Genomic DNA, 144,179 nt, shown 5'->3' on the forward strand with positions numbered 1-144,179 from the left:
GTACGGGGACAGGATAGGTCTTCCTCCCAACCCCCAGGACTGGGGGCCCTGGCCGTGTATTAGCTCTAGAGAACCCTCACTTTCCGGTTCCAAAGTATTGGAACTACCAACCAATCAGGATTTAGAAACACCGTCTGACAAGGGGACTGAATGGTTGGAACCCAAATGCCTATTTTTCAGAGCAGCCCATACCGATAACCATGTTGTTTGTTTTTTTTTTTTTTACACACACCGTTCCCCCCAAAGACAAGGATCCAGGTGGTACCTTCCACTGCCCACCACACAATGGCAGTTCACCAGCCCCTTACCTCACAATGCACTCTTTAGACCAAGGGACAGCCTGTCATAAACGTATCATTTTGCACAACCAGCGACAAGCCTGACAGTTGCCTTTTCTTCACCTCAGGGTTCTTATCGGTAGGCACTTCTCTAAGACACTGAACTAACTCAGAAGCTGCTTAGTGACAGTCGTGTTGGGCAGTGGTTATCAGCGGGTACAGTTTGTCTGACAGATGCCACCACAACACCCTGGAGATGGGCTAACAAACTACTACCCAGCCCACCACCTGTTCCCATACAGCTTATAAACTACAGATGGTTTTTAGACTTTAAATGATTAAAAAAAGAATTTTTTCTGTGATGCAAAATAACATGAAATTCATATTTCAGTGCCACTAATAAAGCCATGTTTATGCCTTACATACTAATTATGACTGCTTTCATGCTCCAAGGGCAAATTTTAGTGGTTGTGATAGAGACCATGTAGCCTGAAAAGACTACAATATTGACTGTCTAGCGTTTTACTCAGAGAAGGCAATGGCAACCCACTCCAGTACTCTTGCCTGGAAAATCCCATGGACTGAGGAGCCTGGTAAGCTGCAGTCCATGGGGTCACTAAGAGTTGGACAGGACTGAGTGACTTCACTTTCACTTTTCACTTTCATGCATTGGAGAAGGAAATGGCAAGCCACTCCAGTGTTCTTGCCTGGAGAATCCCAGGGACACAGGAGCCTGGTGGGCTGCCGTCTATAGGGTCGCACAGAGTCGGATACGACTGAAGCAACTTAGCAGCAGTAGCAGTAGCATTTTACTGAAAAAAATTTGGCAATCCCTTCTTTAGAAGAATAGGAGGGTGTCTGTAGACCAAACCATGCATTGAATATCCATTTCCTAGTCTCTTATGTGAAAAATGATACTTACAAATGCAGGAAAGGAATCAGAATGATAGAGATTCATTCTTAACTCTGTTGGGGTTTTTGTACAGTAAACTTGGAGATACCTGTCTTTTAACTTGGCAGGGTCACAAATGAGTCAAGGAAAAATCCTTTTCCAGTTTAATAAATTTATGTTATAGATAATTTTAACTATAGATAAAAAAACATCATAAAGAGAATAAAAGGGCAAGCTGGGAAAAGGTATTTCCCTCAAATAAAATCCAGATTGAATAGTACCCAGATCATATAAGGAATTTCCGGGTGGTCCAGTGGTTGGGACTCTGTGCCTTCAATGCAGGGGCTCAAGTTTGATCCCTGGTCATGGAACTAACAGCCCACATGCTGTGCAGTGCAGCCAAAAGCTATTTAAAAAAAAAACACATTTCCTATACCCCAAAGTTCTTTCTTTAAAAAAAATTATCTTACTAAATTTACTAAAATTAATGATGCATTCTCTTTCCAGGAAGACTTTGGTAAAGTCCAACCTCCATAGCTCAGCATTCGAAAGCCCAATCTTCCTTTCCCAGTCTTATTTCCCAAGTGTCTCTTCCCTCACTCCTCTCCCTAATCTGATGCTCCAGCTTCATGGATCCATTAGCTGTTCCCAAGTACACCCAGCACTTCCTCATGCCCCACTTTGCTTCCTGGGCTTGGAGAGTACCCTCCATCTCTCATCACCCCCACAACATTGCTCATCAGTGAAGGTTCAGCTTAAATTCTGCCTTCTCTGAAATGGCCTCTCAGATCCCTCCAGTTCGATCTCTCCTGCTTCGACACAGAGTCCTTTATACCTTGTAATCCAGTCTGCCTTGAGGCACTTGTTTATGTACTGATCTCCTTCTTGTCCAGCTCGGAGTACAAGGATTATATCCCTGCACTGAGTATGTTCCTCAGTCCTTGGTATCGAGTAGATATCCATACATTTAAAACCTTTTTGTTTTGAAATAATAGTCACAGAAAGTTGCAAAAATTGTACAGAGAGATTCCTTGTACTCTTCAGCCAGCCTTTCCCAATGGTAATGTCTTACATTATCCTCGGTACAAGAGACATCCATAAGTTTTTATTTGGTGGTTTATCTTGGTTTAACTACCAGTTCTTTTTGTGTAACTTGCAATCATATTTCAAATCTTCTTCCTCAGCATCTAGATCAACTTTCCACAAAATGTTCTGGTCTCATGTAGCCAGATTAAGTGTAAAATAACTGCTTCAAAAAGCCCCTAAATTTCATTGGTTTGGAAAGGCATGTGTTGCAATAAAAAAATCACCTGGCTAGATTTTCAGTGTAGCAGAATTTTATCTTTCAGGGAGTCAAGCTATGTGTGTAAGTGTTTAGAGCTTTGGACCCACAGGCTGGAGTATTTATGAAGATTAGTGTAGTTCTGTGGTGTAAATCCTTGCCTTTTCTCATTTACGTGCTCTGGTTTAATTTGTTTTTATAGTTCTGTACTTTGTGACTCTAAAGTCCAACTTTTATAGAACCATGGCACCTTTCAAAATACATGAGTGGACATAAAGTGTTCAATAATAGATTGACAAAAACGTTCGCTCTCTTCTCTAGAAATGCTTAATTTCTGGATCAAGATCAGAAAAGCAAATTTCACAATAGAATCCCTGAGATGTTGTAATTGTGTTTTTTATCTGATATTTCGAAAGCAATTTATGGTTGGAAACTGATTTTCCTCAGAGACACAGTTCTTAGTGGTCTGTCCTATTTATATCCTTTAACTGTTTTTTATTTATTATTGTTTTCTGAGTTCTCATCCCACTGCTTTAAAATGTTTTCCATGGTATGACTTGAGCGTTGGAGGGAATCTCCTTCCTCAAAAATTCCTTCTTCAGCAATTTGTGGTAAAGCGCCACAATGAGTTATTCCTATCTTTGGATTGGGGCTTTTAGGATAAGCAGGTAGGTCAGATTTCCATGTTAGGTTAGGTCGTTATCAGAAACACTTTAGGAGTGATGCTTTTATCAGAAAGTCTTTCCTCTGAGACAGCTGAGAGAGAATGACTCCAAACAAAGAGCCATGCAAGGAACTTGTGAGAGACAGCTGGAGCTGCCCACCCCCAACACGGATGAGCACAGGAATCACCTGGAGATCCTCTGATGAGGCAGGTTCTAAGTTAGCAAATCTGGAGAGCGAGTGCAGGGAGGGTTTTCAGTCCTAACGAGCTCCCAGGTAATGCTGATGCTGCCGGAAACCGGACCCCATGTTGAGTCATAAGGGACTGAAGGATATTCAGCCTTAGAAGGCTTGGGTGGAGGCATGGCAAGGAGGAGGCCCCAAAAGCAGAATGAGGAGAAACAGGGCTGTGGACAATTAAAGGATGAGAAAGACAAGGTTGGCTCACTTAATTTTGGTTAAACGGTGCTTTCCAGGACAAAGAAGCGATATACAGATAGATTAAATTTTTCTATTTTATATTATGTATGTGTATTAAGGGCTTCCCTCGTGGTCCGGATGGTAAAGAATCTGCCTGCAATGCCGGAGACCCAGGTTCAGTCCCTGGGTCAGGTAGATCCCCTGGAGAAGAAAATGGCAACCCACTCCAGTATTCTTGCCTGGAGAATTCCATGGACAGAGGAGTCCGGCTACAGTCCATGGGGTCGCTAAGAGATGGTTACAACTGAGCAACTAATACGCATGTGTATTAAACTGATTATATAATACCACCTATAGTGGAATTGAGATCTATTTTGTTGGTCATTGTTTCATTTGTTTTGTTTTTTGTGGTATGCAGGATCTTATTTGCCCTACCAGAGATCGAACCCATGCCCCCTGCAGTGGAAATGCAGAGTCCTAACCACTGGACCAACAGGAGAGTCCCAGTTGTTCATTGTTGATGAGGTTTTCGTTATACTGTGCTTTCCAGACTGGGATACATTTAGCTCCCTGGCATAATGACTGGAATGACATCCATTTGAAGATCTGGGAAGAAAAAATAGTTTTCTGTTTAATAAATGCATATATCATGGAGAAGAAGGTAACATGGATAAACTTTAACGAATAAGCAAGTGAGGCAGTGGCTTCAGGCTGGGCTCTCACATCCTGTCCACCATTTTCCTTTTTTCTGCCAAGAGGAGGGCTGTTGAGTCGGACAGGGTGAAGAGCCCGTGCCTGAGATAATCCCAGTGAAGCACAGAAACAGGTGCTCTTTTCTTTCTGTTGTTGATTTTCTCATTTCCGTTTCCTCTTTCCTTAGTCCTTGCCTGGTGTGGTTGTTTCTGGCTTCATTTCTGTCTCATTGCTCTTGACTGCCCTTCCCTCTGTATAGATATTAATGTGTTTGTCTGTGCTCCTTTCCTCCCTCCTCCTTGACAGTGATCCTGGGTCTTGGCCTTCGATGAACCCATCCTAGCCACACCCTCCTGGTCTGTCCATCACTGTTACTTAACTTCTTCAGGGAGTGGAGTTACTAAAGACTGTGGGTCAGAGTCCATGCTGGCCACTATGAAGACTTGACATTTATGGAAAGATTCATAGAACAACTTATCTCACTAATGAACTCTTGATTCTACTGCAAGACAATGTTCCTTGAACCCTAACTGTGAGCTATTATAGTTAGCTGTTTGCAACCTTATGGATTGTAGCCCATCAGGCTCCTCTGTCCGTGGGATTCTCTAGGCAAGAATACTGGAGTGGCTTGCCATGCCCTTCTCCAGGGGATCTTCCTAACCCAGGGATCAAACCCACGTCTCTTACATCTCTTACATCTCCTGCATTGGCAGGCAGGTTTTACCACTAGCACCACCTGGGAAGCCATGAGCTATTAAGAAGCCATAAGATATTAAGTACCTAAAAATAACCCCACATAGAGGCTCTGCCCCTTCTTGGCAACCTCCACCATTACCCCACCTGCCTCCAACGCAGCGGTACTGCCCCACACAGGAGTGAGAACTGAATTTTCAGTGACCCGCCAGTGGACATGCAGGAATGGGGCTGGGATGATCAGCCCAGGGGCACTTCATCCCATATCCTGCAGGGGATACATTATTTGGCTCTCTAGTCCACGGGGTCACTAAGAGTTGGACACGACTAAGCGACTTCACTTTCACTTTTCACTTTCAGGCATTGGAGAAGGAAATGGCAACCCACTCCACTATTCTTGCCTGGAGAATCCCAGGGATGGGGGGAGCCTGGTGGGCTGCCATCTATGGGGTCTCACAGAGTCTGACACAACTGAAGCAACTTCGCAGCAGCAGCAGTGCTTAAAATTTTCCAAATGACCACATGACTCCAAATCAGCTTTGGTTTATTTTGAAACATGGCTCCCTTCCAATCACTCCTCGTCCCAGTTGTCTAAAAGGGATGCCTTGCAGAGCTGGAAGAGTGGCTCCTTTCTTTGTCAAGCTGGTAACTCCTGTTTATTTTTCATTTCTTCTTTGTGTTTTTTCCCATTAACTTAAAAAATATTAAGCCAACATTTTTAAATTTGTGTGTAATGTCTTTAAGATATTTTCTTAGTCTCCAAGACAAGGATGAAGGTGAGAGGAGAACGCTGGAAGGAAAAAATCTCTTGCCTATGCAAGTGCTTACCTACAAAGAACAGAAAGATTTCTCTAAAGCTATTGCTTGAGAGAAAAAGAAGCTATGGTCACTCATGCACTTGAGGGCAAAGCTTTTGCCTTTAAAGACATGAGTCCACCAATGCCCCAAGCCACGTGCTCAGTGACCCCTTTGGGAGTGTTTACCTCCTGCCACCTGCCTGGTGTTTTGTCCCTAGCAATCAACTCCAGATAGAAGAAAAATCTTTATCTAGGCCAAAAGTTTCTCAAGTCAGGGCATTTAGGGACAGAGATCATCAGGTGAATTTAAGAGGGTGATGACTGCCCTTAGAATCAGGAGAATTGGTCATTCCATTAGTGGGTTTGTTTCTCTAATCCAGTGTAAGTTATCAAAATTCAATTATTGATACAAAAGTGAAAGTGAAATTCGCTCAGTTGTGTCCAACTCTTTGCGACCCCATGGAGTATACAGTCCATGGAATTCTCCAGGCCAGAATACTGGAGTGGGTAGCCTTTCCCTTCTCCAGGGTATCTTCTCAACCCAGGGATCGAACCCAGGTTTCCCACATTGCAGGTGGATTCTTTACCAGCTGAGCCACAAAGGAATTTTATAAATACCTACGCATAGCAATCAGCTGACTCTTTGGTACAAGGATGGTAATTAGTGCTCCAGATAAAACAGGGAAATAAAGGCAGAGCTCAGTTTAGGGTCAAGGAATGTTATAAAGGGGGGTTGGTGAGAAGACCGTCTGGTTTTCTTACTCCTTATTCTACTCCTGGGCTACCCTTGTAGCTCCATCAGTAAAAAATCTGCCTGCAATGCAGGAGACCCAGGTTCAGTTCCTGGGTCTGGAAGATCCCCAGGAGAAGGAAATGGCAACCCATTCTAGTATTCTTACCTGAAGAATCCCAAGGACAGAGAAGCTTGGCAGGCCACAGTCCATGGGGTCGCAAGAGTCAGACATGACTTAGCGACTAAACAACGAAACAATTCTACTCCTACTCCTACTCCGAGGAAAAGAAAGCCAAATTTGTGTTTCAAGGATTCTATTCAAAGGATCTGAAGTGAGGAAGGAGATGGGTGGTCAGGCCTGGAGTCAGGAGAGAACTGGTGATAGTGGAGAGGTAAGAGTGATGGTGGGTAGTAGAGGAGGGCGAAGAGGGGACACAGGAAAGGGAATGAAGGTGGCTGGGGGCTGGCTGACCCCTCGTTTTTATAGCTCGTATACACGAATATTTAGAAGTTATAAATCTAATGAATGGTTCATAAAATGGTTGTATCCTCCAGTTTTCTGAGGGGGATACCCTCATAATGACCTGGAAGTCTAGATTTTTTTTAAAAAATTAACCTTATTAAATTATGACAATTGAGTACACGTCCTTATTTGTATTTATTCATTTATTTATTTGGCTGGGCTGCACAGCATGCAGGATCTTAGTTCCCTGACCAGGGATCGAACCCGTTCACTCTGCAGTGGAAGCATGGAGTCACAACCACTGGATCACCAGGGAAGTGTCAGAAGGCTAGATTGCATGTTGGATTATCAGTCTTCAAAGATACTTGCCAGGATGTTGTGTGCTTTCCACCCTGCTGCCCCCTGCACCACGAGGGGTCTCAGGGACACACACGAAGATGCCCTGCCTCATGTGCAGCCTCAGTCACACCCTCCACATCCCGACTCCCTGAAAAATAAGCATCCCTAGGCTCAGACAGTAAAGAATTCGCCTGCAATGCAGGAGACCCGGGTTCGATCCCTGGGTCGGAAAGAACCCCTGGAGAAGGAAATGGCAACTCACTCCACTATTCTTGCCTGGAGAATTCCATGGAGCCCTGGTGGGCGCCAGTCCATGGGATCACAAAGAGACGGACACGACTGAGCGACTTCACTTCACTAGGCCACCCATTGGGCCTCAGGATATATATGCTGGCCACTTTGTTCTTCCTTGGGGGTAGAAAAGGAAAAGGCCCACAAAGTCCTTAAAACTGGACTGGGTGCAGGCTACAGGAAGGAAGGAAGGTTTGTAAGGCTTTAGGTATGCATGCCCCCTCGGGTCCATGGCCTCCCTGCTGTGTGGAGGGAGATATGGCTGGAGGAGGGTCAGAGGGAGAGGCTTGAGCATAGAGGGTCCTCTTGCCCAGGTCCAAGTCTAATACTAAGTGGTAGAACTGTCCAGTCTCCCCACAAAGAACATCTTTAAAAGTAGCAGGTAAAGGGAATTCTGTGGTGGTCCAGTGATGAGGACTCAGTACTTTCACTGCCAGGAGCCTGGGTTCTGTCCCTGGTCAAGAAACTAAGGTTCTAAAAAAAAAAAAAAAGAAAGAAACTAAGGTTCTGCAAGCAGATGGTGTGGCAAAAAAAAAAAAAGATAGCAGGTAAATAGCCAAGCTCTGGCCTTGGAAGTCAAAAGACCCAGGTCTACACTTGTCAGGAAGTTTCCGCATCACTTGTCCTTGTCTGGACTATACTGGGTTGGACCATAGGCATCTCTGCCATCACCAGTGTAACCTGAACACCAGAGGCTTTGCCTTCTCTCCATCTTCTAGGCACCGAGAAAGAGTCAGTTGACCCAGACCCAGAAGGAAGACAGAGAGATCCTCTCAATCTCTCTGGCTACTGGGGAGATTAGAGTCATATTTAATTTGATTTAGAAAAATAAAATCATGTGGCATGTCCTGCACGCCATCCTAATGCGATACATACATTGATAATAACAATTACCTAAATACAATTATTTGACTTCCGAATCCTTATAGTATTCTCTTACACCTACAGTCTGCCCTGTTTATGTGCTTCCCTTTGGTTACCAGTCTTGTACATTATAAATTTCCTGAGTGGCTTATTTCTCACTGAATTCCTAGCTGAGTCCAAAACAGCGCCATGCACACAGACATTCAAAAACTCATTCATTGAGCTAATGAGAATGTTTCAAGTATCAATTTAAAAGTGAGTGGTTAAGCAGTATGGTACTGACGCAAATACAGAAATATAGATCAGTGGAACAGAATTAGCCCAGAAATAAGCTCATGCACTTACAGTCAATTAATCTATGACAAAGGAGGCAAGACTATACAATGCAGAAAAGACAGTCTCTTCAGTGAGCAGTGCTGGGAAAACTGGCAAGCTATATGTACAAGAATGAAATTAGAACATTTTCTAACACCATACACAAAAATAAACTCAAAATGGATCAAAGACCTAAATATAAGACTGGGCACTATAGGCAGAACACATTTTTGACATAAATAGCAGCAATATCTTCTTTGATCCACCTCCTAGAGTAATGAATTTACATTAAAATTAAAATTTCATTTTAATGAAATTTAAAAACAAAAACAAACAAATGGGACCTAATTAAACTTAAAAGCTTCAGCATAGTAAAGGAAACCATAAACCAAATGAAAGTCAACCCACAGAATGGGAGAAAAAACTTGCAAATGAAGTGACCGACAAGGGATTCATCTCCAAAATATTCAAACAGCTCATGCATCTCAGTATCAACAAACAAATAATCCAATTAAAAAATGGGCAAAAGGTCTAAATAGACATTTCTCCAAAGAAGACATACAAATGGCCAACAGGCATGTAAAAGGATGCTCAACATCACTAATTATCAGAGAAATAAATGCAAATCAAAACTGTAAGAAAGTATCATCTTAAACCAGTCAGAATAACCATCATCAAAAAGTCCACAAACCATAAATGCTGGGGAGGGTGTGGAGAAAAAGGAACCCTCTTACACTGTTGGTAGGAATGTAAATTGGTCCAACACTATGGAGAACAGTAAGGAGGTTCCTTAAAAAACTGAAAATAGAACTATCACATGATCCAGCAATCCCACTCCCGGGTACATATCTGAGCATGGCCCCCAATGTTTATTGCAGCACTATTTGCAATAGCCAAGACGTGGAAGGAAACTAAATGTCCATCAACAGAGAAATGGATAAAGAAGTTGTGGTATATACATGCAATGGAATGTTACTCAGCCATAAAAAGGATAAAATAATGTTATTTTCAGCAACATGGATGGACCTAGCCATTATCATACCAAGTTAAGTAAATAAGACAAAGACAAATATGGTATGATATGACTTGCATGTGGAATCTAATTTTTAAAATGATGCAAATAAACTATTTACAAAGCAGATATAGACTTACAGATATCAAAACCAAACTTATGATGATCAAAAGGGAACTATCAGGAGGGTGTGGGGAGGGATCAACCAGGGGTTTGGGATTAACATACACACACTATATATGTAAGAAGGATAATCAGCAAGGACCTACTATAGAGCACAGGGAATTCTACTCTATATTCTGTGGTAATATATATGAGAAAAGAATCTGAAAAAGAATAAATATGTGTACATATATAACTGAATCACTTTGCTATACACCTGAAACTAATACAACATTGTAAATCACTGTACTCCAATGAAATTAAAACAAAAATAAAAGTGAGTGATTAAGGATGTATTGCCTTATTCCAATGTTTCTTGGAACTAGTAGGGCTTTTTCCTACTTCTGCATTAATCAAGATGTAAACATTCATCAAGCTTTCTTTTACAGTGAGTAAATAAATAAAAATAAAGTGAGTCAATAGTGTAATTCTTTAAAAAATTTTAATGAATGTTTCATTTCCCAAAAGAATTTTTCGTAAATTCCTGTGGTATATCATTTTTCTTTAATGGAAATTTAAACAAAGTTATTTAATGGAATTTAAACAAATTCAATGGAAATTTAAGCAAACTTACAGGAAAGTTAATAGCAATGACAGCTTCTGATACTCTGTTCTTTGCAATTTCAAAATGGACATTTTCTTCCTTATGGGAACTTTGCAATGTATAAGTATTCTTAACATGAGGATATACCATATGTAGAAAACAGTAACGGTGTGGTACCTTACCCACCCTCTACTCCACTCCCCGAAGTGAAACTTTCTCTGCAGTATCAGGAAAGTGAAGGACATTGTTTATAATACAAATGTTTATTGGCATCTAGATTTTGGAATAAGCTTTCATCAATTTGAATAGATGCCATCAGCAAACTCTAAATCTGTAACTGCTCTGTAGTCTACAACAGCTCTCCATCAGTGTGACGAGGTATTTAGCAGGAACTCTGGTGCATTTGGCCAGGATGCTGTGCCAGAGACATGACTTGGGTCAGGCCTGAGTTTGGTAGCATCCTGACTCTTAGCCTGTGTCCTTAGGTCTGTCTGATCATGCAACCCCAAACACATAAACAAATACTGTATCATTTCATCATAAATAGTTCAGATTTATTGTACCATTTATTGAATACATTTTCCCTTCTGTTGAGAAAACTTGTCTGAAAGACTTCAAGAATGTCTCATAGTAAATTTAAATGGGGAAAAGGGCACAGATCCACTGGAGTTAAGTAGGGTTGTGGGAAATAAACAACTCTTCTTTGCTTAGAAAAATTTCTTAGATCCAGAGAAAGATGGGTTTTAAGGTTACATTGCTGTTTATTGTGTGTGTGTGTGTGTGTGTATATATATATATATATTTACTCTAAGGGAAAAAAAGATTTCAGAGTCTATTATGTTAAGCTAAAATAACTGTTTCTGATTATTCTATAGCTTGCATTTTTTTGGAAAGTACAGTGACCAAGCAAAGACAACAATGACCAAAATGCTAACTTCAAATGAGATTTTGTTTGCAATTTTTAATTAAGCAATCCGTGCAAACATTTTTTTTTTTCTTCAGCATCAGGAGGAAAAAAAACGACCACACTTGGGAGCCTGGTGGAAAAACAAATGCTTTCTCATTGCAACCCGATTTCAAAGCAGTGGCGTGCAGAGAGGCAGTGCCCAGGCCCTTTATTCCTCAGGGTTGCTTGAGTGCAAGTCTCGCAAATATGAATCAATTATGTTAGGAGGCACACCTTGCAAGAGGAGCCTGCAGAAGGAAAGGCCACCTAGAAAGGATAAGAAGGAAAAAGCAAAGTCAAAACTGTCTACACGTGAAAAATCCCTGAAACAAGACCTCTTGACTAGCTGCTTGCAAATGTGACTAATTATGTTTCAGTTAGTTACAAAGATTCATTCAGTCCCTACTTGGAAATCTTCTCTTGGGTTTAGTACATTTAGAATCTAAAACACTCCGCATTGAGAAGGAAAAGCAAGTTCCCTGCAGACACATAGCAGTTTTTTTGTTCCCTACTATTATCTGTTCTTGGTTTAAATTCCCAACTAGTTGGAGAGTGTTTATTGCCCTTTGCAAGGTTTTTGAGATTGCTCTATAGAATGATTTCAGTATTCTGACTGAATGGCAGAATAAATGCAAATCGTGTTATGAGTCAGTAGGAAGAACCTTTTCCAGTTTGTTAATGTTCTTTTTAATTAAGCACAAAGAGTTCCCATTGAAGCACATGGGATAAGAAAAAAGGGACTACTCTTTTAACTTTGGCTATTCACACACTGTCAAAAGTGCAAAAATTGGAAATATAGTAAAATCTGTTCAAGAGTAAAATCTGTAAAATAATAAAATAAAAATTAATAGTAAAATCTGTCCAGTACATCTGAAGGTGAGAGAAACACCACTTAATATTTCATACTTACCCTCCATGGTTCTGAATTGCATTTTAAAACTAAAAGTACCTTTCACGAGAGACCCCATGAAACCATAAAAATTCATGGTCCTTTAGAAAAGTGTTTTACTACTTGCTAATAAATTCACGTCCAGACAAAAACAGCATGCCATTTGAACATTCTTAAAACTCCTTTAATGCAAATTTGGGAAAATCATTCTCCTTTTTAAAAAAAAAAATCAAGTCACATATTGGTAGAAATGATGCCACTTATGTACATGTCCATTCCTTGATGCAAAGCGTTCAGAATGCTTGGGTATCACTCATTTTCATCTACATTAAATGCTTTAATTCATGCTCTACTGCATTCAACAACTTGCTTCATGTCAACAGAAGATTGTTGTGATAAGTATTAGCCGTTAATGTCAAGATACTGAAATACACATTACAACTACAATGTTAGAGATTTTAAAGAGTCTATTTTCATTGGATTACATAATGAAAATCATGCCATACTCCACAAGCTTTGTATGGCTTATGACAGTCATAAGCTTCATATGCCAAAATCATATGAAAGCTTACCTTAGATGATAATATACATTCAAAAATCCTTACTGTGCTACAACTAAGGAAAAGAGAGAGAAAGAGAGAGAGACGTTGTAAGCATTAATAAAGTGCTAAAACCAAAGTTGAGTACTTGTTGGAGGAAATTATGGTCACGATTATGATGAGGTGATTTCATTAATCCTTAGTCAGGTGAAAAGTATAGGAAAATAGAAGCGCACGGAATGAAGGGCAGGGATCCAGTCACTTCAAAAGGATCATTAATAGGTAAAACATTTATTAATAGGCACAACCACTTTGCCTGAACAGGTGGCAAAGCCAGTTTGACTGTAATGTGAATAATTATAGGAACAGCTTCCAAACCATTAGCTAAAAAAAAAAAAAAAAAACCCTACAACATATATATATTGTGTTTTTCAACAAAAGAAAAACAGGGACAATAGACGAAGTATTAGTGTACATATATATATGTTGAAATTCTAAAAGGCAAAATTATCAAGTGGACTTGAAAATTATTCTATAACATTGTATTCTGAACTGACTATATATTGGTTTGGCCATAAAGTTCATTGGGTTTTTCCATAACAGCTTAGGGAAAAACCTGAACAAACTTGTTGCCCAACCCAATATGACCACTCTAAATAAACACAAGGCTTAAAAAAAAAAAAAAAAAAAAAACAGGCTAGAAAGTGACTATATGTGCAATCTACCAAACTTTAAAGAATCCTAATTCTTTGCTCTTTTGAAAGCTGACATTATCTCTAGGAATTCAGAAAGCTAACATTGTAAACCCAGGCATGGGTCTATGTCATTAGAGTTTACATCAGGTTGCTCATCTAGCCCTGAAGAACTCCTTAATTCACTCTTCCAAACGGGGCTCAATCTATATATATACTGCAGGACCCATTTACCACTTAATATATTAAGTAACAGGGTCTAGAATTTTCTTTCCTAAGTTCATGAATATATGAAATAATCTTGGTCCCATGAAAATATACAAAATGTTCAACAGATAGATGGATTACAGATACTCTACTAGTATCTAGAAGTTTTCATTGGACAATCTTAAATATGGAAGTTTCCAAATATTGGAGCCTAATATTCCAAACATTTTTTATTTGTGTCCTCTCCCCATCGCAAATACACAGAACACTTTTTCTACAGCCTAGCAACAGAAAAATGTTCAGTTTTCTGAACTTCAACATGAATCTAACAGACCTACACTGGATACTATCTTAAAGGAAGAACATATCTCTCTGCACTTGAAGACGAAAGTATTAAAGAAACGTCATTGATTCCTGAATTCTGGTACTCTTATATCTAAAATGAGGACATCACCTAATGTGGCTTTTTGGCTTTATTTATGGGAACCTGTGGTATGGTACTTGGTTTTCAGACAAAACATATTTCTACATTACCTAATATCCTTGAATAATTTGGCCTTCCTTGTTCATGGCATAACCACTGTATGCCATGAGCTGCTAAGAAATATAATTAAAAGCAAAAGAGAAAGACAAGCTTTACATGCAAAGTGCGATTTCATGTAAGAGGAATGGAACAGAAGGAAGAAATATCCAGTGGGATATGAACTTGTAAAACCTGTTGCTGCCCCTCCAGGAAGACTGGTTGTCCAGGGGAATTTACTCCTTGATATATCACTGCAGAATTAGAATATTTGCACCAGTATTTATTTATTCTCAGTTGACATTCTTACCTTTATTTTTGTTTTTTTCACAGCTTAATTTGATTCAACTCATGTATTATCAGATAACAATCTGATGACAAACAATCTTGGCTTTACTTTTAGGACCAAAAGCTTTTACCAATATATCACAGTTGATAGCTTATTATGAATTTATATACTAGAATACATTATTTGTGTTACAATTTATTATACAATTAGCATAAAATATAGCATTTATAGATGCATAAAATTATTCACTTATGGATGACCCCAAATGTTGAACCATTTATGAAACCATCATTTTATATCATTAGCAACATTCAGCTATTTTCAGAGCATGCAAATGTAGTCTTGGGTTTTTGATTTTTGAGTTCTTGTTTTTTGGGCGTTGGAATGTAAGTAGCAACAATACCTTGGAACTAATTAGGAGTTTAGAAATCAGATGTGTTTGCATTGTGACCTTCATTTGCATTTAAAGCTAATAAATAGCTAAAAGAACAACATTTAAATTTGTATCCACTATCTCAATAGAAAGGTTTAAAATTTTCTAAGAATATTATATGTTTTACATTTGAGAAGAAAAAAAGTTTTTCTTAATTTCTATCAATTGTGCATCTACTCTCCTGTACTATCTGAGGATGAACACATATCATAAGAGAAAGAACACTGATTTTTTTTTAAAGTTAGAGAAGGAAAAAAGTGTTTCAAGAAGTTTTTCCACTATATTTACACTAGATTAGGAATTAAAAAACTTTTGTTGTTGCTATTATTTACATAAATACCTTAAACATTTACTAACACTTTTTCTAAAACAGATATTTATAAAGTCATAGCTGACTTTTAGATTATAATTTCTCCATTATAGAGAGGTAGGAAAAGTAAAGACTTTGGTTGTTATAAAGCAGCAATATAGTACAAGAATGAAAGAAAAGACATTAGCATCATGTCACCCATTAACTCCTAACAGTGACTCTGACAGGTGTATGACTCTTCATGGTGTCCCAAAATAGGTACTGATTGTCAAGAAAAAAGTTTCAGCATAAAACTTATCTTCAATTAATATAAAAATTGATTAAGATGACAATTACACTGAGATTTTTCTGACATCAATTTTTATGTCTTTTCTTGGTTTACATTAGTTGAAACACTTCTGAAAACTAGTATAAATGAAATGTATACCTCCAAGTGGAAATTCTCTAGTGAGATTTTAAAAGAAGTGGGTTATGTGTATGCTGAATTCTACATTTGGAGAAGAAAATGGCAACCCACTCCAGTATTCTTGCCTAGAGAATCCCATGGACAGAGGAGCCTGGTGGGCTACAGTCCATGGGATCTTAAAGAGTTGGACACGACTGAAGCGACAGAGCATGCACATTTGTAATATTAAATACTAAATTAGCAAATTTACATATATAGTTTCACAAAGATAGTAAACTAGTTAAAAATAGTGGTTTTATCAGTGAATTTTTACATTTATCTAAGATGGACTACATCACAAAAGTAATACCGCTTGACTTGAGTCATTGTTACCATGCTGTGCACATAACAAGTTCACTGAAATTAATAGTCCTTTAGATAACAATAATTTCAAGAGATGAAAATAAGTCTACTTAAAAAATCAAGTAGCTGTCACAAATAAAGTGAATGCAGAATGAAAAATGTCCTCTCCTCGTATCTTATCCCCACCTTCCTAACCTATCCCCAAAATGCTAGCAAGCAATTTGGATTAGGTAGTAAGGATAGTAATTAAATGATTTTCTTTCATTTCGGTCTACACGAGATCTGGGATGTCCTACCTTTCACCTCCAGTTTGCATTCGATCTCCACTGTCCCGAGGTCATTGACTGCTTTGCAGCAGTAAGTGCCCCCGTCATAGGGGCTGGGCTTGCGAATCTCCAGAGTACAGACCCCTTGGTTGCTGAACATCCTGTATCTTGGATCATCCTTAATAACAACTTTGTTCTTCATCCAGGTAATTTTGGGCTGAAGATGGAAACAAACTAGGTCAAAACATATCTGTACTAGGCCTGGGGTATAGACCATCCAAGCCAGTGACAGAATGTTCAAATGTGGCTTAGAAAGAAAACACTACATCTAAGAAGAATCCACATCAACTTAGGCACTAATTCTCTTCAAATTAAATTCTACTTAATGCTTGGACAGGAAGCAAATGAGCAGTTTCCAAGAAACAGCCAGACTTCTTTAGAGGACAGCCCTGGGGTGATCTTCCCAAACAGATTCAATTACATTTAAATTCCATTTACATGTCTATGAGATTGACTCGTCCAGGAGCACGTATATCACTCAATGTTTTGCAAAGAATCCCTGTAAAGTGTCATCACCGGTCAATTTTCTTTATGTTTTCCCCAATATGCTTTTCTAACTTTTTATGAGCTGCTTAACCCTCCTCACTATTTAATCTCTCTTCTGACACCTGTTTTCATCATCTGGTGGCAATGGATGGTTCTGCTCCAATCAGATAATCCCAGATCAATAATGATCCAGTCACCCAGGAAGGCTACTCCATTCTGCTACACCAACACTAACTCTCCTTTCCATTCTCACACTGTCTTCTCTTCCTTTCTGTAAACACACACTCTTGCCTCTATCTCTTAAATGATTTTGCCTTGCTCAAACCCAAAAGATAGCACTTCTCAGTGTCCTCACTGTCCTCTTCCTCCTTTCACCTTTCAAACGGGCACATTTCCTGAGGCTCACATCTTGGTCCTTCACATTTCACTTCACTTCTCTCTTTCTTCTGATATTCCTTCCTAGAGTTTCAGCTCCAAAGGGTGGGATGCAGCAATTCCATGCTTGGCGCACCCAGACCAAGAGTCACAGCCCTCGCCTTTCTCCCAAGCTCCAGTGATGTTCTTCTCTCCTCCTGGTCATTCCCACTTGCACGTACCAACATCACCTCCAATTAAATATAGATTTAGCATCTTCTTTGCATCCTCAGCCTGGCTTATCCCTTTCACTTCTCTATTTCTGCTCTTGGTATATGCTGGAAAAATATCACCATTTGCAATTTTTCCAAATTCTAGGGCACTTTCTCTCAGCACCGCCCAGGGATAGATAGCTCTGTGGGCAACATTCATTAATATGTTGTTCTTTTCAAATGCCAACATGTAACCTGTTCAGTCAGATGCCGTCTCTCCTTCCTGGTGCTCTGTACCTTTATCACCGAACGTTTTGTATTCTGCCTTCCATTATAGTATCACCATTTGCTTTACACTATTACAAGAAACTTGATAAATCAGTATCACCACCTAATTTTTCAGATGACACAATATTACTTCCATCTCCTTACCTCTCAGTTCTTTTAAAAATAAGTGGTTTGTTTTTTCCTTAGAAAATATTCCTTAGTTAGTAAGGAAACATTTTTATACATTTAAATAGTGTCCTTTAGTACCCACCAACATCATCACCCTGCATGTCCCATCTCTCTATCCCAGAAAACACACACACACACACACATTGAGCAGTTGCAAAGTCAATTAATATTAGTACAGTTGGCCAAAATGTTCATTTGGATTTTGCCATAAGATGTCATGGAAAAACCTGAATAAACTTTTTGACCAACCCAATACTTACAGTTATAACATAGCAAATATAAAAGATGGAGTTTGGAGTTAATTCTTAAATTTAATTTAATGTGATTAAAGAAAAAAACTGGTACCTTAGGATTTCCTCTCACACTGCAGTTCAGCGTAGCATTGTAACCAGCTACAGCATAGGTGTTGACCAATGGCTGAGTAAACATAGGTGCCTCTGTGAAATCGAAGTCTTCATACACTGGATTTTTGTAGATTTTGCCTTAAAAACAAGCATTAAACATAAGCAAGTTAAAAATAAAAATATTATTCTTGGCAGAGTTGACTATGATAAAAACTTCCTTCAGTTTAGTGCATGCTCACGCTCTCAGTCGCTCAATTATGTCTGACTCTTTGCGATCCCAAGAACTGTAGCCCACCAGGCTCCTCTGTCCATGAAATTTTCCAGGCAAGAATGCTGGAGTGGGTTTTTCTTTGCTATTGTAATAGTTTTTGCTAATTAAATGTTTTAGTAAAAAAAAAAGAATACAGGTGTGGGTTGCCATTTTATTCTCCAGGGGATCTTCCCTACCAGGGATCGAACCCAAGTCTCCTGCATCTCGTGCATTGGCAACCGGATTCTTTTACCACTGTGCAACCTGGGAAGCCCCTCTGAGCTTAGAAAAACATGTAAAAACATGAACAAAGGCATTCATTTAGAAAGGTACCAATTAGAACCAATCTCACATGGGACAGAAAGCCAGAGAGCCATCTGGAACCAAAATAAATATTGGGAAGAATTCAGTGTCTGGGTGTCTTGCTCAGCAATGTGTTTTAACCTGAATGTAATGAGGAAGGGCTGGAAGGACATGATTTATGAGGAAACGAAATGACGAGGGTGGAATCCAACTTCTCCTTTCATACAAAATGGCTCTTATAAGCAGCATCCTCGAAGGTGTCCAGGAATAGAATAACCCAAGCTCTAGAAGTAAATGGTGACTTTTTCCTATCCCTGTGATGTTAGTCATTGAGAGACCCACTGTCCAGATGTTGGAATGAATGAAATTATGTATGTTAAAAAATATAATCATAGTACAGTTTTCCTTAAAATATTTTACATGTAAGATTATATTTTAGTTGGCCATTCTTACCACAGTTTTGAATGGGCGTTTATGATTTCTTATTCATTTTGCCACATCTCTTTTTCTTTCTCTGTCTCATCACTTAACACTAAGGTCCACTGATGTCCAGCCCACTCCCAACTCACCATCCTTGGCAATCACGGCACTCTCTTTTGTCATTGTTGCATCTTCACTGAGGCCACACATGTTTTCAGCAAAGACCCGGAAATAATACTCGTTTCCAATGACCAGTTCAGTAATGGTGGCACTGGTTCGGTGATAATGCTCAATAACGGTGAACCACTCCTAAAAAACAAACAAAGATAATTTAAGGAAAATCACTTCAAAATACACAGCTATTTCAATTGTTAATTAGAATAAATAACAGGGATGTTGCATTAACTAAAGAAAAAAAAAAGCACTATTTTTTATATTTAGGGTAACAGAAATGTATATTTAATTTAATACTTTATAATTGATTTATACCTGATTATGTAATTTAATGTTCATTTACACATTAGATTCATTTACCCTAGATGATGATGGAAGAAATTTTCGCATAATGAGCTGTGGGGATGTCATTCTGACTTATATGTGGTTTAACTTAAAATTTATACTAACTAGAACAGCCTGTTTTGTGGCCTATTAAACATATATTGTACATCTGCTTCAACCATTTAAAGAAAAGCATGTATTGCCTGGAAGTAACAAGTGTCTCTTTTGAAAATCCAGATAAATGCCTCTCTTTCTGGGACATTAATGCTGGTATACGTTCCATGATAAAGCTCCCTTCCCAAGCACCAGGGTCATACTGATGCTAAATCATGAGAGAAAAGTTAACATCACTCAATCAATTTGCCTAATATCATTATCATGCCACTGCTGCTGCTGCTGCTAAGTCGCTTCAGTCGTGTCCGACTCTGTGTGACCCCATAGATGGCAGCCCACCAGGCTCCCCTGCCTCTGGGATTCTCCAAGCATGAACACTGGAGTGGGTTGCCATTTCCTTCTCCAATGCATGAAAGTGAAAAGTGAAAGTGAAGTCACTCAGTCATGTCTGACTCTTAGCGACCCCATGGACTGCCAGGCTCCTCCATCCATAGGATTTCCCAGGCAAGAGTACTGGAGTGGGGTGCCATTATCATAGGTTCTTTCAATTCTTTGTTCAATTGTTAATTATCACCTCCTCCCTAACTGTTTACCCTCCCACCACTCCACTTTGGTCATAGTTTTTCACTTTGACCTGGCTTAGTTTTCTTCACAGCACTTGTTACCTTAAATATATCATGTACTTACTATTTTACTTGCTTTTTCACTACTTTCCCCATTGCAATGATGTACAGTGACGGTTAAAAATGTACTTTTCTTCTCACCCCTTGTATCTCCAGTGCCTTATCACAACACCTGGTATATAGTGGGTAGCATGCACAAAACTGAATACTTGAATGATTGAGTGAGTTAAAGTTATGTTATTCTTTCTTTTTTTTTTTTTTAATTTTTCCTTCACCATGTCAAGAAATAAAGTGGCTTCAAAGTTTATCTTGTCACTAGTAGAAAACCACATTGTACTACACATATTTAGTACCACTAACTGAGAAAATACATTTCCTAACCAAAAAACTCTTAAAGGAAAAGGATTTTTCTTGCAATGTTTAGGGCCTCTGACCTCTATTTTAAAGACACCCAGCAATTGTAGTTATGTCCTCCTTAATTTCCAAAGCACTTTATGCACACCTTTATTCCAACATTAATTATATTGTTTTTAACATTTGGTTTATGCCTTTCTTCTTGCTTATACTAAGAGTGCTCCAAGAGCATGAGTTGTCTGTTTGTTTTTGATCCAGCAGCTAGAACAGTGCTCAACAAATAGGAAATGAATGAACACATGAATGTGCTGGCGTACATCATGAAAACAATGTTTATGGAAGGTAGAAAGGACTATAGGAACTTAAGTGAAAAACAGCATCTGTAGGCACAGTAAGACAGTGGTGTGGTGAGCTCCTGGGAAGTGCACTGGGCATGGTGAGCATTTTCAGGTCTGTAGGTCTGCTGAAATGCACCAGAAACATAATGGTGTGGTGTTGGGGTTCCTCCCCTGTCAGCAGGCAGAGCTAAGACACGTGAAGCAGCAGCAAAATCCTGGCTCACCTGGACTTGACTAGATATCTAAGAAGACAAATGCTGGGCAGTGTGGTAGGGATGGGGCACCTGGAAGAAATGTGGTACCCCTGGATTCACTACCAGCATCCAGACAAAGGTCCAGGGAAGAGCCCTTTTTGCTAAGGAAATCCAAAATATTCAATACTTTCCTTGCAAAGTCACCCATTGATCTAGCTCTCAAGCTGTCTGGGTTTGGCTGAAAGACGTTTCTTTAAATGCCAAGTCTTATTTTGTCATGTAGCACCTATCCAGGACTGTGGTGAAAGACAGGCTAGAAATAGTTTACAAAAACGAAAGACTTGAAATCCATTCCTGTTACTTAGGTTGCTCTTTTCATCCCTTTCCCCTTCTATTAATCCAGTGTAACCTTATAACCTAAGTTCTTACTGAGATCTACTAGTATAAATGCCTAAAGACTTCCTGTCAATATCATTCAGTATGATGTTCTACTCTTCCTATGAGAATGGATAGTGGCTCCGTGACATTCTGTGTAAAACATTCATTTATTCATTCACCAACTTACAGGCAGGGGAATGGTGGGTGTAGTGGATTGATTCTGGTCAGAAAGACCTAGGTTTTAACATTTAAAATCTGGTGATTTCCAGCAATTCATTTAATCTTTTGAGCCTTAATATCCTCATTTATAAAGCATAGGTAATAATAATTCATATTTGTTGATTTGCTTCTTGATTACTCTAAGCTTGTTCCCTCCTCAGGACCTTTGCATATGCTGTTCTTTCTTTTCTAACTGCTATCTTTTTTTTTTTTTTTTTTGAGACATCAGTCTATGGTATCCAACAATTATTTTACAAAGAGAAAGAAGTTGCATGGATGCAAATTTGAGCCAGAATTCATAGTGAGTAAATATTTGCTGAATGAATAAATTTAGTGAATTCTATTGAGCATTCTATTGTCTTAGCCTCTTGATAAACAAGCAAGGTAAACTTCACTGTCCTTATTTTACATATGAGGGAAATGGAAATCAAAGAGGTCAAGTGACTGTCCACGTATATGTGGTCTTAGGTACAAATTCAAGTCCAACTCTCCATGGCTCCTAAGGCCTTACCCTTCCCACTGTGCCATGACACTTCTCCATGACCCTCATGAGTTCCTCACCAAAGAGGACTTCATGCCTCCCCCTTAACTTCTGATGAACTATGATTTTGCTGCTCTGTACCAGAGAAACCAGACCTTACCATGCTCTTCTTATCAGCCTTCTGGATCGTGTACCCTGTAATGGCAGTATTTCCATCATCCCTTGGTGGGGTCCATGATAGAGCAACATTCTCTCCCCAGACATCCTCGATCTTCACAAGTTGGGGTGGACCTGGACGGTCTGTAGGATAAATTCATGGTGTCACTGTGAGGTCACTTTCCCCCTAATCTAGACCTTGTTGTAGGAGGGTATTTAAAATGTCTTTTCCTTCCCATCCCAAAGAATAGCAAGGAGATATAAGAAAGCCTTCCTCAGGGATCAATGTAAAGAAATACAGGAAAACAATAGAATGGGGAAGATGAAAGATCTCTTTGAGAAAATTAGAGATACCAAGGGAGCATTTCACGCAAAGATGGGCTCAATAAAGGACAGAAATGGTATGGACCTAACAGAAGCAGAAGCTATTAAGAAGAGCTGGCAAGAATACACAGAAGAACTATACAAAAAAGATCTTGATGACCCAGATAACTATGATGGTGTGATCACTCACCTAGAGCCAGACATTCTGGAATGTGAAGTCAAGTGGGCCTTAGAAAGCACCACTACAAACAAAGCTAGTGGAGGTGATGGAATTCCAGTTGAGTTATTTCAAATCCTGAAAGATGATGCTGTGAAAGTGCTGCACTCAATATGCCAGCAAATTTGGAAACCTCAGCAGTGGCCACAGGACTGGAAAAGGTGTTTTCATTCCAATCCCAAAGAAAGGCAATGCCAAAGAATGCTCAAACTACCGCACAGTTGCACTTATCTCACACGCTAGTAAAGTAATGCTCAAAATTCTCCAAGCCAGTCTGCAGGGAGCGAGCTCTGCCTGTGGCAAAGGTCATGAGGAAGGAGGCTTGGCATACGCAAAGGCGGGATCAAGCATCAGGAGTCTCCCTGGAAATTATCGAGCATCTACCCCCAAAACCAGAATCTGCCTACTTTCTGCTTTGTGCTTTCACCTACACCTCTGACTTTACGGGGGGCTGTCCCCCACTACCTCTCTCTGAAAAAAGAGTTAGCTTACAGCTCCAGTTAATAATTCCTGGGTGTGACAGTGTTTCAACCTACAAACTCCTTTGGAAGTCCTCTAGTCTGCCTGAATAGGTTTTTCCAGCCACATGTGATTGCTCAGGGCCTCCCAACTGTGAGAGGCATGAGATGTTCTAAACTGTCTAAACACAGATTCCTTTGAGCAGTTAAAAGATTGATTAGAAATTGTATTGGTGAAGGGATTTTCACTTGTTGGGCCAATGTTTGCTGCTAAGTCTCCATATCCCTTACCTGCTGTGTCCCTGGCAGTATAGTGATTAATATAATTGGTGTAAATAGAGGCTTTAATGTTTGTAACCTGGGACCCTTGAGTTAATTCTTTTTCTTGTTATAGCCCACCACACCTTTGCTCTGTAGGAATGCAACTTTATCTAATGCTTTTGGAGGGTGGCTCCTGACCAATCACCTTTAGAGAAAAATAAGTTTTCTGAAGAAAGGGTCTTAAAATGTTAACAGGCCTCTGGGCCAGAAGATGATGAAAATCACCTAAGCTTTTGATATGATAAGTTTGCAGGAAGAAAGCCTGGCTTGCTGCATGACTCTACCCCTTCCCCCATTATACTCTATGCATAACTTAAGGTATAAAAACTACTTTGGAAAATAAAGTTCAGGCCTTGCTCACCGAAACATGATCTCCCCATGTCGTTCTTTCTCTTACCTTCTGGCTGAATTATTCAGCCTCTTTTCTTCACTGAATTTTCCTACTGAGCTATCCTTATTTCAGCCTCTTTTCTCCACTGAATTTCCTCACTGAGCTATCCTCATTCTATTACTCTTTATATCTTTGATAAATATTTAAATAAATAGGTCTCCTATGCCATCTCTCCTTCGAATACCCTGGATCAGCCAGGGCTGGACCCCAGCACCAGTCTTCAACAGTACGTGAACCATGAACTTCCAGATGTTCAAGCTGGTTTTAGAAAAAACAGAGGAACCAGAGATCAAATCACCAACATCTGTTGCATCGTCGAGAAAGTATGCCAGAAAAACATCTATTTCTGCTTTATTGACTACGCCAAAGCCTTTGACTGTGTGGATCACAACAAACCCCTGAAAATTCTTCAAGAGATGGGAATACCAGACCACTTGACCTGCCTCCTGAGAAATCTGTATGCAGGTCAAGAAGCAACAGTTAGAACTGGACATGGAACAACAGACTGGTTCCAAATTGGGAAAGGAGTACATCAAGGCTGTATATTGTCACCTGCTTATTTAACTTACATGCAGATTACATCATGCGAAATGTCGGGCTGGATGAAGCACAAGCAGGAATCAAGATTGTCGGGAGAAATGTCAATAACCTCAGATATTCAGATGACACCACTCTTACGGAAGAAAGTGAAGAAGAACTAAAAAGCCTCTTGATGAAAGTGAAACAGGAGAGTGAAAAATTTGGCTTAAAACTCAACATTCAGAAAACTGAGATCATGGCATCTGGTCCCATCATTTCATGGGAAATAGATGGGGAAACAATGGAAACAGTGACAGATTTTATTTGGGGGGGCTCCAAAATCACGGCAGATGGTGATTGCAGCCATGAAATTAAAAGAAACTTACTCCTTGGAAGAAAAGTTATGACCAACCTAGAGAGCATATTCAAAAGCAGAGACATTACTTTGCCAACAAAGGTCTGTCTAGTCAAAGCTATGTTTTTTCCAGTAGTCATGTATGGATGTGAGAGTTGGATTATAAAGAAAGCTGAGCACCGAAGAATGGATGCTTTTGAACTGTGGTGTTGGAAAAGACTCTTGAGAGTCCCTTGAACTGCAAGGAGATCAAACTAGTCAACCCGAAAGGAGATCAGTTCTGAATGTTCACTGAAAGGACTGATGCTGAAGTTGAAACTTCAATACTCTGGCCACCTGATGCAAAGAACTTACTCACTGGAAAATACTCTGATGCTGGGAAAGATGGAAGTCAGGAGGAGAAGGGGATGACAGAGGATGAGATGGCTGGATGGCATCACTGACTTGATGGACATGAGTTTGAGCAAGCTCCAGGAGCTGGTGATGGACAGGGAAGCCTGGTGTGCTGCAGTTCATGGGGTCACAGAGTAGGACACGACTGAGCGACTGAACTGAACTTCCTTCCCATATTTCTACCCACAATTCTTCTGCATTCTTCTTTTCCAGAGAAGTGCAATGCACTCCAGCTTAGCTTATCTGCAAATGCTTGACTTTCATCTTCATGGAAAGAAAAAGTTTTGTAAAGAAAACTTAAATGAAACCTCAAACCTCATTAGCCATCCTCCAGGGGCCGATGACTGGCGATGAATCACAGGCTACTCTGCCTAATGGAATGGTAAGCTGACACTGGATGTGAAATCTTAGAGTCTACCTGGGCTGTGGGACTCCAGCTTTTGATGAAAGGCCCAAAACCCACAGCCTGTGAGAGGGGTTTTCTGCTGTACTAAAAAGGCATCTTTAATGGGAGTGAGGAAAACATGCTTCCTCTGCCATCTCTCCCTTCAAGATTCATTGGTATTTATCAAGTGTTTCCATTTTATGGAAGTAAAATGCATTCATGAGGAAGTAAAGTCTTTCTTCACTTTATTTCTGCATCATGAATTTCTGTGACCTCTGACCTTTCAGTAAATGGCAGTAATGTTCAGAAAGGCCAAAAGTTAAGAAAACTAAAACTTTTTTTCTTTGAGCCCCCCTAAAATCACTACAGATGGTGACTGCAGACATGAAATTAAAAGACGCTTACTCCTTGGAAGGAAAGTTATGACCAACCTAGATAGCATATTCAAAAGCAGAGACATTACTTTGCCAACAAAGGTTCGTCTAGTCAAGGCTATGGTTTTTCCTGCGGTCATGTATGGATGTGAGAGTTGGACTGTGAAGAAGGCTGAGGGCCGGAGAATTGATGCTTTTGAACTGTGGTGTTGGAGAAGACTCTTGAAAGTCCCTTGGACTGCAAGGAGATCCAACCAGTCCATTCTGAAGGAGATCAGCCCTGGGATTTCTTTGGAAGGAATGATGCTAAAGCTGAAACTCCAGTACTTTGGCCATCTCATGTGAAGAGTTGACTCATTGGAAAAGACTCTGATGCTGGGAGGGATTGGGGGCAAGAGGAGAAGGGGACGACAGAGGATGAGATGGCTGGATGGCATCATCGACTCGATGGACGTGAGTCTGAGTGAACTCCGGGAGTTGGTGATGGACAGGGAGGCCTGGCGTGCTGTGATTCATGGGGTCGCAAAGAGTTGGACATGACTGAGCGACTGATCTGATCTGATCTGAAAAAAAAAAACAAAAAAAACAAACCTTGCACAGAAGTGCAAGGAAAGATAATAATATTATGTGTTTTTTTTTTAAGACATAATTTCTTAATTTTTTTCAGGGAAATTTCACATCTGTTATCCTCTGCAGTACAAGCATGATCCTTTCTGTCCTGAAATATTCTTCAGGTATTAAAATGCAATTATAGTTATTTCTGTTTGTTTACAGTTGCTAAGTCGTGTCCAGCTCTTTTGTAATTCAATGCACTGTAGCCTCTGCCCATGGAATATCTCAGGCAAGCATACTGGAGCAAGTATTTACCATTTCCTTCTCCAGAGGATCTTCCTAACCCAGGGATCAAACCTGTGTCTCCTGCATTGGAGGGGGATTCTTAACATTGAGCCACCAGTGAACTGAACTTCCTTCCCATATTCCCTGTAGTTATTTCTATATGAAATGTCAGGCTGAAAACAGTAAATATCAGAGTGTTTTCTAGTCATGTTTTTCTCTTTTAATCAACATTTAACAAGCAGTCTTCATGGGCTCCAGGAAGGAAACCACAGTGACAGTCCCTGCTTTCTTTCCACAATTACCAATGGCAAGCCTCTACAAGCACAATCTTTTGACTTCCTGTTTTCACCCACTTGTCCTACAGACAGCGGGCTTCTCTAAGTTCAACCTCCCACCTGCACTCATCTGCTTTATCTTCAGAACTGGCACTGACTTTTCAAACACTTGCTCCCCAAGAATAAATGGCATTGCTAGATTTTTACAGCTATGGCAGAAACATAAATTTGGGGCTAAAAAAAGTAAGTAGGATAATCTGTGAAAAGAAGAGAAGTGAAAAGCAAAGGAGAAAGGGAAAGATATAAGCATCTGAATGCAGAGTTCCAAAGAATAGCAAGGAGAGATAAGAAAGCCTTCCTCAGGGATCAATGCAAACAATAGAGGAAAACAAGAGAATGGGAAAGACTAGAGATCTCTTCAAGAAAATTAGAGATACCAAGGGAACATTTCATGCAAAGATGGGCTCGATAAAGGACAGAAATGGACCTAACAGAAGCAGAAGATATTAAGAAGAGGTGGCAAGAATACACAGAAGAACACAAAAAAGATCTTCACGACCCAGATAATCATGATGGTGTGATCACTCAGCTAGAGCCAGACATCCTGGAATGTGAAGTCAAGCGGGCCTTAGGAAGCATCACTACAAACAAAGCTAGAGGAGGTGATGGAATTCCAGTTGAGCTATTTCAAATCCTGAAAGATGATCCTGTGAAAGTGCTGCACTTAACATGCCAGCAAATTTGGAAACCTCAGTAGTGGCCACAGGACTGGAAAAGGTCAGTTTTCATTCCAATCCCAAAGAAAGGCAATGCCAAAGAATGCTCAAACTACCGCACAATTGCACTCATCTTACATGCTAGTAAAGTAATGCTCAAAATTCTCCAAGCCAGGCTTCAGCAATACATGAACCGTGAACTTCCAGATGTTCAAGTTGGTTTTAGAAAAGGCAGAGGAACCAGAGATCAAACTGCCAACATCCGCTGGATCATGGAGAAAGGAAGAGAGTTCCAGAAAAACATCTATTTCTGCTTTATTGACTATGCCAAAGCCTTTGACTGTGTGGATCACAATAAACTGTGGAAAATTCTGAAAGACATGGGAATACCAGACCACCTGACCTGCCTCTTGAGAAATCTGTATGCAGGTCAGGAAACAACAGTTAGAACTGGACATGGAACAATAGACTGGTTCCAAATAGGAAAAGGAGTATGTCAAGGCTGTATATCGTCACCCTGCTTATTTAACTTATATGCAGAGTACATCATGAGAAACGCTGGACTGGAAGAAGCACAAGCTGGAATCAAGATTGCCGGGAGAAATATCAATAACCTCGGATATGCAGATGACACCACCCTTATGGCAGAAAGTGAAGAGGAACTCAAAAGCCTCTTGATGAAAGTGAAAGAGGAGAGTGAAAAAGTTGGCTTAAAACTCAACATTCGGAAAACTAAGATCATGGCATCTGGTCCCATCACTTCATGGGAAATAGATGGGGAAACTGTGGAAACAGTGTCAGACTTTATTTTTCTGGGCTCCAAAATCACTGCAGATGGTGACTGCAGCCATGAAATTAAAAGATGCTTAGTCCTTGGAAGGAAAGTTATGACCAACCTAGATAGCATATTCAAAAGCAGAGACATTACTTTGCCAACAAAGGTCCATCTAGTCAAGGCTATGGTTTTTCCAGTGATCATGTATGCATGTGAGAGTTGGACTGTGAAGAAAGCTGAGTGCCGAAGGATTGATGCTTTTGAACTATGGTGTTGGAGAAGACTCTTGAGAGTCCCTTGGACTGCAAGGAGATCCAACCAGTCCATTCTGAAGGAGATCAGTCCTGGGTGTTCTTTGGAAGGACTGATGCTAAAGCTGAAACTCCAATCCTTTGGCCACCTCATGGGAAGAGTTGACTCATTGGAAAAGACTGTGATGCTGGGAGGGATTGAGGGCAGGAGGAGAAGGGGATGACAGAGGATGAGATGGCTGGATGGCATCATCGACTCGATGGATGTGAGTTTGAATGAACTCCGGGAGTTGGTGATGGACAGGGAGGCCTGGCGTGCTGCAATTCATGGGGTCGCAAAGTCGGATGCGACTGAGCAACTGAACTGACCTGAGGATAATCATTGTTATTATTTATTATACACTCTGAATGTGTGAGTGACGTGCCAGGCCCTTTTCACTACCTGGTAAAGTAACTACATGTCAAAGTAGGAAAAATGAAAAAGCCCTTCCCCATGTTTCAGAGGGTAAGCCTCTTCCAGATTCAACTACAAGAGCTTCCATTAAAATGGAGCCAGGCCAGACCCAAGGGCACACATTGCATCCTCCATACTCTCTTCTACGTAACAAAAATCAAGACATTTTAGTCAATGGGAAAAGAATGTTTAGTTTAAAGAACATGACCTTTCACCTAAGGAAAGGCTCGCCATAGGAAGTTGCTCCTTTGGTTAGAGAATCTGTTGTTCTAGCACATTTGCTAAACTGCACTAATGAAAACGACTGGAGACAAGGATTCTCCTAACTCTGCTCTTAAATTTATTTCTTGACACTGCAAAAATTATAGAACAGTTCAAGCAAGAAGAGTCTATTTATAAGAAATCCTTTCTCTATCACCCTGACTGTGGAAAGAAACAAGAACTAACCTTCTCTGGACAGGTAAATATCTAACTAGCTCTGCAGGACCAACCACAGTTCAGTCTTTAATTGTTTAACTCTGTTTAGGTACACCTTTCTTACATTTAATAAAAATCCTTCATTCTCCATTAACTTTGTGCTAAACCACTTCAGTCGTGGCTGGCTCCTTGTGACCCTATGGACTGTAGCCCATCACGCTCCTCTGTACATGAGATTCTCCAGTAAAGAATATTGGAATGGGTGGCCATGTCCTCCTCCAGGGGATCTTCACGAGCCAGGGATCCAACCTGCATTTGCATTAACTTTACTATTAGCCAATTTTAAATGAAGTAAGAAACATGTTATATCTACATGTTTTCTTGTAGAAAAAATCTAAAATCTACAATGTTTTCTTAATGCAAGAATTCAACACAAGAAATAGTTTCATCATCAAAGAGTTGAGAAACAGAGTAAGAGCGACCTAGATTGTAAAACAGTACAGAGGGTTTTCACTAGAAAGTACATACATTAATTTTATTTAATATATATGCCCTAAGTTTCTCATTAGTCCTTTTAATCAGTGAAAAGTTACTCTAACAAGCTAACCAATTTTACTAATTTATCTTTTTTCTTAATTCTAAAAAAAGGAATTTTTTGTAGAGCCAACCTAACAGAAATTCTGATTCTTTAAGGACAATTTGTCTCCATACTGCATAGAATATTCTAGTTTCTTCCTCCAAACCTACCAATAACCCGGATATCGATGGACGCAGTTTCCACAAATTTTTCCACTTTGACCTGCAGATCATATTTCCCAGAATGGCTCCTCTCTGCTTTTCTGATAAATACGATTGTATCAGTCTCAGAGTTGCGAATGTTGATCTGATTCTTATCGATAGGTGCACCATCCTTTGTCCAAATTAATTCTGGTCTTGGTTTTCCCTTAAAAAAGAAGACAAAAAGTAGAGGTGGAAGGGGATCAGATTGTCTCCAGATTTTTTCAGCATTAAAAACATGGTCAGTGGCTTACCCTATCCTTGGCAAGATTGGAAAACTGTCTGATGGTGGGCAGTTACAGCAGTAAAGTAATATTCACTATTGCCCATCAATTGCATTGGGTATGCAAGGCACTGGTAGGTACATGATATTTATAACTTCCTTTAATCTTCATTTCACAGTAAGTATCATTATCTTCATTTATTTATTTTTGGATAAAGGTATCAAATGACTTGCACAAGGCCTTGCAGCTAAGTGCTGGAACCTGGTCTTCTAGCCAGGTCTCTTCAGCTCCAAATCCTGTACATCCCAGCCTAACGGTTCAGAACATAGGCCCCGAGGCCCCAGAATCTGTATTTGGATCCTGACTCCACTGCTTGATAGCTGTGTGACTTTGGGCAAGTTACTTAAACTCTCTGCTTCAGTTTCCTAATCTGTAAAATGGAATGAGAGTAGTACCTGTCTCACACTGTGGTTACCAAGACTGAAGTTCTAAGCTTCCGCGCACTGCATAAGGGTTTCATTGATCATCTCCATGTTAATGATTATTATTCCACTGTACCATGTTGCTCATTTTAGATTTGTCTGTAATTCCCTCTCTGATAACAGCTGAAACTATTCTTTAAGAGCAGACTTTGAGTAATTATAATGTCAGTCGAGGATGTGAGTTTCAGTTTCCATTACAAAGGAACTCCGTAAGATTCCTGAGCCTCCAGGCTCAACCCACAGACAAGAACCAAGTGTCTGGTAAGGCACAACCTTCCCAAGGGATCCTAACGTGGCTTGTTGATAGGTTCTGTTAAGGAATGTGAGAGACACATATCAAACCCCTGCCCACAGGCCTTGAAAAAACGGACGGGGTGCTCAGATGCACTAGTAGGAAGTTTAACAATATTGTTAGAGATGGGAAAGTAGTTCCAGGTCTCATTTCCTTAAACTGCAATTTATTATTAACTACTAGGAGAAGAAATTGAGTTCTCTGATAAAACATGAAGTGAAAAAAGCACTGGATTTAGTGTATGGAGACATAGACACTATTCATGGCACTACTCTTTTCTTGCTGTGTGATTTTGGGCAAATCACTTAACTTCTCTGAATAATCAGTTCCTTCCTTTCTCAAGGTGGTAAGGAAATCTGCCATTCCTGCCTCTCACATGGGGCTCACATGAGGTCTCAGAACTCCAGAGGCTACATAAATATACAAACGTGACATACTATTCTCACCGTGGCTCTCCTGATAAATGACCAGCCCCTAGGGATGCCATACACACGAGGCCCCTGTTCTCATGCTCTTTCCTCCCCAAGACCCAGTCACAGAAGCTGAATCCACTGCCTCCCCCTACAAGATCCAGAACTGGGATTAGCCCCCGTTGTCAACATGGTGTGGAGACTAGAGGGTTAATTCAGCCCCAGTGCAGAGCAGGGTCCTGGGTGCCTGGCTTGTGCCAACTCCTAGTTTGATTTAAGGCTGTGGAAGGAGAGAAGTGGGAGGAATCTTGCCAAGCCATCTCCTTCCTCCTCTGCCACGTTTACACCCGCTTCCTCCTTGACTTCCCTTCTGACTTCACGTTCTGTCTATGTAGAGGATAACTTCTTCTAAGGCTGGGCCCCAAGCGCAGTGAGAATGGCCTGACCTGGCTGTCCCTTTAGGTTAATTTTCATGGGAGCCTGAGTTTGAAACAGCTGTGGGTGTATGTGTGTGTTCAAATGTGTGCACAGACCTAAATTTTAGTTCTAAGGGTGTCTGATATAACAGCCACAAGCTAAATGTGGCCATTTAAGCTAAAACTAAATAAAATTAAGGAAAATTAAAAATTCCCATCACCCTAGTTCCTAGCTGCTCTTTTTAAGTTAATAGCCTCATCTGGCTACTGGCTACCATATTGGACATTGCATTAACAGAATATGTCTATCATCACAGAAAGTTCTATTGAACAGCGTTGTCTAAGGCATAAAAGGAATCAAATGAGTAAGGAGGTAATGGTGCAGTGTGTGTGTGTGTGTGTGTGTGTGTGTGTGTGTGTGTCTGAGAGAGAGAGAGAGTGCAAAAGTGATTATTGTATGCAAAACCTGGTTAAACTTATAAACAACAGATTCTTCTTCAGGAGCAATGATTTAACAATATTAATATACTTCAGTGAGTGACTTCACAATTTCAAATTTCAGTTATCCCTCATTGGAACCTGGGTAATTTGAGTGTGGTTTGGGATAACTGTGGGAAGCAAGCACATGTTGTTTTTCTGCGTGTTACAGCAAGAACTTCACCTAAAAGGAAGATCGTTTTTACAGATGAATAGACCCAAAAAGATCTTTAAGATCTTAAACAAGCATTTCTTGTTTTGGTGTCTCCTTGGTATTTGCTCTCTGGCCCACTACAGTCATTGAGCTTCAGACAAGTTGAGGTCTCATTTGGAAAATCTATGACAGTTTTATAGATTTCAGTACTTCTAAAGCAGGAAATTGTTTAGTCATTCTCCAAATCTGGTCCATCATTTCCTACTTTTTCTCTGAGAAAATCTTGAATCATGAATAACGTAAATGCTGAAGTATCTCCTTTTACTCCTTAAACACCCCAGCATTGTAAAGAGAAAGTGAACAACCCTGAATTATTACCTGGAAAGGAATAACCAGATTGATGGCTTCTCCAACTCTGCGGATATAGGTTTGCTTCAGGTGCCTTGGGATGCGAATCTTTGGAGCCTCTGAGATAGAGTAGAAGAGCATAATTTTGTAGTTAGTACCATACACTGGAAGCACCCTTACATAAGCGTACCTGGCATATACTCATCAGGATTTCCCTGTGCTTATGTCTCTGCAGTAAAATCTTAGATGGGCCACTAATAGATTATATATGGTAACTTTGGTTCCAAATGTTACCTTCAAGCAGAGATGTTTTAACAGTTTGACTCAACAAAATTTACTCTTGACCTCTTTCATTTTCTGCAACTTCCTATTTTTATTATGTGAGAGTTGGACTATAAAGAAAGCTAAGTAACAAAGAACTGATGCTTTTGAACTGTGGTATTGGAGAAGACTCTTGAGAGTCCCTTGGACTGCAAGGAGATCCAACTAGTCCATCCTAAAGGAAATCAGTCCTGAGTGTTCATTGGAAGGACTGATGCTGAAGCTGAAACTCCAATACTTTGGCCACCTGATGTGAAGAACTGACTCATTTGAACAGACCCTGATGCTGGGAAAGATTGAAGGCAGGAGGAGAAGGGGATGACAGAGGATGAGATGGTTAGATGGCATCACCGACTCAATGGACATGAGTTTGAATAAACTCCGGGAGTTGGTGATGGACAGGGAGGCCTGGCGTGCTGCAGTCCATGGGGTCACAAAGAGTCGGACTCGACTGAGTGACTGAACCGAAATAACTGAAAGCAAACACTAAAGTTTCTCTTAGGGCCTTATATATATTTTTCGTAGTTTCTAACAGTGAGTATATTCTCCAACGAACATTCAATAAAAGATCTACAATCACCACATTAGCTGGTAGGACTGACCATTTTTTCTCACCAGAAAATAATAATAATAAAATAGCTTTGTCCAGCTGAAACTAACACAACATTGTAAAGCAATTATACTCCAATAAAAATTTTTTAATAATTTAAAAAAGCTTTAGTATGTAGCACTTGTTGCTTATGTAATTATGTTAGCACTTAATGGTAACTTTCTCCCTCTATGGCTATGGTGAAGTACGTAACATGCAGCACTAACCCACTGAATGTTGATATTCATTAAACACCACAAAGATATTAGGACATGTGGATATAAAGCCATCAAAGGCAGAAGAAAATCGAGGCTCATGGCTCACAGGGATGAAGTGGGCTCAGTATCATTTGAGGGCTCAGTATGGAATAGTAAATGCTTTTCATGAAGAGACCAACTTCACCCTCACAGCTACCTTTATGACAAAGGTATTCTTTTTACTTTATAATAAAGAAACTAAAGCCAACAGGGGTTTAAGTCACTTGCCCAAGGTGACACAGCCAGGATTAGAACCTGGAGTCAGCCTCAAGTACCTACGCTCTGCTTAGACACACAGACTGCAGTGTCAGAGAGATCTGGGTTTGAGTTCTAGATCAGACAGTAGATCTGGTCTCAGCCTCCTCCACAAGATCTAATTCACAGGATTGTTGTGAGGATTAAATAAGGTCATCTAGATAAAGCATTTAGCATACTGGCTGAGAATAATAAGTGCTCAATAAACTCAGGAGATGATGATGATGATGGTAGTAGTTGTGATTACTGAATGCTCCAGCTGGAAGAGAACTTGAGGGATCCTCTAACTCCCTAACTTCACAGAGTTAAGGAAAAAGAGACTCAGCGAGGTTCCATAGCACACTAAACCATCATCATAATAAAAGCTAGCTTATACCAAGAGCTTATTGTGTGGCAAGCATTTCATTACGCAAATAACAGGGATTAATTCATTCAGCTCTCACAAGTTCTTGAGGTGGTAAGTCCGATTATTGTCTCTGTTTTGCAGATGAAGAAATTAAGGCTCAGGAAAAGCAAGTCCCTTGCCTGAAACCACATAGTCAATAAATGAAAGAAACAGAACTTATGTTTCATAGTCTGTCTCCAGAATCAACTAAGAAAATTTGCATTCTTCACACTTTTTTCCATCCATCCATCCCCTAACCTCCCAAAAGGTTTCAGGCAGTCACACCATAAGTCTGTGGCCCAACATGATCCAGATCTAGATACTCAACCACTTTCCAATATTCTTTGCCCTAGAGCAGTGATGCTCAAACTTTTTGGTCTCTGTATCCCACTGCACTCTTAAAAACAATCAGAGGAAGGTCCCACAAAGCTTTTGTTTATATAGGCTGTATCTATCATACTAACCATATTAGAAATTAAAACCAATATATTTTGAAATATTTATATACTTACTTGAAAAATAACAACATAAATATCATTTTAATGAAAACAACCATATTTACATTAACAAAAACTTGTGATATGGCATTATTTTCTGTTTTGGCAAATATCTTTATTGTCTGACTTATAATCTATTGCAATATGTTGTTTTGCTTGAAGTGCTTGAAGAAAATTTGGCTTCACACAGAATATTTTAATAAATTTTTTCAGACAATTGTGGATATTCCGTTTTGATTCTACACTAAAACATGAATTGTAATTTCTTAAGGGTTAGCTACTTCCTGGTAGCTCAGATGGTAAAGCGTCAGCCTACAATGCGGAAGACCCGGGTTTGATCCCTGGGTTGGGAAGATACCCTGGAGAAGGAAATGGCAACCCACTCCAGTACACAGCATAAAATCTTGACATATACTTTGCATTTCACTGTCACACATATAGGGAAAAAGTGTACTCAAGAACCAAGGTTTAAAAATGATTAAATGATTAATTTTTTATTATAATCATATTAAATGATTATTAATGATTTTTATGCCTCATCAAGAACACTCTAAGGCCCATTTATTTTAATTGGGAGTGCATGGTGGTGAGGAAGAAAAGACTGACAAGACAATTCGGTGGCACGAATATGATCTGTGCTAAGGCACCAGCAGTTTTACATACCATTGCTTTTGGAAAAGGGAAAACAACATGTTCATATTACTATGAAAATGATTTTGACCTCACAGACTCATTGGAGCCATTGTTGCTGCTGTATGGATTGTTTGAACGGTTTCTTCCCCGCCTCTCTCTCTCCATTATAAAAAGGCAGCCCAAACAGATTTGGCTCCTGCAACCTGGTGTACCTATCTGGTCCTAGTTCTAGGTTAAAAACTGGGAGCTGACCTCCCACACTGCCTATAAAGGGCTATTTTGTTCATTTCTAACTCCCAGGAGATATTAATAAAATATCAAAGGAGTGACAGCAAAAGAGGAGGGTTTCAGAAAGAAAGCGGTTAAAAAAACATGGAGACAAAATTTTGAAAGCCTTGCCACCTACCTATGATTTCCTTCACAAGGATGGGCTGAGAATAGTACTTGGGCTCGCTGGCACCGGCGGCATTCACAGCCTTCACACGCACATAGATCCTTGAATCCGTTGGCAGACCTGTGATGGTGAACTTGGTCTTTTCGATCAGTTCTGTATTTGCAGGTATCCAGTCGTCAGCTAAAGTCCATTAAGGAAAAAAAGAAAAGAAAAATAATAGTTAGTGAAAGAAATCATCTTGTTAAACAATTTACTCTAAATTAGTATTTTACTCTAAATCATTTTGAGGGAATATGACTTTGCTCTGAACTCAGACTACATGGCTGGGCTTTTATCATATTTAAATGAATAATGGCCTAGAATGGCTAAGGTAAAAATCAGGAATGATAGTTAGATTCTGCTATTTCTAAAAAGTCTCTTATACATGATACTAGGGTATCCTGAATGATAGTGACTGTTCCAGGAATTTTGTAGTAACTTATTCCAATTTGGTTTTACAGTATACATTTTTTACAATTGATATAACCATGATATTTATCCATCAATATACATTAAAGGTCAGGAAAAAAGGAACACTATTCGTATGAATGAGAGACACTGATCTTTATACTCATATGATCTCTCCATTTTATCCTGGCAGGCTTATTACTATAAGACAATAATATGGCCATGGGAAGTCTGAAGTGAAGTGAAGTGAAGTGAAGTGAAAGTCGCTCAGTTGTGTCTGACTCTTTGCCACCCCATGGACCTGCCTGCCAGGCCCCTCTGTCCACAGAATTCTCCAGGCAAGAACACTGGAGTGGGTAGCCATTCTCTCCTCCAGGGGATCTTCCCAACCCAGAGACCGAAGCCAGGTGTCCTGCATTGCAGGTGGATTCTTTACCGTCTGTCACCAGGAAAGCCCATGGGAAGTTGGATTATGCCCCCAATTATGAAGAAAAGAAGCCTATATCCACAGTAAAGAGGAAACACAGCTCAGGAGCCAAGACCTCATAAAGAATTGGCATAATCTTTCACTTCAGTCAAAAGTTCTGATTTTTTAAAATGTTTTTGGTAGCTTTGTCTGTAACATCAAGAAAATTTAAACCCAGCATCCATGTTTTACAAACATTTCAAGTTCTAAAAGTTTATATGCATTATTATGCCCAAGGAGGAAAAACAAGAAAGAAGAAGGCTTGGTTCCCACCTTATTAACTCATGGCCCACCCTCCCCTTCCATCCCTAAGGGCTTTTTGTGTGTGGGTGTACTTCATGCTTGGTCTTGGAACATTCCCAGAAACTTTATCATACAGTAAGAAACTCTGAGAGCTTTCAGAGAATACTTTACCTGGTAGATCATATGCAGCCTCCCCATTTTCATCAGACTGTTTTGCTGATGTACCTTTGAGAATCCGTCATTAAAATTAATTAAAGACACCCACTTTCACACCAGAAGAATATCGTATCAGTAGTCAGCATTCTCTGTTAGTAAAGTGTGCAAAGTATGCAAAGATATTTGTCTTCAGAACAGTGACGGAAGAGACCAAACACGTTAGAGGAGAGGGGAATTCCTCAGGAGGGGCACAGCCTGCTCTGTCCAGACTGTGTTTTTTTTTTTTTTTTGTCCTGAGGCACCTGCCACAGAGAAGAGGAGGAGAAAGGAGGCTGGGACACCTCCAACTCCGGGAGCAAGAAGTAGAAAAGAACAAAGCAAGACCCGGAAGACAAAAGCGGAAGAGGTCCTGGACTCCACAGAGGAGCAGTCTGCAGTGGAACAGCCTCCCCTTGCTCTTGTCCCTGCCACCTCAGCTGGGGAGGGTCTGGTGGGTCCTCAGGGAACATAGTTCTCCCTATGTAGGGCTCACACATCAGAGTCTGGGAGTGAGGGCGCTTGAGATAAGGGCAGCCCTGTTTTATCAGGAATTGGAAGTGTTCTCCATGAAAATAAAAACTGCCCCCCCAGCCCAGGAGGCAGCCCCTGGTTGTCATGACAACAAGCTCTTGGTCTAGCAAACAAATTAAGCTATCCTGGGTTCTTGCATTCCACACAGGTGGAGGATGCTCCTGGCTCACAGAGGGGTTGTGGGTGTTCCCCTAATGGTTCGGAATGATGACCATCTAGGTTATCAGGAAGGGAGCAGGGGGCTAGGGATTCTTCTTTCTCTTATTTCAGCCCTTCTAGAGTATTAGGGAGAAGGAGCAGCAAGCCAGAATATCCTGGTGGCTAGGAGGGCATGTGAATGATACAAATTACTCAGGACTTTGAAAAAGAGAAACACCTTGAAGTCAATGGTCGGTCTGGGAGCTACCATGTTGATATTTCATAATGAAGAGACAATTGATGAGAACATGAAACAGGAGACTGAGAAAACATGCATGAACGAGTGAAGAAATAGGAAAGAAGAAAATTTCAAGAGGAAGTAGGACAAAGCAAGATCAGAGAGAAATAAAAACAGCTTTTCATGTTGGAACTACTTGAGGGAAACAGAGAAAGAAACTGGTGTCCAGGGGTTGGGAAAGGAATGTGAAAGTTATTTGATACATGAGGAAAAGTTTTCAGGAAGAAAAGGAAGAACCAGGGTGAAGGAAGAAAGTGAAGAGTAAAATGGTGCAGGCATTACAACGTAAAATAAAAACCAAGAGAAAGACAGAGTCCAAACCAACACACGATCTTATAAAAGAAAGAATTCTCTTACAGAATAAAACCTGACGTAGCTAAAGCATCAAACACTACAGAAATTAGTCTGGAGGACAACAGCCATTAAGAGAGAATGGAGAATAGGGCAGCCACAGAAAGGAAGAAAAGACTGCAAGAAGAAAGATATACACGTTATGAAAGAACTTCCATAGAAAGCTAATTCCAACACGTTATGTGGCAAAATAGATACATAATAATGACTGTGTACATATATATATGTATAGGGGGTATACATATATATCTACACAGACCACACACAAAATTATGTAAAATACACTTCGTTGTATTTTATCTAAGGTGGGTAACATCAAAATGACAGCCATCTATCATTTTGCTGTATCTTCTTACTTTTTAAACCTATCAGAAAGAAAAGAGTAAAGAATTTGCTCTGTTTCATACATACACCAAAGGTTCACATTCAGCAGCCCCATCACATAGAAGACTGGGGAAGTCTGCCAGCAGGGCAGTATAAATAGCAGAGAGGAGGGCTTGGGGGGTGTTCCAAACAGGTGGAGGGGAATGGAACGGGAATAAACCATAGTCTGAAGTGCTCAAGATTTTGTCTGTTGCCTGAGTGACAATGCCCCCTCCCACACTGGGATAACTCTGGGAACTGTTTTCTAATTCCCTCCATTGTTGTTTTGGTTAGTGGATATCTAAGCCCTGGAAAAATCAAGCACAGTGCTCTGTGAGTGAGTGCATGTGAATGGAATGGAGTGTTACCATGATTCTCTATTTCCCCTTTCTCTTCTACCCTCCCGACCAACTCAGGTTATTTCCGCAGGTGCTCCCATCCAGAGGCCTGGGGCTTCTTTTTCAGCAGTCTGCTCTTCAAAGAAGTTTCGTCTTCATAGGCGCTTTCCTTCTGTTCACACTCCTGTTTTCTCAAATGTGCTCTGGAGTCTCTCTTTCATTCATGTAAGAGTCATGTTAAAGTTGCGGGTCCAAAGAATTTTCTTAGAGGCTATCTTGGCCTCTCATTTGTCGAGATTTGAACAAACTTCCCTGGTGGACTGTTTACCTACCATCATCTAGAATGGAGCCTGAGTTTAGAGCTAGGGCAGTTTTATTCACCCATCTCCAAATCGTGACAAGTAGGAAATAAAAAAATACAAGAGGCTTTTAGTGAACTGTACCTTTTCTTTTGGTTTTAGATATACTCCGGCCCATATTTTCTTGAGTCATTTTTTATTTTTTATTATTGCTATCAGCAAGAGGTGTTTTTTTTTTTTTTTTTTTTTGCCAGTTTCTATTCACCTCCTAAATGTAAGCCATTAAACCATTAAAATTTTATACACTCATGTCCTGGAACATATTACTGCCATTTGTCAAATCTATTTCTTACACCCTCTGGTGTAAAATTCTTTACTGATTCTTTAAAACACTGAAAGTTGTTCTTGATTATTCTTTTTTTTTTTCCTTAAGAAGGCAGGAATTGATCACCAGATAGTCAAATATATAATCTCTCCTTACCTAGAAATAGGTAGCTCTGCTGATAACTGACCTCTGCTCAGTATAGAGTTTAGCATTTCCAATTTGCTTTATCCTAACTAGACTTTTATTTTGCTTTGGCACATTTTAATTCCACCAATTCAAGAAGAAGGGATCCCTGAAGTTTGGTTAGAATCCCTCCTCCTATGTCCTAGATCTATCGTGTGGTCAGATCTGGGAGCCCATTTGGATATTTTGGAGATCTCAGATGATTAATACCAATGAAGGGCTGAATTCTTATCTATCACAGAAGGATGACCTTTGGCTTGTCATTTTCAGTAGGCAGGAGAAGAATTCCCAAGACAGAAACAAAAGAAAGGGGGGCATATCTCACCTATTGATGACGGTATTCGTTTGAATTATGAGCTGTACTTACTTCCTTCAAAGCAATACTCTAGCACATAGCCGTCTAAACCTGCTGCGCCAATCTGGTCTGGGGGCCGCCACTTCATTGTGACTGTGGTGTCAGTTACAGAGTCAACGGTCAGAAGAGTAGGAGGGCTGGTTACAGCTTTAAAGATGAGAAAGACGGAAAAAGCAGAAACTATTAACTACGGAATTATGGCACAGGAACTGTGGTCAAATGAACTAGGACACAAATAAAAATGCACACAGAAGCCCCCACATCTTAATAAAATTCAGTGACGACTTCTTGAGTATACGCTGTATATATGGCAAAGATCTGCCAGGCATGAAAAATATTTTAGAAATGCTGCCACACTTGCCCTCCACTTGGGAGGCTGGTGTGGGATTCTGGGAGGCCCAAGGCATTTGAAAAAAGTCAAAGTTTGAGATCTAATGATCTAGTGTAAATTTCCTATAACTTCTTAATTTTCAAGTGCAAGCTCTTCTTTGAAAATTACACTTCTCTACCATAAAATGGCAGAGACATCTTAATCTCTTTCGTTGCCTTTACTGAATTGACTTTTTTGGTTCATAGATAACATTTAAAATGTTGTAAAGCAAAGAGACTAGCTTCCAAGTGTACTTGGTTGAATAGACCTCAATTTGTTTTAGTTATAGTGTCTATACTAAGGTGCTAGCTTATATTTTCAAAAGGTCAAAGGAGGGTAGTCATGTGTCAACAGGCTCAACTATGTTTCCAGTGAGGAGGGGCAACAGAGCCACCCACAGCTGTCTTTGGAATTCCAGTAATAAATTCCAGGGCCTACAATATGAAGGCATTCAACTCTATCACACTGTTTGTAATTTCTTAGACAATTGTCCCGAACAATTTCTAGTTTCTTGCTCTGGCGCCACTCCAAGAAGCTTCTAGGTCTGGCTCAGTTAGAAGTCAGAAGACAGCAGTCACAACCTGGGGCAATGATTTTCATGACAGAGACACACCTCTCTTGACTCACCCAATGGAACAAAAGGCTTGGAGGGCATACTGGGCTTAGAGATGCCAACAGCATTGACAGCAAAGATGCGGACCTCGTAGGCCACACCTTCAATCATCTTCTTGGGCTCAAAGATTGTTTCTTTGCAGAGATCGAAATTCAGCCTCATCCATCTGGAGCTTTGTTTCTTTTTCCTCTCAATGAAATACCCTGAAGGGGACACAAAATGGAAACAGGTTTTTTCCTTGGCCTCTAACAGTAAACTTTGTTAGATATTAGAATTCTCAAAAATTTCTTAAATTCTCAGTATTCTAAGTGAAAAAGTCATACATGTATTTTCAACTCATCTTATTCCATCAGTTGTTTGAGAGAGATTATAAGGAATATAAATATTAACATCATGGGATATAGACAAAAATAAAAACACTAAAAAGTTAAAGTGGTGCTAGGAAGAGAAGAGGAAAAAGTAGACCACAGATATGTAGGCCATAGAAATTAGTACAGTGACTATGAGTCCCAGCAATGCAAGTAAGAAGGGGGAATAACCAGTTTTGTAAGTTTCATTATTAGCAAGGAGAAAAATGTTCTTATTCCATGGAGGAAGTAAATTCTTCTAAGTATTTAACCCTAAATGAAACTGCTTCATAGACATAATTCTCTGGAGCTGGGCATTTACTGACCAGAACAAAGTTAGACTTATGGTTGTTTCAAAATTAGATACTGAATAGAAATGTCAAAAAAGAGGACAGGAAATCAGATGATATTCATAGGAGCTATTTAAATCTCAAGTACTTAAAGGACATCCCCCAATATATTTTAATTTGAATGGATATGTAAAGATTTTTCTAAATTCAGTATTTTAAAATGTGTTCTGTGCTAATGTGCGTAAAGAGCACATCAACTCTATGTGGCCATTCCACAGATGAACCAACATGCAGTTACCTAAGATTGGGGACCCTCCATCATAGAGAGGAGGGTCCCAGGTCATGATGCACCAATCGTCTCCTACATCTGTCACATTTGGTGCCACTGGAGGATCAGGGATATCTGTAACATACAAACAAATTGAATTAAATAAAATAAAATTGACCAAAAGCACAAAGAAAAATGTTCATTGGAAAATATGTTTTGGGGTAATAATCACAGAAGCAATGCTATTTCTGAGTATTTTTCCATGTTTACTGAAATGCACTGGCTAACTAGTTTAGGCATAAGGTCCTGTTCCCTATGGAATCAGGGAAGGTGAGCCCAATACAAATACAAATGATGTCTCTAAATCTTTTAAGCTAGTGTCACATTATAGGACCGCATGAAATTCAAGACTCTTGTTTGTCTTGAAAATGGTGACTAAGAAATTAAATTATTGCCTAAATATTGGATGGGATTTTGTTTCTTAACTACAAAGTGAATTTACAGCAGAACTAAATCAAAGACTAATCATTGTACATTTTACATTAGTTGGAAGATTCAAGATGTTGACTGGTAGAAATCCAAGTCAAAAATGGCAAGTTAGGGACTTCCCTGGTGGTCTAGTGCTTAAGAATCCACTTAGCAATGCAGGAGATACAGGTTGGATTCCTGGTCAGGGAACTAAGATCCCACAGTCCTAGGAGAAACTAAGCCTGTGTGCCGCAGCTACCGGGTCCACATGTCACAACTACAGAGTCCAACCAACCACAATGAAAGGTCTTGCAAGATGCAACGAAGATCTGGCATGCCACAACAAAGACCCGACACAGCCAAATAAATAATTTTTTTTAATGTCAAGTTACCATGTCTTCTATAGTTCAATATGTAATAAAGTGACCTTAGCTTTGGATCAATTTGAAATATGTTTCTTGAGGGAAAACTAAAATGGAATGAAGAAATCATGAGATCTTGGTCTATCAGTAATCTGCTAGACTCATTTCACTTGGTTTTGCGGTCTGGAAAAAAGTATTTAGAAAGTCATCTGAGAACCAAGGCAGGTCTTACTCCTCTGTGTGGAGTCCTGCCCCAAGGCCACAGGTGCTAGGCCTTGCACTAAGACCACAGAAGTGGAGCCCAGCACCAAGGTCACCTCTGGAACTGACGGAGCCCCTTTGTGAACATCGCCAAAAGCCACCCTGATCTTAAATTATCAGCAGACTTCCTAATCCCAAATGAAGCAAAAGTGCCCACCCTGGTAGTCACCCTATGGCGCCCTAACCAATCACCTAATGCCAACCGTCCAGCAGGAATGTGCTTTGTCTTGAGGCTATAAAAATTGGCTACTAACCCATAAAAAGCATTGACTCTCCCTGGACTGGCAGGAGGTTAGCCTGCTGCATTTGCAGTGCCCTCATAATCTCTGCTTTTTGTTCTTAATAAACTCACTCCCTTCTGAAAAGCTCTGTTTCTGAAAATTCTTTTCCACCCTGTGCTTGCACTGCCTCGGCACTCTACAATGAATGTGATGCCGGAAATTATTTAACAATTGTGTGTCAGTGACTGTGGAAGACACTGAAAGGGAGTATGACTGCAGAGAACTTGGTCAGCAACCCCAAAGTCTAACTTGAGCTATTCCTTCTTGCAACTAGTCCTCTAGGCAAGAAAAGAGATGAGAAGGGAAGGAAAAAAAGAAAAGAGGAGAAAGAAAAGAAAAAGAAAGACATAGAAAGAAGTGGCAAAGACAGAGAAAGAAAGGCAGTGGTTTATAAAGTACAGCTGTAGTGCGAGTTTTTTTGTCAGCTACCCAGAAAAGCTGAGACACCCAAGAGCTCGGAAAGTCTACCTAAGATCTAAGCACATCAGCTTGATCCTAGAAGTTTGTTGACTTGAAGACTTACCCACAACTTTAATCTTAATGCTTGCATGTGCTTCCCCGGCTTCATTTTTCAGATTTATGTGGTAAACACCAGAATCATCTTTTTCTGCTATGTCAATAACAAGAGTGGTGCTGTCAGGGTAATTTTCAGATCTTATCCGGCCGCTGCCCTCCATAATAGCCTACGGAGAAAGGAAACGCAATGTGATATGATCTGTGCAAACGATAAGGACACCTCCAGAGTGCCTGGGCACTTAAGCTGGAAATGGTGCTAATGCCTGAAAAGCATGTTCCTAGTTTTATCCTCGACCAGCTCTAAGGACAAACATACTGTCATCCCATTTTACACACCGGAAAATTATGGCCCAAAGCTGCATGGCTAAGAAGTGGTAGAACTGGGATTTGACTCCCAAGTTCACTATCAGTTAACTCCTTAAAAAGAGAAAGTTGGAGGACCAAAAATCTAAGCACAAAACTGTCATTCTAGGAGAAGAGTTTCTTTGTACATTAAACTAGAAATATTTCTAGTTTCTCATATCAGAAACTAAATAATGATTTGTTCATTTCTTAAAATGTTTTGAAAATTTTTAAATACTGAAGGGGTTGAAGAAGGACACAATGGCAATTTCCCAATTTGATTTTTCCCTTCCAGTGGGACATGAAAGAATGAACATCTAATTCCTAAAGTAAAGACAGAGGGAAGCTGAGACTTCTGTTATATTTTCTTTCTTTTCTCCTTCTTCCCTTTTCCCCCTTCTTACTTTCCTCCATTTCTCCCCTTCCTTCTTTCTCACGCCAGAAGTTTACATTACATTTTTCTGATTCCCAGGTCATATCTTCCATGCAACAATGGGCAGCCAGTACACAAAGAGGAAAAACAGAGAAGGTCCAGGCGGTTTAGAACCTGGGTAATTTGCCACTAACTACTGTCATTTCTACTCTTTAGGGTCTGGATTAGGACTTACAAATCTTCAATAACATAAGATTGTGACAACAGTAAGAATATTTGAAGTGGCTTTCATGATTCTTATTTTATGATAAAACAAAATAGCCTCATTTTAGCCAAATCCTTACCTTAAGATTGTAAAAGATGTTCTGCTCTTTTTTTTTTTAATGTGAAAAGAAAAATGATTTACTTAGGGCAGTGTTATACTATCCATTTCATATTTCCACATTTTATTTTGTTCATTGTGCTATAATTTACACAGAGTAAAATTCATAGCTTTTAGATATATAGTCCATGAATTGTGACAAATTTCTGTGATTCTGTAACCAGTACCGTAATCAAGACACAGACTATCTCCATCGCCTCCCATAGTGTCCCCACACTCCTTGGCGTTCAACCCACTAAACCCTGGTCTCTGGAAATCACTGGTCTGTTATTTGCCACTTTAGTTTCCTCTTTTCCAGAATGTCAAATAAATGGAGTCAAACATTTCAAGTGAAATTTTTTAGATTGATCCATTTTGCTGTATGTCTTATGAGCACATTCCTTTTCATTACTGTGCAGTTTTCCATTGCATATTCCATGTGCAGTTGGTTTATGTATGTACAACTATATCCTTATACAATTGAACTTTTGAGTCATTTCCAGGTTTTGACAATTATAAATACATCTATAAACATTCCTGAACAGGGTTTTATGTGGACATGTGTTTCATTTCTTTGGGGAAGATACTTAGGAATAGCTTTGTAGTTGTATGGAAGTATATGCTTAACTTTATATTAAAAAACTATCAAACGCTTTTCCAAACTGGATGTACCATTTTGCATTCCAACCAGCAATGAATGAGACTTTCATTGTTCCATATCCTTGCCATTATTTGGTATTGTCAGGTTTTTTTTAACGGCTTCTTAAAATGGTAGTTTCTTTCACTCAGCATAATTATTTTGAGACTCATCCAAGTTATTGCACTATATCACTAATCCATTTCTTTTTATTACTGAGTATTATTTCCTTGTATGAATTTTATTTATCCATTCACTCATTGATGGAATCTGCATTTTTCTCAGCTTTTGAATATTACAAATAAGGCTACCATGACTATTTGTACTAGCAGGCTTTTTTGTGTGTGTGTGGCTTATATTGGATTTTTATGGAAAATCCCGAATGAAATTTTTGGCCAAACCAATACATCAATGATTATGTCAACTGTATATAAAGACAGTTCTACTTGTTCCTTTCCAAAATTTATGTCTTTTACTTTTTTTTCTTGTTTGATTGCCCTGGCTATAACTTTCAGTGCAATGTTGAATAGAAGTGGTAAGAGGGAACATCTTTCTCTTCTTTCTGATCTTAGAGGAAAAGCATTCGGTCTTTTCACCATTATGTAGGATGACAGGATTGCTGTAGGATTTTCAAGGATGTCTTTCATCATGTTGAGGAAGTTCCTTTCATGTTCTTATTTGCTTTTTTACTAGAAATGAGTGTTTAATTTTGTCAAATGTTTTTCTGTGTCTATTGAGATGATCACATTCTTTCCCTGGTTTGTTAATATGGTGAATTATATTTATTTTTAAATGCTAAACCCACCTTTGCATTCCTGGGATAAGCCACCTGTGGATATAACATATTGTTCCTTTTATGTACTTTTGGATTTGATTTGCTAAATTCTGTTTAAAACTATTTTTGTCCTATGTTCAGGAGTGATACTGATTTGTAGTTTTCTCTTTCTGTAATGTGTTTTTCTGGTTTTGCTGTAAGGATAATACTAGCCTTCAAGAATGTGTTGGGAAATATTCCTATCTTCTTTTCTTCAATTTTTTTCTAGAAGTTTATATTAAATTTATATTATTTCTTTATTAAACATTTGGTGAAACTATCCAATAAAGCCATCTACATGTGAAATTTTCTTTGTGAAAGATCTTAAACTACAAATTCCATTTCTTTAATGGATGTGGAATTTTAATAGGAATGTTTCTTTAATAGGGATGTTCAGTACTGATTTAGTCATATTTCACAAATTCTGATATGTAGTGTGTTCATAAATATTTTCTGGAATAAGAAATGGCAACCTGCTCCAGTACTCTTGCCTGAAAAATTGCATGGACAGAGGAGCCTGGCAAACAGTTAGAAGCAACTCACCACATAAATAATTTCTGATTTTCCTTGTAATTTCTTCTTTGATCCATGAGTTACATTTTTTCTCTTTTTTTTTTAAAAGAAGCTACTTAGCTTCTAAATATTTAGAAATATTACAAATATTTCTGTTACTGTTTTCTAATTAATTCCATTGTGGTCAAAGAATATACCTTGCATGACCTGAGTCCTTTTACATTTATTGAGACTTATTTATGGTCTATTTTGGTAAATTTTCCTGTGTGTTTTAAAATAATGCCCATTCTGCTTTGTTTAATGGAGTGTTCTATAAATGTCAACTACATCAGGATGGTGGATAATATTTCTTAAACCTTGTGTATCTTCACTGATGGCCTGTCTTCTTGTTCTACCAACTATGGAGAGAAAAGTATTAAAACCTCCAACTTAACCATTTTCCTCTGTGATTCTATCATCTTGGTAGCTGTTTTTTTATTTGTCCCATTTGTTATTTCTGCCTCTTGTTTTTTTGCCTTCTTTCAGGTTCATTAAATATGGTTCCATGACTCCATTTTATGTTCTGTGTTGGCCTATTAGCTATAACTGTTTGTTTTATTATTTTAGTAGTTCCTTTAGGGTTTATAGTATAGTCTACTTTCATGTGGTATTATAATATTATATGTTTAGCAAAAGAAACTTAGAACAGCATACATCCATTTCACTCCCTCTCATCCTTACTTCTGTTTCTCCCTTCCTGGTCTTATGTTTTCATTGTAATAAACTTTACTTACACTAATGTTTAAAGCTCCACAGTGCATAATTATTATTTTTGTTTAAACAACCAATTATCTTTTAAGATTTAAATAGAAAAAATTCTTAAATGTTTATCCATGTAGGTACCATTTCTGGCACTCTTAGTTCCTTTGAGAATGCTTTCATCTTGGTATCACTTCCTTTTTTAGTATAATACTTATTTCTTTTGGCTCCGCTGAGTCTTCACTGCTGCTCGAGCTTTTTCTCTGTGGTGCTGGAGGCTACCCGTCAGCTGCAGTGTGTGGACTTCTCACTGCAGTGGCCTCTCTTGTTGTGGAACATGGGTTCTAGGGCGTGGGCCTCAGTAGCTGTGGCGGGTGGGCTTAGTAGCGCTGTGGCATGTGGGATCTTCCCAGATCAGGGATGGAACCCATGTCTTCTGCAATGGCAGGCAGACGCTTTACCACTGGGCCACCAGGAAAGCCCAGTCTCACTTCATTTTGACTTAAGGACTTCTTTAAGCATTCTTATACTGCAAGTCTGCTGGAGATGATTTCTTTCAGCTTTTGCACATCTGAAAATAACTTTATTTTGCCTTTGTTTCTGAAAATTATTTCTACTGAGTATAGAAATCTAGCTGACAGTTTTTTCCCCCTTTAAATGTTGATCCACTGTCTTCTCACTTGCTTGGCTTCCAGAGAGATTAGCTGTCATCCTAGTCTTTGTTCCTACAGATTAAATGTAACCTTTTTCTCTGTTTCCTTTTAAGATTGTTTTCTTAACCACAGGTTTTAAGCAATTTGATTATGACAGTGTAAATTTCTTAATGTTCCTTGTGCTTGGATTTTATTGAACTTCTTGGATCTGAGATTTTATAGTTTTTTTTATCAGTTTGAAAAATTTGGGGCCATTAATTCTTCATATATTTTTATGTCCTACTCTTTGGGGACTCCAATTACACATAGATTTGACTTCTTGAAGTTGTCCCATAGCTTAACAAAGCTCTCTTTTTTTTTTCTCTCCAGAAAATAGAAAAGGAGGAAACAGACTCCAACTTCCTTAAACAATGTTTTTGCAGAGCAGCTTTGAGTTCCCTGCAAAATTGAATGCAAATGTACAAAGAGTTCTCATATAATTCCTGTTTCCACACATATACAATCTTTCCCACCACTGACACCCCCACCAGAGTAGGTACATTTGTTACAATGAATGAACCTACACTGATAAAAGGTTATCATTGAAAATCTATTGTTTACATAAACTCTTGGTGTTGTACATTTTATGGGTTTTGAAAAACCTATAATGTCTTATGGGTTATGTGGGTCATAATGTCATGTGGGTCATAATGTCATAATTCAATGTTATAATGACAGGTATCCATAATTATAGTATTATGTAGAATGGTTTTACTACCCCTAAAACATTTAATATAGGAAGCCACAGAATGACACTTGAGCTGGCTCCACTTAACCACTCCAATCTTATTGATTATTCTTACTCACTCTGTCCTGGCCATACTGGCTTTCTTTTTATTCCTCCAGAAGGTCAAGCACATTTTCTATTGTTCTTTGCTCTTGCATTGACATCACCTGGAAATTTCTTTGCTCTTATATTCACATAATGGTTCCCTGTTGTCATTCATAGAGGCTGTAGATGCTCCATGCAGTCACTTACTAATCATATTACCTTGTTTTTTATTTTTAATCTTCATAACACTCATTACTATCCAGAGGGACTTTATTTAATAATTCATTATCTATATCTCTTCCACTCCATTCTCTGATACCCAATTGAAGGAAAGATAGAATCTCATTCATGGCACATAATAACATTCATTTGCATATGTTCACATAGTAGGTAGTCAGAAATATGAAAAGCAAGTGAACAGTTATTGTATTTGCCTAAAAATCAGTGATCTTTATTTGCTAAAGTAACTATATCTTTGCCATACATTTATCTGCTGCCTCCTTTCATCTGACTTACGGAAGGAAGGGAGTAGGGTAGGGGGGGTGTGTGTGTGTGTAGAACAAACCTTATCTGCTCGGCTCCAAAGGGCTTTAGGAGGTGGTTCCCCACTGATGGGAATCTCTAGACGAAGCTTGTTTCCTGCAATTACTGTCACTGTATTGTCAGCATCAAGACCATCCAGGTTGATCTTAGGTGGATCTAGAATATTAAACATGGCCTTTGTTATCAGACATTTATTTCCATGTGATTATAGGGGTTAGGTCTTGTCTAGTGTTAAACATTGGTAATAACCAATATTTTATTTGGTCAAAAAGAATATAAGAGGAATCAAAGCAGTCAGTGCTAGTACCTTGCAAAACTATTTCATTGTTAAGACCTCTTAAGAATCAACTATTAATATTATGCCTAGTGATTAATACCAATTCATGTCATTTTCTTTAAATGTCACATTTTGAATATAATTCCAAGGTAAGCAAAACCAGAAAAACAAGAATACAACTCTGAAATGATTTCTTTTATCTACTCACCAACAACATGAACTTTGGCAGGCAAAGTAACAGAATAGTCATCTGGTGTGAATACATAATCACCTTCGTCCTCAACGAGAGCATTGGCTATTACTAATTTGTGGATTCTAAGGAAATGAAAAAACATGTTTCTAAGACTGTGCAAAGATTTAGACTGTATAAGACTCAAACTGAGGAGACACATGATTTTATCTTAACTTGCTTAGTGCAGCCTGCAGAGAGAGTGAGAATAATGTGAATACTTAATTAGCCTATTTTTTGATCCACATTCAGTATTTATTTTGGGCTATATGGAACCATCTCTACAAATACAGCCTGTTTACTATGCAAGAATCTCTTCTGCCTTTTAAAAATCTCATAGCTTAAAAAAAGAATAGAAGATAACACCTCACTGATGCCACTCTTTAAGATTCAAGAAATTACCAAGAATAACCTTGACTTTGGTTTTTTATGCAAACCTAAGAGCAATAGTCCTTAAAAAAAAATTGAGGCATAGTTGATATACAGTATTCTATGTTTCAGATATAAAACTTAGTGATTCACAATTTTAAAGGTTTTACTCCATTGATGGTTATTTAAAAATATTGGCATAAGAACAGTAGTTCTTAACTTCATTGGCATCGTGCACCAGTGAATATCTGATGGACACAATGGCACCTCAATCTGGAGAAAAACAAGTATTTTTGTACACAGAGAATCTGCTTACAATTTCAGAGGATGTGGGGGGGGGGGCCCTGAAGTTCATGGGCCTCCTAAGAATCCATGGATCCAAGTTTAAGAACTCTTGGACTTGCCCTGCATCTTTGCTAGAATCTAGGATATTAAGCAACCTCCTCTCTAGCGGGGGGGAAAAAAATGTGGAAGGATCATGTGACATTTATTAGTTAGGGACAGTGGATCCAATCTGACCAGTTCCTCAACTCGAATTCAGTATCATTCTGCTAAGTTCATGTTTATATAGGAAGACTCAATCAATGGATTCCAAAATAATAGCACCTCACTGAAAGGCGCAGGTACCAGGTCACAAGTATGACATGATGTACGGCAGAGAAATCACCTATTGCTGCTATTTGGAAGCAAAACACCAGAAATAGATACTCTCCTTATGACTACTCTCCAAACATCCTTACCAATCATCTAATTTAGGAAGTAGAAGAAGCCAATACGGCGACCAGCCCTCACTCAGGGATTGCTCTGGCTTGTTTACCTTCCTTTGTGAACAATCTTTACATGGTCAGTCTCCTGAACAGGTAGGCCATTTTTAGTCCATTTTCCTGTTATGTTCTCAGATACTTCACACTTCAAGCAGATTTCCTTTCCAAGGTTTACAGTCTGATCAGTCAGAGGTGTCAATATCTTCAGGGGTTTTACTGCAGAAATAATAGATAGTTATAAGTGCCAAATCCAAATTTCAGACAGGCCAAGATGGTGTCATTTCACAATGCTACTGTTTCACTATAATGCTTGTTTTGAAAATGAGCATTTGTTCCAATGCAACTGAAATATTCCAAGACAATTAGAGCATAACATACATTTTATGTTTGATTATCCATGATTTTATTCATGAGAGAGACTAGAAAAATTCAGAAAACTGCACCCAGTTCAACTGAGCCAGGCGGGACTGTGTAGAACACACACGTACACCTGAAATATCGACCAGTTACTTTAGTTCACCCTGTTAAATGCACCACAGCCATGCACATCTGAGACTACAACTCTCCCAATTTCAAATAACCTCCTTCCACTGCTTCCAATAGATCACAAGCTGCAATATTTTTAACCCCATTTTCACAAGCAAATTTCAGGTCTTTTTCAAGGTAAAGTGTTATACCTATTGCAGTATTTACTAGACATGTATAAAACTGTGCCACTGATCTTTTTATTAGGTTCTTATCATTTTATTTTATTTTATTTTTTTTGGCTGCGCAATGCAGCATGTAGGTATTTGGCTCCTAGATCAGGGATTGAACTTGTGCCCCCTGCATTTGACATAGGAAGTCTTAACCACTGGACCATCAGGGAAGTCCCTCATTTCACTTTTTAAAAACTGGGTCCCTGAAAAAATTACTGAGTGTTGTGTCTTTAACCCACATTCCCCATTGGCCCTATGATTTTCACTGTATGACTCTGTACAGCAGAGTAATTTTTTAAAATGCATATGTTAATGTTATAGCAGGACTAACTATAATTGCTTAAAGGAATGCAAATATCAGTAAGGATCTGCCTATGGTTGAAAAAACTTTTTTGATATTACACTATAATGGCCATTATTCCACAAAACATAAGGAGTGTACTGCGATTACTTCCAAATAATTCAATGGTCATATGAATTGCAACTGGACTAAGAAATAAGCAACAGGATTTTGCTCTCCACCTATTACAGATCTTCTTGTGAAGTTTGCTATTCTAATTTTCACGGCTAACTGGAAGGCACAGGCTCTGCCATTAAGAACGTAGTACCATCATGGGGCATTTGAGGAAGGCCATGAATTCTCTCACACCTCTGAAGCCTATCAGCAAATTAGCTCTTTCAGTCTTCTCAATTGAGGCCCATTAGCTTGAGGAACTTCTCAACCCAAATGTAATTATAGAATGTTGAATATTTATTGAATAGATAGCAAATTCACCCAGGGATTAAGCAAACAGGATATCAGGATTTGATATCATATCTAAGTATTTATCATCTATTTATATGGTTTTGGGATTAAAATATTTCTTAACCATTTGGGTAACTTCTTTGGCAGGTGATTTTTATACTTCCTTCTAAATCAGTTCAGTTCAGTCGCTCAGTCGTGTCCGACTCTTTGCAACCCCATGGACCACAGCACACCAGGCCTCCTGTCCATCACCAACTCCGGGAGCTTACTCAGATTCATGTCCATTGAGTCAGTGATGCCATCCAACCATCTCATCCTTTGCCGTCCCCTTCTCCTCCTGCCTTCAATCTTTCCCAGCACCAGGGTCTTTTCAAATGAGTCAGCTCTTCACATCAGGTGGCCAAAGTATTGGAGTTGCAGCTTCAACATCAGTCCTTCCAATGAATATTCAGGACTGATTTCCTTTAGGATGGACTGGTTGGATCTCCTTGCAGTCCAAGGGACTCTCAAGAGTCTTCTCCAACACCATAGTTCAAAAGCATCAATTCTTTGGTGCTCAGCTTTCTTTATAGTCCAACTCTCACATCCATATGTGACTACTGGAAAAACCATAGCTTTGACTAGACAGACCTTTCTTGGCAAAATAATGTCTCTGCTTTCTAATATGTTGTCTAGGTTGGTCATAGCTTTTCTTCCAAGGAGCAAGTGTCTTTTAATTTCATGGCTGCAGTCACCATCTGCAGTGATTTTGGAGCCCTCCAAAATAAAGTCTGTCAGTGTTTCCAATGTTTCCCCATCTATTTGCCATGAAGTGATGGGACATGGCTTTGGGTGAAATCTGGGAGTTGGTGATGGACAGGGAGGCCTGGCGTGCTGCAGTTCATGGGGTCGCAAAGAGTCAGACACTACTGAGCGACTGAACTGAACTGAACTGATGGGAGCAGATGCCATGATCTCAGTTTTCTGAATGTTGAGTTTTAAGCCAACTTATTCACTCTCCTCTTTCACTTTCATCAAGAGGCTCTTTGGTTCTTCTTCGCTTTCTGCCATAAGGGTGGTGTCATCTTCATATCTGAGGTTATTGATATTCCTCCTGGCAATCTTGATTCCAGCTTGTGATTCATCCAGTCCAGCATTTCTCATGATGTAATCTGCATGTAAGTTAAATAAGCAGGGTGACAATATAAAGCCATGATGTACTCCTTTCCCAATTTGGAACCAGTCTGTTGTTCTATGTCCAGTTCTAACTGTTGCTTCTTGACCTGCATACAGATTTCTCAGGAGGCAGGTCAGGTGGACTGGTATTTCCATCTCTTGAATAATTTTCCAGCGTTTGTTGTGACTCACACAGTCAAAGGCTTTGGCATAGTAAATAAAGCAGAAATAGATGTTTTTCTGGAACACTCTTGCTTTTTCAATGATCCGGCAGATGTTGGCAATTTGATCCCTGGTTCCTCTGTTTTTTCTAAATCCAGCTTGAACATCTAGAACTTCATGGTCCACGTACTGTTGAAGCCTGGCTTGGAGAATTTTGAGCATTACATTGCTAGCGTGTGGGATGAGTGAAACTGTGCAGTAGCTTGAGCATTCTTTGGCATTGCCTTTCTTTGGGATTAGAATGAAAACTGACATTTTCCAGTCCTGTGGCCACTGCTGAGTTTTCCAAATTTGCTGGCATATTGAGTGCAGCACTTTCACAGCATCATCTTTTCAGTTCAGTTCAGTTGCTCAGTCGTGTCCGACTCTTTGCAACCCCATGAATCGCAGCATGCCAGGCCACCCTGTCCATCACCAACTCCCGGAGTTCACTCAGACTCACATCCATCGAGTCAGTGATGCCATCCAGCCATCTCATCCTCTGTCATCCCCTTCTCCTCCTGCCCCCAATCCCTCCCAGCATCAGAGTCTTTTCCAATGAGTCAACTCTTCCCATGAGGTGGCCAAAGTACTGGAGTTTCAGCTTTAGCATCATTCCTTCCAAAGAAATCCCAGGGCTGATCTCCTTCAGAATGGACTGGTTGGATCTCCTTGCAGTCCAAGGGACTCTCAAGAGTCTTCTCCAACACCACAGTTCAAAAGCATCAATTCTTCGGTGCTCAGCCTTCTTCACAGTCAACTCTCACATCCATACATGACCACAGGAAAAGCCATAGCCTTGACTAGACGGACCTTTGTTGGCAAAGTAATGTCTCTGCTTTTGAATATGCTATCTAGGTTGGTCATAACTTTCCTTCCAAGGAGTAAGCGTCTTTTAATTTCATGGCTGCAGTCACCATCTGAAGTGATTTTGGAGCCCAGAAAAATAAAGTCTGACACTGTTTCCACTGTTTCCCCATCTATTTCCCATGAAGTGATGGGACCAGATACCCTTGAGCTTTAAGCCAACTTTTTCACTCTCCACTTTCACTTTCATCAAGAGGCTTTTTAGTTCCTCTTCACTTTCTGCCATAAGGGTGGTGTCATCTGCATATCTGAGGTTATTGATATTTCTCCCGGCAATCTTGATTCCAGCTTGTGTTTCTTCCAGTCCAGCATTTCTCATGATGTACTCTGCATATAAGTTAAATAAGCAGGGTGACAATATACAGCCTTGACGTACTCCTTTTCCTGTTTGGAACCAGTCTGTTGTTCCATGTCCAGTTCTAACTGTTGCTTCCTGATCTGCATATAGATTTCTCAAAAGGCATATCAGATGGTCTGGTATTCCCATCTCTTTCAGAATTTTCCACAGTTTTTTGTGATCCACACAGTGGAAGGCTTTGGCATAGTCAATAAAGCAGAAATAGATGTTTTTATGGAATTCTCTTGCTTTTTCTATGATCCAGTGGATGTTGGCAATTTGATCTCTGGTTCCTCTGCCTTTTCTAAAACCAGCTTGAACATCAGGAAGTTCACGGTTCATGTATTGCTGAAGCCTGGCTTGGAGAATTTTGAGCACTACTTTACTAGCATGTGAGATGAGTGCAACTGTGCAGTAGTTTGAGCATTCTTTGGCATTGCCTTTCTTTGGGATTGGAATGAAAACTGACCTTTTCCAGTCCTGTGGCCACTGTTGAGTTTTCCAAATTTGCTGGCATATTGAGTGCAGCACGTTCACAGCATTATCTTTCAGGATTTGAAATAACTCAACTGGAATTCCATCACCTCCACTAGCTTTGTTTGTAGTGATGCTTTCTAAGGCCCACTTGACTTCACATTCTACAATGTCTGGCTCCAGGTCAGTGATCACACCATCGTGATTATCAGCAGCAGATATAATGGTCATCTGAGTTAAATTCACCCATTCCAGTCCATTTTAGTTCACTGATTCCTAAAATGTTGATGTTCACTCTTGCCATCTCCTGTTTGAGCACTTCTAATTTGCCTTGATTCATGGACCTAACATTCCAGGTTCCTATGCAACACTGCTCTTTACAACATTGGACTTTACTTCCATCACCTCAACTTCCAACATCCACAACTAGGTGTTTTTGCTTTGGCTGTATCTCTTCATTCTTTCTGGAGTTATTTGTCCACTGATTTCCAGTAGCATATTGGGCACCTACTGACCTGGGGAGTTCATCTTTCAGTGTCCTATCTTTTTGCCTTTTCATACTGTTCATGAGGTTCTCAAGGCAGGAATACTGAAGTGGTTTGCCATTCCCTTCTCCAGTGCACCACGTTTTTCAGAACTCTCCAGCCATGCCATGTAGGGCCACCCAAGACAGACGGGTCATGGTGGAGAGATCCTTCTCAATACTGGTACTCTATTAAACTGAGTAGTAAGTTCTTAGAGACTCTGATTGATACGATATAGACACTCAGCTAGAATGGAATCTAATTTTACACATATAAAATTGTCACAGGTCGAAGTCAAACAGATTGAAACTTTTCTAAAACTGAATTAACAAACACAACACACTAGTAAAACAACTTGGGAGATATACAAGGAAGTCTTACTTACAGTCCACACTAAGTTTAGCAGATGACTGTCCTCCTGTTGTCATTACAGAATATTCTGCAGAATCAGCCTTTGTTGCTCCATCTATGATCAAAATGTGCTTTTTGCCTTCAACTCTAATGTGGTATCTTGATTTTGGACCAGGGATGATTTCCTCACCATTCTTAAACCTGAGATAAATAGATGATTTTTTTAGAAAGTTTTATAAAAAATGCTTCAAGTCACCAACACTCAAGAACTGCTTGTTGAATTAAAGAATGTATGGATCAGTCTCTATCAATAGATGAATACTGTAACAAGTATTATCTGAAAATTACATTAAAAAAACAAAATCCCATTCCTTTCACTTAAGATCAATTAGATAAAGATGCTGCTGCTGCTGCTAAGTCACTTCAGTTGTGTCCGACTCTGTGCGACCCCATAGACAGCAGCCCACTAGGCTCCTCTGTCCCTGGGATTCTCCAGGCAAGAATACTGGAGTGGGTTGCCATTTCCTTCTCCAATGCATGAAAGTGAAAAGTGAAAATGAAGTCTCTCAGTCATCCCCGACTCTTAGCGACACCAAGGACTGCAGCCTACCAGGCTCATGGAAAATCCCGTCCATGGGATTTTCCAGGCAAGAGTACTGGAGTGGGGTGCCATTGCCTTCTCCGATGCTAAGAGTGGATATTACCTATGTTTGGGCTCTTGGTGCACACTACTAAGAATAGCATTTTGATACATTTTAAAGATAGCTATGATTCTAGGTTACAATGAACAATCTATTCTAAACCAAATTGCTAGCAATTCCTACTGCAGAATTTACTCTGTCTCTCAATTAAGATTTTAAGATTCCAGATCTTCTAGTCTTTAAATCTGAGGTTACTCCCAGTGAACTGGAGAAAACACATCCCATCTGACCCCCAAAATACCCTTTTTATTTTTAAGAAATGTTCAAGTAATTTGGTGATTCTCAGTCTAAAATATCTTTCTGAGATACTGTGACAATAAAACGACTAGGAGTAACATAAAAAAAGTATTCAGTTCAGTTCAGTTGCTCAGTCGTGTCTGACTCTTTGCGACCCCATGAACTGCAGCATGCCAGGCCTCCCTGTCCATCACCAACTCCTGGAGTTCACTCAGACTCATGTCCATCAAGTCAGTGATGCCATCCAGCCATCTCATCCTCTGTTGTCCCCTTCTCCTCCTGCCCCCAACCCCTCCCTGCATCAGTCTTTTCCAATGAGTCAACTCTTTGCATGAGTTGGCCAAAGGATTGGAGTTTCAGCCTTAGCATCATTCCTTCCAATGAACACCCAGGACTGATCTTTAGAATGGACTGGTTGGATCTCCTTGCAGTCCAAGGGACTCTCAAGAGTCTTTTCCAACACCACAGTTCAAAAGCATCAATTCTTCTGCACTCAGCTTTCTTCACAGTCCAATTCTCACATCCATACGTGACCACTGGAAAAACCATAGCCTTGACTAGACAGGCCTTTGTTGGCAAAGTAATGTCTCTGCTTTTGAATATGCTATCTAGGTTGGTCATAACTTTCCTTCCAAGGACTAAGCGTCTTTTAATTTCATGGCTGCAGTCACCATCTGCAGTGATTTTGGAGCCCCCAAAAATAAAGTCTGACACTGTTTCCCCATCTATTCCATATAACTTGCCATCATGGTATAGTGAGAGCATGCATTGGAAAGAGCACCCATGGGCTTTGGAGTCAAATAGACATGAGGAACCTTGAAACATTCATTTACTAGTAAGTGTCTAATTCCCTATATCCTTATCAATATAGATATCTGGATCTTTTTTTTTCAGTCTCACAGGTGAAAAAAGCCAATATCTTAGGATAGTTTTAGTTACATTTCTACTAACACAAATGAGGTTGATATCCTTTTCATATGTATAAAAGCAATTTCCTATTCTCCAAAGTATGAAGGCACTTTTTTGTTTATTAAAAATGGACAGACCTCAGGATATCTATTTACCATTTTACATTGGCATCATCTTCAGACACTTCACATTCTAATTCCACTCTCTCCCCACAATAAGCTTTTGTATCTTCCAGCTGTTTGGTCACCATAACTGGAGGCTCTATTGTGGAAAAAAAAAAGAAGAAGAAAATCAGAAGCATTAAATGCCCCCAAATCTGCTCATGACCCTGGGTTTGTTCACAGATGAAAAACCAACAGTAAGAAAGTGTGGTTGATCACAGAGTGATGGTTAGATGGTGGTAGTTAGAAGGTGGATTTTTTAATGATTTTTCATGGCAAAATAAACAGTTGGCAGCCTTGGGTAAGTTTCACATAATTTCCCAAGAACTCTTCAAATCAAATAAATGATTGCTTTAGAGAGCAGACAAATTATATCAAATAATCTTCTTTGGGCAAATAAGAAGGCAGAAGATAGACATTTCTGAGGAAGGAAAATAAATAACACTAAAATTCTCTACTTATTGTTTTAGACAGATGATAGAGATTACAGAATTGTCTCTACTTTTTTTTTTAATTGAAGTATAGTTGATGTGCAAGATTACAAAGCTGTCAGCCACAGGTCCTCATATAGGAAATAATTGCTTCATGGCTTCATTGACACACACCCTCCAGCTCTTTTCACTAGTAAATGATGGTCTTCAGCAATCTCAGTGCCAACCACTGATGACTTTACTAACAAAGCTGTTTCAAGGGAAATCGATTTGTGATGAGCTGAATGTGTGAAATGGTTATCCAGTAGACTTTGTTGGGTTTCAAAAGCTATCACTAGAGCGATTAAATTGCAAAATACTGCTTACATGAGCCGAAACTACAAGGCATTTTTACTCAACAGTTTTTTTCTCCTGTCAGCTTTTCTAGTTGTCAACAAACCTGAAGATTAATTAGGATACTCAATAAACACCAGGACAAAGATGCTTCAATCCACAGCCAATCTAACGCTCAAGCTAAATCATCTCGAGAGGGACTACTATCTCTGCTCTGGAGCTCAAGAGCTCACTTCACCATTTTCATTTTTGATTATTACCCCTGAGAGAAGGAGAGCCATTGGCTCTTAATGGTTATGTAAGAGATTTCACTTTACCTCTCACAAAGAGCTCAGTGGAACATTTCTCATCACCAGCTGTCACATAATACTCTGAATCATCTGTTAGTACACAGTTATTGATAAACATGATTCTTTCACATCCTTTATGTTCAAAGATGTATCTGTTTTAAATAGGAAGAAGATAAACAGAGTCCATGAACCCAATTTTATTCTTTTCTTTATTGCCAGCAAATTTGGCTTATAATTCCATAATATCTGAAAGTCAGAAATAGTCATTTAGATCTACAATTTATTATCCATATCTTACATAGTTTAATAAATATTAAACAGGAAGCCAATTTCTATCTTTATAACACATAATGTAATACATATGCATATTTGCATATAATATTTGTCACTATTTTCTTTTATATATGATTTTTGGACTTCCCAGGTGGCACTAGTAGTAAAGAACACGCTTGACAATGCAGAAGACATAAGAGATGCGGAATCAATTCTTGCGGTGGGAAAATCCCCTGGAGAGGAGAATGGCAACTCACTCCAGTATTCTTGCCTGGAGAATCCCATGGACAGAAGAACCTGACAGGCTACAGTCTATAGGGTCACAAAAAGTCAGACACGACTGAAGCAACCAGGCACACATATTTTTTATTCCAAACATAAAATCAGTACTCACATATTTACCAATGAACAATTTTTAACCTATTGTTGGAAAATACGGTAGGCTAAGATTTTTAACTCTTTACATTTTTTAAAGTGATCAATTCATCTACTCTATTGTGGGAGAGAAAGTTTATATTTTTCATTGATTTATTGAATTCACTCCTTGCTATCCCAGTGACATTTTATTGGGTGAATAAATGATTACACAATTTAAGCAATAATATGAATTTAATCATTAATATAGATGGTAATTCTATACAATGTGATATTATCTTAAATGAGTTTAAGAACTAGTATTATCATATATATCATAATTATCATCTACTGAAAAAGACCTTAAGTGGAAACAAAAACCTGAAATCCAGAAGACCGCATAATTTGATTATCTGTGATCTAGATTATGGATGGGTATATTAGGGCATTATAAGAGATGAAAGAAAAAGTTCTTACTTGGGAAATTCTCAAAGACTTCAAGAACAAAACACTAATAAACATTTTTCGAGATAAAAATAACCAAGTAAAATTATGTTTTTGGTAAATTCAGGCTGCCTGCAAGAGACTTTTACCAGATATAAACATTATTATCACAAAGTCACTCTGAGAGCAGGATCACATTAAGAAATTGGAAACTACCTAATTGTTCCACAGAAGTGACGATTTTCAGGATTAAAGCCCTTTATAAATATACACACGTTTCCTGTTCACTTGAAAAAATACATTGGAGTTGAAAATCTTTCAGACTGAGAAGGATCTCTGTAATGTAGTTTCCTAATAGCCTAGCAATACCATCAGATATCAGGGATTAGCTTGTTTCCTTCATTTGGGAAAAGGGTCAAAAAACAATAAAACATAGGCTTTAGATGCTATTCTGGAAGAACAGAAGTTATCTACTTATAAGGTGTGATTCCCATTACAAGCTGGTATATCAAATACATATTTCAATTTTTCTCAAAAATTTCTTTAAAATTGGGTGAAGTTTGGCAATGCTCTGAAGTAATCACATATAACCTACAATGACACAAAATAATAATTACAAGTACTTGAAATAGTTTATATATAATTAAAACATAAGGCAAGGTTTAATTTATATAGCACCATACTTCAATGGTTCCAAAATACATAAAAAGTTTTTGCTGTCCCCTCATATGATTTTGCATCATACGAATATAAAACTAAAAGTGCTTTCAGGCATAGAAAATCAAGTCAAATTACTCTTTGATTTATACAGTTACTACTGATTATTTGCAAGTTTGACTTACTTTGTGCTGGGTCGAATTTCTTGACCATTTTTATACCATTTCACCTCCAATTTTGGATCTGCCAGTTCCACGACAAATCTTACCCTGCCTCCTTTATCAACCTGATATGCAGGATCAAGAATTCTTGCAAAAGCTAGTAGAGAGAAGATACAAAACTAAGTTAATATGTATATGCATATGATATGAATTTAAATAGTCAATCCGAAAACCTAAAACTGAATAAATTGATACAAAAAGAAGAAATAGGAAACTTTCGAATTATCCCTCATATTTTAGAAATCTGCATCAATTTATAAATAATAAGATGGTTTAAAAATTTTAGGAGAGTCCATATGCTTTTGGAAGAAACATAAGTAAAGAATTATTGAAGAGGCTTTAAAAATGATTGTCTTCATTCTTTGGGCAATGTATAATATAAAATATCCAAATGAAATTTGAACTTGAAGGACATGCTTATTCTCCTAAAATGATTATTTTTAGTTTCATTGGCATTATCTGTGTACATCTATCTTACAGACAGTTTTTTTAATCAAAGAATTTATGAGATACTTCCAATGACTCATGAGCTTAAATGGAATGTCTTCGACTGATGGAAACAGTAAGCTTATCACAGTTTTTGTACTGTGGAAACCTGCGCAAATATTGACATGCTTAAACATTAGGGTTACCTTAGCAGGTGTGGGACATGAATTCCCCATGATGCATCAAATGGGTGGAAGAATGTAACAGTAAAACAAACACAGAATCTACTCTACCTAAATAAGAATCAGGAATCTGAGAGTGACGGAGAGATGCAGCGGATGGAGAAAGGGGCTGCTGAGAAATTCCCAGTAACACAAGAATATTTAATACTCCATTATATACTGTGTCGGAGAAGGCAGTGGCACCTCACTCCAGTACTCTTGCCTGGAAAATCCCACGGACGGAGGAGCCTGGTAGGCTGCAGTCCATGGGGTCGCCAAGAGTTGGACACGACTGAGCGACTTCACTTTCCCTTTTCACTTTCATGCACTGGAGAAGGAAATGGCAACCCACTCCAGTGTTCTTGCCTGGAGAATCCCAGGGACGGGGGAGCCTGGTGGGCTGCCTTCTATGGGGTCGCACAGAGTCGGACACGACTGAAGCGACTTAGCAGCAGCATACATTGTGTCACTGTAATGTACTTTTGTTACTTTAAACCTTCAGCAGCTGTCCACTACCTACTTTGCTGGAGATGTGCGGGGCAGTGAACTATTTCACCCGAAGCCAAGTTAACCAAGAGAAGCGTAACCCCTGCAAATTCCACTACAGCTAGTCAGACCTATAAACCCATTACGAAATAGGGAGGATTATCGTCTTCCCTCGGAGAAGGCAATGGCACCCCACTCCAGTACTCTTGCCTGGAAAACCTCATGGACGGAGGAGCCTGGTGGGCTGCAGTCCATGGGGTCGCTAAGAGTCGGACACGACTGAGAGACTTCACTTTCACTTTTCACTTTCGTGCATTGGAGAAGGAAATGGCAACCCACTCCAGTGTTCTTTCCTGAAGCCCAGGGACGGGGGAGCCTGGTGGGCTGCCGTCTATGGGGTCACACAGAGTCGGACACGACTGAAGTGACTTAGCATAGCATAGAATAGCATATCGTCTCCCCTAGGAGTGCTCAGACGTCCTCACCTGCACTCTTCTTTTCCACTCTGCGCATGCGCTTGAGCCGCCTGAGCATACCACGCAGGTCAGTGATACCGTACTGGAAGGCGATTTTCTCGTACTCGCTGGGTTTCGCATTCTTCAGCAGCTCCCACACGTCTACCTCGGGTTGTTCCTCCTGGGGCTTCACCTCCCTAAACGGGGAGAACCAATGCCTGGTTTAATAGCTGCCCTCTGGCCTTTAAAGACCAGGAAAGTCGAGTATGGTACCGATTTTTTGGTTCAGCGCTAAAAGCTCTGTTTAAAGCCTGAGTACTTAAATAGCCAAGGAGAAAGTCTACTTCGCATGAAGTTTCAGTGCAACTTCTGGATAGTCAAAGGTTAGATCCGTGCACTTTCATTAACGCTCTCGTTTTTCTAGTTAAAAACACAGTATTAAGGAGATAAAAGGATTTCAGGAACTATCCTTACGCTATTTTTACTTATTTTAAACCTGAAAATCCAAATAAGAGATGAGATTTTGAGAAACTTAAAATATCAGTTTTCATCTAGGATTTAGATATTGAAATAAGGTTTAAGAACCAGAAGATTTTAGGTGTTGGTCCATGAAAGAACAATGCTCTCTGCCTTCATTGGTGTGCGTACCCTAACTCTGCATGGAGACGGTACAAATAACAGTATTTCAAATCTTCAGATTTTGCAAATAGCATTTTCCCTACCATGTTAGTAAATGTGTACATTAACCATTTTTTGCTGTTTTTTAATACAAAAAATATTTGAAACTGTGACAGCATTTGTTCTTTGTTTCTGTTTTGTTTTTTGGTTTGGTTGTTTTTCATATGACTTTTGTGTATACATATTATTTTAAAGAGAAAACTTTATTTTCTAAATTGTCAGAATGAAAAGAATGAGACTCAAAATTCTCTCATATTTCATCTTAAAGTACTGTTCAGAACTTTTTTGGAAGCAGTTTGGGTACAAACTGCTTTGAATCATGAAAATATAAATGTGAAACTATAAAGCAAGTCATAAAGGGGTCCATGAACAAGCTGATAGTAACTTAGTGTGATTATCAAAATCATGACTCTAAATTTTGACCACTGGCAAAAGAATGTATAGAACATATAAAGAACATATATAACTACTGTATACACACACATACATAGGATTTAAAGTACATACACTTATCTGTATTTTAAAACCTAAAAGTGAAACAAAATTCAGGAATAAACACTCTTCAGGGAAAGAGCCTTAGTTGCAAATGCTAAATATAATATAAATTGATTTCCTTAACTAGCTAAGAAGTTCTAATTCTGTTTAAGTTTAGTTGACTGTTTTTATGGACTAAGGTTAAACTGGAAATATTTTAGTGACTACTTACTGTGAATAATGCTGGTTTGGGTATGATTTTTCCAGGAAAACTGGTCAACACATCTTAAACATTAGTGTGAAAACAGATGCATACTATCATGATAGCAAATAATGAGTTACATATGTTTGTACTGTCATATTAATTATACCCATTTCAGAATTTCTTGAGGAAATACTGGGTTACAATCATAGGGAAGGGTAGGAGAATGTAAACATAACTTAGAGTTTAGGGTGGCGTTAGGCAAGGATGGCTTCTGCATATCTAATTTCCGTTGTCATGTAAGTCTTTTGCCCAATAAATGATGTTGAGGCACATCTGGATAATGGAAGAAAGTGAAAGGTCATTGGTCCCTCAGCGACCTTTGTGGAAAGGACTAGAAACACCATTAGGAAAATGTGCTTCTTAAAGATTCAAGATGCAACTCTTCATTTCACTGAAATGGTAACCAGGCCCTCTAATGACATGGGGAAATTGAAAAGCTTAAGAAAAGTGTCCTGAAGTTGAAATATTAGTAATAATTTGTCTGGTCTACTATATCTATTGCCTAAAAGCAGTCTACATTTCAAATTTAACATTTAAATATTTTGTAGGAAGTCCTGGAGAATTGCGATTAAAATGTGTATCTGTGTATATACATTTTTTTCTCCCTATGAGACTTTCCTCAATCCACTTTATTATTGCTCTATTTTTGTCATATTAGCCTGAATCCCCACATTGTAAAATTATCCCATTCTACATTTTGTTCCATTTGTATCTCAACCAAGAAGAATTACCCACGTATTTCAAATATCCTCTTGACATTGGTGAAAAGATTTAAAGATGTCAATGATAAAGACAGACTAAAAGAGCTAACAAGAGGCACAAATCAAACACTGAGAATACCCAGATGTATAGGTGAATGTTTACATGAGGAAGTCACTAAGTAATAAAGACCATTTTCAGCGTGATTTCTTGAGTCAGTTTTGTTGATAGATTCATAAAACTGATCATCCTCACCATTTTTTTCATTAACACCAAAATACACCCCACTCTACCACAACCTTAATCCTATCATGCTTTGTATACAAACACAAGTAACCTCTTGTCTCTTTCTTTCCTCTCCACTACTCAGTTGAACCCCAAATTGTAAGGAGATGGATGCCTCATTTTGTACTGGAATATGAGGTCAAGGCGCCCATCTGTAATATTTCCTTAACTCATTCAGAACACATCTTTACTTACCATGGTGGCTGCACATGACCATATCTGTATGGCTACATTAAATTTCAGCAGGGAGAAAAATCCAAATTTCTCTAGGCACTACTGATCCCTTTCCAAGAATTGGCATAGACCTATATAACATTTACAGTACTTCCATCTACATCAAAATTTCCATAACTTAACAATCCTAGTGAAATACAAAGCTGTTATAGAAAATTTTATGTAGAATAAAACTTTAAAGTATTTATATAGGTCAGGTCTCATAACAAGATACTGCCCAAAGACTAACTGTGATTTATCTAATGTCTATTTGGAATATGCTAACTTTGTTCAGGGCAGGGAGATATTTCGTTGTATAAAGATGTTGGTGGTAATGATATTTATTCTCATGAGGATTTTGCCACACACTCTTGGAGGAGTAGAAATGTTATTACCACATGTTATTACTATAGTGAAAACACATGCAATTCACAAATTAGTAGGAAAACACAATGATTTCCAAAGTTATACTGGTGGATTAGTATATAGTATATTAAATGAATATAGTCTTATGGTGACAACAATCTAATAATGAGTCAAAATCATAATTAGGGGATGTAAAGAAAATGAGAAGTAGAGACATGTTGACTGCTCAGGTTTTTCTAATAATTTTTTTCTTTAGTCATTTTGACTATTAATTAGATTTCTTTTACTCTGAAAACTACTGATAGAACTAGTGTGTTCTTTTTTCTTTCCTTTTCCTTTTAATCAGACTTGGCACTTAATCTGTTACATTTTTATTGATTGATTATGTGTGTGTATGTGTATTTTGTCACTTTACTAATGTCAACTTAAAGAAATTGCACAATGTGAGAGCTATGAATCAAGTTTTATTTGGGACAAAATGAGGACTGCAGCCTGGAAGACAGCACCTCAGATAGCTCTGAGAAACTGTTCCAGAGAGGCAGTGAGGAAGGTCAGTATGTATGTAATTTTGGTGAAGGGGGAATACACTTAATCAAGCACATATTTTTCTGGAAGATTTCTGCTAGTCTCAGGAAGCTTTTGCTAGTTATGAGGAACAGTCATTATCAGGAATGATTTTAGTGCTTTCTAGATATGAGGAGATATGAGAACTGGGCTCACAAAATCAGCTCCTGAAAAATATCTGAATATAACTATCTGAAGACCTGTCCTTCCAGTTTTTCTTCCAAGCACAGAGTGCCTCATTTCTGCTCTCCACCCTGAACTCCTTTCAGGGAGTATTGAAAATCAGCACATAATTCAATCTTTGTAGAGGAAGATGGCAAGTGCAAATTAAATAGTTGACACTAATGTAAGTTCTTCAAGGGAAAATGTCACATTTTGAGGGGAAGTGGATATTTATTTGACACCTGTATGAATCCGGTCTCTTACATTTAACTTAATTCTCACAATAATACTCAAGTAGTTTTTATTCTCTGCATTTACAGTTGTGGAAAGCAAGTCTCAGAGAGGACATATCACTTGAGCAAAGTCATGTCCAATAAATGGGAAAGCCCAGACTCAAATCCATGTTTTAACCACTACCTTTTTCTTCCCATGAATATGTATTTATATCTTTCCATGTACCAGGCGCTGGAAGGCATTGGATTTCTTTTCCTCACCTCAACTAATGTTATGGTCTACACAAAGAAAGCATTTAGCATTTTCCTGGTTGATTAAATGACTACAGAAAAAAACAACCCAAAACCTCTTGTCTTCCTAAAGTTTTAGCTTGTTATAAACATATAAGGTGCCAACTTCCCAGGCAGATTTAGGGTGATGTTTCTTATGTGGAGTCACAGGAAGTGTGCTGATTGAGAAAAGGGAACTTGTATGTAGGTCCCTGCCCTCCCTCAAGTTTGCTGTATGACTTGGGGTAAGTCATTCAACTTCTCTGGTCTTTGGTGTCTCACTTGGAGAACAGGAAGAGTGCAGCTCATTTAAGGTCACTTCATATTCTATTGCTTTAAAATACTTTGGGGGAATTAATAAATATTACTGAGACTAATGATTATTTGAAGTATCCAGAGAAGGAATGATGTTTCTGATACTGCCAAAGTCTATTGATTGGCGAATATCCATTTGGTTATTAATAAATGGCACCTGTTAATGTTTCTGTTCTCAGCCTAAATGTTTAGAGCTGGGGGTGAATGTTTCGTTCACAGGGGTTTGAATAAAGCCACCCAACTAAACTGAGAATGAACACAAGCCTATTTATTACCGTTTTTAATTTGTTTTGAAGCATATCTATATCTATGATTTTCAGTAGACATAGAAAGCAGTAAAAATAATAAGCGAACCTAGAAAACTAAATGAAGTCCCATATCAATATTATATATCATTAATTTAGAGTTGTAGTTTTACTGTTTATTCACAAATTTGGTACATAAACACAATCCTAGCAAAAGTCATTTTCTTTATGTTTCTTCTGTGCTATAGTAACTATCTATATATGTATATCTTTATATATAACATATATAATATAGTATATTTATGATTATGTATATGCATATATGGGCTTCCCAAGTGGTAAAGAATCCACCTGCCAATATAGGAGATGCAGGTTTGAGCCTTGGGTTGGGAAGATCCCCTAGAGAAGGAAATGGCGACCCACTCCACTCTTCTTGCCCGGGAAATCCCATGGACAGAGGAACCTGGTGGGCTACAGTCCATGGTGTCACACAGAGTTGGACATGACTGAGTGACTAAAAACAAAAAACAAATATGCATATATAGGGCAGAAATTCTATAAAATGGTTGTGTACTAAATATCCATAATGAAAATTTATAAATTTTATTGCCAGAGAGTACAAAGTTAAAAGAACATGAGTGATAATACTAAACACTTATCTCCATTTCACTACTATTTTATCCCTTCAAAAAATGCAAATTTGGGGCATTTTAAATATCTCTGAAATAAGAATGTACCTTATAATCAGCAGTATGTCACAATAAGCTATTTGGACAATTTTTTTCATTGCTTAGTGGTTTATAATACAGCTATATATTAGCATGGTGTCTTAGATTTGATGAAATACAGTAAATCATCAATACTATGTTAAAGTAGGTGTGTATATATATATATATATATGTATGTATATATATATACACACACACATAAATATATACATTTGCTGAGACGTCTACCAAAATTTTGAAATTGACTTTTCAGTCAAATATCAAAAGCAGGAGAATGGAGGCTTTATTTATTCAATCATGATGAGGGATCATGATTGAAATAATCGAAATCATGAGAGAAATAAGAAGTTTTCAGGCATTTAAGTCTTCTGTCTCAGTTTTCAAATTTCCTCATCCCCTACTAAGAAAATATGTGAAGACTCATGAAACATTTAAAAAGAAAGTAAAAGCATCAGCTAAAATATTTAGCAGATTAGTACGCAGTTGTTTCACTGTCGCTTAGTCAACGCTATTATAATATTTCATAAGCAAAACACATTTTAAGAACTTTAAACTTGACTTCTCTGAGTGGATATCTAAAAGATTTCCAGGCCAAAGCACCTCACTCCATCAGTGGGTTCTCACCTACGTTTCAGGAGACCACTAAAATCAAGTTCCCCTGCATCGTCTTGACCTTCTCCACTGTCATTAACAAAAGAAAAGCAAATCTGGGTTTAATGCTGAGACACATATACAACAGTTCCCCCAAACACTCTACGTATAATGTATATGCAATGTTGTACTAGCACACAAATCATGGGACTAAATCAACACAGTTTCTTTTCACACAAGTGACATTTTAAATTTTGGAGGATGTACTTGTGGAAAAGTAAACACAAGGAACTTGTGTTACTCTACAATTTCAGAAGACACATTTTTGTAGATTGCATATGTAAAACTGCTTGGATTTGTGTTAAAACAGAGTAACACAAATGCACTTAAGCCAAACAACACAAAGTACTTTGTTTTTGCAAGTTAGGGGCTCTGGGAACATCAGTGTGTAAAAAGCAAAGGACTTTTGCTGATCTCTGTTACTAAAGTCATACAGAGATTGGCTTGGAAGATGAAGTGGACTAGAGTCAAATATATAAGTACAAAGCTTATATTCAAAGGTAACCTCTTTGTGTCCATCAATAGATGAATCAGGTAATGTGATACCAACGTAACATAAAAACGGAGCTAGTGCAGAGCTTTTTAAAAGATGCATTCCTTTCTCTTGAAAGGGAAAGTATTATAAGCTTTTCATTTTCTTGTTAATATTTATACAATTTAAAATGTGTTTTCCAAAAGTTTGTCTTGGAATTGTTGAGCCCTTTCCTAGGAGTTTTTAAAAGTGTTTTCCTGTGAAGAAATGCATCTTACTTTAGGCATGCAGCCACCTTCATGATTTCATATAAACTCTAAATAGGAGCTATGAGCTGACATTTAAATGGTGCTACATAGTTACTTACATGTTTAATTTTTTAATGAAGATTTTGTTTCCTGCGCTTTACAAATGTTAGTTATGGTTTCTAAGAAAAGAGTCTGCGGGTTTAAAAACAGCGTGTATAACACGTGAGTTATCAGAATCGAATTCAAATAATGTGTCCTCAAAATTTCTTTAAAGCAGGTATTTGGAAAGGCCTATTGACATAAACACATTTCTATTCTCTTAAAGCCCAAAACTAAGTAGATGACATCTTTCTCTCTTAAAAGAGACATAAGTAGGATGAACCTAGTGTGAGATCTATGCGTTTGCTAACCACGGGGTGAAGGGAAGGTAAGAGATTTTGAAAGTTATGACTTTAAAATATACAATGGACTGATCAGGACATACCACATATCTTTTAAGAGTAATCACAATGTTCATTACTTCATAATTTAGACAGAAATTTTGCCTTTTGTGAACAAGGCTAAATCATTGCTTTATACTAGTTTGGGATGACTTTCCTTACTCAACAAAATTGTTATTTGGATTCAGTCTTAGGAAGAACAAAACATTTCCTCTCATTAATGAATTTTTATTTTGGAAGAATTCTAGATAAGTAAGAAGTACAGAGAAAAAAATAATACCGGGAAGAGACTAGTCACATTTCTCACAGACTAAAAAATTTTTTTCATTTTTCTTCTTTGACTTTATGATTTTTCGGCCTTGGTGGTTGCAAAATAAATCAGGTAAGTATCTATATTTTGCCTTTCTACATGTTCCTTATTCCAGCAGACTCAATGGTCTTTCATTTAGGATAATCCCATACTTAAATTGTGCTAACTTTAGTAAGGAGCTACTTAATTGTAGTTTTCTGGGCATATAGTTTAATAGCTCTGTATGTGATTCCTAAATAAAAAGCAATGTAAGTTTTCTGACATTACTTAACTGATGCTATATGAGATGTGTATTGGTATATATCTTTCTGGGCCATTTGGCAGAAAATAATGCAATTCAGGAAGAAGCCACATATGAATAGAAAGAAAATGTCTTTCTAAGGCAACTGTGAGACCTATAAAATGAGTGCTTCACTATATTAAGAATATTCTAAAAAATTATCAGCATATACACAATATGGCATTAAGCCTATGGCATCTCTAGAAAACTAACTTCTGAATATTCGGTATGTTTGACTATAGTGAAAAGACTTGATCTTCTTTAAAATATAGAGTGTGGAGGAAGGGAACATGTATTTGAAAATCCTTTACTTTCATGTTTTACAAAAGATACCTAGATCCCTCTTTTGAAGTTACCTTCTCTTGAAAGCAGATCTGATGTCAATGTTTGGAGTAGTCCCAGTAGATTCTTTGAAAGGAAAGAAGACAATAAAATAAACACCCATTAAGAACCCAGTTTTGTGTTCAGTTCCTCTCCAGGCTGTGGGGATTCTTCAGAGGGAAGGAATCAGGTGAAGGGGGTCGGGGAGGGGTGGCTCTCCTCCTGGGGGCTGAGCTGCTGAGACAGCAGAGCTTATCTTCCCTCCCGCACAGTCAGTGATGGGACTTTAGGAGTTCCCCTATCCTGTTGTCATTCCACCTGTGTGCCCAGTAGAATCGTCCAAGGAGCTTAAAAAAATATCAGCATCTTCATCTCCCTGCTGAAAATTTTGATTCACCAGATTGAGGATGGGCACCCAGAAATCAGTATTCTTAGAAAGCCCCTTAGGTGATTCTCAGATGCCTGGCCAGGTGAAGAAGCAGTGCTCAGGACCAGAGTCCCACTTAATACTGAAATCTCGACAGCAACTCAACCCATGGTCATTCATCCTCTTGACGTTTCTCAGACTAGGACTCTCACAGCCGTCTGTGGTGTCTATATGGCTTTAAGAAAGAGCTAGTGCTAACGTGAATGCAAAATTCACCTTCTCATAATTTCCACCTTTTGATTCTAATCTGGCTTTCCCTCTTTCTGTGTCAGCCCTTCTGTGATTTATTACAATTAATCATAAATGCTGAACCTTCTTCACCTACACATTCAAGGTGAATGGACCATGGTTCCTGGATTCTTCATCCTCCCAGTTACCCTACTCCAGGAGGGATCCCAGTGGTTTTACAGTGCCTATGACCAAAGGCATGACCCCCAAACATGGAACAAGTAACATGTTACAGAGAGCAGTAGCACTTCCTAAACCTAGATCCTACAACATTTGTAATGCTCTGGTTTTAAATTGCATCAGCTTTGTCTAAAAATACAAAGCTATGTCACACTTTTGATTTGTTACCAAGTCAACTTTCCCTTTGTTTACTTATTGAAGTATTGCTTTTTTCCCCGAATCTACACATATACCTTTAATTTATTCTTATCAAATTCACTCTTGGCAGTACGCAGAACATATAGATGAAGAATGTCCATATCTGACATTAGTCCTTATAAGAGAAAATTCTCCCTTCTACCTGGGTTTCCTGACATCCTTGTCCCAGGGAACTTTATTTTCAAAATCTCATACTAATACATGACCTTATTCTCCTCTATCCTCTCACACCCCATTAAAAAATAAATAAATAAACATCACACTTATCCAGACTAGAAGCCTCTCTTACCAAGTACTTCAAGATCGAATGAACAGCTGTCAAACTTATCCTTATAGGTGACCTCACATCTGTAGTTTCCTGCGTAGTTCTCTTTGGCTTTGATGATCTGCATCTCGAATGTGTACACCTGCAATGAAATGCATCCGAACACATTTCAGTCCTACCCTGCTGGCAGAAAAAAAGACGCGACATTGCAGTTATTCCCCCAATTCCACAGCATTGGCTTAAAGATGTGTCTGCATCTGGGGATTCTGGTACAATGTTCTCAATACAGGAGGGGTCAGCGCAGTGCTCTGAAGCCCCTGGGCATAGCAGGGCCACCACACTGGAGTATAAACACTGGGAATGGTAACTCCAGTGGATTTTCTGGAACTGACATCCCTCAAAGCTGAACCTGAAATGGCCTCTGATGCACGCAGAGGAATGAACCAGTCAAGTCCCTGCAGCAGGAGCTCAGGGTCATACCCGGCTATGCCTTTCGAAGGTTTCCTTCAGCTGGAGGTGCTTTCCAGCTTTGCTGGCCAGGTCCATCCATTTCCCTTTGAACCATTTGACAGTGGGCTTTCTGAGAAGATCTTCGGCCTTGACTTTGGCTATAAAGGTGATATTTTCACCTAGGAAAAAAACACAGGCAATTCAGACTGTGGTTTAAAAATTGCCATTTGGGGCCCCCCAGGTGGTGCTAGTGGTAAAGAGCCTGCCTGCCAATGCAGAAGACAAAGGAGATGTAGATTTGATCCCTGGGTCAGGAAGATCCCTGGAGGAGGGCATGGCAACCCACTCCAGTGTTCTTGTCTGCAGAATTCCATGGACAGAAGAGCTTGGTGGGCTACAGTCCATGGAGTCGCAAAGAGTCGGACACAACTTGAAGCAACTTAGCATGCACAAAAGGAGTTAGACAGGGCTACTATGATGTGACTGGCACAGCTGGAATTGAACAATGGAAGGGCCCTGACTTTTTTTATGAGCACCCTGGTTTCTAGGATACTCTAACTGCTTCTGCTTTTGAGGTTTATGGAGCAGAAAAGGAACAAAGGGGAAATTAGTGGAAATAATTTTTATTTGGAATCCAAGCACATGTAATGTGTATAAAACAATCTATTCAGGCATACCTCATTTTATTGCACTTTGCTTTATTTTACTTCAAATTTATCGTTTTTTTTTTTTTTAAAGCAATTGAAAGTTTGTGGCACCCCTGCATCGAGCAAGTCATTTTTCCAATAGCATTTGCTCACTTCATGTTTCTGTATCACATTTTGGCAATATTTCAAACCTTTTCATTATTGTTATGTTTGTTATGGTGATCTGTGATCAGTAATCTTTGATGTTAGTATTACAAAAAGATTATGACTCATGGAAGGTTCAGATAATGGCTAGCATTTTTTAGCAATAAAGCATTTTTAACGAAGGTAAGTACATTGTTTTTTTAAAACATAACACTCAGTTCAGTTGAGTCATTCAGTTGTGTCCAACTGTTTGTGACCCCATGGACTGACTGCAGTACATCAGGTTTCCCTGTCCATCACCAACTCCCAGAGCTTACTTAAACTCTTGTCCATTGAGTTGGTGATGCCATCCAACCCTGCAACCAACTGTCTATTGCATACTTAATAGACTATAGTGTAAACATAACTTTCATATGCACTGGGAGAAAAAAATTTCTTGGGACTTGTTTTATAATGATATTTGCTTTATTGTGGTGGTCTAAAACCAAATCCACAATATCTCTATGAGTATGCATAAATATGAAAAAATGATAAAATACAAACATACCATATATTAATATATATATGCATATATATAGATATATGGATTTTTTTCCATCCTTTTTATTGAGCAAGATGATGTTAATACTGGAGTTATAAGAATATGACTAAATGAAGCTGATCTTTTTGAAGTAAAGTCTCCTATCTCTTTGTATTGACCCATTAGACCTAAAGGACATCAAAATTCTAGCCCAGTGGCCAGTCCAGCATTTTCGTGTCTTCCAGAAACACAAGGAGAACAAGCATTTCTATTCATATACAGTGTGCTTCTATATTCCAGACTTAAAAGAAGTAATTTTAGACTGTAGTCAGCTGTGTGTTCATTTGCAAAACATTTGGTGTCAAAGACTAGTTTTGATCATAATATATTCCTTATGAAAATTCATTTAGTTAAAATTCCTGGACCCCCTGGTCACTCTCTGGCTTACCACTTTGTTTGTTTCCTTCATGGCATTTGTGATGGCTTTTGTGATGATTTGTTTGTTTAATTTCTTCTTGTTTGCTCATCCCATTAAGTCTGTAAATTCTGAATGCTCACATATTTTACTCAGTGTTTAGCACAATGTCTAAAACAGGAGGTATATAGTCAATATTTTTTAATGAATATCTCCAGAATTAAACCATCTGTCTGATCAGCTTCCTCTGAGACATTGACTCTTGATCCAGCATGTGTGCAGATTTATAATCATTTTATGGAATGAGCTGTGTTGTAATGACAGCAAACATCAGCTCACCAACTTTGATGGTTTCACCTTGAGGCTTCCACTTGAAGATATGCCAGGGACTATTCAGAGTACTTCATGGGTAGTATTATCTCCATTTTACAGATGAGGAAACTGATTTGAACCTACCCTGGCAAGGGTCCAGGCACTCAACACTCTGTGCTACAGATTATTGAAATGATAGCTGTCACTCAGTAGAATATTTTTCAACCATAAAAAGGAATAAAACACTGATTCATGCCATAACTTGGATAGACCTTGAAAACATTATGCTAAGTGAAAGAAACCAGACACAAAAGGTCCCATCTTATTGTGTGATTCCACTTATATTAAATATCCAGAATAGGGACATTCATAGAGACAAAGAGATTATTGGTTGCCAGGGTTAGGGGAGGGAGAAAGAGGGATAAAGCTGGACAGGATACAAGGTTTCTTTTTGGGGAGTGTGTGTACTCAGTTGTGTCCAACTCTTTGTGACCCTAAGGACTGTAAGCCCACCAGCTTCCTCTGTCCATGGAATTTTGGGGTGATGAATATATTTTGGTGCTTGGTTATACAGTTGAGTGTACTAATAGCTACTGATCACTCACTTTAAAATGCTTAATTTTATGTTTTTTGAATTTCATCTTTATCTAAAAAAAAAAAAGACCAGGATTTAATGCTTGGAACTCACCAACTTTCACAGTTCCACCTTGAGGCTTTTCCACGAACAGGATGGACAGCTGACTGTTGGCATTCTGCTTGTCCTGTTCCTCCCCAACTGGTGATTCACCAATAGACCATTCTAATGAGCAGAAAGGAGGAAAAGGATCATTTCAGGGCCAGGTTCTTTTTAGGCAGACTTACCTGGGTTTGGTTTTCTTGTCAGCACAGAAGCTTCTCTTTGTCTAATTAGCCTGGATAAATATAACATCATTCTTTCCATCCACCTCCCCACAGCCATCAGTAGAGACTGAGCTATTCCCATTCTTAAAGGGCTATTTTTTCCAGGTGGAATCTAATTTCTAGGAATAGCAAAACTTCTCAGAAAGGTTGTTACTCTTTCCTGGCAGCCAAGTTTCCTTTGTTTCCCAATTCTGCCTATCCCCGAACTGATAAATACCCGTGGGAAGGCTATGAAAGCAGAGCCTTAGTGTTTTTCTAGGTGACAGGCTATAAAGCCTTGTCTAAACAACAGCTGAGTTGGAAAAGACTAACGGGATGGATCAGTTTACAGGTCAAGTGGGAAAGGTCAGACTGCCAAGCCTGGCCTCATATGTCTAGACTCTTCACTGCTGTGTGATTAGATAATTCCATGATGGTTGTATGATGTGGCCTTAGTTTGACAATTAAGTAACAGATCGTGACCTGCAGGCACAGGTTTCAAGAACTCTAGGATCATCCTGAAAGAGAGAGGGAAAAACTAGAAAAACAGAAAGAGAAATAATCTCTTTGAGGCTTTCCCATGAAGACAGACAATCTGGAAATGAAGCTTATTTTGCATTTTCTAGTTTGCACTCCAGGTGCTTAGGAGGTATCAATCAGCTGTCCAATGAGGAGAGCAGGAGAGAGAACTGTAGAAAGTTCTTCTGTCTCTGAGAGCTGAATGAAAGGAAATTCAGTTTCAGCCACTAATAACTGGAAAAAAAAGTGCATGGGTTGCCAACACTCAACCTGTTAATGTATCTTGAAAAGGAGGAAATGTAGATTTAGTTATTTTAGTTCCCATGTGTCAATCATGCTTAGTATTCCTATCCAGAGACCATCATTCTCACAGTGAAGTTAAGCGATGTCACGCGATTGTACAATTTTTAAAAATACCCAAGTTGATGTTAAAATTTTATGTTGTGTATATTTGTAATAGTGCAGTGTGGCCATTAATATTTGAAATGTGAGGACTTGGATTTTCTGTTTTACTCATTTCTATCTCAGAAAGGGTCTGCAAAAATGCCCCACCCACAAAGAGGTCCATAGCAGAATCAGTCCACACTCAAACACATTTGTTGGATAAATGAAAGAATAAATAACCATCCAGAATTGTGGCTACAGCAGGTTACATTTGGCAGTATTCTTTTTAAGTGTATGCAAATTTCTATAAAAATAGGAATTATTATTTAATGTCAATACATCCCAGGAATGGTGATTTTAAAAGTCTCTTCGTCTCTATGTCTTTGCCAAATGTTAAAATGATAGTGATAATGAAACAAAGGAACCTGTGGTGTATGTGGCCAGATTTCTGAATTCATGTGTGCGTGTGTGTGTATCATGCAAAATTAATTGTTTCTTAATGCATTAGTTTTCTAGTCGGAGGAATGTAATAAAAGATTGCTATAAAAGCTACAAAGTGAATAAAACCAAGATTAGAATCAAATACCGCTTCAGGAAGTGAGGCCATTAGTGATTACTATATTAGGATGAGGTCGAGACACCTTGCTTCCGGTGTGTGCTCACCTGAATCTTTTCTTTCCAGAGCCCGACTACCCAAACCTGAAAGGAAAGTGTGATTTGGATGACACAAGGGGGAGGGGAGAAAACGGAATGCTGGCTTTAACCTTCTCAGATCCCCCAAATCCTGTCTCTTTCAATGATGGGGAGAAAAGACACTACAAGTTGGTCTGGATGGAAAACCAGTAGAGCTTCAACTTTGAAAACATCTATAAAAGGTATGTGTCCTATTTAAAAAATAAGAATAAAGTTTTACACATCCACATATCTAAAGAACAAGGGAAAAGAGTATACAGCTGGAGATGAAACACATTTTTTGCCCCTAAAATTTATATCCAAGAGTTACTATTTTTATTTATTTCACAAAGAAAGCCTGTTTTTAAAAAGTTTCTGATGTTAAAAAAAAAATTGCCATTAAAGCCAACATTTTCCCTCTTTGGTGCTGGCAAGAAGGGGTACCCTGTTCTGGGTTTGGTCTCAGCGAGCAACTCTGTCAACCCATCACCTTTACTGTCGATCAATAATGCATTGCAAAGTGGGGAAGGGAGTTGGAATCATCCTAACCTGGAGGCAGGCCACCAGGAGGGGAGGCGTCCTCTTCATCTGAAATAAGAAAGAGGAGTCAAAAGTCAAGGAGAAAAGAACTTCATCCTGAGTATCCTGAGAAAAGAGGAATCTGCAAAAGAAGCAGAGAAACTACACAAAACACTCAACTGATGAGTAAGCCTTAGAGGACTTGGCACCTGAAAGATTAAACTGTAGGCAAAAGAGAAAAATAAACAAATGTAAAAGAGTGAGAGATTTGGATAATCTCAATGAAAGTAGCTTTAAAATTGGTATTCTATGCAAACTTTTTGTGTACTTGTAAATTAGAAACAAAATTAATGCAAATAATCTAACTTCGATGAAATCAACAATGGAGGTGCATTTTGAGTTCTTATTTCGTAGCGAAAGTCAGTGACAGCATCACTCATATACCACATTCATTTGAACACAGACGTAAAATCATATATGTTTTTATATAGTTTGATAACTCAATGCCCTCAGAAAGCCTTATAATTAATTCTCCTTCTATATTTAGGAAACAAAAGTCAACAATAACTAGTATGTATCAGTTTGTTATACTAAGTTCACCAGTAGTTATTTTAGGAATTTTATCTATCTTTTCCCAAGATTATATTGGTGTTGGACAATATAATCTGAAAAATATTTACCAATTTGTAAACTATTTATGAATTCTTTATATATATTTATAAGATATTGGATTGGGCAAAAAATTTCTTTGTTTTTTTTCTGTAACATCTTACAGAAAAACACGATTCATTTTTTTTGCCAATCCAATATTTACCCATTTAAAAAATTCAAAATATCCCTTGTAGTATTTGTACAAAGACACTGAATATTCCCTTTTCTAAAATGTCTGAATTTCAAAGTGTCTTACATTTTAGATGGTTAAATAGGTATTTGGTGTTTATCTAAACTTCTGCTCCTTTCCTCCCAAAGCATTAAGACTAGTGTTAGTGTAAATATTAATAATCTTCGTACTTAAAATACTAGAATAATTGTGGGCTTCAAAATACGAACTTAAATGACTATATAAAATAGGGTACAGAAAACAAACACATGAGACTGTTGATTTAAAAAGTGCTTTAAAAAGTCCTGACAAGAAGTAAAATAGCACAGGTACAACATATTAGTATATTTACAACATATATTATTTACTAGTCTGAAATTTCTTAAACTGTCAACCAAAGATGTATTTTATTACTTTTTTTTTTAACAAAATAACTAATGCAATGTATAGAAAACCTTAATGTCATATCTTCAGAACCCAAAAGGTGATTCACTGGGTATTGTGGGATTGAAGATTCTTCAGAGGAAGATCTCTTTGGTCAAAGAAGCTTGGGAAACACTAGGATAAATAAAGTTTCATGTTTGTGTTTTATAGTGTTGTTTGTATGCAGTTACTGAAAGGTATCTCAGTTTTCGGTGCTCATGAGGATGGAGATCAGAAATGATACAGTATTAGCATTTCCCAAACTTAGTTCATGCTTGAATCCTTTTCTCCTGGAATATCCATTTACTTTCCACAAACTCTTTGCATTTGGGGAAGTCTAGGTATTTCTGCAAGTTTGAGCAAGCTCCAGGAGTTGGTGATGGACTGGGAAGCCTGGCGTGCTACAGTCCATAGGGTCACAAAGAGTCAGACATGACTGAGCAACTGAACTGAACTGAGGTATTTCTGAGCTCTTAGGGTAATTCTGCATTTTAGAAAACTTATATAATTAAAATTTTACATAACCAAAAATAAAACGCCTTGCAATGTCTCTATATCATTTGCCATACATTTAACTCAGTATGTAGTATTTTATTCGTGTAACCTATTTGAAGGCCTTTATTTACTAAAATACATAAAGAATCTTGATTTAAAGTCCTGTAAAAAATCTTAAAAATGAAGTTTTAAAGCGCAACCAAATCCTAGAAAGCAGCTTCCTTTATTATATACTAACTAGGAAATAGAACTATTTTGAGTGAAATGAACACCGCATTTTATACAGGTGTGGTTGCTGTTTGTTTACTTTGTACACAGTGCCTGTTGAACCCTAATGAACCCTGGAGTTAATTGTTTAGAATGCAAGTGATTGGGAAAAGAGGTCACACTTTCATAAAACTAAAATGAAAAGAGAAGCCACATTTGAAGCAAAAATTTGATGGGTGAGTAGTTTCAAAGTCCACTAAATTATAAGACTATTTGAGGAACTGCTGCTGCTACTGCTGCTAAGTCGCTTCAGTCGTGTCTGACTCTGTGCGACCCCATAGATGGCAGCCCACCAGGCTCCCCCGTCCCTGGGATTCTCCAGGCAAGAACACTGGAGTGGGTTGCCATTTCCTTCTCCAATGCAGGAAAGTGAAAAGTGAAAGGGAAGTCGCTCAGTCATGTCCAACTCTTTGCGACCCCATGGACTGCAGCCCACCAGGCTCCTCCATCCATGGGATTTTCCAGGCAAGAGTGCTGGAGTGGGGTGCCATTACCTTCTCCATTTGAGGAACATGTACAATTATTTTAGACTATTAAGGGACCACACAGAAAGCATCACAGCCTTTCACTGCTGCGGCCTGGATTTAACCTGTGGTCAGGAAACTGAGATCCTGCAAGCCATGTGGCATGGTCAAAATAAATAAAGCAGAACCCAAAGCTGCTGTTCTGTGACAACCTAGAGACGGAGGTTGGGGAAGGTGGTGAGAGGGAGGGCATATGGGTATGCCTTTGGCTGATTCATGTCGAAGTATGGCAGAAACCATCACAGCATTGTAAAGTAATTATCCTCCGATTAAAAATGAGATGGAATTTTAAAATAAATAAATAAAACTAAAATGTTGACATTAAAAAAAAAATAAAGTAGTTTTGTTCCTGTCATCTTTTAGATTGGGAAATAAAATTAAGATGTTGGGATTCTGACCTGAACTCCTTAAAAAAAATTGCCTGGTTGAATTTTTCCTTATGTACCATAGAAAAACAGGTTCTACTGCTTGGAGGAAAATTGAACATCCAACTCTTTGGGGCTCTGCCTAATCCAACATCACACATATGAAAGGTGTGGCATTATACAAAGATCATTTGCAAACAAAAAATGCAAAACATGTCATATTTTCTTATTTCTATTTAAAAGCAACTACAATGGTGATGAAAATTAAACATCTGTTTTTGGCTAAAGATATGGCCTATGTGACATCACAAACTGAAAGCAACAGAACTATCTTCCTGAGCTACATAGAAGAGAAATTTACCAAAATTGAATTTTATGTGTCTTTAAGTTATGGGAAAACAGCATTTGTAAAATCATAAAAATAATTCTTTCAACATTGAAGTTCCTGATGAAGAACACCTAGAAAATGGAGAAAGAAACCATATTACAAGCCTGGAATTTTCAGGGGGTCCATATGAAAAATCTGGAAAGGGAGAGAGAGAACCCCAGAGATGTAGAAGGTGTCCATTCCTATAATTCTTCAAGCTCTCTTGGGCATAAAATAACTCCTACCTATGTTTAACTTAAATTGCCTTTTTAAAATTAATTTTTAAAGTATACATACTTAGGACAATTGTTGATATTTTAGAATATATACAGTTAAAATGTACTGTAAACAAACCTCAATTAAATACAGGTATAATACTTTGTTTCATACAGATGAATTTATGAATTCCTCAAGCAGGATAGTCAGTTGTAGTAAATATTGGCATATGTCACCAAAATAACAACAGCAGCAACAACAATCAATATGGAAGGCAATAACAAAAACAGCTAACATTAATTCATCATGTTTTGAGACATTTGATTAATTTATGGTATTTTCTGAAAGAGACACATGTCTTCACACTTTGGTGTTTCTGAAATCAGGATTCACTGTACTATAAATGCATTTATTTAATGAGTTTCCCCCCAAATCTATTAAATCAATGTTTCATTTTATAATGGCTGTGTTTTAAAATGTTGAAGTATAGTCATTAACTTTTAACAAAATTCATTATAAATAAATCATGTAGTTAGAATATACAGACCAAGACAATGTTATTGCAGATGTAAATGGACCTAAATGGAGAAAAAAATCATTTCATTTAAGAAATCATAGCATTTAGGAGAAATTTTCTGGAACTTCTACTGATTCACTTCCTCATCTTACAACCACATTCACGCTAAAAGAAAGACTCTTCATCTCAAGTTATGAGACAGTAAACACACACAGGGTTCATTTGTGATGGTTTGTGGTAATGTTAATGAAAATGCCTGGGGAAAAAAAAAGTTTTCATTTCTGTTGCAGCAATAACCAAGGGCAGTTTTTTCTCTGGAAGAAAAATAAAGAGTGGCATTAACGACCCCAGCTGGGCTTACCAAAAAATATACTGGCTGTAAAATGGTAAGTCTCAAAATTAAAAAGTATATATCAGAACTTAGGCATTAGGATGAGTACTGATCTGCAAGCTGATCTCTGATGCTAACGCTACTGATAGATGCGGAACCACTCATAGAACCGGACTTGAAATGCCCCACAGGGCTAATCGTTTCGGCACAGAAGAGACTCAGTCTCATTAGACTAAGTTCACACATATGATGTTGATTGATCAAAAGAAAAAAAAAAAAAAAGTATGACCGCACTTGCACACCCACATTATCCTCCACCCATGGCTCTCCATCACAGTTGTCTGCTTCCAAAGTTGAAATCTACTGTCCTCTACTAATGGTATTCTCCTCTCAAGTGAAAGTGTGAGTTGCTTGGTTGTATCTGACTCTGCGACCCCAGGTTGCATGGACCCCATGCAATCCCATGTAGCCCACCAAGCTCCTCTGTCCATTGAATTCTCCAGGCAAGAATACTGGAGTGGGTAGCAATTCCCTTCTCCAAGGGATCTTCTCTGCCCAGAGATCAAACCCGGGTCTCCCACATTGCAGGGCAGATTCTTTACCATCTGAGCCACCAAGGAAGCCCACTTTTCCTTCTAAAGCCCCTAAAATTGGCTCTAAGAGAGCAAGACCCAGTTCCTAGACCTGCCCCTGGCACATAGCCAATACTCAGTGGATATTTGAGATGAATAAATGAATATTGGAATAGAAGACAGATCTCTGGCCCCACTGAGGATATAGATACTATACTTAGCTTTCCACTGATTTGCTACCTGTGATTATTTCGGAAGAATTCTAAGCCACAGCAGCATTATTCTTTCAAAGACATTATCTTCCAGTACGATCACTCTGAAAGGGATATCTAAATTCCAATGTTGCTGTTTGGTTAAACCCATTTCTTTATTGTCATCTTGATCGTTTCAATTCCAAGACAGTGGGCACTATTAGGGAACAGGATACCTAGATAGGCAAGTCCAGGGGCAAACAAGCAAATATAAACAAATAATAAACCACTTCCTGAGAAATCAGCTGTTTACCAGAGACTCCGTAGATGTGAAAAGTTGGCACATCTAGTCACAAACACTACCGGTAAGATTGATATCAGAATCAAACAACATTCTGCAACTACAAAAAAAGAAAAATTCAGAACATCGCCAGGTTGTCTCAGAATGATGCAGTCAATCTGGAAAAGATATTAAGATGGCGTTGCTATGGATGTTGTTCTCTTTTTAAAAATTAGATTAACATCATCAGAGAGAGCCATGATTAATGACATGCCCTCTATGACTCTGTTTCTATAAATGAAGGTCAAGTTAAGCCCAGAATGTATGTTATGTATGTGGTATAAAGGGAGATTGATGGCTATTTGTTCTCTCTTTGTCCTGATGGAACTACAATCAATCTAATGAATGTTCTTAATAGCGAGCATCTTAGAGCTATTAACTGAATATACTTCAACTAATTAGATAGTACACTAAAGTGCAAGAAATGTTCTAATCCAGATGTGACCATTTCCAGTAATGTTAAATGGGCTGATCTTATATCATCCATGTGGTCTTAGGATGAGCATACATAATACAAGCACTGGCATCCCATTCCAAACCTTACTAAGAGCATGCATGGGATGGATGTTCATCCTCCTGCCCAGCAAATGGAAATTAAAATCTATCTAGATTACCATTGTCTGTATGCTCAGCAGCTAAGTCAGCACGGAAATTCAATTGATCATTCATTCTACAGGTATTTATTAGGAGATCGCCATATGCAGCTCTCTGCCAGATGCTGGAAGAAATGAGATGAGAGGTCCAAAGAGGTGTTAAGACTTGGTGCCTGACCATCACAAAGCTTACAGCCTGTTAGGAAAAGGAGTGAACAATTAATGCAAGATTAAGTGGAGAAAAGGGTGATTTAATGACACACACAATCAGTCCAGGAAAAATCAGGAGAAAGGAGAGGAAGTGAAAGTAAGTTAGGATGGTCATGGGAAAAAGTAGCACCTGCCTTGAATGGTTAGAAACAATTAGATGGACTGAGGGTTGGGGGAGGGTGAAGGACAGGGATTCTAGTGTAAACTGGAAGGCAGGTCTGTTGCACTTGTCAGTCTTGCTCATGTTCATGCAAGAATTCTTTCTCAGCCAGGGCTATATATGTAGCAATGATTATTGTGTCTACTTTTCACTTGAGTATTTTCTTTGAAATTTCCCTGTCCTTGATGAAAGTAAGGAATAGTTGAAGGGGATTGGATATTTAGAAATAACTTCCACCACCTACCTTCTTTATTTAGGGATGTCACTTTCTATCCTAAATCGATTTGCTTTCTAGGCATGGAGAGCAAACACATACATGGCAGTTTATGTTCCTGAGCATGTGACTGCATGTGGCCATGACCTTGTTTAACTTCTGCAAATGTCAGAAAAAAAATGTTACTAATTTCAAAATGCCCTTCTTGGTCATAATGACCTTGCTCTTTCATCATATTATGTTCTGCATAAAGAGCTTTTTGGATTGGTAGACTGGTTGGTTGGTTGATTTTAACTTAAAGGTAGGCATTTTCTCATTTAAACATACAAATATAATATGGCTTTTCAGATTAAGGGTCAGGCACAGGCTTTGTTAAAACTTTGACAGTTTGCCTTCTGGGATTACATCATCTGCTCTGTTGGTTAAGCCTTATAGCCTGGTCCAAGCACCTTTCCAAATCTGGAAACAGAGGTGTACACCATCAGCCTTGTAAAGAATAATGTTATAATAACTTCAGCCAGGATGTCCAAACCTCCTTGAACCCATCTCATGGAAGGTGTTCTAGGAGTTTGCACTCTCTGCATTCCATAAGCAAATAACCTTCAGACTGGTCCATGTGGCCGGGATTAGCATTCATGTTTCTATCCATGGAAGCCACTGAAGGTCAAGGACAAAGTGAGTGTACTAACATTAGGTATTCATTTATGAAAGCTGTAAATTCAAGTTAGCTGAAAAAAAGTGGTCCAAGTTACTGAAAGAAAGAAAAAAAAAGTATTTTACTAATGTATAGAAGATAAAAATATCATAGGAAATCGTTAATAAAATTTAAGATAATAAGAACAAACAGAAGGGGTTTCCAGAAAAAAAGAGAAATAATGGATTATTCCAGAATTTAAAATATGTTTTTCATTGCACAAATATCAAATAAAAATTTTAAATGATGATACGGATATACAAAGCAAAATTGTCATCTACCTCAGTGGAAACTTTCTTCTATAGGAGACTAATGCCCCTTGACTTGAGACAAATGGTCAGGAATGACAACGACTTCCTCCATGGGGAAACAAAGGAATTAGTATTTCATGGATCCATGAAAAAGTATATGATAAAGATTATTCATTTTCTAAAACTAGACTATCCCCATATAAAGTGAGACTAGAATAATAGTACAGAAATGAATGCTTCCAATTCAAAAAGGAGTAACATGATGTTCACTTAAACTTGTATTATCCCTCTATGGGATATCTGTGGGATTCTAGTTTTCAAAATTACTAGTGAAACCTGGAACAGTTTACACACTAACATGAAAACATTCAATTAAAAAAAATCTGGGTAATCAAGAAAGCTTTCCAAATAGGTGTAATCCCAAGAAGACCAGACATCTCTTTTCCTTCACATGCACATGGGAACTTGGAAACTACTAATAAATTTGCTGGCATCCCAGCAAGTTCTTGTGATAGTATCATTGCTGCTTTTCTTTTGAAAATGTGATGAAAACTGATCAAAGCACCATTTGTTGTTAATGTTGATTAGGTTGTGCAGGTAAAATGCCAAGGAAGAACTCTAAACCACACTGATGAAACATACTGCAGAGAAATTTTGGGGGCCTCCATGGTAATCATTGCTGAGCTCTTTCTGCTTCTAGCTTTGTTGAATTCAGCATCACTCTCCCTCCCTCTGACTCACCTTTTCCTGGTGAAGTTCCGGCCTCCTTTTCTTTATTTGGTTCTGTGTGGAAAGTACAAGCACACTTTAAAAAATACGTTAAAGAGAGTATTTTATTGTGTGATAAGCAACAGGGTAGAGGTGGGGAGAGAAGAATTAAGGACAACAGAATAGAGCATAAATGATGCTATGTAATCCTTTAATATGCTATACATGAATTGAAAATTGGGGAATTATAGAATCACATATCAACTTAATTAAAGCAGCTAATAAACCTGATCATCTTGGGGAAAAAGTGTTCACAAAATCATGCAAAACAGATTTTGCTAAAATAGCTTAGCTATGCTGGGGCCATATTATAACGTACTGGTTTGATAATAGTATAAAGTTTGATGACTTCATTTTGACTTCAACAAGAGACAGACTTTTAAGAAAGTTTGAAGTCCAATAGTTTGGACCCCAGATACTATTAAAAAGTCAGGGATAAAATCTGCAATTGTACAGTGGTTTCAAAGAAAATATTTGGGTGCCTGTATTAATCTTCCTGGTTGAGTTGAGTGGCAATAAATACAATGCAAGAGCAAGAACATCAGATTGTATCAGTTGAGACCCTCTGGTTTGTATCTCTCCATTTAGAATGATATGAGTCTAGAATCCTGCAGTGTCTGACTTGTGGTGTATGTAAGAAAAGAATTATTTCAAACATGAATTCTCTCTCTCTCTCTTTAAAAACTGATGAATAGACATCTGAATCATAGCTAACTAATAAGGACACATTCTATGGGGCCCCCTGGTAATCATGACCAAACTCTTTCTGCTTCTAACTTTGTTGAATTCAGCCTCACTCTCCCTCCTCCAACTCACCTTTTGCTGGTGCAGTTCCAGCCTCTTTCTGTTTATTTGGTTCTGTGTGGAAAGTACAAGCACATTTTTAAAAGTATCTTAAAGAAAGCATTTCATTTCATGAGGTGGAGGTGGGGAGAGAAGAATTAATGATAACAGAATGGAGCATGAATGATGCTATGCACTCCTTTAATATGCTATACATGAATTGCAAATTGGGAAATTATAGAACCATATATAAACTTAATTAAAGCAGCTAATAAATCTGATCATTTTGGGGAAAAAGTATACATAGAATCATGCAAAACAGATTTTGCTAAAATAGCTTAACTATGCTGGGATCATATTATAACATACTGCCTTGAAAGTAGTATAAAGCTTGATCACTTCATTTTAGACTTTTAAATAAAGCTTGAAGTCCAATAGTTTGGATTTCCAGATAATATTAAAAAGTCAGGAATAAAATCTGCAATTGTACAGTGGTTTCAAAGAGAATATTTGGGTGCCCGTATTAATCTTCTCGGTTGAGCTGAGTGGCAATAAAAACAATGCAAGAGCAAGAACATCAGTTTGTATCAGTTGAGAACCTCTGGTTTGTATCTCTCCATTTAGAATTATATGAGTCTAGAATCCTGCAGTGTCTGACTTGTGGCATATGTAAGAAAAGAATTGTTTCAACCATGAATTCTCTCTCTCTCTCTCTTTAAAAACTGATGAATAGACATCTGAATCATAGCTAACTAATAAGGACACATTCTATGGGGCCCCCTGGTAATCATGACCAAACTCTTTCTGCTTCTAACTTTGTTGAATTCAGTCTCACTCTCCTCCCCCAACTCACCTTTTGCTGGTGCAGTTCCAGCCTCCTTCTCTTTGTTTGGTTCTGTATGGAAAGCACAAGCACATTTTATAAAGTATCTTAAAGAAAACATTTCATTTCAACGAAGTGGAGGTGGGGAGAGAAGAATTAATGATAATAGAATGGAGCATAAATGATGCTATATACTCCTTTATTATTCTATACATGAATTACAAATTGGTAAATTATAATAGAGAGTCACATTAAACATAATTAGAGCAGCTAATAAATCTGATCACCTTGGGGGAAAAGTGTACATAAAATCACGCAAAATAGATTTTGCTAAAATAGCTTAACTATGCTGAGACCATATTATAACATACTGGTGTGGAAATAGCATAATGTATGGATCACCTCATTTTAGACTCCAACAATAGACAGACATTTTAAGAAAGTTTGAAGTCCAATAGTTCAGACCTCTAGATAATATTAAAAAGTTGGGGATAAAATCTGCAACTGTACAGTGGTTTCAAAGAAAATATTTGGGTGCCCATATTAATCTTTTCGGTTGAGTTGAGTGGCAATAAATACAAGAGCAAAGAATAAAATTGTATCAGTTGAGACCCTCTGGTTTGTATCTCTCCATTTAGAATCATGTGAGTTTAGAATTCTGCAGACAGCGATTGACTTATGGTATATGTAAGAAAAGAATTGTTTCAACTATAAATTCTCTGTCTTTATAAATTGATGAATGGACATCTGGAATCATAGTTAACTAATAAGGACACATTCTATGGGGCCTCCTTGGCAATCATGACCAAGCTCTTTCTGCTTCTAACTTTGTTGAATTCATCCTCACTCTTCCTCTCTTCAACTCACCTTTTACTGGTGCAGTTCCAGCCTCCTTCTCTTTGTTTGGTTCTGTGTGGAAAGTACAAGCACATTTTATAAAGTATCTTAAATAAAGCATTTAATTGTGTGATGAGCAATGAGGTGAAGTGGGAATCAAGAAATTAATGACAACAGAACAGAGCAGAAATGATGCTGCATACTCCTTTATTATACTATATGTGAATTATTATGAATTGAAAAATGATAATGTAGTCACATTAAACTTTTAATAAAAACAGCTAATAAATCTGATCATGTTAAAAAAAAAGTACACATAGAAACATGCAATACCGATTTCTTTAAAATAGCTTAGCTATGCTGAGACCATGTTATAACATGCTGGTATGGAATGAGTATAAAATGTTGAGCACTTCATTTTAGACCCCAAAAAGGGATAGACTTTTTGAAGAACCTTCTTCAAACCTTCTTGGTTAATTTGTGTGGCAAAAAAAAGCAACACAGGAGCCAAAATGTCAGATTTTATCAGATGAGACCCTCTGGCTTGCATCTCTAATTAAAATTGTATTATCAATAGTTTAGATACCTACAAATGGTGTCTGACTTATGGTTTATGCAAGAAAAGAATTGTTTCAACCTTGAATTCTCTCTCTTTTTTTTTTTTTTTTTGATTGATGACTAGACATCTGAATCTGAATGAACTAATACGAATAATTTTAGCAGAGTTTGGGAGAAGACTTGTTTTAGGAACAGGGGGTCAGTATTGCATAATAAATATGAAACACGGCATAACAAGGGCAACTTTGCAGTGATCCAGTGACAGCTGCTGATCTGGAGAAGAGAAAGGAAAGGTTATATCTGTATTGGCCTGCAGGTTCTCAGCGTCCTCGGTGCTGGCAAAATAAATAAAACATAAATCTGTGTGTGCAAAGAGAAAACATACCAAAGAAGTTCCTAAGAAAACTGTCACACGTAGGTTTGAAAGAAAACTAAACTTGAGCTTGGCCCCGTTTGAACTAAATGGCACTGAGGCTGTTTCATTTATTTGTCATGAATGCTAAGACACTTCAGTCGTGTCCAGCTGTTTATGACCCCATGGATTGTAGTCTGCCAGGCTTCTCTTTCCATGGGATTCTCCAGGCAAGAATACTGGAGTAGGTTGCCAATTCCTTCTCCAGGGTATCTTTCTGACCCAGGGATTGAACCTGCATCTCCTGCATTGGCAGGCGAATTCTCTACCACTGAGCCACCAGTGTATCTTACTTAATTGTTCTCTGAGCCGTATTTTATTATCTAATTGACTGTAAGCAAACTGAATACAGGGAAATGTTTTCTACTAATGGTTCTTCCACTCTAAATACAGTATATTTGCACACAGCTATCAGTAAGCTCTGTATCCTTCTAAAGGGTTAGGGCACATGGAAAATATCCTGTGAATAATTATTTACTGGATTCCAGTTTCTCATCTTGTGTGAGAGGGCACGTTGGTGCCTTGATAGGTAAAGAAAAGTGAAAGTGTTGTTGCTCAATCATGTCCGACTCTTTGCAACCCTGTGGACTATAACCCGCCAGGCTCCTCTGTCCACGGGACTTCCCAGGCAAGAATACTGGAGTGGGTAGCCACTCCAGTGGATCTTCTCGACCCAGAGGATCTTCCTGAGCCAGGGACTGAACCCAGGTCTCACATATTGTAGGCAGATTCTTTACCGTCTGAGCCACCAGGGAGGCCCATCTTCATAGAAAAATGCATGTAATTCTGGTTGCCTCCACCGTGGGGGCCATTTCAGTGGGCAGACAAATGGTTCTGGAGTTTCCTTTTGAACTTGCCATTCTTCCAATCTCGTTCTCTTCCTTGCGTGTTGGATTAAAAAAAAGCAGGCTTCACTTGTGTTGCTAGACACTCCCTCTACCTGCCAAATTCACTGGAACTCTTTACTGCTTGTTTTCTGTTGCCACCTGCTGGACAACAGAGTACTAGGGCCTGGAGCAGTTTTTGCTGTTGAGCATTTGAGGCCACCAAACCTTCCTGGAAACTCCCCTGGGAGTTTCTGGAGGTTCTTGATGGTGACACAATTCAAGTAAAGAGATGGCTGCTCATCTTCCAGGACTAAGGAAGAAATATATGTTTACCTTTAGCTCTGTTTACCTTTAGCTATGTGTGAAAAAGCACTGTCAATCCTTCAGCCCCTTGGAGACTCAGCCTCCACAAGGAGAAAGCATGAGCATAAGAACTTTGGCCTAACTTCATAGGTTTTATAAGTGTATGATGTGCCATCCAAAGCAGATTAACATAAGAAAGTTATATAAACACAAGGTACAGTTATGATTACAAACCCGTGACAGCCAGGAGTTAGCTTAATACTCACAGCTTCCATGGAGGACAAATCACGCTGGGATGGATGGTCTGTGTTAGCAGACTAAACATGTAAGACCGTAATTTTTTACTCACCTTCTGGGGGTGGAGCTGGAGCTGGGGCCAGCACTTCATTTTCTAGAAATGAAAAGAGTAATGGAAGTGTCAGTCTCTCTTATCCTGAGAAAAGCTATTTTGCACAGCTCCAGGCTCTGCTCAACTCTATCTTCCAGAGAGGAAATGCATCAGCCCAAGGCACACTGTCTTTTGGTGTATGGCATGAGGTGAGGATCTAAATGTGGTTTGAAGATATGTAGACTTCCAGGAGAGGCAGAGTGCAGTAATGGACAGAGATTGGGTGAAATGGGCATCCAGAAGTCCTTCTACTTAGTTATATACTTGGGCAGCAGGCAGAGCATTTAAAGGCACTGAGCCTGTTTCCCTTCCCTGGAAAAATGGACACAACACCTGTCTCATACATTTAGGGTTGCTGTGAGGCTGAAATGAGACACAGTGAGTACCAAGCATGTCCCTTAGAACCTCAGGTGCTCAGAAAATGAGACCCCAGATTCCTCAGAGAGCAAGAGCACTACCGCATCACCAACAGCAGCATCTCTTTCTGAATGATGATGAGAACAAAGTCCTCTGGCTTTGCAGCACTTCCTCTTATCATAAAGTAAACCATTGTTCACTGGGAAAGAGAACCAGCCCCCCTCATAGTCACAGTCATTGTTGGAAGTTTGTTTGCCTGGAGATATTTTGCCTACACTTATCCTAAGTTCTCAGGGCTCTGGTTTTGAGCTTTTATACTTGGCTTTGGGTACCCAGGATTATAGCAATCTGGCAGTAAAGTCTGTTAAAGAAACTTATACTGAAGAATATATGTCCAGGGTGGTGGGAAGGAGATCCAGAGGGAGAGGGTATATGCATACATATAGCTGATTCTCTTCATTGTACAGCAGAAACTAACACAACAACATTGTAAAGCAATTATATTCCAGTAAAATAAAAGAATGTATATCCAAGTAGCTAAAGGCATATCTTATGAACAATGTGCATAGAATTTCCCCTGCTGAATCCCCATGGATGCCCAGAACAGGGAATTAGTGATGAGTATCTGAATCAGCTGCTCCTACTTTAGGGCAGGAAGAGAGAGTTAATGAACGTAATCTTTTTAAAAAAAAAAAAAACCTTTTTGTTTGATAAATAAACATCAAAGAAAACTTTTTGTAGTAGAAGCATATTGTGGGATCCCAGGAGTTTTAGCTTTGTCCAGATCTATGATTTTCCATATTTTTTTCCCACAAGTGGCTCTTGCCAAGCAAAGAGGACAGTACCTCACAACAAGCAGTTTGGTCTAAGAATCATCACCATGCAGGTCAGGTGCCCCATTTTAGTCTAGGCAGGCTGGGAGGAGACAGAAGAAGGAGCCTGCATTGCAAGAGCAGCAAATGAAAAGAGGAGGAATTCAGGGCTGCCAGGAGACAACAATGTCTTTTTTCATCACTAATGTTTTGTGCCAGGTATAAATTCCACAATTAAATGCATTTTAATTAAGTTAAATTAAATGCATTAAATTAAATTAAATTCCAGAATTACTGCATTTTCATCCAAATGACCATAAACAAGTATATTACAATTTACTACTTGGGAAATATAACCAAAGGAGAGAAGACATATCACCATATAGACAGGCAGAAGATAACGAGGCAGGATGTGATATGGTTTGGCGATATGGTGAAAGCACAAGCGTCCCATAGATGGCACACCAGAAACACTTTCGTTTCTTTGCCACGTCATGGAAAGGATCTTTCCTGCCAGTGTCAACCCGGAGATGAAACCCTCCGTCAAAGGATTTTATTTTCAGAGCTCTGGCTGTGGCAATGGAAATCTAATATTGACCTCTCAGCTTTGGGTGAGCTGAGGCTGCACATGGCTATCAGAATACCCAGAGTGAGGAGCCAATGTCTTTGACACTCTATCTTTTGGACGGGGCCATTGTCATCCAATGCCCGTGGACCTCTTCCTGGCTCCCTTTAAGACAAGTTTCTCCGAGAGGGAGGGGATATGTGTATTCCTATGGCTGATTCACGTTGTATGGCAGAAACTAACACAACATTGTAAAGCAATTATACTCTGATTAAAAAATACATGAAGAGATAAAAACACGTTTCCCTGCCTTCTAGTCTCTTTTCCCCACGACGGCAGGTTTTCGTATGCTCTCACTGTCTTTCAGCCTGTTACTCTACTCCTGAAGGCTCCCGTTACCTACTAGGTTGGTCTACACTCCTCAGGTTAAAGGTCAAAGCCATGGCTGGCAGGCACCTCCTACCACTGGTGGCCCCTCTGTTCTAGAGTGGTTTCTTTTTTCACCTTCTGACCTTTCTGCCACTGAAAAGAGTGATGATCTTCTCCCCAAATGACCTTTTGTTTTTTTCTCTACATGTGACTGTGTCAGACAGACCTAGGTTCGAACCCTGACTCCACATCTTAGGAGCTGTATAATCAAGGACAATTCCTTAATCTCTGTCAGTCTGGGCATGCTCATCTATGAAATAGGGATAATAAGATAAATGAGCTCTTAGGGTGCTAATCCTATGTAAAATGCACAGCACAGTTCCTGGCGTGTAGAGAGAGCCCTACAGTTGGCAGCAGTAACTATTACCATTATTATTCTTTGGCAATCTTGGTCTGGTTTTTTTGACATTTCTCTTAAAGACTCTCAGAGCTGGTTATACCATTCTGTTCCCCTTCTTTATTCTGGAGGCATTCTGGACCACTTCATAATACACTCTTTTTTCCTTAATTATTTAACAGTTTCTAAATCATGCAGTAAGATATGAAAAAAAATGTGGAAGGATTACAATGGAGGAAAATTATTTTATTATTTCTCAGATGGAATTATTACACACACACAAAAATTCAACTGAATCTATAAACAAATATTTTAAAATAATGTTACCTTAATAAGGTTGCTAGGTTGGAGGTAGTTAGAAAATAATGTTGTAAAAAAAAAAATACCATTATTTTACTATAGAATAAAGTCCACAAAGTAAAATATCTAGGAATACACCTAATTAAAAATGTGTAAAATTATTATGCAGAACTTTATAAAACACTGTTGAGAGAAATAAGGGAAATTTAGACAAATATTTATGAACTGGAAAAAAATAATTTTCCAGCTGCCTCCATATATTTGTGTTTCTTCTTTGTTTTGGGGGGTGTTTTTAGCCTCACCTCACAACATGCAGGATTTTAGGTCCCCAACCACTGATTGAACCTGCACTCATGGTGTTGGAAGTGCAGTATTTTAATCACTAGATCACCAGGGAAGTCCCATATATTTATGTTTCCTGTCCCTTTCAACTAAACAAAAACAGGGATCTTTGATTCCTTTCCTATCTCCCTAGTACCTCTTCTTATTGTTAAAACCACTTTAAATGAATTGATTAAGAAAATTAACAAGGGATTCTTCGGTCACTGTGTGAACTATCAAATTGGCCATGCTTTCTCAACATCTTTGTAAACAAAGGCCCATTTTGTAAGGAAAGCTGTGGTTGCTTAAAATCTTTTTTTTGGAAATAAAGGCCAAGGGTGAATTCTAATTAAATAAACAAAAAAGAATGTTTTTGGACGCTGAAACTGTAAAAATGCCCTGACTCTGTATTCTTCATTTTTGTGATGTTTCCATTTTGTGATGTTCTGTAGCCCCAGGGTTCTATGTAACAGCCCCCAAAACAAACCAAATTGACAATTTAAAGGGCTTAGTTCAACTTCCAACAAATCCACATTTCATCCATCACTAACAGTCAACTATGTCAGATACTCAGAACTACAGAAACATTATAGGGTATTACTGCTGGTACATTTTAGGGTAGTTGTGGCAAACAGAAGTAGGAAAACGCATGCCTGCCTGGTGAGTAGGCAGAGCCAGAGTGTTTCCTTCTTAAAATCATAGAAACCCCATTATTTTACAGCCAGTGGAGGAATAAATAAATAACAACCATGTATCGGCCACTCACTGCGTGCAAGACCTAGTGTATATTACTTCCTACCATCCTTACAACACTCTGAGTCAGTATTATCATTATCCTCATTTTACAGATGGGGACTGAGGCCCTGTGGGGTCCCACAGCCCCTGAAGGGTGGAACCAGGCTCTGACCCAGGTCTGCTTGAGGCGGTACCTGGCCTCTTCAGGATGGAAGTGAACTTCCCTTCTCAGCTGGTCACTCTTGTGGAGGCAGAAACAGGCTGATGGACTTTGCAGAGATTTCACTGTGTTTTCCCCTGCTGAACTGATTGGTCTGATGGTCAAGGCCACATCGCCTCATTTAGATGTTGCCCCAAGGAGTGGAATATGCCTCAGTTTCCTCATCTGAGTAATGGCAATAACAACAGAACTCATCTCAAGGGTTGCTGGCAGGAATGAAGGGGTTCCTGCAGGGACAGGGAATGCAATAAACATCATAGATACTTTCTCTCTCTTTTCACAGTTCTCACATTATGATCATGATTTCGTCATGACACACCTGGGAGAATGACACTCCTGTCTTTCCTCACGTGCTACCTCCTGAGATTTGCCTTATTTCATGGGCTACATCACGTTAGACCATGTTTGGGATTGGAGTAGCATCTGAGGAAGCATCCGAGTATTAAACGAAGGAGGGAGGCCCCTCACTCTTCTACTGTAAAATGGTAATAATTAATATTTTGATGAGTTCTACAAGTGGCTCTAGAGGTAAAGAACCTGCCTGCCAGTGCAGGAGATGTAAGAGATTCAAGTTTGATCCCTGGGTCAGGAAGATCCCCTGGAAAAGGAAATGGCAACCCACTCCAGTATTCTTTCCTGGAGAATCCCATGGATAGAGGAGCCTGGAGGACTGTAGTCCATGGGGTCGCAAAGAGTCAGACACGACCGAAGCAACTTAACAAACAACACACACACACACATATGCATTACAGAGTTTGCACAATTAAGTAAATTGATCAATTAAATCAATCCTGATGGAATAAGAAGCATAAGAAGATGAACTGTCAATAGATTTCAAGGCATTTAAAACAAAGAATTGCAGCTATTCTAAACCTGAAGGGATGAGGAACCAGGAATGGTGAGAGCCAAGTAGCACATGACTTAGTCTGAAAAGAAGCCACTACGGGTATATTTTGGGGCCTTGAGACATCCCCGCTTTTGCCTTAAAAAAAAAAAAACAAACTCTTCATGTATTTCTCTTACTCATATGTTTGTCCCTGATAGGCTTTGTCATGCCCTGCTTTGCCCACACCTCCAGAAATCATTTGCACGTTCCCCAAATCCGTTAGCTGCCTCTATAACAATAATTCATTCACAACGATTTCCACTGTACTCCCACTGACTAGGGACTGTAGAAAGAAGCTCCCACACAACTGGAATTTATTGAGCCTCATTATGAATTTAACAAGGATGGGGTTTATAAAGGTGGCTAAGATGAGATGCCCTTGTTTAAGAATCTCAGAGGTAAATTAAGTAGCTTTTCTACCAGTTTAAATCACCAAGCCAGAAGCCTTTCCTCTCGCAAAATATTTGAGATTCAGCACTTCCACAGTCCTTCTGGTGCTTCTGACATTGCTATGAGCACACGAATCATCTTGGGGTTTGGTCAAGTGCAGGTTCTGACTCTGGGGATCTGCTGGGGGCATTCCAGATTCTGCATGTTTAACTGGCTCCCCACTGATGCTAGTGCTGCTGGTCCATGACACACACTTTGAATAAGGAGGCTCAGACTGTGCCGTATCGCTGAATCCTCTCCCATTCCAAACATGACTGTGAGTGGCAATGGGTTCACAGTACATGCACTTCTTTGATCACAAGCTTCTTGAGGACAAGGCCTATCTCCTCCTCCTTTTAAATTCCGCACAGCAGGTGCTCTATAAATATAGTTGACTGGCAGGCTGTTTCTACCCACACAAAAGCCCCTTCTGCTCACTGCCAAGAAATCAAGAACCATCCCCTGGCACTCCAAGGGCAGCTTTCTTCGTCTGCCTTACCCACAGGGTACACTATGTCTCCCGCTGGTGACCCTTTCGCTGGCTGACTTCTCCCAGGCACACACCCAACTTCATCATTTAGATTCTTCTTATTGTCAACATACCTTCCATCTTGAAAGAGCAATTAGGACCAGAGTTTTGACCTCCAAAACACGCTTTGGGGACTTCCCTGATGGTTCAGTGGCTAAGACTCTGACCTCCTAAGATTGACCAGGTTCAATCCCTGGTCAGGAAGCTTGATCCCATGTGACACAACTAAGACCCAGTGAAGTCAAGTAAATGAATAAATAAAAGCACCACCTCTTGCCTTTCTAAGGATTTCCCTTTTCAAAATCTAAGCTAGTTTTCTCAGCAAATAACCCTCAGCCAACTATGCCAATCCCATTATCACCCAGCTTTACCATGTTGCAACAGTCAGGAAATACAAGGCCTGGGAAGCTCCCTAATTTCTGAGATTTGAGCAAATAGGCATCTATTGAGGTTGTTGTTTGTTGTCTATTCAGTTATGTCTGACTCTTTGTGACTGTAAAGAGGAGCCCACCAGGCGCCTCTGTCCGTGGAATTCTTCAGGCAAGAATACTGGAGTGGGCTGCCATTTCCTTCTCCAACGGCTGCTATATTTCTGCTTATTCAGAAACCAAAGGCCAGGGACTTCCCTGGCTGCCCAGTGGTTAAGACTTCACCTTCCAATGCAGGGGGTGTGGGTTCAATCCCTGGTTGGTGAGCTGAGATCCTACAAGTGGCCAAAATTATCTTGTGGCCAAAGATCCTATCTTGTGGCCCAAATAACCAAAATATGAAAACAAACAAACAAAAAGAAGCAGTATTGTAACAAATTCAATTAAAAAAAAAAAGGCAAATTCCGTGGGACTTTTCTCCCAGGTGAATAAAGTTGGCTTTTTGTCCCCTTCATCCATCCTTCCCCATTGTCTCCACTGGAAAACAGACCAACAGGATGGACTCAAGAAGCAGGGTTAAGTAAGTTGCTGTCTTTAAATAGTTTTGAATTAAAAAGAAAGAAATCGGTATACTCTGAAAAATTAAACCCAGGAAATATTTTCATGGACAACATAAAAATCAGCCAGACTCTGACCCAGCAACTAAGGCTCCTTCAGCAAGGGCGGCTGTCCTTGATCCTCCCTAATTCACGGATATAGCCTTTCTTTCCCTCTGCGACACTGACATGCTTTTAAAGGGCTTGATCTATTTATGGTGGATTTTTCCTATGACCACCTACTGTAAGAAGCACAGGTATGCCGCCAATGGCAGGCCCGCACAGTTAGTGCCAGGGCCTTCTAATTGACGGGCACTGGTGGCCGCTATCAAAGAGACAGCCCATATGTGGTTCTTGTCTCTGCTGAAAGACTAGGCACCCGGTACTCCATAAAAGGTTGGCTCCCTCCAATGCAGTCTACTTCTATTTTCCATAATCAAGGGTTCCATGGTCAATACATTAAAGGGGAAAAAAATGCTAAGTTTTAATAAGAGGCATGAATCTGCCTCTCTTTCTGTGTCTATACACCAAAATGATATAAACAACCCAGGTCTCTTCTTCCCATGGGCTCACAGCTCAAATAATATACTGTTTGATTTACTTAAAAATTATTTTATGGGCCCTCATGTGCAATTTAATTTGGGCTTTTAACAGCACAGAGAGCATAATTACATTATATGAATATGTTAATAGGCATAGAAGAGATAATAAGAACACATAATAACAGTTGTTACCATTAAACGTCTTTTTTTGTGTTTATGTGGCTTTCTGTCACTTTTTTTGCATAAAACAAGTGTGCTAAAACCATCCTTTGGTAACCTGGGGTGCAGGAGAAAATTGCATGCTATTCTTAATTATTATTTCTTATTCTCAAAGTCAAATTCTTTTTTTTTTTTTTTCTTAATTTTTATTTACTTTTGGCCACCCTACATGGCATGTGGGATCTTAATTCCCCAACCAGGGATCAAACTCACATCCCCTGCAGCGGAAGTATGGAGGTTTAACCACTGGACCACCAGGAAATTCCCTAAAAGTCAAATTCTTGGTTTGAAATAAAATATGTGAATGCTTTATATATTGCAAACATTGTGGTAAGTAAGGTTTTATCTGGCCAACTCTTGTAACTTTTGGTACTGAAGCATTGTCTTCTCTTTTGGATTAAATATACAATAAACACTGTTGATAGTGAAGTCTGGCACAAGTCATGTCACAGCCCATCTCTCATATGCCTAGATAACAGCACAATGGAAACCACTTTAATATAAAATATTGTCTGCATGGGGACGTTCATTGCACTTAGAGAAGTTTTGATTATACAAATCATAAAAGCCACCAAAAAGTTAGCCAACAGGAATGACAGTGGATTTGCACTGACCATATTGCTTATGCATCAGAGATCAAGATTTTCGTACACAAATTAGATGTAATTTTGTGTTTTCACAATTATATGATTGTTTTGTGTCTTGTTCTATTCACTATGGGCCACAGGTCAGGATTTTATACCTTGAAATTTAAGGGAGGATTATACATGAGCTCTGAAGAATTGATGCTTTTGAACTGTGGTGTTGGAGAAGACTCTTGAGAGTCCCTTGGACTGCAAGGAGATCCAACCAGTCCATCCTAAAGGAAATCAATCCTGAATATTCATTGGAAGGACTGATGCTGAAGCTGAAACTCCAATACTTTGGCCACCTGATGCAAAGAGCTGACTCATTTGAAAAGACCCTGATGCTGGGAAAGATTGAGGGCAGGAGGAGAAGGGGACAACAGAGGATGGGATGGTTGGATGGCATCACTGACTCAATGGACATGGGTTTGGTTGAACTCTGGGAGTTGGTGATGGACAGGGAGGTCTGGCATGCTATGGTTCATGGGGTTGCAAAGAGTCAGACACAACTGAGCAACTGAACTGAACTGATACATTTTTTAGAGGCAATTATATACTGACTTACAACAGAAATTCTCAAAGTATGATCTGGGATCCCCAAGAGCCCCTGAAATCCTCTTGAGGAGTCCATGTGGTCAAAACTATTTTCATAATAATGCTCAGACATTTTATGCCTTTTTTTTACTCATTCTTTCACAAACAGGCAGTGGAGTTTTCCAAAAGATATATAATGTGTGATGATGTTAACACTCTGGCAGCTAATAGAACATGTACTTTGTACTCTTATGCTTTAAAAGTTCATCCATTTTAATTTCAAATTCAGTAAGTATTAATAGAGTGTACATAAACAAATACTTTTTAATGTCGTCAGCAATTACTGAATGCCAATTGATCTGAGACTGAAAAGTTTGAGAATTATTTAGAATTTATGGTAAATCTTTGAAAATTATTTTGTGTGTGTATACTTAAAAAAAATAAACTCATGTCATATGAATCATTTAGGAAATATCTGTAGCCTTGCTTAATAAAAATGAGTGAATCAGTCAAAATAAAAGCCACAGACTGATTTGGGGGCAGTAACTTATTCTACAGTGTACATAATTAATAGGAACAAAAGGGTGATATTGTCTAGTATCACCTCCCTTATTTAGAATTCAGCTATCTAGCAACCTTACTTATCCAGATAACAGCTCCTGATCAGCAAATTATAAGGGCTTCTGAAGAGCAAAATGAATTGTCTCAAGCTCCTCCTACCTGGCACTCTGAGAGCTCAAATGCTTTACTCCCAAGAGAAGACCTCTCACCTGGGTCCCCAGCCCTGGAACTGGAACTAGGGTGAGGGGAGCCAGGTGACTAGGGAGCATCACTTACAGAGGCACTGACACTCAGGTCTGGACCTTGCATTTGCATGACCTTGAGAATGAGTGCCTCCTTAAATGGGGTACTCTGCAGTGTAGTCCTGCTCAACTAGATTATTGACCTGGCCAGGATCCAAAGCAAACAACAGAGGGAAGAGAAGGGGACAGCTTCACACACTGACTAGTAAGAGTAATTAAAGAAGACAGCAGCCTTCTGGCAAGGGATGAAACAGGAAAGCTATCCAAAGTTGGACACAAATTCAGAATACAAACCAATGTGGCCTCATTAACAAAAAGACAAATAATTTGAGCACTGCGGATATCATGTGGTAAGATAACTGATATCCACAAATGATGACAAAGTTAAATTATATCCACTGTACTTTGTTTTTCAAAACAAGGAGTAACATATTGCATCTTAAGTCTGTTTATATCCAAATTGGTTGAAATAATAAGGTTCAAGAAAAAAATGAGATATTAACAATTCATCAACTCCAGCTATTCCAAATTTGATTCAATTTAATATTTATTAATATTTACTGTGGCCACATATCCCCCCAAACTATATTTTAAGGTTGTGAATAGGTGGAGTCTATTTGTACATCAAGTAGTAAATTTTCAATGACTCATTAGTTAACTTGATGGAAATTCCCTGAATCCACAGGGTTTTTTCCCTTTCCTAGTTAACTTGCTCTTCCATTGTTCAAATTACATGGTTTTAACTTAAGATGTCATTCCACACAGGAAGATTAAAGTCTGGTGATTATCACAGAACAACAAATAGCTTCTCGCTGTTAACATGGGGCTGGATGAAAATGAGATCTTTTGCTAAGATCTGATTACTTGTCTCTTTATTGTTCTTCTTAATGTATTTTAAAGTAAGAACGAAGTGATGGTTGGGAGTAACCTAGGTGAGTATAGTGGTATAGAAGAAGCTTTCCTCAAGCTGAAGTTTAAAAATTTAGCACAGGTGAAAAATGATTTGAATCATTAACAATTTCTCCCTTTCACCCATTTTGTCTTTCCCTGACGGGTCTGCTCCTGAGTAGACCATCCCTACAATCATATCACTCTTCTGTGGTTATAGGGTTATCCGAATAAACCACTTCCAGGCCTTTCCCAAGCCTTGCGGGGCCTCACGTTGGATGACTTTTTAAAAATAGAGGAACGACAGGCCTGATGCCAGGTGGGGTCATAAAAATGAAATTCCACAGCAGTAAACACCGCCACTCAATCAATCACCCACTGTATTCATACACGGTCATGGAGAGTTCTTTATGTGGCTATCTCAGAAATGTTCAGACCAGATGAAAACTCCCCACCTGCCAATAGCACCCCGGGTGGGAAGAGAAATCTTAATGCCCACCCCCCACACCCAAGCCTTATAGCCCTTGGTGGAGGATACAGTTACATGTTCAACTGTGCAGGGTGACTCTTTCATCTAAGTGGGAAAGGCCATGCCCCCACAATGGTTATCACAACCTCACTAACAACTGGGGACCCCCAGCTGGACATGACACATTTCAGCGTGGACACGACAGACGCTCTGAAGTGTAGGCCTCTGATCTGAGCCTCCACGGGTGAAAGCAAACATATTTTACTTCAAGTCTAAAAAGAGAGAAATACTTGTGGTGGTGGCAATGATGGCTATGATCGTAACCACAGCTGTTTGGGACCGTATTATAAATATTAACACCAGGCAGAGAGGTGAACTGTGGTTGTAACATACCTTACAGTGTTTGATATGTGTTGGCAGAAATGCCCTCAAAGTTTATATTAAACTTTAGGCATTTAATACCTTAAGCTCGACAAAATTTCTGAGTTTGCTGCTTTAGAAGGAAAGGACTTAAGTTCTTATTACATGCTAATGGTTTATTCTCAGCTTTTCACCTAACTTATTTAATTCTTACAAAAAAACAGTGAGCTAGTTACTATTATTATTCACATTTAACAGATGAAGAAACTGAGACATGTGAAGTGTAACTAACTCGATTCATGATACAGCAGGAATTTGAGCTGTCTAGAACGCTCTGTGAATAGTTAACTTTATGTCACTATGTTTAATGATGAATATTACCTAGTATACATAAGAAAAAAAGCCAAAATACATACTGGATGAAGAATAAGTCTAGAGACATGTAACTTAAAAAATGAGAGATTAAATTGTAGAATTATATAATAAGGTGAATTTTTAGTTAAAAGCAGAACATTCTGTTCCAAGAGATATAAAATTTTATAGAAGGCGAAAGCTAATACTTGCTGCAAGCAAAGAATTCCTGAGGAACTTAGAGATTTGATGCTATTTAGAGGAAAAACTCGGTTTCTTTGGTAGCTCAGACATTAAAGAATCTGCCTGCAATGCAGGAGACCTGGTTCGATCCTTGGGTTGGGAAGACCCTTTGGAGAAGGGAATAGCAACCCACTCAAGCATTATTGTCTGGAGAATTCCATAGACAGAGGAGCCTGGCGAGCTACAGTCCATGGGGTCGCAAGGAGTTGGACACAAATGAGTGACAAACATATACACAGAGAGAGAGAGAGGAAACACTGGATGATTTGAAGAAAAAGAAAAAAAACTGAACCCCAAGCTCTTGTAAATATCTAAAGTAAAAGTCAAAAAACAAAATTAAAAAATTTGACATACACATACACACACAGAGAGAGGAAAACTGGATGATTTGAAGAAAAAGAAAAAAAAATTGAACCCCAAGCTCTTGTAAATATTTAAAGTAAAAGTCAAAAAACAAAATTAAAAGATTTACATATAAATAAACAATTTTGGGTGTTGTATTGATGTGCCAAATTGGTCCATAAAAAGATTTCTTAGGCAGTATAAAAGGGCAAAAATCTTATCAAAGTGGAATTCAGACTTGAAAGGCATAATGAAAGTCAGATTTCAGTTAGCTTATTGGGAACTCAATTTAGAGAGAAAAATACACGTGGGATTAAATGATCCTGGTCTTTTTTTCTTTGCCAAATAAACCACTTCACACCCCAGTTGGATAGAATCTAAAACTTTACTCTGAAAATGCATGTAAAAGTGCATAATTAATCCACCCCTTGCATGGGAACATCCTAAAAATTTGGCTTATTGTCTATCTGTGTGGCTGTCCAAAACAAACATACTCTGTAAATTATAATTGGGCCTATCCACAAAGAAGAGATTTGGGTGTGACAGTGTCATCACTTTGATATTTGGAGGCTGTCTTTATAAAAAGCTGTGGGGACAGATGCTTTCTCTCCAATATGAGACAATTTGCATGCATGTAGGAAATTAAGGGGTTTCCCCAGTGGCTCAGTGGTAAAGAATTTGCCTGCAATCAGGAGCCACAGGAAATGCAGGTTTGATCCCTAGGTCAAGAAGATTCCCTTGAAGAGGGCACAGCAACCCACTCCAGTATTCTTGCCTGGAGAATTCCATGGACAGAGGAACCTGGTGGGCTACAGTCCGTAGGGTCACAAAGAGTCGGAAACAGCTTAAGTGACTTAGCACACACACACACAGGAAATTACGTGATTAAGTCTTTTCTTCTTTTTCATAGTTTCGTTTTCCTTAATTGCTACGCTTTTAAATTTTAGAAAACTGCTCTTGAATAAGCGATACCTACTTCGTGATTAACCTAACTCAAAAACACTGTATTTCAGTAATTACCTTTCTGTGTATTAGGCTTCCCTACATGAGCTACAGTCCATGCAGTCACAAAGAGTTGGACATGACTTAGTGACTGAACATATTCTGAACAAGCTAAGGACTCCAGGAAAGACATCTGTCCCCCTCAAGAACTGAAATGGGGGACTTTCCTAATGGTCCAAATGGTTAAGAATTCTTCTAGTGCAGAGGATGCCAGTTTGACCCCTGCCCAGGGAACTAAGATCCCACAAGCCGGGGGCAGCTAAGTCCATGGGCCCACACGCTCTGGAGCCTACATGCTGCAACTGAGATCCCACACAGCCGTAAATAAATAAAGATTAAAAAAAAAAGAAGGAAAAAGACATATCATATCTCTGCAGGAATACACATGAAATTAAAAGTTTTCTGCTTATTTTTTATTGCTAGAACTTTAATTCTGTTCTTTATTATCTAACACACCCAAGTATGTCTAGAGATGAGGTCTAGAATTACCACAGAAGTCATGGGCTGCCAAGAGTATTTCGTTTCTCTTAATATAGGTTTCATAGACTAATTAAGGAGGCAAGCAGATAAAACTGTAATTATTAACAATAAAAATTCTTCTGCTTGGCCATAAAGAGTTGAAAAATAAATTTTAAATTAAACAATCATACAAGACTTCAGCAAAAGTAACAAAACTGCTTTCTAGGGCTGTGAAACAGCATTCTATTTCCTTTCATGACAGCCTCTTTCCACAATTCTCTCTAAAAGAAAGCATCTATGAGTTTCCAAAAAGATTGCAAAAACATCATTTTATGTTCACTCAAGCTTTTTAAAAGATGGTTTATTTATTTATTTTTAAGTCCAAGCATTTCTTTAGAGTAATTTCAGCCTGGGCAGTTTATTCTAACATTCATGTCAAATTCAGGAATACTTCTAAATAGCTAAAAATAAGAGAACTCTGTGAAGTGTGTGTCCACGAGCAATCTAAAATGTTTCAAGGCTATATCGCAGGCCAGAATAATGGGTGGCATTCAGAGAGCAAAGATTATGTTTTTCTCTTTTTCCTTTCTCTTGGGGTCCAGAATAACCAGAGAGCCTAACTTTTGTTCATCTCAGGAACTCCTTTACCCCTGCTCTTTGCAAGGCCTAGGGGAGACTTCGTCCAACTTACTGGATGAGAAACAAAGATACAACTTGTTTTTTCAAAGTTTTTTTTTTTTAAGAGATATATTTAGGGCGCTTGAGAGGAAAGAATTGGCCAGTCCTTTATTTATCTTCCTAACAGGTGCAGTCGGATAGTCATAAAAGCATGCTACTGAAAAAGAATGATTTTGCCAAGTATTAAGCCCCTCTAGCGTGCATTAGCCCAAGAGTATTCCTTCTTACAGCAGATAGCTCAAATCTACACTGTGCATGGCCAATACAGCCTGGCAAAGTTTTTTTGGGGTGGGGGTGGGGGGAAACATTGGCATTCATTCATGCAACTTCTTTATTCTTCATCCAAATCTTCAATGTGGCCTAAATGAACCACATGAAGTTTGAAGGAAAATAACCGCCCTCAATCAAATACCTCCTCCCTCTTCTCCCTTTCTTTTCATTATTTTCAACAAATGCACTTTTCCCTAATTAAAAAAATATATATTTATTCATTTATTTGGTTGCGCTAGGTCCTATTTGCTGCATGTAGGATCTAGTTCCCTAACCAGGGATGGAACCCAGGCCCCCTGCCTTAGGAGCACAGTCTTAACCACTGGACCACCAGAGAAGTCCCTACTTTTCTCTGATTTGAGAGAAAAATAATATTCTATATGTAATATGACTTCTCCAAAGACAAATTTACTTTGGTGTTTGAAATAGGCCATCCACTCTCCTCCAGGTGGAAACTGAAGGTCAAGGAGTATATATGAGAGAGAGGTTTCCTGTCACCAAGGCTCCTTTTCTGATGATGACTAAGCCCTGAGTGATGCTGGGAAATAGGTAAGAGGTGATGAATGCCGCTTTGCATTCAGATGGGTTTGGGGCTTAGCAGAACCTTAAATGTAGTGAAATCTCTAGTGACCAAGAAAAAGAAGTAGCAAAGAAAAAGCTCCTATGGACTGAAATAGTTATTCTCCATGACCATGTTCCCACCTAAGCTTACTGAAATAGATCAAGATAGAATAGATAGATACTGCATGTTGAAGTAGCAAGCGAATCTGTAGCAACAATGCCATACTTTTGATCCTTGGAGTTATTAGAATGGCCCCTAAAACTGATCATCAATGAAGGTGTGTTTTGCCATATGTTTGAGTTTTCAACAAAAGATCTTACAAGGAAGATGAGAAATCTACCACGACACCCTCAAAGTGTTTTGAATGACCCGCAAGCACCAATAAGGAACTTTTGCCTTTTTCCTAAAAGTTAAGTGCATGAAATATAATAGGGCCTGATATATCACAAAAAGTGAAATTCACGTTAACATCTTAACCTGGTGTTTTAGAAAAGAGTTTTTCTAGGTTCTATAGCATCTGACAGTTAACAATTTGTCTAAATATATTAAAGAACCAGATTTTATGGTTTTAATCATTACATAGTACAGAGCAAAAATTCTTAAGAAATTATTTGTAGGCAAAAGTATTATTAATAGCATAAGATTCTTGCATGTTTTTAACTTCATGTTGATAAAACCCCTTTTTGAAAGGAAAAGAGAGTTTCAGCAAAAGATGACTTCTTTACTCAGTGAGACCCAGGGGCAATAAGGGTTTTTAGAGCAGAGACCATGTTGCATGTATCTCTGAAATCCCAGCAACCAGCTCATAGTAAGCACTCAATTCACTGATGATAGGTAAATGAATGTATCAGCAAGACATCCTGGGAGATGCCCACAAATCTGAAACGTCCTTCTCACTGTTTGATTAGAACACCTTACTTTTACTGGGTGTCAGATCTGCATCAATCTAAAGTGTAAGACAGACATTTTCTTCGGAACTGGCAGTACAAATAGTATAGTTCTACAATGAATAAATATATAACGTAGAGGTGGAGAGGACAAAGTGAAATGAAGTGAAAGTGTTAGCTGCTCATTCATGTCCACCAATTTATGACCCTATGGACTGTAGCCCACCAGGCTCCTCTGTCCATGGGATTCTCCAGGCAAGAATACTGGAGTGGGTTGCCATTCCCTTCTCCAGGGGACCTTCCCAACCCAGAGATCAAACCTGGGTCTCCCACATTGCAAGCAGATTCTTTACTGTCTGAGCCACCAGGGAAGCTATTCCTTAAAAAAAAAAATTTCTTTCTCAGAAAGAGCTTACTGAGCCATCCAGAATATTCTGAAGGGTCTAAGTAAGGACTGTTGACTAATTACTTCCATTAGAGTCCCTCCTTGAGGTCTAAAAGTACAACCATACTTCCCCTTCTCCTTAGAAGGACCAACTCTCCCAAGACCAACTTGGAGCTCCCAGAATTAGGCCGCTGCAGGTCGGGAGGCATTTGAGAGAGACATCTTTTGCGCTTTCAGGTGCTGAAAACTCGGCCTCTTTTGAAGAGTTGTCAAGTGCTCCTGGATCCTGGGAAGGTCAAAGCAGCTCATGTGTCATCAAGATTTACAGCAGGCGGTCATGCTCTGCCTGGGCATGGTTCTTCCAGCCAAGGAAGAGATGTAAGGATATCCACAGGGGCTGGAGAAACCTGCTTGAGGGGGGTGTTTCTGCAAATAGTTTGAAAGGATTCTGTAGAACTGGTTTGGCGGCACATTTTATTCTTGAGGCTGTCTTTCAGAGGCAGGTGTATATGGAACAAACCCAAGCCCAGTAAGTACTGAAGTGAAGTTGCTCAGGCATGTCCGACTCTGCGACCCCATGGACTGTAGCCTACCAGGCTCCTCCATCCATGGGATTTTCCAGGCAAGAGTACTGTAGGGGGTTGCCATTTCCTTCTCCAGGAGATCTTCCTGACCCAGGGATTGAACCCAGTCTCCCGCATTACCATCTGAGCCACCAACGTAGTGCAACCCCAGAAAAAATGACACTAATTGAGAGAAGTGCAAGGACCAGAATAGCCCCTGACTTGCCATACTCCTTATGTTTCTGATGTAAACAACAGAAAAATGCAATGATTTCATTAAGAAAACTCTTCAAGGTATAGTTCCTTTAAAAATCAGTTCTGCTGGTAAGGAAACCAAAAAAATCCCTGTACTTCCTCAAAGGATTTTAAATATATCAGTAACCTTCTCTTTATCCTGACTCCCCACCATCCAAATTTAAACTAACCAAAGAATCTGAGTATAAAATTACTGTGCTGGGGGCAACTCCTACACAGAATATCCACAGTGCTTTTATAGCAAAAGATTATGGGCACTTTGGTATGTATGTTGATTTATAGCCAAAATTTATACATGGTTTTTTTGGGGGAGTGGGGTGGGGGATGGGCTGAAGTTAAAGATATATTTTCCTCCTGTCTCGGCTAGTTTCATTGTCTTTAAAAGTAAAATGGATCAGATTGAGTTGTCAGACAAAAAGGAAAACTTTATCACATCTAGCAATCCAAATAATTTAATTAGCTTTATAGGCTCTACAGCTCTTCATATTGGCCTATTAGTTTCTCAGCTTTTCTTGTCATTTTCCAATGGGCTTTAAAGTAACACATGCAAATTCATCCACTAAATGCAGGATATTAAAACAATATTCTGTCCTTCGTCAGGAAACATAGAATGCATTTCATCCAAATAAGCCTTGAAGAGGCTAGTCAAGTGACAGATCAAATGAAAAGGACACTTAATACACAAGTAAATCATTTGCATTACAAATAAGACACTTCAGCAGGGACTGGACTCACTGCTTGATAGTCAGGATTAAGTTCCCATATTAATGCATGCATTTGGTGTGGTTATTTCGGGTAGAAGATTTCATCCATCAATGCCCTCCGCCACTAAGTAAAGCCAACCTGTAAACTGATCACCACAGCCTGTCAACACTGGTTACTTAATTACATAAAGAAAATATATTTCAAAAACTTTTGGTAATTTGGTTAGTGTTTCAACTTTGGATTCAACATCTAAGCATCTTTTTCAAGGCTCTCAAAAGAATGGTTAAAAGCAGTTTTTAGAATTAAAAATTAAAAAAAAAACTAAATACCATTTTTATGCTCTCTGGCTCTCTGCTAATGTTTGTCAGTTTGTTGCTTTTATTTGCAGAAGTGAAAAACAAAGATTTAGTAGGCACTAAGGAAGACTAACACAAATGAAAAGAGTATTTTTAAAAGATGTTACCATTTAAAATTAAATTCAATACATTTCTGCTGTTAATTTGTGTTTTTCATTAGTTATTTTAGTAATTTTGAATTTCAGCTTATTTATATTATTAATAAGTAGTTTTAAGATATTGATTTTTCATAGGTAGGAGAAGCTGTTTATTGGAGGAAGCATTTTTCCTAATGAAAATTATTTTCATCTTAATTATTTTTAAACGGTTACTATGAAATTACCTACAATAAATCTCATTAAAGAACATAGTCTGTCATTGACATTCAAAGATATTCTTTAACCCAGGTGTTTGATTTTTTTTCCCATGCAAGATTATAATAATGTCATAATTAATAAAGCTCCAAACTGATAAAACCAAAAAATAACTGCATCTGCATATTTTAAATGTCTTTCTAGGAGAAAAATATAGCAAATTGGGAAATACTGTCACAAATTCTTTTTTGAAATCTTGAACAAATTTGTTAACTATTTAAGAAAACATTCCAAGTTCCTCCCACTCCCCACAAACTGTAAATACAGGTGAAAAATTTGTGACTGAACCTAAGAAAATTAAACTTTAAGGATTCTTTGCAACTAATGATAAAATTCTAATTTGATCATTTCAGTTAATGTTCCTTCATAAATGATCATTATCAGATATTTTTTAATTGGTTATACTCTTCCTATATTTACCCTCTGGTCTTTCTACTCCAAAGGTTCTTTTCCTTAAGTCACAGTATTCTATTATCTTATAGTCTCTTTAAGAAATTAGATATTTTTTGAAAATAGCAAAAAAACCCACATGCTTTATTAAAAAGTACAACAAAAAGATCTAGGGAGGAATCTTACCCTCTTTCTTAGTGGGTTCTGGCATGGTCACAATAAAATATTATTCTCCAAACAGTTTGTCCTTTCCAGTACTAGTTGACAGAAACCCCACGAGCAGTTGAGAGATGGTACAGGTCAGTGTGACAAGCAGCTGGGGAGAAGTCCAGGGCTTTTATATTCCCTGGGAACGTCAATCATTTTTGCACCACCCCTTCTTCAGCACAAGGATGCTGGAACTCAACAGCTATGAGCACCTTCTCACATCTGTTGTCTGCACTCTGCTCTCTTGCCTACTGGAAGGAATCTTCTGTTCATCTCATGTGGCTATGAGAGCACCTCTGACTTTCTAAATTCAGCTGCAGCCTCGTGCTCCTTCTTGCTCTTCTCTTTCTGTCTGACAGAGGCATGTGTCAACTCAGAAAAGCAAAAAGTTGCCTGATAATAAAAAATTAAATCAAATTAAAAATCATAACATGTTAATTCAACATATACCTTAATTTTCACTAAGATTATAAAGAAAAACCTCTGTATTGATGATAATGTTATGTTCCCATAAGCTTTTTGTTGTCTGTTCTTAATTATTGGGTTTAAATTTTTTCTTACTTTTCATCAATATACTAATATTTATTTGTCAAGCCAAATCTCTGTGTTGAATATTTTGTCTCATTTTCTCCTCCAAAAATAGCAAAATTTTCTATTAAGGAATATTTAGCTTGTATCTTTGTTTCAAGAAACATCCTTTAAAAAATTACAGTGCATACAAAAAGATGAAGTAATGATACATGCTACAACATACATGAAGCTTGGGAACATTATGCTTAGCGAAAAATGCCAGACAGAAAAGACCATGTATTGTATGATTCCATTCATATGAAATATCCAGGAGAGGCAAATCTATTGCATCAGAAACTCAATTAGTGGTTGCCTGGGGTTGAAGGGAGGTGGGATTACGAATGACTGCTAGTAGATATGAAGTTTCTTTAGGGGATGATGAAAATGCTCTGGAATTAGATAGTGGTAATCGATGCATAACTTTGTGAATATATTAAAAACCACTGAATTATATATTTAAAAATATATGGGGCATGGGCAAAAAAAGTCAGGCCAGTAGCCATTGTTTTGTTTCAACATGGCAAACATGTACACAAATCTAACTTAAAATATTAGTAGACTGTTAGCCACTTTCTCCCCAAATTCTCATGGAACTGATGGAGAAATATGAATTACCAATTAGTCAACCTAAGAAAAACATCTTATTGGGTTGGCCCAAAAGTTCGTTCACAGTTTGTGGAAAAACCCGAATGAACATTTTGGCCAAAACAATCATTTCTTTATCCACGCCCATGGCCTCTTATGGATGAGGACTAAAATTAGTTTATGTGAAAAGACAACTACCTGTGTGCTTTCATTGGTATGTGTTTTCAAGACCATTTTCAAAAGACTTTGATTGATTTGTACAGAACCAGCCACACTCTCTCACTTAATTTCCCCTGTGGCTAAGAGCACAGCTGGTCAGACTTAGCTCTGCCAAGCTCTGTGCCAAGCTAACTTTTCATATAAGGATGGAAACTCAACTTAGAATCAATATCATCATGCTTTAGCTATTTGGTGGGGAGGAGGCGGAAAACCAGTCAAGAAGGTCAATGAACATCTTCTACAAAGAAAGCCTTTTCTCAATCACATAGTGCTACTGAGCATGCTGTTTTGTTTTCTAAAATATTCCTTTGCTCTTAGATGCTAAACAGCTAAATGTGAGCTAGAATACAGTATATTCTGTAATGCAAAGTTAGAAAAAACTTTCTCCCCAGCCCAGTCTATCATTAGAGTATCCATTAATAGATGAAACAAATTAAAAAACCTAGAATTTGAAGTCGGACTCTTGGTTTCTATTTCAGGACCTATCATTAACCAGAAGAGTTTAAGAAAGTCAAATGGCCTTTCTGGGCCTCCGATTCCTTTTGCGTAAAATGAGGGGTCTGAAAAAATGATCTCTGAAGCCCCTTCTAGGTTTAACGTTGTGATTCTATATGACTAGTCCTTAAAAAAAGAATCATTTTTCCCTCAGCTTTCCCATCACACTAAACACCACATATGAAATGAACATAAGGGCAAAGTGTCATGTTGCAAAGAATGTTTATAGTGATGGGCAGATTTCACACATGCCACAAAAGAGGTGCCATGCCATCACTGGCTTCTGCAGACACTTGGTTGGGTTTTTAATACACTGATCATTTTACTGAAGTGAACATGTGCCAGGACATACTGCAATCCATGGAGAAGACATTTCATAGCCCAGGGAACTTTTTGGTAATTAAGGACTTGATTTTAAAAAGATAAAACATTATTGGAGGAATTGGAAGTATGAACAGATCCCAAGATAAATAGTTGTAGAGGGCATTATATGGTTAAAGTAAGATTCCAAGTTAGAAGAATAAGTAGACATGTGTAATTTTCCCAGGACTGTATTTTTTTTTAGGACTGTTTTGTTTTAAAACATGTAACCTCTATTTCTGATGTTATATATTCAGCTAGAAGTTTTCAGATTCCTTATCTCCAACCTCACTCTCAGGAAAGGGAAAATTGGTCAACAGGACTCTTTATTTTATTTTATTAAATCATTTACTAGGTTTTTCTTTTTGTGTTATTTAGGATGAGATTAGGCTGAATATAACACAAAATCACAAAACGTCAATTGAACCGAGACAGAAGTATTTCTCACTCACTTAAAGCAAGTCCAAAAGTAACTAGAGTCATTGTTGTGACTCCACACTGTCATCAAGAATCTAGACTCCTTCTTCCTGTTCTGTCATCCCAGGTAACTTCATGATCCAAAATGGATGCTAGTGCTCTCGTCATTACATCTGCATTCCAGGCAGCAGGAAAAAAGGACTCACTTTCTCAATATCTTTGTGATTTCTTTGAAGTCCCACATAAAACATCTAATACATCCCACTGGCCATAACTTGATTTCATGGTCATATCTGACTATAGAAGAAGCTGAGTGGCATTCTCAGTGGTAATAAGCTTCTTTTATTAAAGAGAATGAGAATGAATGTTAGATAGGTCAGTATCAATCTCTGCCACATCTTTCAAAATAAAAGCAGTAATGTTCCCTGCACCAACCAAAGAGTGCAGAGAAATACAAATAGTTATAAGCGTATATTGTACAGCACAGGAAACATAGCCAATATTTTATAATAATTATCAATGGAGTATAACCTTTAAAAATTGTGAGTCATTCTGTTTTACACCTGAAATTTATGATATTGTATATCAATTATGCCTCAATTTAAAAAATTTATTTTAAATCCTATATCCTTCATGTTAAGTTTGTGCCTAGACATTTTAGTAGCTTCAGTCATGTCCAACTTTTTGCGACTCTAAGGACTGTAGCCCACCAGCCTCCCATGCCCATGGGATTCTCCTGGAAAGAATACGGGAGTCGGTTGCCATGCCCTCCTCCAGGGGATCTTCCTGACCTAGGGATGGAATCCACGTCTCCTACGTCTCTTGTACTGGCAGACAGGCTCTTTACCACTAGTGCCACCTAGGAAGTCCTTGCCACTGGTTGTTGTGCAGTCGCTCAGTCTTGTCCGACTCTTTGTGACCCCATGAACTGCAGCATGCCAGGCTTCCCTGTCCTTCACCATCTCCCAGAGCTTGACAAAATCATCTCCATTGAGTCGGTGATGCCATTCAACCATCTCGTCCTCTGCCATCCCCTTCTCCTCCTGCCCTCAATCTTTCGTAGCATCAGGGTCTTTTCTGATGAGTTGGCTCTTTGCATCAGGTGGCCAAAGTATTGTACCTGGTTACCGAGGGTATAAAGAAAAGCTATGAAGTTATTCTTATAATTATTTTGTATCCAGACACCTAGGCTTCCCAGGTGGCCCAGTGGTAAAAGAATCCATTTGCTAAGCAGGAGACATGGGTTTGAACCCTGGGTTGAGAAGATCCCCTGGAGAAGGAAATGGCAACCCACTCCAGTATTCTTGCCTGGAGAATCCCATGGACAGAGGAGCCTGGCAGGCTACAGTCATGGGGTCACAAAAAGTCAGACATGACTGAGAGACTGAGCACAGTACATGACAATTATATAATATGCAAAATGATAATTTTGTTTAATTTAAAATTTTTATTTATTTTATTTTCTTATTACATTAGCTAGAAGCCCAAATATAATGTTATAATAGTGCAGAGGGTGAGTCTTCCTCTCTTATTTTTGATTTTAATAGAAATGGATCTAGATTTTGAACTTTAATATGACATTTGCTATTTGTAGTAAATAGGCTATTATTTTTATGTAGTTCCCCTTTTTTCCTATTCACTTAACTATTACTAATGACTACTGATTTTTATCAAATGTATTTTTGTATACATTGTTGTAATCACATGTTTTCTTCTTTAATTTGTTTGTAGAATGAGTTCTATATTTTGAAAAATTGCCAAATGTCAGACAATCCTTGCCTTCCTGGTAATAATCCTATTTCATTATGGTGTATTACTCTATTAATACAATTCTGGATTCATTTGCTAGCATTTTGTTTTAGATATATTTGAATTTGTTGATAAATTTACTCTAAAAGTTCTTTTTGTGCTATTTTTATCAATAAGTTATATTAGCAAAATAAAATTAATTTAGACATGTATCTTTTCTGATATTTAAAATAGTGTGAATAACAGGAAAATGTGTTCACTGAAAATAGATGATATTTGGTTATAAAACCATCTGGCCTGGTGCCCATTTAAATGGTAAATCTTTGACAATAATAATTCAATGTCTTCTATGGACTTTGGAACAATGTACAATGTTATGTTAGTCTCAGGAGTATCTACTTTTTAAATTAACTTTTTCGCTTTACAAAACCTTTTAATTCTTCTAGATTTAAGAAAATTTTATGTACAATATTTTATTGGTAATATTTTGCCATTTTTCTGACCCTTAATTACTAACATACATTTTTATTTTTCCTCTTGATTTCCCTGGTGGCTCAGACGGTAAAGCGACTGCCTACAATGCAGGAGACCTGGGTTCAATCCCTGGGTCAGGAAGATCTCCTGGAGAAGGAAATGGCAACCCACTCCAGTATTCTTACGGTTTATCTGGTGGCTCAGAGGTCAAAGCGTCTGCCTGCAATGTGGTAGTCCTGGGTTCGATCCCTGAGTCAGGAAGATCAAGATCCCCTGGAGAAGGAAAAAGCAACCCACTCCAGTAGTCTTTCCTGGAGAATGCCATGGAAGGAGGAGCCTGGTAGGCTGTAGTCCATGGGATCACAAAGAGTCAGACTCAGCTGAGTGACTTCACTTTCTTTCTTTATTTTTTCTTTCTAGTATATAACTATTTTTGTTGGTGCTTTGAAAAAAATAGTTTATGATTTTACTCTATTTTCTTCTCCTAACTTCTTTTGGTCCAGTTTGTTTTTGGTGTTGCTATCTTGAGAATTTGATTTAGACTTTATTTACAGCCTAGGTTTTTAGTTATATCACTCATATTTTGATTTAGAGAACTTACTTTTTCATTAATTTCTGAATAATCGAATTTTGGTTTTAATTTTCTCATTGATTCAGGAGTTATTTGAAAGAGCATTTGTAAATTTCTAAGGAATTAAGGGGTTTGTTACTTTTTAAATAAATTTTTTATTGAGGTAAAATTCACATCACAAATAATTAACCACTTAAAGAGAAAAATTGAGTTGCATTTAGTACATTCAGAATGTTGTGTAATCACCTCTATCTAGTTCCAAACGTATTCATCATCCTAAAAAGAAACCTGGTACCCACTGAGCAGTTACTTCCCATTCACCTCTGTTCATTCTTGGGCAACCAGTGGTATGTTTTCTGTCCTTATCAATTTATTTGTTCTATATATTTTATATAAATGGGATCATGCAATATGTGACCTTTTGTGTCTGACTTTTTTTATGTAACATAATGTTTTCAAGGTCCACCCACACTGTGTTATGTAAAAAGGAGTATTTCACTGCTTTTTATGACAGTAATATTCTAGCATATGAATATACCACAATTAACTTATCCATTCATCCCTAATGGATATTTAGGTTATTTCCACCTTTTGTGACTAATGCTACTGTGAATATGTGTGTATGCATACTTCATTGAATACTCGATTTCAATTTCTTTGGATATACACTTAGGAATAATTGATGAATCATGTAGTGGTGATTCAGTATTTAATTTTTTGAGGAAGCACCAACTGTCTTCCTTAGTAGCTGCACTATGTACATTCCCAGCGGCAATGTACAAAGGTTCAATTTGTTCATTTCTTTGTCACCACTTATTATTTTTGTTTTTAAGAATGATAGCCATTCTGGGAGTTCCTTGGTGGTCCAGTGGTTAGGACTCCATGATTTCACTGCCAAGGGCTGAGGTTCAATCGTCTGTCAGGGAACTAAGATTCTATAAGCTGCAGGGTGTGGCCAAAACAAAAACAGCCATCCTGGAAGGTGAGTTCTATCTCACTGTTGGTTTTGATTTGCATTTCACTGATAACTAATGATGTTTAGCATTTTTTATGTGCTTGTTGGCTATTTGTATATTTTCTTTGGAGGAATTTATATTCGGGTCCTTTACCCATTTTTCAATTGGGTTGTTTTTGTTTTGAGTAATAAGATTTCTATATATTCTGTGGCACTTGGAAAGCTAAACAGATTCATGTAAAGAATGAAATTAGAACATGCCCTAGCATCATACACAAAAATAAACTCAAAATGGAATGAAGACCTAAATGTAAGGCCTGACATTATAAAATTCTTAGAGGAAAACATAAGCAGAACATTCTTTGACATAAATAGCAGCAAAATCTTTTTTGATCCACCTCCTAGAGTAATCACTACAGACAGTAACTGGAGCCATGAAATTAAAAGATGCTTGCTACTTGGAAAAAAAAAGCTATGACAAACCTAGACAGCGTATTAAAAAGCAGAGACATTACTTTGCCAACAAAGGTCCGTCTAGTCAAAGCTATGGTTTTTCCAGTAGTCATGTATGGATGTGAGAGTTGGACTATAAAGAAAGCTGAGCGCAGAAGAATGTATGCTTTTGAACTGTGGTGTTGGAGAAGACTCTTGAGAGTCCCTTGGACTGCAAGATCAAACCAGTCAATCCTACAGGAAATCAATCCTGAATATTCATTGGAAGGACTGATGCTGAAGATGAAACTCCAATACTTTGGCCACCTGATGTGAAGAGCTGACTCACTGGAAAAGACCCTGTTGCTGGGAAAGATTGAAGGCAGTAGAAGGGAATGACAGAGGTTGAGATGGTTGGATGGCATCACTGACTCAACGGAAATGAGTTTGAGCAAATTCTGGGAGGTGGTGAAGGACAGGGAGATCTGTGCTGAGGTCCATGGGGTCCCAAAGAGTTGGATGTTACTGAGTGACTGAACAACAACAACCTAGAGTAAAGAAAATAAAAGCAAAAATAAACAAATGGGATCTAATTAAACTTAAAAGCTTTTGCACAGCAAAGGAAACCATAAACAAAATGAAAAGGCAATCTTCAGGATGGGAGAAAATACTTGCCAATGAAGCAATGGATAAGGGGTTAATCTCCAAAATGTACACACAGCTCATGAAGCTCAGTAACAAAAAACAAACAAACAAAAACTAAACAACCCAGTCCAAAAAATGGGCAGAAGATCTAAGTAGACATTTCTCCAAAGAAGGCATACCGATGGCCTCACTTATGTATTTTCCTTTGAAGCCAACTTAAGCCATTTTGTAAAATGGCAAATTTAAATTAAATAAATACAAGAAATGATGTTTGTACTTCAGGTTTAAACATATTTTCTTTAACTTAATTTGATAATAAAATTATCTGTCAAAAAATTTTAAAATGTCATATTAAATAAAAGATGCTCATTTATCATAAAATAGACTACATAGCCCAAGAAATCTTGTAACAATAATTAAGGACATATATTTTAAAGTATTGTTACATTTTGTAGGCATGAATGTATCATGAAGGAAAATGTTACATATTAAATAAATGTAAAATTATTTTTACAAAAAAAGTTTTATATATATTTTGAATACTAAACACTTAGCAAATAGATTATTTGCAAATATTTTCTCCTATTCTGTAGGTTACCTTTTCACTTTGATTATGCACAAACTTTGATGCACCAAAGTTTTTAATTTTGATGAAATCTGATTTTTCTCTTGATGTTCAAGCTGTTGGCATCATGAACATTTCACTGTTTTCTTCTACAATTTTTATGGTTTTAACTCATATTTAGGTTGTTAATGCTTTCCTTCCTTCCATTTTTTTTGTTGTTGTTAATACATTTTGAGTTTATTTTTTATCCGTGTGATGCCGGGGCCTAAATTCATTCTTTTGTATGTGGATATCCTGCAAAGCAGGAGACCTGGGTTCAATACCTGTTGGGAATATCCTCTGGAGAAGGGAACACTACCCACTTCTGTATTCTGGCTTGGAGAATTCCACGGGCAGAGGAGCCTGGCGGGTTACAGTCCATGTGGTTGCAAAAAGTCGGACACAACTGAGAGAACTTCACTTTCACTTTCATCCAGTTGTCCCAGCAACTTTTGTTGAAGAAACTATTCATTTCTCATTGAATGGTCTTGGTACTCTAGTTGAAAATCATTTGGCCGTAGATGTGAGGGTTTATTTCTAGTCTTTCAGTTCCATTCCATTGGCCTCTATGTCTCTCTCTTATGTCAGTACCACCCTATTTTTATTACTAGAGCTTTATAGTAAGTTTTGGAATTGGGAAGTGTGACCTCCAACTTTGTTATTCTCTTTTAGTATTATTTTTCTACTAATACTACTAACACTACTTCTCTAGTAGTATTATTCAGGGTCCCTTGAAATTTGATTTAAGAATCAGCTTTTCAGGACCTAAAGTGGGTGCTTTAGTTGCTAGTTCAGTTCAGTTCAGTTCAGTCGCTCAGTCATGTCTGACTCTTTGCGACCCCATGAATCGCAGCACGCCAGGCCTCCCTGTCCATCACCAACTCCCGGAGTTCATTCAGACTCATGTCCATCGAGTCCGTGATGCCATCCAGCCATCTCATCCTCTGTCGTCCACTTCTCCTCCTGCCCCCAATCCCTCCCAGCATCAGAGTCTTTTCCAATGAGTCAACTCTTCGCATGAGGTGGCCAAAGTACTGGAGTTTCAGCTTTAGCATCATTCCTTCCAAAGAAATCCCAGGGCTAATCTCCTTCAGAATGGACTGGTTGGATCTCCTTGCAGTCCAAGGGACTCTCAAGAGTCTTCTCCAACACCACAGTTCAAAAGCATCAATTCTTCGGCGCTCAGCCTTCTTCACAGTCCAACTCTCACATCCATACATGACCACAGGAAAAACCATAGCCTTGACTAGACAGACCTTTGTTGGCAAAGTAATGTCTCTGCTTTTGAATATGCTATCTAGGTTGGTCATAACTTTCCTTCCAAGGAGTAAGCGTCTTTTAATTTCATGGCTGCAGTCACCATCTGTAGTGATTTTGGAGCCCAGAAAAATAAAGTCTGACACTGTTTCCACTGTTTCCCCATCTATTTACCATAAAGTGGTGGGACCAGATGCCATGATCTTCGTTTTCTGAATGTTGAGCTTTAAGCCAACTTTTTCACTCTCCACTTTCACTTTCATCAAGAGGCTTTTTAGTTCCTCTTCACTTTCTGCCATAAGGGTGGTGTCATCTGCATATCTGAGGTTATTGATATTTCTCCCGGCAATCTTGACTCCAGCTTGTGTTTCTTCCAGCCCAGCGTTTCTCATGATGTACTCTGCATATAAGCTAAATAAACAGGGTGACAATATACAGTCTTGACGTACTCCTTTTCCTATTTGGCACCAGTCTGTTGTTCCATGCCCAGTTCTCACTGTTGCTTCCTGACCTGCATACAAATTTCTCAAGAGGCAGATCAGGTATTCTGGTATTCCCATCTCTTTCAGAATTTTCCACAGTTTATTGTGATCCACACAGTCAAAGGCTTTGGCATAGTCAGTAAAGCAGAAGTACATGTTTTTCTGGAACTCTCTTGCTTTTTCCATGATCCAGCGGATGTTGGCAATTTGATCTCTGGTTCCTCTGCCTTTTCTAAAACCAGCTGGAATATCAGTAAGTTCACGGTTCATGTATTGCTGAAGCCTGGCTTGGAGAATTTTGAGCATTACTTTACTAGCATGTGAGATGAGTGCAATTGTGCAGTAGTTTGAGCATTCTTTGGCATTGCCTTTCTTTGGGATTGGAATGAAAACTGACCTTTTCCAGTCCTGTGGCCACTGCTGAGTTTTCCAAATTTGCTGGCATATTGAGTGCAACACTTTCACAGCATCATCTTTCAGGATTTGGAATAGCTCAACTGGAATTGTATCACCTCCACTAGCTTTGTTGGTAGTGATGCTTTCTAAGGCCCACTTGACTTCACATTCCAGGATGTCTGGCTCTAGGTGAGTGACCACACCATCGTGATTATCTGGGTCGTGAAGATCTTTTTTGTACAGTTCTTCTGTGTATTCTTGCCACCTCTTCTTAATATCTTCTGCTTCTGTTAGGTCCATACCATTTCTGTCCTTTATCGAGCCCATCTTTGCATGAAATGTTCCCTTGGTATCTCTAATTTTCTTGAAGAGATCTCTTGTCTTTCCCATTCTGTTGTTTTCCTCTATTTCTTTGCATTGATCACTGAGGAAGCCTTTCTTATCTCTTCTTGCTATTCTTTGGAAGTCTGCATTCAGATGCTTGTATCTTTCCTTTTCTCCGTTGCTAAGTCATATCCAACTCTTGCAAACCCATTGACTGTAGCCTGCCAGGCTTCTCTTTCCATGGGATTCTCCAGGCAAGAAAACTGGAGTGGGTTGCCATTTCCTTCTCCAGGGGATAGTCCCGATCCAGGAATTGAACCCCAGTCTCCTGCATTGTAGGCAGATTCTTTATCAAATGAGCAACAAGGGAAACCCCAAGGACCTAAAGTTAGTGGTTTCAAAAAAAGAAAAGGAAAAAAAGTATATATACATATAACTGAGTCACTTTGCTGTGCACCTGGAATAAACACAACATTATAAATTAACTATAATTCAATTTTTTTAAATTGAAGTTAAAAAAATGAAAATGTATGAAGATTATCCAAAAAAAAATTTTTTTGAAGGTAGATTAGTCAACTCAGGCTGCCATAACAAAATACCACAGACTGGGTGTCATAACAGTAAGTTATTTCTCACAGTTCTGAGACTGGAAGCCTGAGTTCTGAGTGCCTGGTCAGATTGTAGTGAGAGCTCCTTTCCTGGTTTGTAGATGGCTGCTTTCTCCTTATGTCCTCCAGGACACGGAGACAGAGAGCAAGCTCTCTGGTGACTCTTCTTATAAGGACACCAATCTCATTGTGAGGATCACACCCTCATGACCTCATCTAAACTTAATTACATCTCAAAGGCCTCATCTCCAAATACCATCCTATGCACGGGTGGGGAGGGGTTGGGGGGAAGGGGTAGGATTCAACACAGGAATTGGAAGGGGAGTGGGGACACAACTCAGTCCATAGCAAAAGATGTGTGTAGAGCCAAAGGACTCTGTTTAGATGACTGAAAAGCGATCAGGAGGAATGGGCTTATGGCAGTAGATGATAGACCCTACATCGCCCCCCACATGGCACTAGGGGTAAAGAGCTCACCTGCCAATGCAGGAGACATAAGAGATATGGGTTCAGTCTCTGGGTTGGGAAAATCCCATGGAGGAGGGCTTGGCAACCCACTCTAGTAAGCTTGCCGGGAGGATCCCATGAACAGAGGAGCCTGGGGGCTACAGTTGGTCCATAAGGTTACAAAGAGTTGGACATGACTGAAGTGATTTAGTATGCATACATGCACATCTCCCCTAGCTCTCCCTCTTTTCCTTGCTAGGCCCCTGGCCAGGGGTGAGGTAGGGAACTTAGCCTAAGCTTCTTCCCCCAGACCCTTTTCTCTCTGTCTACATTCTCCACCTGGATAAGCTCATCCCCTCTCGCATCCTCAGCTATTACTGTGTGTACAAATTTTGGAACTCATTTGTGTTCTTGATCCTGAGTCCTGCTTCTAAATTTACAATTATATTAAATATTAAAAATTCAACCAATTAGAGATTAAAATTGCTAAAATTGTTGCATTTACTTCCAGTTTTTCCTATGCAAGTTTTGTGATGATTTATGAGCTTTAACAAAGTCACTGGGGAAACAGTGGAAACAGTGACAGACTTTATTTTGGGGGGCTCCAAAATCGCTGCAGATGGTGACTGCAGCATGAAATTAAAAGACACTCCTTGGAAGCAAAGTTATGACCAACCAAGACAGCATGTTAAAAAGCAGAGACATTACTTTGTCAACAAAGGTCCATCTAGCCAAGGCTATGGTTTTTCCAGTAGTCATATATGGATGTGAGAGTTGGACTATAAAGAAAGCTGAGCGCAGAAGAATTGATGCTTTTGAACTGTGGTGTTGGAGAAGACTCTTGAGAGTCCCTTGGACTGCAAGGAGATCCAACCAGTCCATCCTAAAGGAGATCAGTTCTGGATGTTCATTGGAAGGTCTGATGTTGAAGCTGAAACTCCAATACTTTGACCACTCGATGCGAAGAGCTGACTCATTTGAAAAGACCCTGATGCTGGGAAAGGTTAAGGGCAGGAGGAGAAGGGGATAACAGAGGATAAGATGGCTGGATGGCATCACCGACTCAATGGACGTGGGTTTGAGTAGACTCCGGGAGTTGGTGATGGACAGGGAGGCCTGGCATGCTGCGATTCATGGGGTCGCAATGAGTCGGACACGACTGAGTGACTAAACTGAACTGAGTGGCTTAGTAAATCAGAGAGGAAAAGAGATTCTCTCTCTCTCTCTCTCTCTCTCTCATCTCTACCTGTATCTGTATGTATGTCTCAGATATACTCTGCATGCACTTGAAGCTGCCAGGACACTCATGTTTTGACTCACAACATCATAAATTGCTATTATGAATAACTGACCTTTAAATTTAGCACTTCGGTGAATGGGTGGTGATAAAACTGAAGCTGTTCCCCCAAATACTTATGGAAGTCCATTCCATTTAGAAAACAAACAAAAAACCTTTCTTGCACAAAATGTTCCTGGACTCAACCAGGAAAAAAGAAAGGAACCCGCCTTCTTGACATTCCTTAGTGTGACTTTGGATTTTATCTCACACCAAGTACAAGTTCATACTGGAAGCCTTGCAGGCTATCAATAGAACTCTGCTCACCCGCCTTATTTTAAAGCTGAAGCATGTTAAGCCCTCTAAGCCTCTCCTCCTAAGACATACCCTTCATCTCCCAAATTAGTCCCGGTGCCTTTGCTGGATCCTTTCCAAGATTCGGATGGTCTTTTAAGTTTCATGTCCTGCCACACACTATATAAGAGTTCCATTGCCTTAAAATCTCTTTTAATTTATGAACCCTAACAATTTTCAGTCTCCATATCTTCTCCATGCTTATAGTGTTTATTGCCAACAGACAGGCATTTTTCTAGTTCTGATGACTATGGGTTACATGGGCAGTAAATATATTTTTAGTAAGAAGCTAAAAAACAAACCAAAATGAAACAAATAAACAAGAATATCGAAGTACAGTGTAGCTCAGAGGCCCCTGACCCTGACTTACGGTTTCCCATCCGCAGGTCTTAGCTGGTACTATTTCCTGCAGCTGAAGCAGTGTTCAGTCCCACTGTAGTGGGATGCATTTCGGAAGGATAAACTGAAAGGTGACATCCTTCACAAAGTCTTCTCTAATACTCCTGCTGGATATTATCTCTGACTTTTCTGAATACCTTATATGTATTCCTTGTGTGCCAATTATAATCTAGCTCCTATTGTTCATATTTGTGTGTCTTACTGTTTAAACCAGAGATCTCAACCTGGTAGCCTGTGACCTAAAACCAGTCTGCAAGTTAATTTTGCCTGGCCCACACACTTGTTTCATGTAAAAACTATAAAAAGCATTCAAATCATGAATTTTTGGCTTATCTTGGAAATACTGGGTGCAGGTAGAAACAATCGGCTGGAGCTCGGGACGGGGGGTCACCCAAGTTGCTTCTTAGGCCACTTCACTCATTTGTATTAAGTACCAAGCCCAGGTGGCATTTCAATTTGCAATACTTAGTCAAAACTTTGGTATTCTTGAGGTAGCGTCTTGTCTTATCTTTATAGTTTGTAACCAGCATTTAGGCTTCCCAGGTGGAGCTAGTGGTAAAGAACCCACCTGCCACTGCAGGAGACACAAGAGACACGGGTTCCATCCCTGGGTGGGGAAGATCCCCTAGAGGAGGGCATGGCAACCCACTCCAGTATTCTTGCCTGGAGAATTCCATGAACAGAAGAGCCTGGCAGTCCATAGGGTCCATAGGGTCGCAAAGAGCCGGACACGACTGAAGCAACTTAGCACGCGCACACAGCTGAACAAAAAAAATGTAAATAGTTTGACAGGTAAGTCTTCTTTTTTCTTTAAGTAACTCTGAGGTAATGTCAGTGAGATCTGACCAATGTCTCCCATTCCCCTCTTCCATCATAACATCTTATCTATCAGTAAGTATCCACTCACTTCTTACTAGGCATTGGAAGCTTAGAGATACAAAGCAAGCAAGTGTGGCACCTTGCCCCTTCTCCGAGGTAACAAGAAACAAGCCAGGAAATAATCTGTGAGCAAGACATCATTGCCATTTCAAGGCAGCACAGCAAAGTTTTAACAATAAGACACTGGAGCTGGGTTTTCGTCTTGGCTCTGCACTTAGAATCTTCCAGTGTTCAGTCAAGTACCTGACCTGAGCCTTAGTTCCTTCGTCTTTTGCTGGTCCCTTTTCAAGGTCGAGACTGGGACAATAATCACACCTGCCCCATAGAGACGCTAACACATGTGACGTCCTTGGCATACTGTCTGAACCTGGTAAATGCCTTACAGGTGGAAAGAGTTACTATTGGCAGCTAAACAATCCAGAGTCCTCTATACTACATATGAGAACATCTAGGCAGTATACAAAACTCACCAAGTCCTCTCTCCCATATACATAATCTGTATTCTCAGTTAGTCTGCTGTTCTCTACTTTAAAAAAAAAAAAATATATATATATATACACACACACACACACACACACACACACACATATATATATATATGGCTGCTAAACATTCAGAGTTTACTCCTATGCATGATTGCCAGCTTTGTGTGGGTGTGATGGAAAAGACCGGTTTGTCACAATGAATCTTTTCACACTGTGGACATGTAAAGACCAGCCGTTGGTCTGCAGCTGCAGCTGCTATTTGCAGCACTGGGGCCTCTGTGATGGGATTCTGCAGCTCAGATTTATTTTCTGCCTGCTGCCTTTGTTTGAAAAGACTCTGGTCCTGCTCAGCTGCCCTGACTACTGCTGCTGTCACACATTGCCCTCGTTTTCCTCGCTGGCTGAAGACGTGCTTCTTCTCTCTTCTGATGCCCAGAAAATTCAGGGAAGTGACCATCATCATTCAGTAAACATTTCCAGAGCTTCCCTGGTAGCTCAGAGGGTAAAGGATCCGCCTGCAATGCAGGAGACCCGGGTTCAATCCTGGGTCTAATCTCTGGGTCAGGAAGATCCCCTGGAGAAAGGAATGGCTACCCACTCCAGTATTCTTGCCTGGAGAATCCCACGGACAGAGGAGCCTGGCGGGCTCCATAGGGTTGCAGAGTCAGACATGACTGAGCAACTAACACTTTCACACTTTCCAATGTCCCAGGCAATCTGCTAAGCAGTTTACATAAATTATCTCCTTTCACACTCATAAAATGCTACGTTCTATCCACATTTTAAGAGAGAAAATTATGGTATAAGGGGATTGGATAATTTTCCAAAGCTCAGAGTTAGGATGGACCCTGTATTTGAAAGAAGGTATGTTTTTTGTAACCCAAGGTCTTAACCATTAAACTGTATTTCCTCAAATAAATTTAGGTGAATAATCTTTCCTTTGGAAACACATGTCTCCTGATCCTGAGATGTTTACTGCTCCCTTAGCATGACGAAGAAGCTGGCAAAGAGGTGTCCTGTTTAGGCTCAGTCCGTAGATCTCTGTAGTGCCATCTGCAATGCTACTTTTTAAGGGCTCTGGGAAAGTGAGGAAAATGCAGTGATCATCTCGCAAAGTCTGCAAAGGACTGTCATTCATAATGTCTGTCTATTGATTATGAAGGGGCAAGTTTGACATATAAGACTTTCAGTCTTTTACTTTTGACAGATGTAGCAATAGAATGATTTCATGACAGGACTGCAAGTCAGACAAAGTCATAAACATCATATAAAATATTCATGAAAGTTACACTAGCCTTAGTTTCCATTAAGCAAAATAGAAAAAACTTTTTTATATCTTAAGATTTAGTCCGGCTCAAAGTCTCTTAAGAGGAAAAAAATTTATGTATCTTCAAATTCTGTTAAGTCCTCAGATCTTTAGATATAAATGAGAAACCTAGCCGCGTATCTTAAAAGCTAAAGGAACATGAAATGAAAGGAAGTGGTCAGCTGGGTGTGGGGTTGGTCCAGAGTTGCAGATACTTGACAGATACTTGATAGAAAATCAGGTAAAACAGTAGTTAACCGGGCAAAGAGGTGGTAGGATAAGATTGATAGTGTTTAAGGGTACAAACTTGTAACAAATACTAAAATAGACATGGGGGATTTAAAGTACAGTTTACTGGACACAGACAATAATATTGTACTTTAAGTATGTACTATGGTAAATGTTATTACAGTGTCAACCATATTAAAAACTACAAATGTTATCAAAGTAACATGATATATACCTTTAATTCACACTATGTTACATATCAAATTTATCCAATAAAACCATGGTATTAATATCTTCATTTACCATTTGACATGTGTACTGTGCTGTTTAGGAGACAGCCTGGTAATTCCAATTTGAAATATATAATTGAATAATTGATTTACATTTGTGGTCTTAAGCTGAAATCTCTTAGACTTTATGGGCAATATTAGCATATCTCAGAGAATTTTATTTTATACACACACATGGGTTTACTTAAGTATTTAAAGTTTTACTTAATTCATAAAAATAAAATATTTTTAAAATAACCAAGTATATTAAATTTATGAAATCTGGCCTATTAGAGCAATGTGCTGTTTAGAAAGATAATTCAACTGAAGCTGAAAAAAAAAAAAAAGAAAGATAATTCAACTAACCAGATTCATAAATGGAGCAATCTAATTATGCTATCTCCCTAAAAGTGCTGACTAAATTTTTCCAGAGGTAAAAATATAATTATTAGATTTGTAAGCTCAATTAAAAAGCCTTAAAAAAACCCTAGGTTTATGAATGTATGATTATAATCAATTTAATACCAATTGTTTATTCCAAAGCAAATTCTGAATAATCTTTTCTGTATACAAAAGCTTTCAGCACCACCCTAAACCTTCCCGTCATTCAATTCAACAACAGTCTGGAGATAAACAAGACTCCCATTCCTTCAAGGGACCTCAGTTCAGTTTAGCTTAGCATCCATTTATGGAGTGTGTCCTCTGGGGATAGCACAATGTTAGCACTGGATATTCAACAATGAAAAGACCCACCATCTGCCCTCAATAGTTTGCTGGGGAGACAGACACAGACACCCACAGTTCACCTTAAAATTCACTACATTGTGAAACTCAAAGTAGTTGAGGGATGAGTTGACACCTTTCTATACCACCCAGTGGACTAGAACTCATGGTTGCTGATGCCATTTTGCCATTGTTGGCTTAGAATGGGTTTTTTTTTAATCTATTTATTTTTTAATTGAAGGATAGTTGCTTTATGGAATTTTGTTGTTTTCTGTCAAACATCAACATGAACCAGCCATAGGTTACATTTGTCCCCTCCTTCTTGAACCTCCCACCCATCTCCCTCCCAATCCCACCCCTCTAGGTTGACACAGAGCCCCTGTTTGAGTTCCCTGAGCCATACAGCAAATTCCCATTGGCTATCTATTTTACATATGGTAATGTAAGTTTCCATGTTACTCTCCATAAATCTCACCCTCTCCTCCCCTCCCCCTCACCCCCATGTCTTAGTGTAGTTTATTGGTAAAACCTAGGAACTATTTAAGAGGCCAGACTCCTTTCACTGGTTAAAGAATTTGTTCCCACCAACATAGAAAGACTTCTTGGAGTCAGAGCTGCATTAGCCACACAGCATGACTTGCTTCTCCTATATTCTTTATCAGGGTGAATAAACCCATCATTAACCCAATCATCTGAGCCAGAAACTTTGACTCGTCTTTGACCCCACAGTTCTCCAAGATCTATTAAGTCTATTTCCACCATAATACTGTGATCATTTCCCTTCTCAGAGACAACAAGAGAGATTATCATAACTGCACACAGAGATCAAGTCTTCTGTTACATTCAAATATCTTTGTGTATAATTTGCCTCCTGTGACATATTCCCAAGTAGAATATCAACAGAGTCACATCGCAAACTAATTTTGCAGAAATGACCTAAATCTCCAACAGTACTTTTAAAATTCTGCAGTTTGGATACATCTTGGGCTCTCCACACAGAATGCTGGCCATCTCCCTTGAAGTGTGGATCTGTTCTATAATCCCAACTGATGGTGATGGTTTAGTTGCTAAGTCGTGTCCGACTCTTGTGACCCCATGGACTTAGCCTTCCAGGCTCCTCTGTCCATGGGATTCTCCAGGCAAAAATACTGGAGTGGGTTGCCATTCTCTTCTCCAGGGGATCTTCCTGACCCAGGAAATGAACCCAGGCCTCCTGCATTGCAGGCAGATTCTTTACCAACTGAGCTACAAGGGAAGCCAATTAGGGAATCTAAATTTTTCTCCAGAAATGTCTCAAAGAAAGAAGAGTTTCAGGCATGCTATCTAAGAGCCTCTTAGATGAAGAACTTTCAAACAGAGCTTCTTCTGACCCTCATGTGCTGTCTGAACCTCACAGGCTAACACAACAAAGCAAATATTTTAAAACTGAAACCAGAACAACCAGCTTGAAAAAAATGCATGGCATCATTTACAGAAGCTGATTATGACCCAGCAATTTCACTCCTAGCAACCCAGTAGAAATACAGTCACATGAGATAAATAACAGCAATATTCATAACATAAAAAAACTGGAAATAATCCAATTGTTCAACACTATAATGGATAAATTGTGATATACTCACACAAGAGAATATTAGATAGGAATGGGAATAAATAATATGGATGAATCTCACAAACTTAATGCTAAACAAAAGCTACTGGATACATAGAGAACACATATATACTTCCATCTTGTGAAGACCAGAATAGGTAAAAATAAAAATCTATGCCATTAAAAGTTGTAATATTCTGCATCTCAGTCAAGATGCTGCCTACACAATTGAGCCTGTATGATAGATCATTATACCTACAGAATGGAGATTCATTATAATATTCTTTAAAAACTTGGGTAATAAAATACAAAAACAGGAGAAAAACATATTCTCATCCATCTCATGTTAATTTTAAAGAGTCTACTGTGAAGGAACAAATTCATCTTTTCTACTTTCCTCCCAGTGTGAAATCTTTGGAATGTGATTCAGTAAAATTCCCTTTATCTGATATGAAAAGATGGTGGGTTAATCAAAAAAAGATCTGATAATTTTTGAAAATGGTATGTACCAATATTTTAATATAAATTCTCTAAGTGCATTCAATCATCAACCTTTTGATGTATGACCAAGTCTTTTTTCCTTATTAGTTAGACTGATTAGAGATTCTTATCATTATTACATAAATGATATTCATATGACTGCCAATATTTGTTTTTCAAAAGCAGAGCCAAAATTTAAGGTCATTTAAAAGTCAAATTGTGCTTAAATTGCTTCTAGGTTTTTACCGTTTTCTAAGTCTGTTATAGTTAGTTGTTTTATCACAACTACTTTTTTTCTTTGCAATGTGAATTTACTTATGTATTCAACCTAGTTTTCATAGAAATAACTCTTCATATTCATATTTCATCTGTTTACTTAATATTTAATTAAATTCCAATAACAAGAATAACTGGCATTAACAGGTTTGGGGACAAATAATACTCTTGATAAGTCTATAACTCAGCTGGTAAAAGAAGTAAGCCTGTGTGCTTAAGAGTATTTCAGGGTGCTTGGGGCATGGGTCAGTATGTTTTTTTAGAGAGAGAGGTGGTTAATTTTTCCAGTCAGTTAAGTGGAGGTGGATAAAGACAGTTAAGATAATAATACCTGTTATTTCTTGGCTACTAATTCTGAATCAAATGCTATGCTGAGCATTTTGCATACATGATTTCATTTAATCCTTACATTCTGTATTCATTATTCCATTTAATTCTTATAATATCCCTGAAAATTAATATCATCATTTCACAGATAAGGAAAACAAACTTCAGAGAAATTGAATAATTTGATCTAATATTTAAATATTCAGCACGCACAAGAGTCAGAATTTGAGTCTGGTTGGTCTCTGACCACCCTAACTCCCATGGTGTATTGCTTCTCATGCTGACAAAAGCTGGGAAGAAATGTTAAGATGTTTTCCCATTACCTAAAGCAAGAGGACTATGTTTGATCAGAAACGTTCTTCACTTGAAAGTTTCACAGGCTCAAGTCATCTTTAGAGATTACTAAATAGGGTATAAGACAAGATCCTGGAGGAAGCCAACTGTCTGGGTTCATCCTTTCTAAGGAAACTGTCTCTGAAAGGAGAAAAATATCTTGGCAAGCATGATATAATAAATAGTAGCTATGAGGCACCCTGGGCCAGAAAAGCTTACTTTCTTTAATTTCTGTGGGTATCTTTGGACCTTCCCATAAGTCACATTCTCTTCTCTCCCCAGCTTGGTTATATCATTAGCACAGTCCAGTTGCCTCCTCCTAAGAAAGAGAGGAAAAAACTTCAAATTTTAACCAGATGCTTGTAAGTTTTTCAGAGAATGTGAAATGGAAAATTTATTTTAGATTTAGATAGGTAGTTTGTGGGACTTTCCAGCTGGCGCTAGTGGTAAAGAACCCATCTGCCAAAGCAGGAGACGTAAGAGATGTGGTTCGATCCCTGGGTTCAAAAGATCCCCTGGAGGAGGGCAAGGCAACTCACTCCAGTATTCTTGCCTGGAGAATTCCATGGACAGAAGGGCCTGGTGGGCTACAGTCCATAGGGTCTCAAAGAGCTGGACCCAACTGAAGCAACTGACCCACAGAAGGCAGGTAGTTTGCTAACCCTGATAGACGTCAAACTCTCCTGTTCAGTTCAGTTCAGTTCAGTCGCTCAGTGGTGTCCGACTCTATCCAACCCCATGAATTGCAGCACGCCAGGCCTCCCTGTCCATCACCAATTCCCGGAGTTCACTCAGACTCATGTCCATCGAGTCAGTGATGCCATCCAGCCATCTCATCCTCTGTCGTCCCCTTCTCTTCCTGCCCCCAATCCCTCCCAGCATCAGGGTCTTTTCCAATGAGTCAACTCTTCGGACTATGAAAAAATGCCCATATTAGGGCTTTCACTGCCTTGTCCAGACCCACATTCAGATTTAATTGGGGTGGATGGGACAGGGCTAGGAGTCAGTCTTTTTTTTTTTAATTAATGTTTCCCCCAGTGGTTAAAATGTGCAGCCAAGATTGTAACCACAGGTCTCAATAGTCAGACTTTCAAGGACCTAATGGTGTAGTTGTTTGATTCAGAGGAAGGATGTCTGCAGGCGTCGCTGACTTGATACAATGGAAGTATTTCTGAAAGGTCACTGGACTAGAGCACTCCCCTCACTCCTTATAATTTCAAAAGGCTTATTTTTTTCATTTGTGGTGGTTTGTTGATGCTTCAGCTTCTTTGTCAAGTAGCTTTTTGACCTAATAACCAGCACTAAATCCACCAAGAAAGAGGATATAAAAGGAATCTTGTAGTGAACAGTTTTGTGATTATTTTTAGAAAGCTTAATACTGAGCTGAGTATGCTAAGTTGCTTCAGTTGTGTCCGACTCTATGTGACCCCATAGATGGCAGCCCACCAGGCTCCCCCGTCCCTGGGATTCTCCAGGCAAGAACACTGGAGTGGGTTGCCACTTCCTTCTCCAATGCATGAAAGTGAAAAGTGAAAGTGAAGCTGCTCAGCGACCCCATGGACCGCAGCCTACCAGGCTCCTCCGTCCATGGGATTTTCCAGGCAAGAGTACTGGAGTGGGGTGCCATTGCCTTCTCTGAGCTGAGTACAAAAGGCTATATTCTGTTCATGTCACATTTTTTAAAAAAGTGTTCTTCCCCATTTCATACCAAAGTTATCACTTACTTTTCCTTTAAAAACTCAAGTTAGGCTAAGATGGGATTTTGATGTATCAGACTTAGACTGCACAGGAGTGTTTAAAAACACAATGTTGTCACCCATAAAGAATGTTACATGAATACTGGAGCAAATAATTTTACATTTTATCATTTTCAAGTTGAAAATTCCCCACTTTTTTTTCCCCTTGAATGTCATTACCAGGATATTCCCAGGGAAGAGGCATCAACCTAATGATGTGTTCAGCTAACTTAGAACAGAATACATCTTGGTATTTTACTGGGTCATTTCACCTAATCGTTAATGAAATATTCTATCAGAAAAGAACCTAGCTTTACATTCTCTATCTGGATTTGAAAGGGAGAAGGGAAGAGGGGAGGAAGAAGATCTGGGTGTATTTTTAAGGACTAAAATTTTGCAAGCTATGGTGACAATAAGTAATTTTTATGTGTCATAGTGCAAAATGGTCCCCCGAGGGCTCAATGTGGAATTTTTATAGTACTCAAGGTACAATTAGTCAAATGCATCATAATTCCTAATTTTCTTCTCCTACCAAACCCAAAACTCATCTTTCTTATTTTTCTGAGAAAACCCACGTGTTTGAATCATTTTTCAGGAGAGACAGGAACTCTGTCGAGATATTTCCATATTTATAGAACCGGCAAAATCATGAATTTCCAGTTCTGTCCTATGTTTCTCTTAGGTTTATTCAAGGTCATCCTAATGTATTTTTTGGTGGGGAAAAAATTTACAGTTGTTCTGATCAAAATGTTTAAGAAAGTGAAATGTTAAACTTTTACCCTGATCTTTCTGGATATATTCATTTTAAAGAAAATTGACACCTACCCCAAAACAAAATTACATGTCATCACAGTTTTTAAAATTACAGTTTGCTGTTCTTTTCTCCCTGGCCATTTTAAACATGTATATTTATAGGTTTGATGAAATGGATACTTTGTGCATATTTGAACCATCAACTCTATGTACTTAAGGAGATTTGTAGAGTCACTTTCCTAAGCATAATCGACTGAAATCACTCTCAACATGACCCCTCAATCCCCTTGCAGCTCTGTGTTCCCCTCTACAAACTGAGTGAATCTGATCAACACAGGAGTCTGACATTTTCTAAGAGAAACAGGCAGTTCTGCAGATTTAGAAAACATTTTCTCCTCCAAAATTTCCCAGTTTCTAAAGACAAAGAAATAGACACTGGTTGAGAGGCCCTCCTATGGGGGAAGATTCTTCATCCCAAAATAAACTCTTCCTGCTCAAGTTAGAGCCTCGGGCTTAAAGTCTCAGCGTCCTGGAACCAGAACAATACAAACATGGGATAAGTGGAATGAGACGGGGCATTTGTACGTGATGTGATCATTGCTTTGTTAGTGCAGGCGCACTGTCACGCTGGGAATGTGCTGAAGTTCAGGGGGATTTTAGTCAAGATAAAGAAAGACTAGGTGCCATCTACTGGTGAAGAACCTGAATTTTTTTCCAATTTTCCAACAAAATTGAGCCTCTTTTCAGACAATGCAGTGTACAGGTTACACACATCATTGTCCCATGGTCATGATAAGCTGACTGTCTAACCCATTCCCCAACCTGATTTAGAAACTTCCATTTCTAGTTCCAAATACTCACAAGATGGTAAAGATAGTGTAAAGAGATGCTTACTATGGCACTGTTTGCAATTACTAAGAACATGAGCCAAGTGCCCAGTAATCAGAGTCTGATTAAATATATACTACACAACAAAATGTCACTACAAAGGAGCTGATAGCCATCCAAAAATAAAGAAGCATGTAGTGTGTATGTGTGGGTGTGGGCCGATATGTCAGAGATATGTCGAGAAGTAAGTAAGTTGTAGGACAGTATTATAATATGATCCTGTTTTGTAAATAATATTACAATATTTAATAATAACATGGGGGATTGCTCACTTAAGTATTAACAGTTTTCAGTCACTGTTACAGTTACTGCTACAGTAGTAACACACACCTACTGTTTGTTAGATACAAGGAAACCAGCACAAATGATTTTTAAAAGCAAATGAAAACTTTTTAAGTTTTAGCTATGTAACATTTTAATATTGAAATTTTATACGTTTTTAAAATAAAAATTGTCACAACCGTTCTAAAACAAAAAATTTTGGTTTATATATGCACTTCCTTTCCTAGGAATTTATTCTACAGAAAACAACCACACAAAATAGCAAAGATTGTATAAAATCACATAGATATAGAGAAAATACAGAAATGCTATAGAAATGAAAAGGGGAAGTATTCCACACTATATACAAAAGAAAAAAAAAATCACCTACCACCTACAATTCCATTATCCAAGTGTTTGATGTTATTGGTATATGTTCTTCCTTTTGGTGTCAATTACACACTCTTCTGTTTACATACGTATTTTATGTATTGCTTTTTGTAATGTTTCACTTTGCAAAACTTTAGAAAATCATAGTTTTAAAGGCACGCTTTTTTTGATTTCCCAGCTGCATCTTGAGATAATGTAAAACAAAACATTTCCTGTTTTACCCTCCCATCTCAACCCCTTCTCTTTGTTAACCTAGTTTAGGTATTGTTTTCATGCTGTCACCAAGGCTAAAACACCAGCATCTTCCAAAATAGAGACTAAGGAAATGATCAGATTTCTTTAACGCTCAACTCAGCACAGTAACTTGGCTGGGGGAATAAATGTATGCTGACCAGTGGCAAACACTGTTCCTTGAATAAGGACTGGTGGAAAATTTCACAATCCTTGCAAAATCTGACAAACGAAGAAAATAAGATCCTCTGGTGAAATGAAAGCAAATGGGAAGATGGGCTTAATGTGATTCAAATCTGAGTGAAGAACAGTATTAGTCACTAGGAAAACTTATTCAGAAGAGAAGTGCTCGATAAGTCCAGCTTATGTACTCTTCTCTTTAACTGACAGGGAGACTCCTAGTGGATTTGGAGAAGCAAAAAGAAGGGGTTTATGCAACTCTGTGTGTTGACGGAAAATTTTATTCAAGTGCCTGGCTTGCCTAAGAAAGGAGGAAAGAACGGTTGGGGTGACAATGATGACAGGTCAAAGGCTTGAGGGTTTAGCTACGTGAGGCCCTACTGTATTACACTCAGGGTTATTTTGGGATGGTCACAAGAGTACTTGAACCCTGAACAAAGAACTCCTACTTGCCTTATCCTATTGCAGATGGGAGTAAAGTGTTTAAGTGCCCCAAATCTGAAGCAACTGTGAAATCCCAACCAAAAGGTTAATGAATGGGAGTCTCTTCCATTCTCTTGGGCTGCCTTTCTCCTTAAAAACCATTGCATTCACATACCTAGGGTTAGCCCTGTTTTCCCCATAATATTTATAACAGTCTGCTAAAAGGAACACTTAATAGTACTGATGAAACACGAGTGGGTATCTGATATAACTGGTGACAGGTACAGTAAAAAAAAAAAATCAAAGTGACTCTAGTTACGCTTGGTTTTAGCCAACTTTGTCCTGATAACACTTCCCTGGGTACTGCTGGGAGTTGAATTTAGAAAAGGAAAAAATAGCAGAACCAAGAATCTATGATCAAAGTCAGTTTTCCTTGTAGATAAGCAACTCAGAAAGATCAAGCTTTCAAGCCTCTCTCATGACAGATAAGGAGAATAAGTTTTAATAATACAGACAATATACACAAAAACACTTTAAAAAGAATAAACAAGTCACACTATAGTTAGTTGGATAATATTAACTTCCCTCCAAGTTCAACACTACTCAGTATCTTCTCTGGAAAATATCTCTGTGATCAGTAAAGACATCGGTCACAAGCCCTGTGTTAAATTAGTGCCAGCTAAGTGAAGTCTTTCATCTCTTCCTTCCATTAGCCCGAACTTGACAAAGATCCCAAATGAGTAAGAATCTTTCATCTCAGCAACAGACTTCCAGGACAGTTATAAATATAGGCTTACTCGTGGGGTGAGGTTTTAACTTCTGATATACAAAGTGTTAATGGTTTCAGTGACTACCTGGCCAAAGCTCTGCAGTAACTCTATTTGCTTGTGATATATTATGATTGTATTATCCAAGCTAATAACTACTCAGCCAAATGAAAGTTTCTCCAAGCTTTTATGCTTTCTTTCCTCATCCCATTCAGATTTAATTATAATGTTCAAGATCTAGTTCATCAAAAAATTTAATATAAGAAGACCATTCACAACTCTCCATCTCCAGCAGGCAATGTAATATTACTGGTTACTCTTCATCAAGTACAACAATTCTATGTGGTAGGTAGAGTGATTGTCTTCATTTTATAGATGAAGAAACTCATGAATAGAGGTTTCAGTATTTGGCCCTCCACCACAGCTATGACGTGGGCTTCCCTTGTGGTTCAGCTGATAAAGAATCTGCCTGCAATGTGGGAGACCTGGGTTTGATCCCTGGGTTGGGAAAATCCCCTGGAGATGGGAAAGGCTACCCACTTCAATGTTCTGGCCTGGAGAATTCCATGGACTCTATAGTCCATGGGGTTGCAAAGAGTCGGACTCGAGTGAGCGCCTTTCAGTTACTTCACTTACAGCTATGACATGGTAGAGATGAGATCTGACTCTAGATTTTCAGGCTCCCAGCCCGTATTCTGAACCTTGGAGAAAACATAAGCTAAATGACACCCTCAGTCTCTCATTTTATCTTCCCAATTACCTTACATAACCATGGATAGAATCCATTTGTCAACAGTTCAAATTCTACCACACTAGGAACATCCAATATCAATAGAGTCAAAAGATATTTTAAGTTACAATCAGATGGTTGGGTCACTCCATCTCTCCATCCTGGCAAACCCATCTGTTGTTACTCCTTTCGCATGCCTTTCCACTCCTAATTTGGTTTTCCTCTTACATTTGACTCTGACACATTCTTTCCTGCAGGTTGCCAAACATCCTTGTGATAAGACCAAAAAAAAAAAAAGTCCTGTAAGAGTATCCATAACTTTCCTTTCCTCTCTGTCCTGTCAAGAAAAATTCTCCTCCTCTCCAAAGCAGAAGAATTCTTGCTTGGTAAAAGAAAAGCTAGGTCAATTAAAAGATAAGGAAACTGGGGCAGAGAGATCATTTCCCCCAAAGTTTGTTCTACTCTAAAGTGATAGTGGCAAGATTCTAAATCTAAATACTACAGGAATTACATTTTATTAATGCTTGTACATCCATATCATGATGCTAAGTAAATATTAGGTGCTTGGTCAAAATTTGTTATATGAATGAAATGAATAGAAAGGAAAAGAGAGAAAGAAAGGAAATTGCTATCAAGTGGTGTATATTACTATGTTTGAGTTCACGGAAGGCAGAGACAAAATTAGGTGAAATTATTTTCACAGTTCTTTTTGTGCTTCCTGTAACTAGCAGCCTCTAGGTGACATCTGAACGTGTCCTAGGTTTATACTTACTTCTGTGTTAGAATTGGTTGCGCAATAGTGAGGTGCTGAATTAAACTGTCCTTGAATATCACTGAATAAGCAGTTCTCTTGCTGTGTTTTCATCTCCCATGTATTTTGTCAACCAACAGGCTTGGATGCCCACTATTTACGACTGACAGCGCAGGGTGGAAGAGAAACAAAAAAAATGGGTAGGGATGGCATAATAGTTGAGGGTGTCAAATTATAGAGCCAAAGACTTACAGCATAGGATGAATGGACATGGGTTTGGGTGGACTCTGGGAGTTGGTGATGGACAGGAAGGCCTGGCGTGCTGCAGTTCATGGGGTCGCAAAGAGTCGGACATGACTGAGCGACTGAACAGAACTGAACTCTCCTTTCTTGCCAGTTTCTTTTCCATTAAATGTTGATCCCAGGAACTTCATATTTTAAAATGATATCCAATAAAAGAAACATCTTGGACCTTTTAGAAAGTATATTCTTAGAAATATTATGTAACATAAATTGCTGTTATAAAATATCATGGCTTAAAAGTGAGAGACTGCATTTGTTTCATGGCATCCAGTCTCATCATTTCATGGGAAATAGATGGGGAAACAGTGGAAACAGTGGCTGACTTTATTTTTCTGGGTTCCAAAATCACTGCAGATGGTGATTGCAGCCATGAAATTAAAAGACGCTTATTCCTTGGAAGGAAAGTTATGACCAACCTAGACAGCATATTAAAACATAGAGACATTACTTTGCCAATAAAGGTCCATCTAGTCAAGGCAATGGTTTTTCCAGTGGTCATATATGGATGTGAGAGTTGGCCTATAAAGAAAGCTGAGCACAGAAGAATCGATGCTTTTGAACTGTGGTGTTGGAGAAGACTCTTGAGAGTCCCTTGGACTTCCAGGAGATCCAACCAGTGCATCCTAAAGCAGATCAGTCCTGGGTGTTCATTGGAAGGACTGATGTTGAAGCTGAAACTCCAATACTTTGGCCACCTGATGCAAAAAGCTTACTCATTTGAGAAGACCCTGATGCTGGGAAAGATTGAGGGCAGGAGGAGAAGGGGATGACAGAGGATGAGATGGTTGGATGGCATCACTGACTCAATGGAGATGGGTTTGGGTGGACTCTGGAAGTTGGTAATGGACAGGGAGGCCTGGCATGCTGCAGTTCATGGGATCTCAAAGAGTCAGACATGACTGAGTGGCTGAACTGAACTGAACTGAGGATGGTAGGTGCTCTGGTGGAGAAATGTACTCAGTGCTGGGGACAGGGGACAGGGATTCCATCTTTTGCAGAAAAAGCAAGAAGATGATCAGGGAAATGGTTACAGAAGAACATGCGGGGTGTGAAGGACGTTCCCAACAGAGAAAATAGCTTGGGCAAGGGTGTAGCTGCATGCACATCATGCTGTGTTCAGGGAATGGCAAGAGGGCTTAGTAGAGCAAGGGTGCATGGCAGGGTCCTGCCTGGTGCCAGGAGACTAACCAGGAGGCTGAGACAGATTTGGAGGGGCCTTATCTGCCCTGCTAAGGAACTTGGGTTGCTTCTTCTGTTTTACTTTATTTATTTTTGGGGTGACAGCACATGGCATGCAGGATCTTAGTTCCCCTACCAGGGGAAGCATGGATTCTTAACTACTGGGCCACCAGGGAAGTCCCTCTTCTTTTAGCATTTTAAACCAGGCTTAGTTTTCCTGACTAAGTACACAGTGTCTGTGTGTTCCTTGCTCTCCGATTTCTGTCTAAGTGAATCTGATCCAAACGTGTCTGCCAGCCTGGACCTTGGTCTTTCTGGTAAGTCATCCTAGAAGACTCCATATCTTGGTAAGACTGCAACTGCCAGCTACAGGCTTGATGAGCAGCCCAGGGACCATGGGGATATTCTGGGATGCCTGTGTGAAGTAGTATGAGGAGAGGAATAATAAACATTTGTCCTAAGCACACCAGAAAACATTATTCTTTTTGTCAAAGAATAGCCTGCTAAGTAATATTGTTTGTTGGATTTGCTTTCAATATTATTGAAATATATATATTCAAATAATATATTTGCTTTCAATATTTAAGTTACTACATAATTAAACTTCAAAATGAAAGAGCAATAAAATTAAAAAGGCAAATGATTTCACGTTAAAATACCAACCACTAACATTTGCAAAATTTTTGTGGTTGGTATTTTAACATGGAATCATTTGCCTCTTTAAGTTTATTCATTGTGTAAGTAATTTTTACATAATATAAAACATACATGTCCCATTCCACTTTTTCACTTAGCAGTGTCTCATATAGAGTTCTTCATTCATTTATGTATTCACTCATTCACTTTAGAAATATTAAGTAGTAGTAGTAATCACATGCTGTGCATGTCTCATCTAGTCCTCAGAGCAAATCTGAACTAGATACTATTGCTATCCCCATTCCAAAAGGAAGAAACTAAAGCTCAAGGATGGTAAGTGACATGCTTAAAGTCACACAACCAGCAAGCAATAGAGCCAGAACTCAAACAGACCCAACAGATATTAACACTTAGTTCTGGCCTTTACTATTCAATTACAATATACTTAGTAACTTATGGTTTGCTTAATGACTCTCTAATCTGAGGCCATGGGAGTTTTCTATAGGGTTTCTGAAGAAAAAATTGTGCCATTGTTTTTTTAAAGAAGTTCAGAGAGAGGGGAGAGGTAGCTATTTCTTTGGGATATATTCCCATTTTGAGAATCATCTATTTAAGGCCCCTTGTTTATTCTGTTCTGATCCTTTCCACAGTGATTCCACTGATTCTCAAGGCCCCCAGTTGACATATCTGTTAGTCCCATCAGCACTGAAGGTTTTTTCTTCACAGTCCGTTTGATTTTCTTTTTAAACTTCAAAAAGAAAAAAAATTCCTGCACTTTGCCATAAGCCGAACAATATAATGGAAAAACAAGCATTTATGTCCACAGTGACCCTTCCACTACAAATCTCACCATGGCCCCCCGCCCCATCTCAAGTAACAGTGAAGTGTATTCTTCCATATTGTTGTTCTCTATCTCATACAATTATATTTGTTCATATGTAAAGCTTTTATTTTTCTTTTACTCAGATGAGTGAAATATATACAGTACAATTTGTTAATTTCTCTCACTGTGTCATGACTCTTACTCAAGTCAATACATACAACACTAATTCATTAATTATACATACATACATTCATACATTCATCAATTCATACAACACATTTCATTAATTTTACTACTATGACTATACCACAAATTTTCATTTTTCCCCCATTTTAATTAAATTGACATTTTTGCTTAAACAATGCTACATAAACATCCTTTTATAAATATGCTTATATTCTGGTGCTATTATTTATTCAGGAGAGACTCCAGAAAGAACAAAAGGATACTCATGTTTTATAATCTGAATGTATGTTACTACATTTCTTTCCCCAAATGTAAGTCAAATTTCTAACAGCAATGTATGACAAGGTCCCTTTCCCCATATCTTTGTCAAAACTGAATATCATTAATCTTCCAAATATTTCCACAAATATTTCCCTGCAAATAGTATCTCATTATTTTCATATGCATTTTCCTGATTACCAATGAGGTAGAATGTCTTTTCATGTATTTATTATGCTAACTAGCCCTCTAGGAAATTTTCTCTACTATGAATCCATTTTTTATAAATACTTTATAATATATTACTGTATTTAAAAATTCATGCAAGAAAATAACAATCTTTATAAATTGATAAAATGCTTATTTCAGATGGAGGGAGGAGTTCTATAGAGGGTTTGATTGTGTGGTGTTTCTATTTATTATTTTAAATTTTTTGTTAATGGATCTCATTGCTACAAATACACACACACACACACACACATATATATATACTGCGTTGTTCCTGTATTATTCCCTTCATATTTGCTCTTTACTCTTCTTTTCTCTACAGCAAACCTTATAGTTCCACCCATGTCCCCTGGGCACCAGCCATTCCAGTACATGCCTGCAGGAGTCATCTTCCCCAAAAGCCTTTTCCCACCCCTCCTCCCCTGGGGTTCTCCTCCACCCCAGGGGCAGGCAAAATGGATGGGAGTTGGAGGATAATGGCCTTAGCTTTCTTCTCTCTGGGAGAGAAGGATGATTTTGAGATGCCTTTGATATGTCTCCCAGATTTCCCCAGTAGGACGGTCTTGGGTGCCCATTAACATGCCTTTATTGACTCCCCCATCTCTCTTCCCACCTCTTTATTAGTGCTTCCTTTGGGAATATCTACTTTTAGTCAGGCATGTTGTGAACTGCTGATATACTCTGGTGATCAAGACACCTGGAGTTCCTCCCCATGTGAATTTAGTCTTATGGTTTTTCCACTTCTTTGCTTCTGTTTTGGTTGACAAGTGTTAGTACGAAAAGCAAATGCTGCAGAGCCCAACA

At 38.6% G+C, this 144,179-nt stretch overlaps 1 protein-coding gene and 1 long non-coding RNA gene across 22 annotated transcripts; both read right to left on the reverse strand.

The window, feature by feature from the left end:
- Nucleotides 1-10,970: 10,970 nt before the first annotated feature.
- Nucleotides 10,971-112,386, reverse strand: MYBPC1 (myosin binding protein C, slow type). 21 transcript variants are annotated; one of them, XM_027541988.1, is made up of 36 exons: nt 112,116-112,255; nt 92,765-92,806; nt 90,346-90,387; nt 89,509-89,550; nt 88,689-88,730; nt 87,846-87,887; nt 79,585-79,623; nt 79,027-79,062; nt 77,270-77,380; nt 74,574-74,722; nt 74,118-74,235; nt 72,831-72,882; nt 70,698-70,754; nt 64,607-64,773; nt 62,953-63,085; nt 61,067-61,191; nt 59,980-60,085; nt 58,012-58,178; nt 52,679-52,841; nt 51,472-51,578; nt 51,009-51,142; nt 45,209-45,368; nt 43,344-43,448; nt 42,423-42,611; nt 41,438-41,572; nt 38,221-38,274; nt 36,906-37,073; nt 33,593-33,681; nt 30,730-30,925; nt 22,525-22,664; nt 19,315-19,474; nt 18,194-18,330; nt 16,311-16,497; nt 14,430-14,488; nt 12,849-12,891; nt 10,971-11,654 (listed from the first exon to the last, which is right to left on the reverse strand). In XM_027541988.1, the coding sequence occupies exons 1-35, from the start codon at nt 112,138-112,140 to the stop codon at nt 12,886-12,888; spliced, it is 3,684 nt and encodes a 1,227-aa protein (XP_027397789.1). In that variant the 5' UTR covers nt 112,141-112,255; the 3' UTR covers nt 10,971-11,654; nt 12,849-12,885. The 21 variants fall into 21 exon arrangements, with proteins under 21 accessions (XP_027397789.1, XP_027397788.1, XP_027397793.1 ...); XM_027541987.1 differs by having other exon boundaries at nt 14,421-14,488; XM_027541992.1 differs by lacking the exon at nt 79,027-79,062.
- LOC113892744 lies at nt 85,085-87,839 on the reverse strand. The gene is made up of 2 exons (XR_003511116.1): nt 86,190-87,839; nt 85,085-85,771 (listed from the first exon to the last, which is right to left on the reverse strand). It is a non-coding gene; the product is annotated as an uncharacterized LOC113892744 (long non-coding RNA).
- Nucleotides 112,387-144,179: the final 31,793 nt, after the last annotated feature.

This window comes from Bos indicus x Bos taurus, chromosome 5, assembly GCF_003369695.1.
Source record: "Bos indicus x Bos taurus breed Angus x Brahman F1 hybrid chromosome 5, Bos_hybrid_MaternalHap_v2.0, whole genome shotgun sequence".
Classification (NCBI taxonomy): domain Eukaryota; kingdom Metazoa; phylum Chordata; class Mammalia; order Artiodactyla; family Bovidae; genus Bos; species Bos indicus x Bos taurus.

Bases quoted from the DNA above. Each gene is read 5' to 3' on its own strand.
- MYBPC1 (XM_027541986.1), bottom strand. From the start codon at position 112,140: ATGCCAGAACCCACTAAGAAAGAGG. The intron at 51,579-52,678 runs GTAAACAAGCCA...TCATTTCCTTAG, and splicing joins AAGATTGTTCACAAAGGAAG to AATCCACAAATTAGTAATAG. The intron at 41,573-42,422 runs GTGAGTCAAGAG...TCATCTTTAAAG, and splicing joins CAAGCCTTTTGTTCCATTGG to CTGTAACCAGCCCTCCTACT.